General features: G+C 43.7%; 1 protein-coding gene across 1 annotated transcript; it reads left to right on the top strand.

The window, feature by feature from the left end:
- Positions 1-28,448: 28,448 nt before the first annotated feature.
- Positions 28,449-143,192, top strand: VWC2 (von Willebrand factor C domain containing 2). The gene is made up of 3 exons (XM_060156238.1): positions 28,449-29,141; positions 50,931-51,060; positions 143,041-143,192. The coding sequence occupies exons 1-3, from the start codon at positions 28,461-28,463 to the stop codon at positions 143,190-143,192; spliced, it is 963 nt and encodes a 320-aa protein (XP_060012221.1). The 5' UTR covers positions 28,449-28,460.
- The last annotated feature ends 987 nt before the right edge of the window (positions 143,193-144,179 follow it).

Raw genomic sequence — 144,179 nt, 5'->3', positions numbered from 1 at the left:
CGTCCTCTGCAGAGACCTGCCTCCCAACAGCTATACATGGGACTGTGTCTGTCACTCGTGGCAGACCTCCAGTCCCAATGGAGAACCCCTCAATACCAAACAAGAGTGGGGTCTCTGCTGAGCCGACAGATGCACCGACCCCAGTAGCCCCCCATCCCAAGGCCAGGTGGGGTCATGGTCCCCAAAGGCTCAAGTATGACTAGTATGTCACAGCATCAGGGACCTTCACTGCAAAGGACTAGTCACAGCGTGGAGCAGTGGTATGATGTGTCCACCTGGGCCAGACAGCCTGACACGCTTGTGGACTCCCATTGCTGGGCAGCAAGACCAGCTTGCTCAAGCCCTTCTTCAGCTGTGTCCCCCAACTTGCTCATCACTCCTGGGGATGAGAGGAGGACCTAGTACAGCCCAGGGTACCACAGCCCAGACCACAAACTATGGAGTTCCAAGCATCACAGGCAGCATTGCAGCAAACAGGCACAGTATGTGTTGGAAATGTGCAAAGGATGAAGTACCCTTACACATGGAAGAAGCAGTTATGCTTTGTGAACAACAGATACCTACATGGAGCCCAACCCACCAATATAACTGAATGCAAGAGAGCAACTGTGACAAGCCTCAGCGCACAGCATCGGACGATGGCACCGCACGAGCCCCAGCAATGGACAGCATTCAGGAAGACCCCAGGGAGGTTGCCCATCTGCCTTGATCCCCAGTTGCCTGGAGTCATCAAGTCAGACCAACGCTGCTGGCTATCTGCAGCAACTGTGCTTTGGCAACAACAGGGTGCAGATGGGTACAGGACCCAGTGCCTGGGATGCCCCTGGGGAGAAAGTACCTTTCTGTTTGGCAGTCACAAGCTCGCATCTTCAGAAATTGGCAGATGCAATTCAGAGCTCTTTTTTAAAGGGATTTTTTTTTAAGACCAGATAGTCTTTTACTTCTTGTATTTCAGTATTTCTCAGGAAAAAACTAGGATAAATATATATCTTGGAGTGCTTTTAGCATTTTCATATCATACGTCCACTTCATTAGCTTACTTATAAAACATGAAGCAAAAATCAAGTTAACCCGCATTTTTAAAGTATTTGCCAAAAATCTATTAGATAATGTAATATGTGTGAAACTTGTGAGCTCATGTATTTTATGAGATTCTGGTCAAGATTGGTGCCAACATACAATTAAGGAGAGTTACAGAGGATTTATAACGGTTGCTAATACTGAACATAGATGAATATTTTATTTCAGATTTTAAAGTATTTTCGGCATTTATAGAAACACAGTGAGTCACTGGTTACTGGTTAGTGTTCTGTAACATACAAATTCTTTCTATTCACATTTTAAGCCTTTTTTCTCCCTGCAATGTCATGTAGAACTTCAGTAGTTTTCATCAATTTAATTTTCAAAACAACATTCCATTTATGGACCTAAAGGTGGATACACTACGCAAAGCACAGAAATATTCACGTAATGTACAAATGAATTAACAAATGGGAGAAGATATAGGGAGAGTAGCTTCGGCAAACAACTCAAGGAACCAAATGACTTCCATAACACACCATTGTAAAGCAATTATACTCCGATAAAGATGTAAAAAAAAAAATTCCTTCTTGTGAGGAAGCCTCCTGCATTGTTGGTGGGAATGTAACTTGGTGCAGTCACTATGGAGAACAGTATGGAGGTTCCTCAAAAACCTAAAAATAGAGCTACCATATGATACAGCAATCCCACTCCTGGGCATATATCCAGACAAAACTATAATCCAAAAAGATACATGCACCCCAATGTTCATAGACGCTCTATTTACATTAGCCAAGAGATGGAAGCAAATAAATGTCCATCAACAGATGAATGGATAAAGAAGATGTAGTACATATATACAATGGAGTATTACTCAGCCATAAAAAAGAATGGAATAATGCCATTTGCAGCAACATGGATGGAACTAGAGGTTATCATACTAAATGAAGTAAGTCAGACAGAGAAAGACAAATACCATATGATATCACTTATATGTGGAATCCAAAATATGACACAAATGTATCTATGGAACAGAAACACACTTGCAGACATAGAGAACAGACTTGCAGTTGCCAAGGGGGAGGAGGCTTAGGAGAGGGAAGGATTGGGAGTCTGGGATTAGCAGGTGCAAACTGTTATATATAGGATGGATAAAAAACAAGGTCCTACTGTGTAGCACAGGGAACTATATTCAATATCCTGTGATAAACAATAATGGGAAAGAATATAAAAAAGAATTTATATATGTGTATTACTAAGTCACTTTGCTGTACAGCAGAAATTAACACAACATTGTAAATCAACTATACTTGAAACAAAATAAATTAAAAAAAAAATCTGTTCCTGTGAGTCTCCAGCCTTGCGTGCAGCTTTGCTTTGTTTGTGTATTTGTTCATTGCACTCGGAAGTGGAAGCACAAGGCCTGCATGTGGTTCAGCACAGGCTCAGCGGCCATGGCTCACGGGCCCAGCCGCCCCGCAGCATGTTGGATCTTCCCGGACAGGGGCACGAACCTGTGTCCCCTGCATCGCCAGGCGGACTCTCAACCACTGTGCCACCAGGGAAGCCCTCCCTTCCATTTCTTAATTAACCCAGGGAAAGAGCTACATCTTCGAGAGTATCCTTAAACTTTATAAAAGATGTTTTATTTAGAATAAAAAGTAACCTTTGGACATTTCTTTAAAAAAGAGTATTGAGTGACAGCAAGAAGAGAAGCAATGCTGCCCTAAGATGACTTCCACTCTACATGGCTAGGCAGCGGCCAGAAGCCTGGAAATGCCTTAGGGGATTCAAAGCCCACCTGAGAGTACAGGTACGTACTCACCATTAAAGGAGAGTTCAGGGACAGGGCAGGGTCCTGCTGGGGACAGAGCATCCACCCCCCACTCCCCACACCAAGCTCCCCAGTGATGATGGAAGGATGGCTCTCACCCCACGGTGGAAAGGCTCTTCTCTGGCTAATTCAGCGAACCCAACAGGAAGGACCTAGAGATGAAATGTTAGTAGTTACCCCACAACAGCTCCCCTGCAGATGGGGTCAAAACTAACAAGCCTCATCCATTTCAGAGCCTCTGATCAGCTTTTCAGCCCTCAGACTCTTAATTATGAGACAGCAGCCATGTATTATCACGTATCTGAAGAAAGCTCCTATCAGGGAAAAGAGAGACTTCCTGAAATAATAGGAACAGACAAAAAACCAACTTGGAGGCAACAAAGACCATGCAGGGTGGAGAAAACTAAAACACAACAAAAGTTAACATGCTCAGAGGAAGAAAAGAACTACCCCATAAATGAAGTAAGTAATTATATATAATTAAGAGATATATGTGATAAATATATGACATCTATCTTATATACATAATGTATATAATTAATCATATAATCATAGCTAATTGTTAATAAATAAGAACTGTATGCACATCCAATATATGTATGTATTTGACATATATATGGCATACATTTCTGTTGTATGTATTACATTCAGCAAAGAGTAAAGTGTTCATAAAAATTGAGACATGATGGTATGAATATAAAACTGAGCAGAAGAATCTCCAAGTAGGGTCTGATCAAGACTGCAGAGCAAGAAGACCCTGAGCTCACCCCCTCCCATACGACCCAGCAATCCCACTACTGGGCGTACACCCTGAGAAAACCATAATTCAAAAAGAGTCATGCACCAAAATGTTCATTGCAGCTCTATTTACAATAGCCCAGAGATGGAAACAACCTAAGTGTCCATCATCAGATGAATGGATAAAGAAGATGTGGCACATATATACAATGGAATATTACTCAGCCATAAAAGAAACAAAATTGAGCTATTTGTAGTGAGGTGGATGGACCTAGAGTCTGTCATACAGAGTGAAGTAAGTCAGAAAGAGAAAGACAAATACCATATGCTAACACATATATATGGAATTTAAGAAAAAAAAATGTCATGAAGAACCTAGGGGTAAGACAGGAATAAAGACACAGACCTAATAGAGAATGGACTTAAGGATATGGGGAGGGGGAAGGGTAAGCTGTGACAAAGCGAGAGAGTGGCATGGACATATATGCACTATCAAACGTAAGGTAGATAGCTAGTGGGAAGCAGCTGCATAGCACAGGGAGATCAGCTCGGTGCTTTGTGACCACCTAGAGGGGTGGGATAGAGGGTGGGAGGGAGGGAGATGCAAGAGGGAAGAGATATGGGGACATATGTATATGTATAACTGATTCACTTTGTTATAAAGCGGAAACTAACACACCATTGTAAAGCAATTATACTCCAATAAAGATGTTAATAATAAAAAAAAAAAACCAACAACTATAACTACATATACAGTAACTATCTCTGAGAATGACCTGAAGACCTGCAGGACAGGTTTTCTACAACTAAGGATATGAAGAAAAGGCCACATGGAGATGGAGAAGAGGAGCAGAGATGCGGTCCAGTCGGAACCAGCACGCTCAGGGCAGTGACTCACAAGTTGGGGGAATATCACCACCACAGAGGCCCCCCTGAGGAACAGGGGTCCAAGCCCCACTTCAGGCTCCCTAGCTGGGGCACCTACACCAGGAGAATGAGCCCCGCCATAAGTCTGACTTTGGAAACCAGCCAGGCTTACGTCCAGGCGAGCCTAAGGGCTGCAGGAAGCCGACCTCGCTCTTGAAGGGCTTCCACATGACCCCCCTCCTTCCGAGTTCCAGAGCAGAGGCAGCAGCTTGAAAAGCACCTGGGTCTTAGGAGGAGGAGATACATTGACTAATTTTAAGGAGTGTGCCAGGGGGACAGGGATCTCTCGGAATCTTTGGAACTTTCTTGGGGATGGAAGTAAGCACTGGCAGGTCTGCTGTTTTTTTTAACTCTCCTTCCACCTTGCTGGCCTGTCTCTGTTGGGTATCATTTCTGTCGCTCTCCATAAAACTAGCTCACCCTGTGCACCCTGCCTTGTTGTTCCCATGAGGACTTGCCCTGCCCAACCCACCCACCCCAGCCTGCCCCTCCAAAGCAGCTACTGCCCTCCCCCGACTGGAGCAGGTGCCCCACTAAAGTGCCTCCCACCAGGGGGGCCAGAATCGCCCCCCAGGATGCTCACAGCAGTCACAGCCCAACCATGACAGGAGCCCACCTGGGGGATAACCCTGGGGCACCCGGCTCTGGAGACAGGGGGACTGTGCCACTGGACCCAATAGGACACCTTCTACATAAGGCCACCCCTTCAAGACCAGGACATGTAGCTGAAATACCTAATACGAAGAAACAACACAGAGAGATTGGCAAAATGAGGACAAACAACGTTGATTTAGAAAGTGGGCAGGGGACCTAAATAGGCATTTTTCCAAAGGAGACATACAGATGGCCAACAGACATATGAAAAGATGCTCAACATCACTAATCATCAGGGAAATACAAATCAAAACCACAATGAGATGTCACCTCACACCTGTCAAAATGACTATCATCAAAAAGACAAGAAATAACAAGTGTTGGCAAGGATGTGGAGAAAAAGGACACTCATTCACTGCTGATGGAAATGTAGATTGCTTCAGCCACTGTGGAAAACAGTATGGAGATTCCTCAAAAAACTAAAAGTAGAACAACCATATGATCCAGCAATTCTACTTCTGGGTATTTTTCCGAAGAAAACAAAAACACTAAATCAAAAAGATATACGCACCCCTATGTTCATTGCAGCACTATTTATAATAGTCAAGACGTGGAAGCAAATAGGTATCCACTTAGACGGATAGATGAATGGATAAAGAAATTGTGATATATATGTATATATATATATATGTGATGAAATATTAAATTAGATTTTAATTTAAAAAATAAAATCTCGCTATTTGCAACAACATGGATGGGCTTAGAGGGTATTGTGTTTACAAAATGATAATCCGAATTGTCCTATCTCTATTACAGAAATTAAATTGACAGTTAATAATCTTCCAGCACAGAAAACGTCAGGAGATGATGTCTTCACTGTTCAACTTTAACACTTAAGAAAGAAATAATACAGAAACTACACAAACTCATCCGGAATACAAAAAGGAGAATACATTTTGTGATGCAAGCCTTACTCTGATACCAAACCAGGCAAAGATGGTACAAATAAAGAAAACCACAGAATAATATCACTTACGAACATGAATGCATACATCTTTAATAAGCCCTCACAAATAAAATCCCACAATACGTAAAAATTGTCATATATCATGAACAAGTGTGTTTTATCCCTAGAATGCAAGCTGCTTCAACATTCGAAAGTCAGTCAGTGTCATTCATCATATATCTTATGTTAAGTGTTTTTACCGCCATAAAATGAAATAATATATTTTTTAAAATAATGTGACTCTTCAAGAGTAATAGGTCATTTGGAAATTTAGGTCATTTGGGGGGAGACCTACTGCCAGGGTTACTGGGGTGTGGGGATGAAAGGTCAGGTGAGGTGAAAAGCCTCCACTGGCATCTCCCTGATGGATAAAGAGCTGAGTGATGGGGTACCACACTGCCACCTCCTGCTCTAATTTCCTCATCTGTGAGCCAGGCATTAGAACAGAGTGGCACTGCTACACGAATGTTCCCCATCATCAAGCTGAAGAAGAAGAATTATAGGAATAAAAAGGATCACAGGAGAAATGAGCATTTATCTTCTAATTCAGAACCTAAAAGGGCGTAGCAAACAGTGAGGTATTTTACACATTTCAAGGCTGGAAGATGTTTGTACACTCACCCTTTTCTAGTGAAATCAATGAATGGGAGCACTGGCCTCCCGCAACGGTCCTTCTGGTGAGGATTCCAAAGCGCCTACTTACATTTGGAGAAGTAAGAACGAAGAGAATCCTGAACACAGTTTTTAATTAAAACCAAGTATTTATATGTGGCTGCTAAATCGTGATTTCCCACGACTCTAAATAACAGGGGAGAAAAACTGTGTGAAAGTGTCTCTGGTGTCTGACCCGTGGAGCACAAAGGGCAAAGGTAGCTCCATCCGCCAAGTCCCTGTAGAAGGAGAAAGAGAAAGTCAGAGACAGCAGTAGAATGAAAAAGAATTCCCAAAAGTGGCTTTCAGGTGAGCAACGTTTTGGCAGTTACCTGGATATTTTCTGCTTGGAAAATGTAACCCTACTTCATGTCTTCTGCCACCTTTCTTCTATACTGAAAACACATTGGCTCATAAATTGTCAGCTTCTCTAGATTTTCAAAGGTCAGAGTTTTCCTTGCTTACAATGTTAAATGTGTTATGATTGGTGTTGGTATTTTTCTTTATATATCGCTGCAGCATGTAGGCAGACTTTACCCTTCCTTTCGGAGCATTCTTTCAACTGAGAAAAGTCTGGCAGGGTTTCTGTTAGGGAAGTCCAGCCACTTCTGTATCTGAGGCTCACTGAGCACCACATGGCAGCAGCTCTTTACACCTTGAAAAACAGATAATTCCCCCAAATTATGGCATTCCTATTTTTTTTTTACTTTAGCTGTGGTATTTCATTGTTTTCATTTTTTTCAATAAATTAAAGTAATATAGTCATTGTAAGAGAATAGGAAATGCAGGTAAACAGACACGGAAAAAAAAAGTAACATAGAATTCCATTTTCTAGAAAGAACCACCATTCATGTATTAGTTTATATTCTTCCAGGCGTATATGCTTATACGTGTATAATAATTCTCTGCCTTTACTAATCTACTTTCTCTCTTCAAATGCAAGGCTTTCCATGTAAGAAATAAAATAGCTTTATCATTTTAAATAACTACTGGTTTGAGGATCCCATAATTTATTTTAAAATGGCTAGCTCGAGGGTAGAGAAGAAGTTTTATCAATAAAGATGGACTTTTAAGGACATAAAATGGCAAAAGATCTTGGGAGACTGTGTGGGCAAGGACTTTATATTTTAATAAATGAATCAATTTACTAAAAACCATTTGCAGTGAGTCTTCTGAATACATGGCAATCTTCTGTGAAAGAAATAAAGATGAAACAGACCAGGATTCTGATCTCACAGAGCTTACTATGTAATGGGGAAAGAGACAAGTTCCTCCAAGAAACTTTAATTTGACAAGCCACATAACAAGTGAGGAGACCTTTATGGGTGCGTGAGATGGGTGTAGAAATGTGTCATGATTATACAGAGACGTTAGCTATGTCCCATTGGGGGACTGGAAGGTTTTCTGGAAAAGATGGCATTTGATTGAGTGCTTGAAAATGATGACTCTCAGGTCCAAGTCGACTAGAAAAGTTCCCAGTGACGAAAGAACAGCCTATGCACAATGCAAGGCAGGAGAGACAGACCAGAGCCTGGGGCTCTAGGGGCCACACCAGCTCCAGGCTGAGTGGGGAGGAGGGGCCCAGGGTGGACATGTAGGGCAGACAGTCACCAGATAAGAGCTGGCAGTGAATTCATCAGACGTTCCACAAACAAAACTCCCAACTGCTTATGACAGGTTCACTGGGCAGAATGGAAGAGGAGGAGGAACTTAAGCCCTTTGTGAATGACTTCCTCGTGTCGGGAAAAGATGCGCCTTAAATCGCAAAGCCATACACCACCTGCTTGAGGGAACATCACTGACTCAGTTTTGTAAACTGAAAAGCATCAAACTTGTCCTCCAATCTATAGATAATAAGTGATGGAAGCCCATGGAAATTCATGTCCATTAGCTTTCAGAGACTATTTCAGTCCCATCATTGCCACCCTGAAAGTGATTTAAATGCAGGCAGTCACCTGAAATGTGCCTTTCAATGAAAGGGAGGCCTGAGCTGATGGAGGAGTCCAGGAGGGGATCTAAAGAAAAAGATGAAAAGAGGAAGAAAAGAAAGCAGGAGGACTCAGTCTGGCCGACAGGCTTGCACCACTAATTGGTTCTTCTTCTCAACTACACAGTCTGGAAAAAAGGCCTCTTACAAGCCACAAAATACCAGCAGAACCTCTTTTCCCAGTATGTTGCCCACACTTCTGAGGGAGACCCAGAGTCTCCAGGGTGCCTGGAAGCGTGGGTACCCTGGAAAGAAGGGAACCCTGCTCACATCCATAACTTACGTAAGTGAAGACCGATGCGGGGAAGCTGGACCTGGGGAAAATCTGCAGCTGAACCCCAAGCACCTGAGCAGGGAGCACACAGGCCTGTACTGACCAGCCCTGGCCTGACCTCGCTGCCTTCCATGGCATCTTTTTGTTCTAGGAAGGAAAACGCAAAGCTGAAATCCCTGTGTCACCCACAGCCCCAAAAGCTCTGCTGTGAGCCCCCTTCTCTGAAAGAGCTGGGTGTGCAGGGAAGAGTCACCTTAGAAGGCTGGGAGAGATTTGTAGTGGGAGAGGAGGGTGGCTCAGTTCCAGACACTTGGCAGGTGGAGAAATATTTATTCCGTGAATTTGGGACCAAGTATGGAAATGACTTTGCTCAGTTCCCTGAAGCAGGTGGATTTGTGAGACTTGGAAACTTCCTTGAAAATTTATTTGAAGAAAAAATCGGGGGAAAATCAAACAGGACTCCCTGGTAATCAAGACTCCTGAAATCTAAGCTCTATTTCCAGCCCGTGGAAGCACCAATTTTTGAAAGCAGGGGCTTCCTTTCACTTCTGTGCCATGGTTCCCCAATGTTCATGATCTGTGGAGAGACTAGTTTTTCTCAGGATGAGATTTTCCAAAGCAAAGGATATCCAGGGCCACCTGTTAAATAAAGATATTTATTAATTTTAAGCACCCTATTACAATTGAAATGCTCCACGTACGGGTCAGGGATAAGGCCACAGATACTAACTGTGCAGACTACCATATGGCCCCCCAAGTTCCTATTTGTCACTGCAGTAAAATTTTTGTGGACAACATTCATCCTCCAATAAAGGGACATCAAATGCTGTTTCTGAACTATTGAGATGGCCTAGTCCTACCTCTAAGAATTCCAACATCTTCCTCCTTTGGGTCAGTTGTATGGTTTCTTCAGCGATGGATGGCTTCCACTCTAGATGACTCTTGCCCTCTTTAGCACAGGATAGACACAGCTCTTCCAACCGAGAGCAAGTTCAGGGGGATGGGAAAGCCAACTGCTGGCCGGACTCAAAACTGCAAAAAAGCAAGCAATTAGCTGCTGTGACTGGAACAGGTGGGTATCTGCAAGGGGAAATCAGAGAGATGCTAACCGGGAGGTCTGAGGTTGTCTGTATCATTTGGAGAAGCAAGCAAGAGGTCTAGAGTAACAGAGAAAGACAAATATCATATGATATCACGTATTTGTGGAATCAAAAAAATGATACAAATGAGCTTATTTACAAAACAGAAACAGACTCATAGAACAGAAACATAGAAAACAAGCTTATGGTTACCAAAAGGCTGGGGGAGGGATAAATTAGGAGGTTGGAATTAGCAGATACACACTACTGTATATAAAATGGATAACCAGCAAGGACCTACTGTAGAGCATAGGGGACTATATTCAATATTTTGTAATAACCTATATGGGAAAAGAATTTGAAATTTTATATATATATCTATAATTTGAAATTTTATATATATATATATATATATATATAAAACTGAATTACTTTGCTGTACCCCTGAAACATTGTAAATCAACATTGTAAAACAACATTGTAAATCAACTCTACTTCAATAAAAAATAAATATAAAAAATACACAAAAACTAACCACCTCCAAATTTAAAAACAAATGAAAATTTAAAAAAACAGTTACTAAGACACAAAAGGCAGAGTCATCTTAGGCCTTCAGAATTTCACGTGTGTGTAAACAGGTATGAAGTCAGCATGTAAAAGTTATCTTGCAGGCTAACAGAAAGCTGTTTCTGTAAACTCACGTATAGCTATGGTCACAGTCTGACTGCTAGAGTATGAGACACAGCAATTCTAAAAATATGACACATACACACCCTTCTTCTGTCTATAAAGAGTGAAAGAAATGGGTCAAAGCATGAAGAAGCTTTTCCTGAGCGGTCACATTATTGTTTATTACTTTCTTAGGCATTGCTATAATTCCCCAGATGTCCTTAAATGAGCATGTATTATTTTTTATTAAATGCCATTCTAATATCAGTAAGAAGAGTGTGCCCTTGCCTGCACGGAGGTTACAGTATAATAAAAGAAACTTTAGTTCCACTAAACATTTGCTTGGATGTTTCCCCAGAAGTCAGGATCATAAAGTGACTTCACTAAATGTCAAAAATCTCTACCTACAGAGCTCTGGTCACAGAGAGGAGTAGAATGTTAAAAGAGGCATTTATTTTTACCTTTTGACTTGGAAAAAAAAAGGAGAAGCTGTCATTATCATGTCTTCTTACAGAAACTCTTAACACAAAAAGTCAGCATTATGCAATCAATGGAAATAGGGTTGTCCACTTCAGCAAATAAAAATGGAGGATTCTCAGTTAAATTTGAGTTTCTGATAAACAGCATACAATATTTTTGACACAAGTATGTCTCAGAAGGTATTTTATGCATTTATCTACAATCCCAAGTGGAAAGAATCCAGGCTAAGGAGCCTTATTTTGTAGCTCAGACTCTTGCCCTGGCTCTGAGGATCTTGCTCTCGGTTTTCTGGGTTAAATAAGAGGGCTCACCATTGACTGTTCCAATATTCTATATAAAGCTTGCAGGACAAGGAAAAGTTCCTTATGAACTTAGCCTCCCAGAGAGCTGTGATTGAGTAAAATAATTTTTTTTCTAAAGTGAGACCTGAGGATCCTGAAAACTTTTACACATAGCCTTTGAGGTTTTTGTATTTGTTTCATTGATTTTCAGTTAAGTTTCACTCATCAACTAATTTCTAAAATCATATGAGCAAATTTCACTTCAATTAATATTTAGAAGGATGTGAAAAGATCACTCCTATTATACCAATAAAAAGTCATAGGAAAGTGTTTTAATGAAGCACTGGGGAGTTGTGGACGCAAAGAAATCTAAAAGAACGAGACTCCAGAAGCTCTAGGCTGTCCTAGCAATCAAGGGCTGGGGCATCCTTTCCCAGCAGGAGAAAAGAAGAGGAGAGAAAGAGGAAGGTAATTTGTTTTTTAATGTTGTCCAAATTTTTTTTCAAACTTGATCAAAAACAGCAATCCAGAGATAGAGAAAGCTCTGCAGTCTTTAACCAGGATAAGTATAAATGAAATGACACCAAGGAACAGCATAGTTAAATGGCTTAAAGCCACATATAGAAAATCTTGAGAGAGGCTGAAGACTTCCAAAACTATTTTGAATAAAAGTGGTGAGAGTGGACATCCTTGTCTTGTTCCTGGTCTTAGAGGAAACGCTTTCAGCTTTTCACCGTTGAGTTTGATGTTAGCTGTAGGTTTGTCATATATGGCCCTTACTATATTGAGATATGTTCTCTCTCTGCCCACTTTCTGGAGAGTTTTTACCATAAATGGGTTGTGAATTTTGTCAAAAGCTTTTTCTTCATCTACTGAGATGATCAAATGGTCTTTATTCTTCAATTTGTTGATGTGGTGTATCACATTGATCGACTTGCATATATTGAAGGATCTTTGCATCCCTGGGATAAAGCCCACTGGATCATGGTGTATGATCCTTTTAATGTATTGTTGGACTTGGATTGCTAGTATCTGGTTGAGAATGTTTGTGTCTATGTTCATCAGTGATATTGGCCTGTAATTTTCCTTTTTTGTGGTGTCTTTGTCTGGTTTTGGTATCAGAGTGATGGTGGCCTCATAGAATGAGTGTGGGAGTTTTCCTCCCTCTGCAATTTTTTGGAACAGTTTCAGAAAGATAGACGTTAGCTCTTCTCTTAGCCATTAAAAAGAATGAAATAATGCTATTTTCAGCAACATGGATGGACCTAGAGATTGTCATACTGAATGAAGTAAGTCAGGCAGAGAAAGAGAAATATTGTATGGTATTGCTTATAGGCGGAATCTAAAAAATAAAGGGATACAAATGAACTTATTTACAAAACAGAAACAGACTCACAGACCTAGAGAATGAACTTGTGGTTACTAGGAAGGAAGGGTGGCGGTGAGGGATAGTTAGGGAGTTTGGGATTGACATGCACACACTGCTATATTCAAAGTGGATAACTAACAAGGACCTAATGTACAGCACAGGGAACACTGCTCAATATTCTGTAATAACCTAATTGGGAAAACAATTTGAAAAATAATAGGTACATGTATATGTATAACTGAATCACTTTGTTGTACATCTGAAAGTAACACAACATTGTTAATCAACTATGCTCCAATATAAAATAAAAAAGTTTAAAAAAGGAAGAAGCTAAAGAAAAATGCCATATTAGATACATGGAAACAATGTTCAAAAAGTACTAGACTTTGTATTCAAAACAATGGAAGACCAAAAATAATGAAACAACATCTTTAAAGTTCCAGGGAAAATGAAAATCTATCAGCCTAGAATTCAATATCCAGTGATAAGAAATTTCTAAAATGAAGAAGAAATGTTCAGATAAATGAAAGCTGAGAGATTTTATTGCCAGCAGACCTGTACTACAAGACAAGCTAAAGGAAGTTTTTCAAGTTAGAAAGAAACTAAAAAAGGATACCAGATGGAAACTTCTATCTTTAGAAAGAAATGAAGAGCATTAGAAAGAATAAGCATGTGAGCAAATAGAAATGTTATTTTGCTTTTTTCTCATTGAAAAAAATTTGTGACTTTTCAAAGCAATATATATACATGTTTTTATATATTAATTAATTATATTGGGGTTTATAACATATGGAGAAGTAAAATGTCTAATAATGGTAGCATGAAGAATAGGATAGGGTGTAAATGGAATTATATTGTTGTAAAGTTCTTATCTTACACATAAAGTACTGTAACATTAATGAAGGTGGACTGGCAAGTTAAGGATACTCATTGTAACCCTTATAGCAACCATGACAAAAGTAACACAAAAATATGTAGCTAATAGCCAATAAAAGAGATATAATGAAATAATGAAAAGCACCTAATGAACCCACAAGAAGACAACAAAAGAGGAACAAAGGAGTCACAAACATAAGGGACAAATAGAAAACAAATAGATGGTAGACATAAACCTGATTGTGTGAATAACTGCAATAAATGAAAATGAACTAAACTCTTTACATAAAAGGCAGAGATTTTCATTTAAAAGGCCATAAAGAAGGGACCCAGATGCTCATGCCTTGGGATGCTCACCTTTATGCCGGTCCCAAGAGATGAATGTTAAATATGAAGGTCTGTAGAAAGATTGAAAGAACAGGAAAAGACACACTATACGAATGGTAAGAGCTTAAAAATTGATGTGACTATGTTAATACCAAACAAAAAAGAATTTCAGACAGGAGCATAGCCAGATAGGAAGAGGATCATTTCTTAATTTAGCAATCCTAAGTGTGTATGAAAATATATAATAATTTTAACATATAGCAAGCAAAGATGGACAGAACTAAAGGTATTCAAAGCAAATTCACAGTCATAAATATTTTTAAGGTATATTTTTCCTTTAATGTTAAGTTCATAATGACAGAAAATATAAATTCATAATAACTGAATAGAAACAAGCATATATAGAGGTGTGTGTGTGTCTTTTTCCTTTTTTTAATTTAATTAATTTATTTATTATTTAATTTAATTAATTTTTTTTATACAGCAGGTTCTTATTAGTCATCCATTTTATACACATCAGTGTATACATGTCAATCCCAATCTCCCAATTCATCACATCACCATAAATATCTTAACACCTCTCTCTCAGCAAATGATAGAAAATGTAAACAAAAAAATCACTAAGAATATGGAAGATATGAATAATAATATCAACCAACTTGACATAAGTGACATTTGTAGAACACTACACCTAATAACTTCAGAATACACAATGTTTTCCATAGCTCTAGGAATATTGACCAAGACAGATCACATACTGGGTCATGAAACAAGTCCCAGTACATTTCAAAAGACTGAAATCCTAAGTATTATGTTTTCTCTTCTATTTAAATTATATTAAAATTCAATTTCAGTAATAATAAAATATCTAGAAATTTTCCAAATATTTGGCAAATTTATGGCAGAGTTTAAACAAGAAATAGATCAAAGGAAAAATAAGCTCCAAAAAAATTAGAAAATATTTTGAAATAATGGTGAAACAACAACATATAAACATATATAGGGTGTAGATATAGTGTTCCTTAAAGTAAAATTAGTAGCTTTAAATGGTTATATTTTAATAGAATAATATACAACTAATTATCTAAGCTTCCAATGTAAAAACAGTAGGAAAAAAATGGAACATGAAATACCCAATGAAACAGAAAATAAACTACAGAACACATCAATGGAGCCCAACATTTTTTAAAAAAAAAAGATTAATGAAATTTCAAGAAAAATAGAAAGAACACACAAGCTGTAAGGATGAGATTGGAAAGACAACTACAGATTGAATTGTTCAGGCATTATTAGGCATAGTATGAACAACATTATGCCAAAATCTGACAACTTAAATAAAATGACCAAATTTCTTGAAAATATCTTACCAAAGTGGCACAAACTAGAATATCTGAATTGTGATATATTTATTTTAAAAATTGAATTTATAACTGAAATTCTACTCAGAAGTGTTGGGTTTGCAACCTCAGGAGCTTCCCAGGTGAGATCCGAAACTGGTCCCCTACTCAGGGGGCAGGGAGAGGATGAAGAAAAAGGCAGTCTCCAGATGGGCAGGTGGGAGGTTTAACAAGCAGGGAACTTACTTGAGGTTTGTCTTGGGCACCTCAAGATGAGTAGATCTTAGCACCTGCCTGCCAGAATCTTAAAGTTTAAGATTTTAAACCCAGGAGGCCTTACTTGGGTTCAGTCACATTACCACCCAAGTGGTCTCAACAATACTCTCTCTATTCCCCAGGCAGCTTTTATCCTGGGGAAGGCAAGTAGGTCTCACCTTCCAATTATAGGGAGGGCTGAGGAGCCTCCAGTTGCCTGGGTCCAGCTCAAGGGTCAACCAGCAGTCAGGTCCTCTCGATGACCACCTCCCAAAACAAGGAAGCCCCCAAGTACAGATGGCTTCACTGGTGAGTTCTAGCAAACATTTAATGAAGAAATAATATGAATCTTAAACTCTTTCAGAAAAAAGAGGATGAGAAAATGCTTCCCAATTTCTTCTGTGAAGCCAGCATTAACTAACAACAAAATGTGATAGAGCTCTTACAAGAAAAAAATATATAGGCCAATATTTCTGTTGAACATGAACATAAAAGTCATCACTAAATATTAGAAAATTGAATCCAGCATTGTGACCTAGTTGGGTTTCTCCCAGAAATGCAATATTTGTCCAACCTTCAAAAATCAAGCAGTATAATTCACACATTGAGAGAAGATCATATGATCAGGTTAACAGATGCAGAAAATAGACAAAATTCAACACTTTTCATAAAAACAATCAGGAAAGAAAAAAATAGGAAGAAATTTCTTCAATCTAATAAAGGTAATACATAAATAAACCTACAGCCAACACTATATTTAATCATGTAATTTGAATGCTTTCCATGTGGGACAGGAGACAAGGCTCTGAATCTTTTTTTCCACATTTTGTTGGTGGTCCCTAAAGAATACAGTGGAGCATTAAAACAATAAAACATAATAAAGATTGAAAAATAATTAAAACTGTCTTTGTTTGAAGCCCATATAAATTTTTGCTTAGAAAGTTCTGAGAAATATACAAAATAATTATTAGAATTAATAAGTGAATTTACCCAGATCAGTATGTAAAAACCAATTACATTACTATATACTAGCAATAAACAATTGGAAAATAAAATTTTAAAGTATCATTTACAATAGCATCTAAAAACAGAAAATATTCTTTCTAGTAAATTTAAGAAAGTATGCATAGGATATTTACATTAAAAATTCCACAGAGAAAATAGAGATAAACATATACAGAGATATACTATGTTCATGGATTAGAATACTCAATGCTACTAAGTTGTCAGTTTTCCCCAAATGAATCTATAGACTCAACACCATCCCAGCAAGCATTTCTGTAGAAATTGACATACTGGTTCAGCTACTCACATGGAAACCCAAAAGACTTATTAAAGCTAGTAAAAGTTTTAAAAGGTTGGAAGGACTTACATTAATTGATTTCAAGGCTTACTATAAAGCTATTTAAATAGGGCAGGATAGCTGTTGCCATAATGATGTTTGTATAAATCCATGCAACACAAGAGATCCAAAAAATACACATGGTGGTTGATAGAATTTTGATAATTCTGAAAGAAAAGTTATCTTAACAGTGATGCTGGAAAAACTAGATATCTATTGAAAAGTAAAGAAATAAATCTTGACCTCTAACCTTGGATAAACCACAAGATTATCTTGACCTGAACATAAAAGCTAAAGCTATAAAGTATCCAGAAGAAAACGGAAGAAACTGTGCTCAGCCTCGGAGTAGGCAAAGATATCTTACAAAGCACATACACACACAAAAAAAAGAGCACTAATGAATAAAACACAACTTTGATAGGCTATTTATGAAAATTAAAAATGACTGCTCTTCAGGAGACAGTTCAAAAAATGAGACTATGAACTTTTAAAACTTTATTTTCATTTCATTGTTAAAAATTGAAAATGCAACCTTTTAAAAGTTTTTTTAAAACAATGAAAATGGGAGAAAATATTCATAATACTTATAGGAATTCTACTGAAAATGTATAAACTCCAGAAATTCAATAAGAGATAGACAACCAATTTTAAAAAGGGCAATTTCAGACAGTTTTCAAAACGTAAGGTACACCAAAGCTCAAAAAAGCACATGAAAAAGTATCCAACTTAGTTAATAGTTAATAACATTGCAAATGCAAATGCAAACCACACTGAGATTCCACCTCACCCACTAGAGAGGCTAAAATTTTAAAAATTTGATCAAACTTGTTGATGAGTATGTGGGACAGTGGGAACACTTATACTGCTGGTAGAAATGTATAATATTTACAACTATTTGGGAAAGTAATTTGGTAATTTCTTTTTCTTTTTTATTCTTTTGTTTTTTGGCCACTCTGTGCAGCATGCGGGATCTTAGTTCCCCGACCGGGGATCGAAGCTGTGCCGCCTGCAATGGAAGTGCAGAGTCTTAACCACTGGACTGCAAGGGAAGTCCCCTGGTAATTACTTATAAAGTTATATACACACTTATCACAGACACAGCAATTCTACTTGGAAAAAAATGGAAACGTGTATCCACAAAAAGACTTGTATAAAAATGCTCATGTCAGCTTTTATTCTAAAAGCCAGCAACAGCCTAAATGTCCATTTGCAGGCAAGCGAAAAGACAAGCTATGGCAGACCCATACAAAGGAACATGAGTCAGCAACGAGGATGCGCAACCTCCCGGTCCCCCATAACATATACAGGAATCACAGACACGTTGAAAGAAGCCAAGCACAGAAGGCTCTAAGGTGCTGCATGAGTCCAGGTAAAGGAAGTCCTTAACCAGCAAAATGAAAGAAGCTTCTGGGGACTGGGGAGTGAGGGGTGGAGTTGGTAGTCAGATAAGGGATTGACTGAAGGTGTTAGTAGGGCACTTTCTGAGGTGTAACCATGTGCATCTTGATTGGTGTGTGGTGACTCAGGTATACACATTGGTCAAAATGTAGCACAGTATACAAAGTCTATGCAAGTTACTGTTTGTAAGTTCTTCCTCAATAAAGTTGGTGAGAAATGTAATAATCCTGATCTAGACCCCCAGGTGACCGCCTCACGGAAGACGGTGACATGATTCAATTCCCACAACCCAGTTACGATCATGAGTACGCTGACACCACGCTTGGTACAATTTTAATACTCACAGACTCAATAAGAAATAGCGTGAATGAACTTATTATCAAAACAGAAATAGACTCACAGACATAGGAAAAAAACCTTATGGTTACCAGAGGGGAAAGTGGGGAGGAAGGGATAAATTAGGAGATTGGGATTGACGTACACATTCTACTATATATAAAATAGATAAGCACAAGGACCTACTGAATAGCACAGGGAACTATACTCAATATTCTGTATATATACATATATATATCAAACTGAATCACTTTGCTGTACACCTGAAGCTAGCACAACATTGTAAATTAACGATACTTCAATTAAAACAATGGTTATTGAAAAGAAAGAATCGGCAGTGGGACTTCATAAATAAATGCTGTAGTTGTGATAAGTAGAGGCCAATGACCTTAGAGGAAGCCATGCTCATTGAAGTAATTTGAATACAGGAAAATGCTGGAGGATCCAGACCCCACCAGGCATGAACCCACTCACCATGCTGAGTTCAGAACCTACGCAAATGAGGTCACAGCCGCCGATACTGCCCACAGATCTTCAGGGGTGGTCCTCCTCTGTCTCCTCAAACTAATATGGTTCATTGCAGTTCTATTGGTTTTGTAGTTTATTTTTTAACTGATCTGTCAATTTACTCTTATAGGTGCTTAAAAACTAAAGGCCTAAGAGTTTGTAGTGTTTAATATTCACATACGTTTAAGTAAAATTACAATAAAAAGAATTGAAGTAAACATCGGGGGTCTGTGAGAATATTTCTCCTTTTAAAGGGATCAATACATTATTCAAGGCTGGGAGCTGCTGAGTATTTCTAAATGGTGTTATAATTGGAAGAGACCCAGAAAACTTGATTGAATGCTGGGGCTGCCAGAAAAAAAAATGTAGCAGCCCTGGCAATGGTGACTCTTTGTACAATTCAGAAACAGCTCTGCCTCTGAGCACACAGAGGCGGATTTGCTGGGATGGCATGAAAGGAATTCTTGTGTAGAAAAAGCAGTGGCTTCGTTTCTAAGTGAGAGGGCACTTTTGCGAATGCTGACAAAAGGACTAAAACCATTGACAGTCTAACCATTATGGTGGGATTTTGGTGTCTGCAGATATATTGGGCACCACTATTTGAATTATGATATCGTTGAATTCCATCAATGAACCATTATATTTGTCAGGGCTTTTGAGTTTGCAAGGGATAGAAAACTCCAATTCAAATAGACTTGGGCGAAAAAGATATGCCCTGGCTTTGACCACTGAAGACACCAGTCTCCTTTGAGGCTGTGAGGATCTCACATAATATTTTCAGGACTAAATTCGTCATCTTTTTTTGCTTCGACTTTCTTCGGGGCTGTCTCCATTTCAGGTAGAGTCTACGACCAGTGATGCCCCTGGTAGGTCCAGCCTTAATTTTTACGAGACTCAAGTCAATGAGAAAGAGAAAAAAAACTTCAATTCTCAGATGATTCAAGCAAAAGTGATAGACCTGACTCTCACAGCCTCAGCAGGACCACGCGACCATCCCTGATGCAACCGTGGCCGAGGGACGGTGACCCCGGCCAGACCTGGTCCCTTGCCCCATCTGACAGCTCTGCCTGAGGAGCAGGTGGTTGAGGATGGAGATGGGCTTGGTTCTCTAGAGGAAAACGATCAATGTTTGTTATCAGAAGAAAGAGAACGGATATTGGATGGCGAACATCCGGTAAAATCAGTGTGAGCATAAATAAGTAAACCTCTAATGACTGAAATAGTAACAATATATTTGGGGCACAAGGAAGAAATATGATTTGAACGCAGCATAGAAGGTGGGTTTGGAACTGTCTGAAAAAATTTATTCCAAGAATACTAATTAGTGAATTGGTTTCCATCTGGAAGCAAAACAGCTGTGGTACCCTGAGAAGACCCACCCTTGGCCACAGAAACACGAAGCTGTGCTCATCACTTCTCCGGACAAAATAAACTTCGGCTGTTGAGTTAATTTATAGGAAGATAGAACGAGGATCACGCGAATAATGGACCAAATTGAATAACTTGATGTAAAGAATAAAATGAAGACTGATGATTGTGTACGGAGGACCAACTCCACAAGTATAGATGGAGAAACCTTGCCAGTGGAGACCCAAGTAACTCTTCACTGACCAGTGGTGGTGACCGGGTTTTGAATCCCTCAACCCTCACTCAATTCCTCAAAGGATGTTTTCTTGAATCTTGCAAGAAGGTGAGGGATAACAGGATGAAGAGGGTACAGACAGCGCCGTGGACGAGACTTCTTCTTGGCTCAAGACTACAGAGAAGCTCCACGCTTCCTTCTGCCTGGTGCTGGAAGAAAGGAGTTTCTCTCGAGAGCTAGAGTTAAAACCTAACTTGCGTATTTTTGAGTGAGGAGAAGAAGGGTAAGAGTGAAGAGAGCCGGGCGGAGGGCAGAAGGAAGTCGAGAGACCCCCGAGGGCGCCTGCAGGACTTCAGTGCGTGACCAAGCACAGTGTGGAGGTCGGGGAGTAGCTGGAGATGCAAGCAAGGTGAGATCCTCAAAGATCACGCTGTCTGCATTCCTCCCTAATTCATCTGATAAACATTGGTCACGGCCCAGCTACATACTGCACAGGCCACAGGAGCTAGGGATACAGGAGTGACTTATGGTAAGGGGGTTGGGGCACGGAAGGTGAGAGGGCTCATTAAGCAAGTATATGCAACACTGTCTTACAGATGCTCAGTAGTGTGGATTTGAAAATAAAAGGCTGTTGGCTGTGTGGGCAGTTTGATGGTGTCAGCCTTGTTCTGCTTCGCAGGTCCAAATCACCACCCCCACCCAGGGACGACCATAGACATGGACTCCGTGGAAGGCTCTGTGTGCAGCAGGAACGGGAGGAATGGTTAACCTGAGATACGTGATGAATGACATTGACTGACATCCTGTCCATCACGCGCTTCCCACACTCTCCCTTGGTCCTCGATTCCTCCTGGTTTATGCGCAAACCACGGACCATTTCCTTCCAGCTGTATCTCAGATTTATGACGCAGACACCGTCCCCCTAAGCTCTGGATGTCTGGATGGTCCCACGTTTGGGGTCTATGCAGAAGTAGTTTGTGGCAAGGAAGCACTTCTTAGGATCGTTGTGAGGCACATGCTTAATGTCGGAAGCCCAGGGCCTGAGCCCAAGCAGTGTCCCGGGCCAGGTTCCCCTTCCTCTGGTGCTGGTGTTGCTCCAGGAGCTGGTGACATCTGGAGAGCCTTGAGATCCCCCAGAGAACGTCAAAGTGCCCTCGGCATACCATGGAAGGGTCAAGAGGCCAGTCAGTTTGGGGCCTGGGGGAGAAGCCATCCCAGGAAGATACATTGCCTGACTCTCCAGCAGACATGTGTGCCACCCACATGTGCTGTGGGTCCTCCTGGAAATATGCTCTGCCCCGTACTCGGCCTTCTGCCGGGTGGTGCCACGGCCCACTCTGGGGGACCTGGGAGCGGAGTACAAACAAAGCTAGGTCTCTGGTTGTGCCACTGCCCAGTCTGGTCCATGACTCCTGGTTAGACCAGGAGCCAGAGATGCGGTCCTTAGAAAACACACCCCCTCTCAGAAGTGCTCCAGAGTGGACCCCAGGCTCCCTTTATCAACCAAGGAAAACCCTGCCCGGGGTCAGCATGTCACCCAGCACCTGCCCGGCTGCCTCCTTTGGAGCTGTCCCAAAGGAGGAGGAAAACAACCTAAATGGTGTCCCCCAAGGCTTTTCTGCCTCGCTCGATGCCCACAGAACCTCGCCTCCGAGGGCACGGCGTGTACCAGCAGAAGCCCACAGTCTTGTGCTGCCCTCCCTAGGCCAGTCCATGCTGAGGGGCCCGGGCTCCATTAGGACTGTTTTGGAAACTTCTGTATTGGTCCACGTGCATGTGGTCTGGGGGTCTGGGATGTTAATGCAGTGCAGGCCGTTACAGTATATTCCAAATGGATCCCTGGCCACCTCCTTTCAAGAAACATGCGTTTGCCACTGATTTTAGAAGACTTATCTGTGAGTCATCCTTTCGATGATCTGAACAGATGCTGCTGACTTTGGGCAGCACAGCAGGAGGGCTGAGTCCCCGAGGTGTGGTGTAATCAGGCAGCCCATGCAGAGGGCCAGCAGGGGAACAGTAACTCTCCACCCCAGCTGTGGATCAAAGGCTGATCGGGATGGAGCTGTTGCCTCTGCTGACCAGTAGCCCGATCCAGAGCTGAGCTTTAGTCGCCAGCTTGCTCTGTGCACATCACAAAAGGCCACCTGAGCGCCCCAGGTGGCTTCTCTCACTCATCACATTGAGTTAGTGGTCCGCCTTCTGCCCGACCACAAAAATCCTGCTGACCCTGATCTCAGGTGCGAGTGGCTTTTATTCCCTCTAACCCGGAAAGATGAAGACTTTACAGCTTTTCCTTTTCTCTGGCCCAAGTCCAGAATTCAAGGTAAATGCGGCTTTGCAAAGGTGTGAACTAAATAAAAGCAACCCTTAGGCATTGGGCCCAGGCAATCAGGGAACAGCAGGATTTCGTGAGAGGCTCGAGGCTTTGCATTTTCTGCCCCGTCTTTACCTGGAACAGGAGTTTCCATAAGGCTCTCCTTCCCACAGAAGCCACTCTGCATCCCCTCCCTGTAAGGCTGGCAGTGCTGGCAGCACCCTCCCCATCCACGGCCAGCCCTGGAGAAGTTCTTCCTGCAGCAACAAGCAGCTCTTTACTCGTGGAGAAAATGCACAGGGCGCTTGGCCCCTAGCATCTGCTTTCCAGTCTCCACCAGGCCCTCTGTTTCGCAGCTGTTGTTTTTTTTCATCCTCCTAACCTCATCCCATATTTTATCCCACAGTCTCCTTTCTACTCTCAAGCCACAAACACCACCTCTGCCCCTTCGATTCCCACAGACAACCCTGTCTCATCCCCCCGGGGGCAGGGGGGCAGACCCAAGTTTCCTGACATCTCCTCCCACTTTATCCTCTGATGTGCCTCCCTTCCCAGGGCACCTGGTCTGACTTTTTCCTCCAAGGAGTTACCTTCCCTGAGTATTGCAGGTATCACTCTGTCCCCGATTCCTCGGCGGACAGAGACTGAGCCCCAGAGTAGGTTGGTCTGGTCTAAACATGTGACCACAAGGACGTCCCCGGAACTGACAGCTCTGGTCATTCCCATCCCCTCTGCCTCTCTGTGCTCTCAGGAGAGCAGGGCCCGGAATGTGAAGTCACGTGGAATCAGCTGGATTGGGAAGCTGGGAGAACCTCATGTCACGTACAGTAAGTCAGGGACAGAGCGCCACTGAGGCAGGGAGCTGTGGCACTGGACCAGAAGCCCTGGAGTTAGAGTGAGGTTCCAGGGTCACCTGGCTCCTGCCCTGTGAGCTGGGACCTCAGCCAACTCACAACTTCCTTGAGGTGTGGTTCCCCACTGGCAAAATGGCAAACAATAATGGTGTCCCCAAGACCAGGTGTGCTGTGTGAAATAAGTGAGATGCTATGAATGGGCCCAGGACTGTGTGAGGCATAAGCACTGTTCTCCCAGTTTTCCCTCCCTCCCCCATCCCATCCTCCCTTCCTTCCCTTTTTCTTCTCTCCCTCCCTCCTCATTTGCCTCCTGGGCTGTAAACACAGGAAGATGAATCAAGCACAGCTCCAGCCCCTTGTTTAATAAGCCACTGTTTCAGAGGTGGGTGCAGACTCCATGGAGCTAAGACACAGTCTGAGGCTACAAGACCTGAAACAGAGACAGAAACAAGCCTTGGTGAAGAGGAGGGTAAATGAGTTATGCCTCAGGGCACCGAAAAGGTGACGAGGAGGCAACTCTGAACTTGGCCTGGAACCCACCTGCGCTGCCTGCGGGGCCTGGGGGCTGAGCACAGACTTGCAGACTCAGGGCTTCTGCTGGTTGGTTTAAGACTAATAAAGCAGATTAAAACAGGGCCGGGGGCAGAAACACGCCATAGTCCCAGAGCACTGTGGGGCTCCTACCCACTCAGAGATTCTTTTCTTCTTCCTTTTAAAGATGAGAAAATGGGGACCCTGAGACAGCAGTTGACTTGTCCGAGGTCACAAAACTGGCCCCTAGTGGAGCCCAGTGAGACCCATGTCATCTTACTCCATGACCAGAGATCTTTCTGCTGCCACCTCTTACTCTGCAGCCTGAGAAGAATGTAGATAAAAGAAAGGAAGGAAGGAAGGAAGGAAAGAAAGTAGGAAGGAAGGAAGAGAGAGAGCGAGGGAGCGAGGGATTGGGGGGTGGGGGAGTGGATCGGATTCCCTCGATACCTGCAAAGTCCCTGATACTTCCTTGAATCTCTCAACTAATCAAGGCGGCTTGAGCGTTGTTTGCCACTAAGGACAGAAATCCTTCTAAAATTACTTCTCCCCTCATCTCGTCTGACCTACCACACTGCCTCTTAGAGTCGCTGCCCAAATGAAGAGGTTGGGACACTGGGCAACATGATTAGCCCCCCATTCTGTCAGGCCCCTTCCCGGGGGGCCCTATGGTCTCATCCTCAGGGCTCTCCACCGCGCCCACGCGCGCTGGTACAGAGGTTTTCTGATTCAAGGGCCCCGTGATTGAAGTGGGATCGGAAGAGACTTCATGATTCCCTCCATCGGACCCCAACCAACTTGTCAGCCAGAAGTAGAATCTTCTGCACATACGATTAGCGTTTTATTCTGATGTGTCACATCTACTTGGGGCTATGTCAATGTAACCTTCTGAGAGTCCTTCTTGTCAAAACAAAAACAAACATGATATGTAACGACTGGGGGGCCAGGTTGCTCTGTCCCACAGGCAAGTGCAACCGTCTCTTGCCTCGAGGTGACAGCAAGAAAAGGGGGTAGGGACTGCAAAGGCAGAAGTGCTTAAATCTTTCTGGACATTGAAACCCTCCACCCAAACCTTTTTTTCATTTTTTTGGTTTTTTGTTTTTGTTTTGGTAGATAAGGAGAAGCTTCTTCTCGCCCAGTCTTCCTGTGGCTGGGAGAGGGCCTTTCTGCAGTTCATTTAAATCTGGTCTGTCCACTATCAAGAGGTGGGAGAGAAGAGGAATTAGTCTCAAAGCTCCTCCCCCAGCCCAGGGCCTGACCTTGTTGGGGAAAGGTTGTGTGTTTATACATCTGAGTATTTTCAGTGATTCTAAGATGACAGGGTAGGAACCATTGCCTTGGGAATGCACATCTCTATAATAAACATCCCATTTTAGGGGTTAATGTGAAGTTTCCTTTTCTCCTTTATCCAAGAAAAGTAGCAGGTCCATCGCGCAAGATCAAAGCGTAAGACCAAGTCTGAACCACACAGGCCTCTGCTTGACAGCTTAGCATCCCAGCGAAGTTAACCCGAAATGTTTCTCTTCGGTGACAGGAGAGTGTGGGCAGGAAAGAGGGGACATAGGCATCGACCGGGGAGAGATGGGCAGAGAGCCGGAAAGCACGCTGAACGGGTTTTTATGAGTTTCTGACTCTTGCGCCTATACCTCCGGGTTTCGGAATGTAAAGAGGCCAAAAAAAAAAAAAACCCTCCCACAGGCTGCTAAGCTAACACGGCCTTCGAATTCCAAATTGAACACACTTTGGTTCTGGTTTTTCAACAGTCGCAAGACCAAGCCGTCCACGGGGAGGAAAGCCAGAGGGGGCCAATTAGGAAGGAAGAAATTAAAGGGAGGAATAAAGGAAAGGAAAAAGCCCAGATGAAAGGTCCAGCGGAGAGTGAGTGACAAGGCCGGAGGATGGCAGCCGGCGGCGGAGGTGGGGAGGCGGCTGCGCTGCAAGCTGACAGGTGGGTCTCGGGCCTGGAAGGGGGCGGGTGGGCGGGAGGCCCTCCAACCCCTGGGCAGCGCCGGCCGCCGCGGCGACGCCTCCCGAACCCGGGCCGCAGAGGAGGGGCGGGGAGCGCGCGAGGCGGGAGGCGGGCGCGCGGGCTCCCACTCCGGCCTCGGCGCCACTCGCCCGCCGCGCTCCGGGCGTCCCTTCTGCCTCCGACGCGCCGCGGGTACCCCAGCCTCCGGCGCCTGGTACGGGGAGCTCCCCGCGCCTGCCGGAGGAGAGGAGCGAGGCCGAGCCGGGGCGGCCCCGGGGCACGATTCGTCGCGGAGACGCGGGGACCAGACCTGAGGATGAGCGGCGGAGGGCGGCCCGGGCACTGACGCGAGTTGGGGCCACGGCTCCCGGCCGCCGGCGGTGCGATGAGCCTGCCAGCGGAGACGCCCTAGCCGGGTGCACGCGCCGGGCGAAGCGCGCAGGTGGGGCTGCGCTCTCCGCGGTGCGCCCCGCGCCGGGCCCCCGCCGGCCGGAGGATGGGCGCCGGCGCCCCGGGGCCGCGCCCGCCGCTGCTGCCCCAGCGCCCGCCGCGAGCCCCGCGTCCGGCCGGCGCCCTGTGCTCATGTACGTAGGCTGGGCGCCCGCCCCCGGGGGGTGAGGGTCCATGTTGGGTGTCCGCGCCCGGGGCGCCCTTCCGCCTCCCTGCTGCTCGGGAGCAGCCCCCCTAACCCAAGCCCAAGTTTGTACATATGGGTGATCGCCCGGGCTGAAGTCCGCCGGGCCGGGGATGGGGGTGGGCAGAGGGCACGGACGACCCGAGCCTGCTTGAGGGGGGTGGGGATGAGGGGGAGGAAGCCACCCGGAGGCGCGCTGAACGGGGGGGGCGAGGGGAGTTGGAGGGCTTGGTGGAGAGAGGCTGGGTGGCCAGCATCCTGCGGCGTCTAGGGTTCCATCGGCCCCTTGGGGCGGCATAAAGTTTGGGAACCAGAGAGGCTTTCGGAGACAGGCAGAGTGAAGGGGGCTCGCCCCGCCCGGCGCCCGCCATCCCCGGCCTCCTCCACCGCACACCCTAGTGCTGCCGGGCCCCCCTGCTCCACCGCCACGACCCCTCCCGGGTCAAAGAAATTAGGCGACTGCGCGTTGCGGCCCACGCAGGGGTCTCTGGTCTGCGCCCCGAGTCGCTGAGCGGCTGCCGGGGTGCTGGTGGAGGAGCCCCAGTCTCCCAAAGCCCCGACCCGCAACCGGGAACGGGGATTGGGCTGGGGGACAGTCACGGACCTTTTGGGCAACCGGGCGGAGGGCGGAGGGCGGGGAAGGGGCGTCTGCGCCCCGCACTGGTGGCGTTTGCAAAGTTGTTAGGATGAGTCACCGGGTCCTGAGAGCTTTCTTACCCCCCTTGCGCCCTTCTTCCCCAAACACCTTCGGGCAAGCGAGGAAGGGTTTCCCTCTTATTTTCCTGCACGGCCGTCAGCGCCCGCTCCACTGCGGAATTCTCCACTGAGTCGCCTTTAGGGAAGTGTGGCCGGGACCCGGAGGGGGCGCCGGGCTCCGGAGTTCTGTGGCTCCATCCGAGCCTTGCAGGGGGCGCGGGCCCCGCTAGCTGCATCCCCGCTGCTCCGCCACCCGCTAATCAAGAAGATACGGGGAACACTGCGGGCCGGTGTTTTTCTGGGACTCGCTTCCGTGTCCGTGTCCACAGTCTGGGATGTGTAGGACCCCGGGCCGTGCCCCGGCGCCGGGCATGCCGCCTCTGCCCTCGGGGTCCGGCGCGTCCATTTCGGGAGCCGCCGGGCTGGGTGCGCGCGGGCCTCGGGGCTCAGCTGTGCTGCTTTCTCTCCGCAGGGACGGCGGCTCCAGACTGGCGGCGGCGCGCCCCCGGGCTGTGAATGCGACTCGCCCCTCGACCTCGCTCCCCGCCCGCCCGGCCGCCGGGACGCGGTAGGGGTTGCCCAGCTCCACTGCGATGGCAGTTGGCGCGCTGTCCAGTTCCCTCCTGCTCACCTGCTGCCTGATGGTGGCTCTGTGCAGCCCGAGCATCCCGCTGGAGAAGCTGGCCCAGGCGCCCGAGCGGCCGGGCCAGGAGAAGCGCGAGCACGCGTCTCGGGACGGCCCGGGCCGGGTGAGCGAGCTCGGGCGCCCGGCGAGGGACGAGGGCGGCGGCGGCCGGGACTGGAAGGGCAAGGGCGGCCGCGGGCTGGCCGGCCGGGAGGCGTGGAGCAGGCAGAAACAGGCCTGGGCCGCCCAGGGCGGGGACGCCGGGGCCGGGGACCTGCAGGGGCGGCCCCGCGGGGACACCCCGCACGAAGAGCCCCCGGCCGCCGCCGCCGCCCAGGACGCGGCGGGCCCAGACCCAGAGCCCACGCCCGAGCTGCCGGAGGAGTACGCGTACCCGGACTACCGGGGGAAGGGCTGCGTGGACGAGAGCGGCTTCGTGTACGCGATAGGGGAGAAGTTCGCGCCGGGCCCCTCGGCCTGCCCATGCCTGTGCACCGAGGAGGGGCCGCTGTGCGCGCAGCCCGAGTGCCCGCGGCTGCACCCACGCTGCATCCACGTCGACACGAGCCAGTGCTGTCCGCAGTGCAAGGAGAGGAAGAATTACTGCGAGTTCCGGGGCAAGACCTACCAGACCCTGGAGGAATTCGCGGTAAGAGGCGAGCGCCCGGGCGACTTTGCCCGTCCCAGGAGAGGGTGAACCGGCTCTGAGTCCCCACTTTGGAGAAGAGGCGCTCTGTGGTTTTCAGAGGTGGGCGGCGCTGTGCCCGCGTCCCCTCAGCACGACCCCTCTTTTTCAGTGCTGAAGTAATTTTTGAAAGCCGTGTGCCCAGTCCACGTGCATTCGCTCGGTCTTCACGATAAAAGGGTTTCCTTAGAGTGAAGCCCGTGGCCCTAAGGCGAACAGCCCGAGCAAAATCACTGGCTGTACTTTTAACCTTAATTGGCTGCTCCTGAGTTAAAAGTGTTGCTGCCGAAATGCTCGCCCTGTTTTCAAACACAGGGTAATTTACCCTGCTGTTTGGGATGTGTTCTTGAGCTAATAGCTCATTAAGGGAGACTGTACATATAAATAAGCCGTTTCCCTAGATTATGTGCTGGGTATCAGGCAGATGTTCTAGAAATTAAAAGAAAAAAATGCTTGCTCAATAGATGCTAAAACAAAGTCGACAGCAAAAACAACAAGTCCAGGTTACGGTTAAAAATGGTTTTATTTTAGGTGAGTACTGGTAATAATATTAGTAGTGCTATTTCCTGACTGCCTAGTGTATGTTAGGCTCCAGGCTGCATTTCTCACCTGTATTAACTTAGTTAAACCTCAAACCACGCAATAAAGTAGATTATTATCTACTATCTCCAGCTGATAAAGAAGAGGAAACTGAGACACAGAATATTTTTAAAAGGTGTCGAAGGCAACACAGCTGTTAAGAAGCAGATTCATGTGTCAAGCACGCTTTTACCCCCTACACTCTTATTTGAACCAAAAGCCCAGCCCCACAGGGGCACTGGTGTGGATGGAGATGCCATCCAGTGCTTGTGCTGGCCGGGGGGGTGAACTCCCCCCGAAAGCCCTGCTTCTTCAGTACCGAGCCTGGGAGACAACTGCACGGCTGCTCAGTCATTCCAGTCCCCCATGGTCGGCTCAGTCCGACTGGACTTGGCCAGTTGACTTGGCATGCCAGAGGTTTCCCGGGCAGCAGAGGGCATCCTGGCACCTCCAGCCCCCAAAGCTGAACAAGGAGGCAGGTGCGAAGGAATCCTTCAGGGTGCCCAGACCATAGCCTCTGAGATCTGCAAGTTGAGAATGTGCCCAGGATGTGACAGCGTGTAGTGAGTTTTAGGAATGAATTCCTGAGTGTTGTAGAAATATTAATATAAAGCCAAGAAGGACAGATCTATAGGTAATGTACAAAGTGTGGAGATGCTGGGATTTGGTCAGAAAAGATGAGTTTCCATTCTGGTTTTGCCACTAATGGGCTGCATGATGGGAACAAAGCACATCTCCCCTCTGGCTTTCTTTTTCCTCATCTGTAAGGTAAGGGCCCGAAATTCCTTAAGGCTCCTTGGAGTTCTAACAACCTGACACCCAGGGTTTATCTCCAGGCAAACCTGTTTAAGACAGTTCTTGGCTTCAGCCCTTTGGAGAGACAGAAAACCTTGATGAGAACCTGCTAGGAACCAGGCCCTGGCCATACTACAGAAGTGAGTCTGGAACCCTGCCCTCAGAATGCTCCTGGAGGACTGGGGAGCTGGGCAGATGCCTCCCCAGATGTTCTGGGGTGCAGCCCGGAAGTGCATAAGTAATGCTGGCCATGGGAGCTGGTGGAGCCCAGAGGAGGGGCCTTCCGTGTTGGCCTGGGACGGGGCTGTAGCCAAACGATTCTCTGGAGTTTTAGATTCTTAGGAAAACCTAAGTGTTACAAGATCAAAGACGAGGGATTCGTTTTTAATTAATACCATTTATTGTTTGCACTGTATGTAGTTCCATAGTCATTTCTTGTAGGTGTCCATGAGGTAGGATGAGGAACTACTAGCATTTTGATCTCAAAAGCCCAAACGCATCCCAGAGCAGCCGTCACAGGTAGAAGGAAGAATTCGAGCTTCTGTTCTGTTATTCATTGCTAAGTGCTGGATGCCATGAAGCTGCCTGTGTGTATGGGCGTGGGAGATCATTTGTTTGTTTGTTTGTTTTGTTTTTTTAACATCTTTATTGGAGTATAATTGCTTTACCGTGGTGTGTTAGTTTCTGCTTTATAACAAAGTGAATCAGCTATACGTATACATATATCCCCATATCTCTTCCCTTTTGTGTCTCCCTCCCTCCCACCCTCCCTACCCCACCCCTCTAGGTGGTCACACAGCACTGAGCTGATCTCCCTGTGCTATGCGGCTGCTTCCCACTAGCTATCTATTTTACATTTGGTAGTGTATATATGTCCATGCCTTGTATTGTATTCCTGTTTTCAAAAATTGGTGCATAAGTAGAATGTGTTTCCTACTCTGAGATGGGAGATGATAGCAACTAAATGTAGATTGGAAAGGTTATAATCTCAGTAAGAATTAAAATACCAATAAAGCTATTTTTAGAGGATTAAGCGCATCTTTCATCCACAAAGTGATCCTTTGTTCTTAACTTTCATCCAGTCATTACCCGATGCTAGGATGACACTGTGCACAGCTGCTATAAAATTTTCATTATACTCCTGCTCCTATGATAAGTACCACTGCATAACGATTGCGTTGTATATATCATGCTTGTTCATTTTGTTAGTATCAGGAACACTCGTAAGGCATTTCCCTAACTTAGTGTGGCTTTGTGCAAGTTTCATTCCATGAACAAAAGAGGGTGCAGTGCTTTCTGGGAGTGTTGGGAGGATAAGCATAGAGGGGTATAGGGTCAGCTGTGAGTCCAGGGGTTTGTGGGGCACAACTGCTCTTGTGGCTGCTCTGGGTCCTCCAGGCTTCCAGGAGACCCATCAAGGCCTGCAGTTTGCACAGCACACAGTACATGGACGACAGGAAAGGAACGCATTTTACATCTGAAGCGCTTTGCGCTTCTCTGAAAACAATGTAATTCAGTGGCGGTTGAGGCGCCAGAGGGTCATGTCTGGGGCGCTCCCGATCACGGCCAGGTCAGGGGAGGTGAAAGGCAGGCCGGTTCTGGGCCTCTTTCCTTGGGAGGCACGCAGGCGCTTTCTGTTCTCTGCTTTCCGAGAGAGAGTCGGTTACTGAGGGAGGCTGGGAGCTCGTGGTGGGTGCCTGAGAAGGTGGAACCCCGGATCCTTGTGCCTGTGATGCTATTGCGCACATGTTCCGGACAGAGCGTGTCTCTTCCCTGCCCTCTCGTGCTCCTCTGTCCTGGGTATGTGTCTGCAGTCCCTGTGCCCGGTGCACAGTGAGGCCAAACAAACTGAAACGTCAGAGTTCGGAGCCGAGAAAGGTTTATTTATCATGGGGCCACGCCACGAGAATGGCTGACTCATGCTCCAAAGACCCAGTGGGTTTCAGGGAAGGTTTTCTAGGCAAAACCTGGGGGGTGGGATTCAGGGTGTGTAACCCTACTCTGATTGGTTGGTGGTGAGGTCACGGGGCGGTGCTCCAGGGATCTGTGCTCAGCCTGAAGTCACCATCCTCCACCGGGATGGGGGCCTTAGTTCCTGCAGAAGAGCTCAGGGATATGGATCAGATATCTGTGCCCACCCCTCAGGAGGAACAGGGACCCTCCCACATCCTGCCCCTGTTTCCTTCTGCATTTCCTCACTCCCCTAATTAGTGACTATTTGAATCTGCCCTTTGGAACTCAGGGAAGGTCTTGGAGGCAGAAACCTTTTTCCTAAAAACAAGAAGTAGAAAGCACAGAAAGGCTTTTGTACTTGGGAGGGCCCCACAGGGTCCTGCTGGGTTTCACTCTCTGCCCAGTTTTCTCTACTTCAGTCCTGTCTTTCCCCTTCTCACCAAGGCTCTTTACCCCATTCAAATTCCCATTCCTTACAGCCTGGTTAATCTCAGGCAGATGTCAGCAGAAGACCTTCAGTGAAATACCGTTAAGCTGCTAATAACAATTAGAGTAATACCCTCATCCCTCCAGGGATGTTTGCAGTTTAGTTTGTATATTCAAATAAAAACATAGTTACCAGTAGAATGTCCTCCACTGCCTCTGAAAATACCAAGCGTCCTGTTCTTACACCAGCAGGCCTCCAACTTTGAGTAAGGAAGCTGGTCTATTCGTTTATAATTTTTATACACGAATGCTATTTCATGTGCTCTCTTGCTTCCTGGGGCATGCCATTTGTATAACAAAGTACCACAGACCCGGTGGCTTAAACAATAGAAACTTACAGCTTCACAGCCCTGGAGGCTGGAAGTCTGAGATCAAGGGGTGGGCAGGGCTGATTCCTCCTGAGGCCTCTCTCCTTGGCATGTAGAGGACTGCCTTCTCCCTGTGTCCTCACATGGTCGGCCCTCTGTGCATGTCTGTGTCCTGATCTCCTCTTCCTATAAGGACACCACTCATATTGGATTAGGGCCAACACATATGACCTTATTTTACCTTAATTACCTCTGTAAAGACCTTGTCTCTACATACAGTCATGTTCTGAGGTATTGGGTTTAGGACTGCAACATCTGAGTTTGAGAGGGGACACAATGCAGCCTGTAACATAGGGTCAGTGACCAGGGTTTACCTCGTAGGCCTGGGTCCAAGGAGGTGTAGGGAATGCAGTGGGGCAAGGATGCATCAGCAAGTATGACTGGAAGAAAGAATTAGTAGAGAAGGCACAGAGTGATGGGTAATACACGGGATGCCTTATAAACATAATTAAGCCACCCACCCAGATTTTGGTGATTTAGTGTCTATTCCATTCTGAGCTCCACTTCAGGAATGACTGTGCTACTTACTTATGTCAGTGGGTCCTTGTAGCATACGTATGAGGGCCTCACTTTTAAATTTGCCCCTGAGAGCTACCATACATGCCAGCAGCAAGTCAAATTTGAAATTCATTAGTTAAAACACGATTCCATTTTGAGCAACAAAAGAACTTGTTCCCCTTCTGGGAATCCTGATTTCAGGGGAACTGTGAAGACAGAAACAGGGTCTGCAAGCTTGTTTCCGTGTTTTGTAGAACCTAACAGAATGCATGCGACTCCCCGAGATACAGGAGAACTGAAATTTCACTTTGCTTTCGCTTGGGATGATATCAGTTCTGTGTGTCCACGCTGGTTACCGTAGCCGATCAGGAGGTCTGACTGGCAATTGTATTAAGTCTTAGAAGAAAAAGAGAAAATGAATTATTGATACGTGTTGCTTGCTGGGCTGTCTTGCAAAGCATGGGGACCGTTGGACAGAAGATCAGTGAACGAGGTAGTCACAGGTGAGATGACCCGGGACCACTGAGTCACAAGCCTCTCCCGGGGCCTCAGCAGCCGACTTGTTGCAAAATCTCCTTTCTCGGAGTTTATTAATGAAAAACAACTTACATGAAATTTGGAATCAAAAGCTCCATCTCAGTAGATCTCTACTGCAATTATGAGCAAGTGCCAATAAAGAGAAAGACACAATTCTCCATATTTTTCAGTCTAATCGTATTTATATTCTTTTGACTGATGTTACTTAGACCAAAACAACACCATTATTATTTTCCTTTGCCGAGGAACATGAACTAAGTTGTGTAAAGTCGACGTTCTTTCCTGTAAGTCAGTTTCATGTGCGCGCTATTGCTGCGACTGAATTTGTTCTGGCTTCTAGGAAGATTTGGCAAATTCTGGACTTCTTAGTTTCTGCCCTTCTGTGCAATGCCATTTAAATGTTAACTTTTTTTTTTTTTTTTTTTTTTGCATTATGTGGGCCTCTCACTGTCGTGGCCTCTCTCGTTGCGGAGCACAGGCTCCGGACGCGCTGGCTCAGCGGCCATGGCTTATGGGCCTAGCCGCTCCGCGGCATGTGGGATCCTCCCAGACCGGGGCACGAACCCGTGTCCCCTGCATCGGCAGGTGGACTCTCAACCACTGCGCCACCAGGGAAGCCCTAAGTTTTTTTTTTTTTTTAAAGAAAGGAGAGTACATATGGTTTCCCTAGACCTTTCAGATGTGTCCCTAACTCCGGTAGGGGAAACCTAACGTGAATGACTGCACTTTTACATGCTCCGTGCAGTACTTTATTTGTGTGTATGAGACAAGTGCTATAAAAGTTCCCACAGGACATTTGGTCCTATCCAACACTTCCATAAAACCTCTGGTCCATAAGATATTCGATCTCTGCCAAAAGGTCCTTGATATTTGCAAGACCATTTTGTCCGGTGCAAAACTTACATAAGATATTTGGTCCATAGCAGAAGGTCTTTGTAGCAACATGGATGGATCTAGAGATGATCATACTAAGTGAGGTAAAACAGGCTGAGAAAGACAAATGTCATATTATATTGCTTATATGTGGACTCCAAAAAAAGATACAGATGAACTTTTTACAAACGAGAAATAGACTCACAGACATAGAAAACAAATTTATGCTTACCAAAGGGGAAAGCAGGGGGAGAGATAAATTAAGAGTTTGAGATTAACACACACACACCACTATATATAAAATAGATAATCAACAACCACCTACTGTGTAGCACAGGGAACTCTATTCATGTCTTGTAAAAACTGTAATGGAAAAGAATCTGAAAAATTATATATACTAATATAATATAATACTGAAACACTTTGCCGTACACCAGAAACTAACACAGCATTGTAAGTCAACTATACGTAATAAAAAAAGAAGAAAGGTCGTTGATATTTGGTCTTGTCCAAAGCCATTTGGCATGGACTCTTTGGATAGGACCGAATTTCAAGGACCTTTGGATGTGGATCAAATGTCTTATGGAAGTTTTAGACAGGACAAATATCTGCTAACCTAAATGTTTAGTCTTTTATGTTGGGAAGAAGGAAACCAACATTCATCCATTGCTTATATGTTTTATATGTTGGGTGGGGGCAGGGTTTACACAATAGACTGATGAGCTGGTGGTATTTTTTTTTTTAAAGGAGAGAAAACTAAGGTTCAAAACAGTTAAGTAACTTGACGGAAGTCATCAAGCTCGTGATGGGGGAGCCAGGATTTGAGTCCTGATCTGTTGGACACTTCCTTCCAACTCTGCCTCTTTACCTTCCTGATCCCGTGGGGATGGAGGGGCATTTTGTGTGTGGCTGGGACTGCACAGAGTCCTTACCCTCTGAAGACGTGAGCTTGTGTTCTGGTTCATCCCTGTGCCCGTGGGCAATACTCAGAACCTCCTTATTAGCTGGCGGGAAAACGTGGAGAGGATGCTGTCTCTCACATTATAAGAAGGAAATGAGAGATATGAGAACCTGCAGAGCTCTGCACAAACAGCAGAACAAAAGCCTGCTGCACTTGTGGCCTGGGGAGTTGTGCATCTCAGGGGCGGTCCTGCCCCAGCATGGCGCTTGGTCACCAGCAAGATGACCTGTGAATTTCCTCACCATCAGAGAGTGACTCTAGGGCGCTGTGTGTGCCCAGAAGTCTTTCCTTCTCAGATCTGATAAGTCCCAACAGAAAGCTCATGCTTACATTTATTTATTAAAAAATACTTTTTTGAATAAATATTTGCAGGCATTGGGCTACATCCTGGATATACAGTGACAAACCGTCAGGTCCCTCCAATCAAGGGGCAGTGACCCTATAGAGTGATGTGCCCAGAGGTTGGTCAGGTGGGGTCGCGGTCTGCAGGGTAGGCAGGTGGAGGCCCCTCACCTAGATCTCAGTGCTGTTAATGCTTTGTGTTTAAATGACAGAGGAAGAAGGATCCTGGGGCAGCTTTCTAGGGAAAAGACCAGAGCCTGTTTCCGATAGCGTAGTTGTGAGATTGAGTAAAGGATACGGTTTTCCGCTCAAGTCTGCACCCCCTGTAGCCGTCCTTCATGGCACGGTTCTGATTATGTAGCCGGAAATCCTTCTTGCTGCTTATCTGTTCCAAGGCTGAGATCCTGCCAGCTGGATCTCACTTCTCCTTCTATTTCTGTCGGGCACTGGGGTGCGTCCAGGACAGAGGGTGCCTTTCGAATGGATGCAGAAAAGGATGATGTCAGGCATCTGCCCGTGGCCCTGCGAGCTCTCTGGGAAGCCCTAGGCCTGTGGAAATGCATAGCAATGGAAAACTAAGATGCCGTGTGGCTCTGTGCATTTCCCCTCATGGCAGAAATGATTTTACCTGGGAATATGGAAGACTCATAGGCTGAAAACCCACTGTTTAGAAAACTCATGAAATCCTGGATCTCATACAATAAAACACATCTTCTCAGAAGCACAGCAAGAATGGCAAAAAAATAAGAGAAATTAGTCCATAGAGGTGGTTGTATGAAACCAGAGAGGAAAGTCAGTCGTTCAGGGGAGGCTGTCCTAGGGTGTCCACTTATGCCCGGGGCCTGGACCCTTGGTACTCGAGGCCAGGCTGGGCCACGTCACAAGTCCAGGGCCCCAGGTAGGGAGAGTCAGATCAGGGTACCTCTCATAAAAGCAGACTCCCCGGAAGAGCCTGTCCTGCGAGAGGTCCGTGTAGACACATCCCCTGGATGGCCTCAGCACTGGGCAGAGCTGGAGGCTTCCCTCTCAGCAGTTGCACATGCCCTGCTGTGCATGTGGAGCTCCTAGTCATGCTTCCCTGAGTGCTCTGGATAATCCATGTGGAATATTTTTATTTAAAGTGGTCCCAGGCTGGCAGGGCCCACAGGTATCTGACAAAGGCACTCTCCAGCCGCAGAGAATCCCCCCAAATAAGGTTCCAAGGAATGTGATGTCAAAATAACAATTCCACGCAAGAGGAAAGAGCATCAGAAACCAGAGTCAGCCGAGACAGACGCAGTCAGATCAGACCCAGACCCAAACGAGAATATTTTTTTATGCACAGAGAAATAAATGCGGGAATCAAGTGGATGGGTAAACCACATCAGTACATACCAAGTACTTGCCAGCTTTGGAAAGGAATCGCATAGAGCCTGTATAAAGGAATGCTACAGTAATTGGAACTAATCTTCAAGGGGAGGATTTGACAGGATGATAGGTGCAGGTTGTGAGATAAGTTAGTGAATCTGGGGGTAGATTGGAAGAAGTTGCCCAGAATGAAACACAGGTGCATGGATGGAACATAGGAAGGAAATGTTTTGGTATATGGAGGATAGAGAAAGAAGGTCTAACATACATCCAGTTAGAATTTTGAAAGAAGTAGCAGAGAATGTGGAGAAGATGAAGTGATGGTGCCGGAGACTTTCTAGTTGAAAGACCCCTATTTCCTGATGCAGGAATCCCAGTGAATCTAAAAAAAGATATATGTATGTGTGTGTATATATATCACACACACATATATTAAGTATATATAAAATATTTATGTATATATATACATATATGTGTATATATATATATGTATGTATATGTATAAAACCACACCTAGTGAGAGTGCAGAACACCAGAGAGAAAGGAAACATTTTAAGAGGGACCACAGAGTCAAGACTTTATCTGCAAAATAACAGTAACTAGGCTGACCCCTGACATCTCGTCAAGAATAGAAAATTTCCGCCAGGATTTCCCTGGCGGTCCAGTGGTTAAGAGTCCATGCTCCCACTGCAGGGGCCATGGGTTCAATCCCTGGTCAGGGAACTAAGATGCTGCAAACCACCTGGCACAGCCTAGAAAAAAGGAATAGAAAACCCAAAGCTGTTAAAGAACAAAGAGAAAATAAGCATGAATTCAATTGATGTACCTGGCAAAACTATCTTTCAGGAATGAGCCTGAACAAAAATATTTTTCAACAAAAATAGAGTGCGTACTACCAAGAAACCTTTACCAAAAGAAGTTCCAGATGCAATCTAAAGGCTGAAATCCAGGAAGCAAAACAGGATCCCAGAAGCAGAGGCACAGAGTTAAGAAAGAAGGGATCAAAACCCCTCCTTCACTAAATTGCAGATCAGTAGTTCTCAACTGGGGTCCACGTTGTCCCTACGAGGGAGCCTTGGCCACATGTGGAGGCGTTTGTGGTTGTCATAACTGGGGTGGGCAGACGTTACTGACATCTGGTGGGCGGAGGCCAGACAGGCTGCTGGAATCCTACAGGGTCCAGAACAGCCCAACAACCAATATCAAGGGTGCTGGGGCTGAGAACCCCGACTGCCTATTACAAAAGCGGGGGCCTCCAGGGTGGTGACAGCTGAGCTGGTGGTGGGGCTGATGTTCCGTGCCTTGCAGGGGTTGGTGTGTCCTGTACTGAATTTTGAGCTGTGAAATTTATCCTTAAACAGGAGATGCCATTAAATACAACTTTTAAATGTTCTTGGAAAAAGATGATCGCTGGGGAGCTGGTGCAGCTTGAGGCCAAATTCTGAAATAGGTGAACATTTTCAAAGGCTCCTTCTGTCGTCCAGGGCTACAGGTCACAGGTGGCACCAAGCTCCAGTAGGCCATGGCCAACTCTGCCCTTCCTGGAAGAAAATTCAGACCACTTCTAAGTGATATGCCCCCTGCTCCCAAAGCGCCTCAGAAATAAATACTAACATACACCGTACCAGACAGGTCGGCCCTTCTGTATCATGTCTTTGCTTTTGTCAGAGGTTGACATGCTACACTCGTTTATATCTATCTCCCTGGTCCAACTTTAAAAACAGTTTCTTACTTACATTTTACTTTTAAATTTCATGCATTTTTTGAAAAAGTATCTCAATATTTTCGTTTCAGAAGGCTTGAAACAAAATACGCAATTAGTTTCAAGCAAGCCAGGACTCATATTTATTCATTCCTGTTAAGGTGTCAGGAGCCGTAGCTCCGTCCCCGGTCACGCTCTCTCATTGTTGACAGTTATGTTCTGGGGGCACAGGGCCCTTGGCCAGTGGACGGCTGTCACCGTGGCACCTTTCCCCCCTGGGGCCGCAGTACAGGGAGTCCCCAGCTGGCCAGGAGGCTGGCAGGCCCTTCCCACGTGGAACAGGGCCCCCCTGAGCACCTTTGCCTCAATCGGCTGGTAGTTCAGCCATGTCACACTTGGCAGAAATGTCAGGGAGTGTGGGGTAGGAAAAGAAAGCATTCTGACAAGGCTGCTGCCTTTCCCTGGGCCTGTGAGGAACAAGGGACGCTGGTGGCCTGAGGGATAAACTGTGCTGGGATGTCAACCCCTCAGCTCAGGTCACCTCCTGCAGCAGAGTCCCCTCTGGCCTCCTGTGCCCTCCAGGGAGTCAGAGAAATAAGCTCATCTTGCTCTAGGGTGACAGGATGCAGCAGCTGACACAACTGAGTGCTCGGCTCTCAGGGGTGCCTCTGAGCTCAGAGACGGATCCCTTTCTTGTGAGTGAGCCCCACAGTCTCTTAAACCCCCGTGGAAAGGGACCTCATTAACTGGAGAAACTGCTGGGCTGGCCTGTTGTAATATCAGGATGCTTTGGAAGAGGCTCAGGTTCAAGGGGAAGTGCAGGGGCCAAAGGTGTGAGCTGAGGCTGCCTGTGCCCCGTTCTCCCGCCCTGGTCCAGCACTTGCTGGGTGATTGGCAGCTGAGGCAGGCTGATGGGAGCCAGGCTCCGACCTCAGATGTGTCCGGGTGGCCACGTCCTAGTTGGCGATGGTGAGCCTTGTTCCTGGAGCTGGGTCAGCTGTCCTCTGGTTAGCACAGTTTTGTGTCCCTGACGCCCAGTGAGGCCACGCACTGGAACGTCGGAGTTTGGAGCAGAGAAAGGTTTATTGCAGGGCCAAGCAAAGGAGACTGGTGGCTCATGCCGTAAAAAGCCCCCAGCTCCTCAAAGGGTTTCGGCAAAAGCCAGGTGAGGGAGTGGGGCAGGTAGTAGGGTATGTGATCAGCTCCTGCACAATTCTCAGATTAGCTGATGGCGAGGGAACAGGGCAGGGTCACAGGGGTTAATGTTATCAGTCCTTAGGCTCCAGGAGGCCTGGGGCTATGGGCTCATGGTCATCAAGTAGTTAACATCTTCCATTTGGTGAGGGTTTTAGCATCTGCAAAACAACTCAGGAAATGTGCATCAGATACTGTTATCTGAGTACTTCCGAGAGGCCCCATGGCAGAGGACATGGGGAGGGGTCTGTCCTGGGGACAGACAGACCCATTGGGTCCTGCTCAGGTACACTCTGGTCACCTTCACTGCTCCCTGCTTAGCGTTTAAACGATATTACTGCCATCTCAAATGAAGAATGATGAAAGGGAGCAGCATGGTTTTGTTTTCTGCGTGTGTGTGTGTGTGTGTGTGTGTGTGTGTGTGTGTGTGTGTCTATATTAGGAAGAGAGACGCACGTGGGTTTCAATGCAATGCAGTGCTGCAGTCTCCACCACTCCCTATTATGCACCTAGTTCACTGCCTTGTTTCCTTATATGAAGAATCCCTGAAAGAATCTGAATTTGTGATCCCTGAGAGAACCAATCCCCACATCACACCTCACACCCATCTTTTAAAAGCCTACTCTTGGAAAACAGTTAGTTTTAGTCATGTATATGTTAAAGGAAAACCATTTCCTTTTCATTGCTTCTTTCTGCTAAGGATAACTTATCCTTAATCTTTTATACTAATTCTAAAAAAAGGGTTTAGTGCTTCCCATGTTTTAAGAGGAGTTTGGCTTTAACAAAACTGCCCCCAGCCCCAGTCTGTAGGTGGTCACGCCCAGTTGGCATCACATCCATTCTATTAAGGTCTTAATTTAGAAATCTGTAAATAGGCAAAGTATCTATTAGAGCTACTCCATCAAAATCTCACCATCACCCATGCTCCCAATTGGGAGGAGAGAGGCCGCACCTGACTGGGCCCAGGGTCCAGGGTAGCACTCCAAGCCTATCTGCCTGTGGCCCTGGGGTTATTCCGAGCCTTGCTGGCCCCTTCTCCTCCTCTCTGCATGGCTCTGTTTGCAGCAGGCCAGGACTGGGCGCCAGGGGCGGGTCCACCGTGGGCACACACCTGCCTCCACCACAGAAATGGGGGTGCACGTGCTGTCTTAGCTCAGGCTGCCAGAGCAAAATGCACGAGACTGGGTGCCTGAAACAACAGAAATTTACTTCTCCTGGTTCTGGAGGCTCAAAGTCCAAGATCAAGGTGTCTGCAGGGTCTGGTTCTGCTGAGGACCCACCTCCTGGCTTGTACACCGCCGCCTACTCATCATGTCCTCACTGGGTGGGGAGAGGGCCCTCCTCCTCTCCTTACAAGGACACTAATCCCACCCGCCAGGGCCTCACCCTCGTGACCTTGGCCTCATCTAACGCTTATGACCTCCCAAAGCCTCCGCCTCCAGAGACCATTGCATTGGGGGTGAGGGCTTCACCATATGAATTTAGGGGGAGGCATTCAGTTTGTACCAGGAAGCCAGCAGGTTTTTGCTACCTGTGATCGGACTGTGTGATCTGTTAGGTCAGCACCCTTCCAGGACATTCACCAGGTCTTCAGCCCAGAAGAAGCACCCTGCTTCATTTTCATCTGTTTGCCACCAAGTGAAATACACCATGTAAACACTGCCTGCATCTTTCCCCTCCTAAGTGAGTTCCTGCATGATCCGTATTTATCTGAGGGAACTATTCACAAGAGGATTTGAAAGACATTAAGGGGTCCTGCCTCAAGCTAAACTATAAAAGTCAGTCTTTGGTGCCTGAGAAGAAAGCGGTGCCTTGTCGGGTTGTCAGACTGTTGTTCTGTTCATCTGCTGTGTGTGTGTGTGTGTGTGTGTGTGTGTGTGTGTGTGTGTGTGTGTGTGTGTGTGTGTGTGTGTGTGTGTGTGTGTGTGTGTGTGTGTGGTGGAGTCCTATTCTTCCTGAGACTGGAAGCTGACAGCTCCTGGGGACAGTTCTTAATTAAGTCTCTTTGTGTGCAAATCCGTTCTCTGACAGCCAGTAGAAAGACAAAAAGAACAAAACAAAACCAGAATCTTCTCTGAAGACGCAGGAAGCAGCAGCTTGCGGTAGCTCCGTGGCCATTGGCTTGTGCTGGAGGCTGGAAGGTGGCCGTGGACCAGGTTCATCAGGGGCTGCTATTCCCATGGGAGGGAAGATGGGGGGTGGGGACGGAGGGGCTGGAGCCCTCCCTGCTGGCCCTGATGTATAAGGGGAGCTCAGACAGCAGGCGGAGCCAGGGAGGCATGGGCTGCTGGGTGGGCACCTCTGTGTCTGGCCCGGACCCTGCTGCTTCCCAGGGTGGAGACAGAGCCTTGCTCTAGTTTAAGATATTTCGGGTCAAGGAAACTTGAGTAAGGTTGGGAAAGGACTTAGTTTGAGGTGACTGTTGCAAAGAAAGCTGGGACCTGCATAGCATCTTCCGGGCATCTTGCAGGGAGTCAGGGGAGGGTGGTCAGAGCAGGCAGGGTGGCCCAGCACATACTCATGAAGATGGTACGTGAGCAGAGCCCGGTGGCCTGACCAGACCCTGTGTTCCGGCCGCTGCCTTGCCTTGCTGTGTGGGTTTCTTGACAATTCACCCGACCCCTGGGTGTGTGTTCACCCCATAAAAATGCAGAGTTGAAAAGCATTGCTCCTGCATTTTCTTCCAGCTCCAAAATATCACAGCTCCGGGTTCTCAGAAGCTAATGAGACCTGTGGTTTAAGTAGAAGGGTATTCCCCTTAAGTGCGGCGCACTCACGAGTGTGACCCTGGGCACTTTTGGGAAGACACTAAGCAGCTGGAAGGACACTTTCGCCATCTGGTGACAAAAGTGTGACAGTGGCTTTGGGAGGATGCTTGTCATTCAGGGCCACGCCAAGGACTGCTTTCAGCGAAGGGCGATTTTAGCTCCTGCCTCTTGTTTCTTCTTTTACTTTTTTTTCCTTTCTTTGTTTTTATTAGTTTCAGATATCATTTGATTTTATCACATTACATTTTTGTTAAAATAAAATGAACATTATCCTATTAAAATGTAACGTCAGAAAAATAGAGAGAGGTTATTAAAGAAGTTACCATCCTTTTTGGGGAGAGAAGATATGCTTGAACAGAGGAATTCTTTTTTTTTTAAGAAGATTATCTGATTGCAAAACTTTAACTTAGATTGTTGTTTTGGAGGTAAAGAAAAAAATGAAATGATAAAACGATATAGTATCCAAACTCTAATACACTTACTTTAGATTTTTATTTTGAGAACTATTGAAAAATTACTTCTGGAAAAAAAGGTTAAAATTTATATTTATCTCTCTACACGGCAGCTTGTTTCTTAATTGGAGGTTATCAGAATAATTATGCAACAGGGTCATAACGTGTAAACAGAACTCAAATGCACAAACACTGAGATCTTGTTCTTTAGCTTTAGAACAATTCTTCTAGTTCTGCTGATGGTGGGAAACGTTATGCTTTCCAGTTTAGATTTCTAAGTCTCTTTGGGGTAGGTTCTCAGCCCCAGGAGGGAACCGTGGAGCCGGCGAGGCCCCTCCTTGTCTCCGTGGCGCCTCTCTCCACCTGCTCTATCCTCCCCAGCTGACTTATCCACATTCCAGTCTGATCCCTTTCCTCTCCCTCCCACTCCAAGAAACAGCTCTGCCTTTAAAAGCCATAACATGCACACAGCTCAGCTGCCATCTGCCATCGCCTGCTTTTCTGTTAGTTTCTCTTTTTATGTGTCAGCTCCCCAGCCAGACTGGGCACAGAGGTGAGCGACTTGGGTGTGTCTTTGTATCTCTCTGTGAGAATACAGGATTCTGTTCCGGTCATGAGCCTATGGGATTGGTCAGTGGAGGGTGGAGGGCCTGGTGGTGGGGCTGAGAAGCCTGCTCTTGTATCGTTGCCCCGGAACGTGTGCCTAATCCCCAGCCTGCAGGGTGGGTGTGTCCACATCGTATATCTTCCACTTTTGGATTTGAAGTTTGTCCACTGGGTAAGTAAGAGAGTATGAGTCCTCAGCTACTCCTTATAAATGTTAGCGATATATAGGAAACACTGACACACAGAGTAGAATAGTTAGGAAAGATGTAATAGGCAGAGGGTGGTGTGACACCTGCTCCCCACGTGCAGGACTAGATTGCTCCAAAATCTCGAGGTTTTGCTTCCTGATCTCAGGCTGTGCACTTAGGGACCCTGTTTCTAGCCATGCCCTTTATGCACTTGTCAGATCCCTTCTGTAAAGCCTCTGCTTTCGTGTGTATATCATCCTAGCATCTGTATCTTCAATTCCATTTGTGGATTAAATGTGTAATCCACATCTTGATCCCTCATGATGGAAAGATTCCTCTTTCTTCCCTTTGCCTCCTGTGTGGGTATCTAATCCTCCAGCAGCTCCTTACCAGGTGGTGAGCAGCCCTTCCTGAAGCAAAGCTGTAGATTTCATTTTTTATGTTTCTCCTCATGTGCTGTGCAAGTTAATTTCAGCTCCTGTGTCTTTCAATGGTTTCTTCCTTGACTCAGTCAATATTTATTGAGCCTGTGCAGCGTTTTGCATCAACTCAGTTGCTGTAATCATCCTGGATGTGACAGAGACATGACACGCCCTGGCCCTTGAGTTGCACTGAATCTAGCTGGCAGCTGACTGCAGGCTGGGAGTCGGGCTCTCAGTGACAGGACACCGTGCTCTTGGCCAACACGCCCGGAGGAATTCAAGGGGTCCTGGGCTTATGGAGATTCAAAGGAAGGGGGGGAGGGTCGAGGAACTGGGAAAGAGGAAGGGAGAGGGAAGCCCGGATTTCAGGGTTTCTCTTTGTTTTCATGTTAATCTTAGTTTGTGTCATTGTAGAATCCAACACTATGGGGGTTAGAAACATAAACGGAACCTCTCTGGTGATGGACAAAATAGAGAAATGGAGAGAAGACTTTATTTTAGGTGGAATGGTTTTAACTGAGAAAGGTCTGGGCTGACACCTCTTAGCTCACAAATTAATCCCATCTATGAAAACATTACAATTCCTTGGGAAGCTATGCTGGGATTTTCATGCCTCCCATTTGTCTGTTCCTGGGGAGGCATCTGCATTCAGCCTGGAATTAGTGGGGTTTCGTGGCACCCACGCCAGCAACCACAGGGCGAAGTTCCAGATAGGAAATATAATGGTGCTTGCTCGTCAGAGAGCAGGATTCTGGTGACACAAGGCATCTCTGAGTTCTCACCCAGGCCACTGGCCTTTTCTGGCAGCACAGGACAGAAAGATGTGTTGAAGCTGGATTTAAGAAAAGTATGTTGGCCTTTCCAAGTAGGTGGGCATTCTGCTGGGTGTGGAAGGTGCAGCTGTGTAGGCAGGATAGAGCAGGAGGAAGTGTCTGGAAATTAGTTTCTTTTTTTTGTGCATGAATTTTCACAGCAGCTTGATGGGTAACAGCCTCAAACTAGAAACAACCCAAATGTCCATAAACAAGTAAATGGATAAACAAACTGTAGCATGTCTGTACAATGGAATATTGTCAAAAAGGAATGACAGGAAACAGCACAGACACATCTCAAAATAACTATGCTGAGTGAAAGAAACCAGACAAGAAAGAGTACATGTATGAAATAAGTTTCTGCCTTCCAGAATGCAAAGACATTTGGGACACAGACAAGAGTGAGATTCAAATTCAACCTGCCTTCTGCTGTATATCAGAGCCTGGTCCTTCTCATGGTTATGAAATGACACAAGGCAAAGCTCCTTATAGATAGCTATCTAACTGCACCAGAGTCCATAAATGTGAAATATATGAGATAAAATACAGCTGCGAACAAGCAACTAGCATAGACGCTCCTCCCAAACGACCACTTACTTCGTGTAGATCCTTGTATGTACGAGGCCCTGAATGTAAGCAGTTTCCATTAGGAAGGCCTCCTTCTACATCTGAGAAGTGTTTCCCACGTAAATTAGATTGCTCGTTCCTACTTAGCTGTTTAGAAACAGGCTCGGTATGTATTTTACAGGCCTTAACTGCCTATGTGCATGTGATACAGACGTGTATATCATTACTGCGCATTCTGAGGGTCTAACTAATTGTGAAAATACTTTAGCTGCCATCAAGTTAAGATCTTTCTTTCGCCTCTGCTGTGCACTTTGTATTCATGGCTGCTTCGTGGAAAGCATGCTCAGACGTGTCTGTTCTGCATGGTTTTGCTTCAGGTTAGACCCACGTTGCAGCACTGTCGTTCCTAAGCCACAGTCACTGGGGTGACTCTGAAAGCAGAGGGGGCCAGTGAGAGCCCTCAGCAGAGCCCTCAGCATCAGTACCTGGATCCGAGGCTGGTCCAGGCGCTGGCCCTTTGCCAGCCTTCCTAACCCCTCCCCCTCCTCCCCCCCAGCCATCACCCATGTTCCTACCTGCCTGGAACTAGCACAAGTGGGTCTCATCGGTCTGGGCTCAGGATTGGGATGAATGAATGAAGAACACAGAGCTTCTATTTACTCTCACTCCCAATTCTGCAAGACTGTGCTCTTTTCCTCCAGCACAGCGGTTGACTACTCCAGCCCATAGTGGGTGCCTTGAGAATAGCTCCTCTTCCCCAGATGCCCGGGTGTTCCTCTAGGTGCTTCATCTAAGTTCTGTACAAAACTTGATTTGTAACCGGAAGATTGCAGAGGATGGCATTTCTGTCATTAGGCATGTTATACAAGGTGTAGGTGGCTATTGCTAGCAGGCGGGATTGCAGAAACACACCCTAGAAGCTCATGTTCCTGCTCGCAGATCCAGCAATGCAATGGGCATTCTTACCTTCCGTTTGCACAGAAGGACAGAGAACATGGGTCGACAGGAGGCCTTCTGGTGCTTGAGCTGGTATCTGAGGGCTCTTCAGCTGGGGTGACGCTCAGACCTGGTGCCTGGAATCAGAGCAGCATGTGGAATCCAGTCACGGTCTGGGCAGGCTGACGTCCTACCAGGGTCCCAGACACCGGAGCTGGCTGCCCCACCTGCTACCATGGGGTGTGGGGTGGATCCCAGCCACACGAGTGGGCTGGGGCAGACAGAGCAGGGCTGGGAGCTGAGGCCGAGGAGGGACACACACACACTCGTGACCCTCACTGTAAGCCTCAACTGTGATTTTTGAGAAGTAAGCAAATCTCCACATAGTTGAACCAGGATTTCCAAATGTGTAGTGATAGTAAAACCCACAGTTCAATTTTTGATCACGTTGCAGACCTTTCAGAATTTAGCAGTCCCGGCTGCGTGTGTGGTTTGAGCATGGCTCTGTGGTGGGAGAGGGTGATGTTTCAGGCCCAGAGCGGGAAGGAGGGTTTAGTTTGCAGGCCTGTCCAGGAAGCGGCCAGGAGGGGCTCCTCGGGGCCTGTGATGATGCCTTTCTGATTTGAAGTTGCACCTTTGTTGTTCTCCTGAAGCCCTGTCCTGGGGACAGGACAGAAGGGCCCTTCTCTCCTTTCAAATTCCAAACCAAAATGGGGTTTTTTCCTGCTCCCTGCAGAACAGGAAGGGGGTGGGAAGGGCCTTGGACTCGAGCTGGAGCCCTGTCTCTGATGAAAGGTCTGCCCACAGCCTTCCAGAACAGGAAGGGCTGTGCCCCTTTCTTGAGGACAGACCCCAGTCATCCCTGGCCCTCTTTGCTCCTTCCTGACTATCCAGCCCTCCAGATGGGACTGTCCTCACCTCACCCGGGGCAGGGGCTGCCTCCCCACCGTCTGACCCACAGGGCGAGTGCCCTCCAGACTGTGTGTCCCGCCCTGGAGGGGGCAGTGAGAAGTCTTAGTGTTCCAGAAGCAGAGGGCGTGGTCAGCTCCTGGACATTCTTCTGATTGGCTGCTGGTGAGGTCATCAGGAGTCGGCATCAGCAACCTCCTGGCTCCAGCTGGTCTGGGGTCTCCGTGCTGGTGAGCAGCTTGCAGCTAACTTCTCCCGCCCGGTGGGGATGTCAGTATCTGCAAAACAGGTCAAAGGACACGGCTCAGAATATTGTCTACAGGGCTTGAGGAGGAACTAAGGTAAAGGTCCTTGACTTTGTTTAATGGCTGAAGTATTATTTTGTCTTGCTTGACTGTTTCCCTTTCTTTCTGCATTTTCTCACTTCTCTGATTAAATTTACTCTTTGGCTAAAGTTTTTCTACAGACAAAAGACAGGCTGAGGACATGGGTGAGGGTCTATTCGGGGAAGGACCCATAGGGTCCTGCTCGGTTACATCCTGTGCAACTCAGGGTCTCTGCTTTTACAATTCCGAATCCTTTTCTTATCCTGCTTGCTGAGTAAACCCACCCTGGACACAAGGATGCTACAGGCTGAAAAGAGAACGGGCAGGAGGCAAGGACAGGAGGAGCGGAGGCAGAGAGATGCTTGTTAGGGCAGCGAGAGAGCCTGCTTGTGCCAGCACCGCTTCTCAAAAACGTGCCTTTACGTTGCTGTGAGACTGAGTTTTGTTTTGTTTTGTTTTGTTTTAAAGGACGCCTTCTTTTTTTTTTTTTAAATTTCATTTATTTATTTATTTTTGGCTGTGCTGGGTCTTTTCTGTGCGTGGGCTGTCTCTAGTTGTGGCGAGCGGGGGCCACTCTTCATCGCGGTGCGCGGGCCTCTCACTATCGCGGCCTCTCCCGCTGCGGAGCACAGGCTCCGGACGCGCAGGCTCAGCGGCCATGGCTCACGGGCCCAGCCGCTCCGCGGCATGTGGGATCTTCCCGGACCAGGGCTCGAACCCGTGTCCCCTGCATTGGCAGGCGGACTCTCAACCACTGCGCCACCAGGGAAGCCCGTGAGACTGATTTTTAACTTCTAAGGCTATAATGCAGACCGGGTCAAGGTTTTGTCCCGGGCCACTCTAAAGTTTTCTTCTCAGTGTTTTCTTTCTTTGGTTACTTTCAAAGCGTGAACACACACACACACACACACACACACACACACACACACACACACCCCTAAGTCGTGACTCCCAGCCAGACAGTGGTCTAGTGCCTTTAAGTACAAATTGAGCTTTTGCTTCATGCAGTAACCAGGCCACTTGGTGGAGTTTGCAGTTTGGGGTTTTTGCACGGTATAGACCAAGGGAGCACCCGCGAGTGCTGTTGGCGCAGTGCTGGTCATGCCACTCGTGTTGTACGCAAAAGTCAAGTGGGGCCTCCCTGCCCAGAAAACCGTTTGGTACCCCCCGTCCCATCCGCACTGTCCTTTAAAGCACGTATTTCCACATCACAACTCCCGATTGCTGGGTCCACATGTGCTGTTTCTGCTTTGGCATGGGTCACCCCAGATGAAAAATCACTCTGTGGGTGGTTTCCAGGAAAAAAGGAATCATCCCCATCACGGCCAGCCTGAGTCGCTACAGGAGGATTTGTTGGCAGTGTCCAGCGTTGCCAGGAATGGCCATTACGCTTGATTGGAGCCACCCAAAAAGGTAGAATTGGGGCCAGTGGCTGGAAAGTGCAGCAAGGCCAGTTGGAGCCTGGAGATGAAGGCCATGGTGACGCTGGGTGACGACCCCGAGAGGCCTTGGACTCGAGCCGGAGCCCTGTCTCGGATGAAAGGTCTGCCCACAGCCGGTGGCCTGATGCCTCTGGGTCTCAGCTTCCTCGCCAGAAACTAGGGCGATCATGTTAGTAGGGGTGTTTAGTACTGCCATGAGACTGACATGAGATCACGTTGGGACGGCTCCCCGCCGGGTCCCCGGCCCTGAGAAGCCCCCCGTTTCTCCTTCCTTTACCCCGCCCTTCCTGCCCTGCTCTGCTGTCTTCTCACAGCTGAGATGCTGGGGGCGGGCCGGGCTGGCTGGGTGGCCCTGGGCAGAGCTGTGGGAAAAGGGTTCACCTGCAGGATGCGTGGCTGGGCAAGAATTCAATATGACGTGTTATTTAATTTTTGAAGAAACAAAACCCTTTCTTCAACAGAAAGCTTATAAAGAAGCTCACTATGTGGGTTGATAAAAATGCAGAGGCTCGGGTGTGGAGCTGGGAGGGATCGAGCATCCCAGGCCCCACCAGTGTGCCCCTCCTTCCCCCCAGGGGAGCCTGCTCAGCCCCAGCCCCGTCCTCACGCTCTGGGACCCCGGGGCTGGTGAGTGCGTGACGTTCAGGGCCGAGGATGGAGACACTGCCCTGACCGTGGCCTGTGTTGCAGGTGTCGCCGTGCGAGCGGTGTCGCTGTGAGGCCAGCGGGGAAGTGCTGTGCGCGGTGTCCGCGTGTCCACAGACCGAGTGCGTGGACCCCGTGTACGAGCCCGACCAGTGCTGCCCAATCTGCAAAAACGGTAGGTGGATGCGCGTCCGGCCCGCGACCACGCAGGGGTCCCTGCGCGCTTCCCGCCGATGAACCACGGGATACAGTGCGGGATACACTGCAGGAGGCATGTGAGTTTCAGTATTTGCATCCACGCCCTTGCACGCGGGTCCCTGCCCTCTGGGCCCCGGGGACCCGCGGGAGCTGGGCTCCAGTAAGGCCTGCTCTCTCTTATCGGTGTCAGCACAGTGTTTTACACACGTTTAGTTCTTTGCGGGAAAATTCAATTTCCACTCTTGAGGAGAGTCGCTTATTTTAATTTAACTTTGTTTGTTCTTGCAAAGCAGTTTCTCTCTTTCCGAGACAAATCAAACATGCCGGTTGGGCTTATTTACTTTTCATTACTAAGTGGATTAAATGTGAAACATCGTTGACTATTTTTCATAAGCAACATTGGCAGGAAGAGAACCCCCTCTTACTCCCAGTGAGAGCCTGGGGGAGATCAAAAGCCTTGTCTGCTTTATGAAAGAAAAATGGCAGGATGGCTTTGGTTAGCAAGGGAGAGTGTTTCCTCATCCTAAAGGATAAGTACTTTGTACCTGAGATGCGGCGTGCATCCAGGCTTCACCTTAAGAGGGTGTTGAGAAGAGTGGGTTCCCAGGGAGGATGGGATGAAGACCCGTGTTTCAGGATGGTGGTTGGATGAAGCAGTTGAGCGCAGCTTGGAAGAGAGCAGACTCTGGACATAAGACCACATCTTCAAGTACATGCGGGTACTGCCTTGGGAGAGGGTTGGGCCGTCTCTGTGTGGCCCCAAGGCCACGGTGCTAGGACGAAGCCAGGGCAGTGTCTCAAAAAGAAGAAGGCAACTCCATGGCCTGAGCGTTTCAGAGACGGGAGGGGCTCACCTGTGATGTTATCAGCTCATCATCTGTGGGGTTACTGGACATCAGACCGTGTGGTGTGGGCTTTGTCAGTGGCTGACGGTTACATGGGGCTGCTATTAGTGTCTGTGGCAATTCTGAGATTCTGCAGTCATGCCCACTGTGTGGGCTGTGAGGTTCCACGGATGCCTTTCACCAAGTGCACACAGATACCCAGATTTCACCACGAGAAATTTTAAAACTCTTGAAAGGAATCAATAGAAGAGGATGTGAAGCTTCTGTGGAAGCAGGACGGTGGCAGCCTCTCCACCGGTGGTGTGGAGTGAAGTAAGCGTGGGGAGGGGGCACTGGTGCCTGGGGTTGGTGAGGAGACCACAACGACTGAGGTCCAGGCTGCAGCACACTGCGCGAGGCGGCATGACTGAGCCTTCCCGAGTCAGTGATACTTAGTGAATGGCTTGAATATAAGTGGCTCAAATAGTTGGCATCTTAAGCATGCAAGATATTGTGTCGCTCTTGTCAGTTATGACAAAAAAATAAACACAAAGTTTTGGCCTTAGACAGGGAATCCTCGTTTCGATGTTTACAAAAGATGGAAAGACATGATTTCCATCCTTGAGGATATTTTCAATCCCCGAAACTTTAGAAAGGTTTCAGACCTACAGAAAAGTTGATAAATAGCACAAAGAACAGAGGTACACCCTTCACTGTATTTACCTATTATTCACATTTTGCCGTTTTATTTGCTTTATCTCTTTTGAGCTCTGTCTCTGTCCCCGTCTCTCCCTATCTCTGTATATCACCCAACACTGTCAATACATTTGCTTATTTGTTCTTTTTCATAATATACACAGGATACCTTCTATTTATACCACAACCAGCATGAAACCTACTGGTTAAAGTTCAAGATTTTTTTGCAGTTCTTTTTGCCCTTAAGATATATCCCACTTAGGGTATAGAGTTAGAGAACTTAGAAATTATTTGAATTAATTCTTTATCATGTGTGAATATGTTAAAATTTTATAAAGATTTAAAGTCACTTATTTCTGGTTGATTCAGTTTTTAATGTTAAGATTTAATTTTATTGTTTGAAGAAGCAAAAAATGTTCAAAAGTAAAACCTGTATAAATACGGTATAGTCAGAGATTCACAGAATGTTTTAATGTTGCACTGATGGTTTGGGGAGAGAGATGGTTGTTGCCCTGATAGCAAACTTCTAAATGCTCTGCCATTGCCTTTACACTTTGAGAGACAGCATAGAATGAAATAAGGCAGGATTGGGGGTATTGTATTAAAGATTCTTAGAAGGAGGATGAATATGTTTTGTAAAACTAGATTAAGAAAGATTACAGGATACAAAAGGATTTGTATTCAAAGGTTTGATCCAATTTTATCGAAACAGCAACAACTTTTTATTTTCAGGAATACACCCAGAAATAAATGTAAATGTCTAATCATGTAAGTACTCTTAAATTTTGTTATAACGTATTCACTAGATATAATCTGTCTTTCATCTGTCTCTAGCTGTAGGGTATTCTGACCTTGACAGGGCAGATGGTGTTCGGAATTCTTACTGAAAAATTTGCTTGAAAAATGAGAACAGTTTCTATCAGAAATGAACGTCCTGTAATAATTGGTTGAGATTAGTGAATAAGTGACAGTAGTCCATCCCTACTGCTGTGCACAAAAATCAATGTTTTCAATAAGAAAAAGTTATACATCTGATAGATCACAGATTACAGGACATCAAAAGTGATGCCTTGTAAAATTAAATGTTTGGATAGACTTAGCTTGGATGGAAAGGAAAATCACGATTCAGTTGCAAGCTGCCAAAGTCACTTGCATCAAAGGAACAAAAGTTTGAAATCAAGAATGCCTGGAATATAAATAAATGATCACAAGTAACATACAACTTAAAATAATCACTTTGTTGATTTGTATAGATCAATCTCCCAAGGATTTTCTTTTCTTTGGGACTGGTTTTTGGATTTTTCCTACTGATACAGTGAGTGTTCTATTGACTTTCGGGATTTCAGGTTTTCTCTGGTGCTGGTGTACCTCAGATGAGGCTTACGTTCACAGCACACATTCCCTTCAAGCCGGAGATCAGAAGACTTCCGTCCTGCTTGTGTGCACCTTACCTTACTTTAAACATTCAAAGGAAGGAAACTGACGAATGTAAGACATTGATGTTGACATACGAGGGCCTTGTTGGGATTAGCGCTGATTCTCCAACGTGGAATATTATACCCAAGAGGGAATATGTACACCAAAAGCACAAAGGCACTGAGTATAGATTGTATATCTCCCTGAAGTATTCAGTACTACTTGACGGTAGTTGTTTAGAACTTTATTTCCACCAGAAAATGAATATGGCTATTTTTGGAGGAAAATGAAAACTCTTAGGAAATTTTTAAGATAAATATGGAGACTTCAAATTATTAGAAGCACTTTCATGGAGAACATGTGAGAAGCACTAAGAATTGGACATGGTTGTTTTTGTGTTTCTCTTGTGTATTTCAGACAGTAAGATAAGATCATAATTAAACCACATGTAGTGAGTTGGACAGAACTGAATGATCTGTGTGTGTGTGATTCATATCAAGAGCCTTCTCACAAGGAAAAGCCTACTCCCGTCGTATGGCTCCAACATTACATTTTTCCAAAATTTGTACCAAAGTGATAATACCAATCTTGTGGAAACACTTGATCATTATTTAAAATGGCATGATCTTAACCATAAAAAAAATAAAGGAAACTACAAATATCAGAATTAATACTTGATTATACCAAGTTTGTTTTACAAAATCAGTATGTAAAAGTCAGCTGTATGTCTAGATACCAGCAACAAACAAATAGAAATGAATTAAAAACTACTCTTTCAAATAACATCATACATACCAAATAATTAGAAGTAAATGTAACAAAATTGGACAAGAGTGCCACACTTATAAAGCTTTATTGAGAGAAATTAAAGAAATCCTCAGTAAATGGAAGGATAGACAATATTCATGATTGGAAAACTCACTAATGTAAAGATGTCAGCAGCCTCAAATTACTCTATTAAAGAAATAACATCTATGTATTCAGCATAATTCCAGTAAAAAAAAATACAATGACTTTTTCTGTGCAAATTACCAAATTGATTTTAAAATCCACATGGAAAGACAAGTTAAAAACTGGCCAGTGAAATACAGAAGAAGAACAACAAAGCTGTAAAATGTATACTGTAAAAGTGATTAACACACTATGGTACTGTCACAAAGATCAAAAGACTGACAAACCAGAGCAGAATAGAGTCAGAAAAAACTTAAGAATGAAAGACCTCTAGATACACCATGAAGCTGATCCTGCAGTATAGTGGGGAGGGGGTGATCTTTCCAATATATGCTACTAGGTCAGTTGGGAGCAATATGAAGATAAATGTTGATTTCTTCCTCACACTGTACAAAAAAAAAACAGTTCCAAATAGATTACAGATTTAAATATGAAAGTTAAAATAATGCTTTCAGAGGAAAACATAGAACATCTTTATGATTTTGATTAGGCAAAGGTTAATTTTAAAAGATACTAAAAGCACTAACCATATGGAAAGAATTGATACATTGGACTTTATTAAAATTAAAAACCTCTGTTCATCAAACAACATTACTAAACCAATGCAAAGCAGCTCACATGTTTGGAAAAATATATGCAATGCATATATCTGACAAATGAATAAACCATTCTAACACAGAAAAACAAAGTAGAGAGATGAAAAGTAGAAAGAAAAATGTAAAGGGATTCCAACTGTCTGTGGACCTCGGTGTCTTTCTTCTAGTTCCGCTAATAATACACACAAGTTTTCTCACTGAGTTGTATGTACTGGGATGCTGCCACTCACCACTACTTTTGTAACATTGTAGTTCTGTGATAGGACCTGCTCTTGGTGTAGAGTCACAAGAGAACAATAAATTGGATTTCCTATTTTAGTGAAAATAATCTAGTATTAATCTGAAGTAGATTGTGATAAATTAAGATGCATATTTTAATTCTTAGAGCAATCACTAAGAAAATGAACAAAGGAATTAAACATAGCACACTAAAAAATATTTATTTAACTTAAAAAAGGCAGTCAGGGAGGATCAGAGGAATATAAAGCCAGAAAACTTGTAGACAACAAATAAAAAATGTATATGCACTTAATAATAGAACCTCAAAATACAGAAAATAAAAATTGATAGAATTCAAAGGAGAAATAGAAACTTAATCATAGTTGGAAATTTCAACAAGCTATTCAATAATTCACAGAAAATCTAGACAGAAAATTAGCAAGGATATGGAAGACTTGAATGACACTGCCAACTTGACCTAACTGACATATATGTGGAACATGGCACCCAGCCACTGAAGAATGCTTTTCAAGTTGGTGGACATTCTCCAGGGTAGACCATATGTCGGGACATAAAACAAATCTTAATAAATGTAAAGAACTTACTCATACAAACTTTATTCTTTGAACATAACCAAGTTCAGCAGAATTGATAACAGAAGAAATCTGGGAAATTTGCAAATATTTACAAATTATATAGCACACTTCTGAATAACCCATGTGTCAATGAAGAAATCACAGAGAAATTAGAAAATATTTTGAACTAGTACAAATGGCAACAGACCATACTAAAATGTATGGGATGACGCTATGGCAGTGATTAGAGGGAAATTTACAGCTTTAAGCACCTATATCAGAAAAGAAGAAAGCTCTCCAATAAATATGTAAGCTTCCACCTTAAGGAATGAGTGGAAGAAGAGCAAAGTATTCTAAAAACATAGCACACAGTGAAAGAGAGAAGGTAACAAAAACGTGAGCAGAAATAAATAGGATAGAAAATAGGAAAAGCTTAGGAGAAAGTTAGTTCAGTTAAGTTAGCTCTTTGAAACTTGGGACTTTGAAAACATCAGTAAAACTGACAAAACTTTCACTAAACTAAGAAAAAATCAGAGAGACAAATCAAGATGGAAAGAGGGGACATTATTACCAACCCTACGAAAATGAAAAGGAATATAAGGTGATATTATTAACAACTTTATACCAACAAATTGGACGAATTGGAAGAAATGGACAAATTTCTAAGAGAACACAAATTGCTAAGACTAACTCAGTTCATTTCTGAATTGCCCTAAAAGAAATAAAAATTCAAATTTGTAATCAAAAGCTTCCCACAAATAAAAATCTAAACCTACATGGATTCACTTTAAATATATTGTCAAATATTTAAAGAAAAAAATAACACCAATCTTTTACAAACTCATTCAGGAAATAAAGATGAAGGAACATTTCTCAATTTATTCTGTGTGTTTTTTATGGTCCTGATACTAAAGCAAAGCAAAGGTATCACACACAAAAATACAACTACAGATCAATTTCTTTCATGATTATATATGGAAAACTCCTTAACAAAATATTAACAATCTGAATCCAGCACCATAAAAGGGATAATACACTATAACCAAGTGAAATTTATCCTGGGAATGCCAGGCTGGTTTATGATCTGAAAAATCAATTAGTGTAATTGATTATTATCAAAAAGATAAAGAATATTATTATTATCAAAAAGATAAAGAATAAGAAAAATTACCTCAAAAATGGAGAAGAGGTATTTGACAGTATTCAACACTCATTCATGATTAAAGCTCTCAACAAAATAGCAAAAGTGAAATTTCTATCCTGATAAAGGGCAACTATGAATAATCTATAGCTATAGCTAACATCATACTTAATGGTGAAAGACTGGATGTTTCACCAATAAGATCAGAGAGAAGGCAAGAATATCCACTTTTGCCACTTTTATCCACTACTGTAGTGGAGGTTCTACATGGTGGGGTTAAAAAGAGGAAGAAAGAAAGAAAGAAAATACAGTAAAGCAAATTAAGAGGTAAAATTGCCTTTACTCAGAGATGTCATGAAAAATATTTGAAAAATTCCAAGGATTACACACACACACACACACACACACACACGCAACTATTAGAACTAATGAAGAATAACACCAGATTAATGTATACAAAGTCATTTTTTGTAGCAAGCAGTGAACCACTAGCAATGGACAATAAAAAAGAAATTGAGAAAATAGCTCCACTTGTAATAGCATCAAAAAGAATAGAATACTAAGGAATAAATTACCAACAGATGTGCAAGATTTATACACTGAAAGCTACACATTGTTACAGAAAAGAGATATAAATAAATGGAGAGACATTTTATGAGTAGAAGTCTTAATATCATCAAGATTGCAGGTGTCGCCAAATTGATCTATAAATTCAATGAAATTCTATACAAATCCCAACACACTTTTTGGGTAGAAATTGACAAGCTGATCTTCAAATTCCTATGGATCATAAAGGATAGACAAAACAATTTGAAAATGAACAAAACTGGAGAATTTGCACTATCCAATTTCATAACATATTATAAAGTCTTAATAATCAATATATGGTGGTATTGGTGTAAGGATAGACGTGCAATAATGGAACAGAATTGAAAGTCTAGAAATAAACCCAGAATGTAAATCCTTACCTATTTATTTTTCACCAAGATACTAAGGCATTTCAACAGGGAAAGAATGAAAGAACACCCTTTTCAACAAATGGTGCTGGGGTTATTAGGCACCCTTGTGAAAAAAAGAAAAAAATTAACTTACATCCTTACTTAAATCACCCCATATACAAACACTAACTCAAAATGAATCACAGACCTAAATGTAAGAGTTTAAACTATATAATTTTTATATTATTAAAAATAGAACATCTTCATGACCTTAGGTTGGGCAAAGAGTTCTTAGATTCAACACCAAAATCACAACTCATGAAAGGGAAAAAAACTGATAAATTGAATACCATAGAAATTAAGAGCTTTCACATTTCAAAGCACCTCATTACAAAAATGAAAATATAAGCTACAGACAGTGAGAAAATGTTTATAAATTATATACCTGATAAGTCTTGTATCCAGTATATATAAAGAACTCATACAACTCAATAAGAAGATGAACAACCCCAATAAAAAATGGACAGAGGATTTGAACAGACAATTCAGTGAAGAAGGTAAACAAATGGTAAATAAGCACATAAAAATATGCTCAACCTCCTTGGTCCTCAAAAATTAAAGGCACAGTGGGATACCAGTATACCCCCTCTAGAATGGTTCTAATCAAAAAGATAGACAACATCAGGTTTTGGCACAGATGTGGAGAAACTGGAACCCTCAAGCATTTCTGGTGGGAATGGTCCATGTGCTTTGGAAAACAGTTTGGCATTTTCTTAAAAAGTGAAACAAAAACTTTTATCTATCCTAGCAATTGCATCCTGGAATTCAATCCCAGGAAACTGAACACATGTATATGCAAAGGTGTGTAGGTAAATATTCATAGCAATATTATCCTTTGTAGCCCCCCAAAAATAGAAATAACCCAAATGTCCATCAGCTGGTGAATGGATAAACAACGTGATTATATCCACGCAATGGAGATCCACCAATAAAAAGAGATCAGCAAATGATAAGTATATGCTACAAAACGCATGAACCTCAAAAACATCCTAAATGAAAGAAGCTAGTTGCAAAGACCACATATTGTATGATTCTACTTATTTGGAATGTCTAGAGAAGGCAAATTTACACAGGGAGAAGGCCCCTCAGTGGTGGCCTAGATCTAGGATCAAAGAGGGGAATTAATCACAGATGGGCAGGAGGGAATTTACTGAGGTGAGAGAATGTTTATTAACTGGGTTGATTACTAAGATCATTAAATTGTACACTTAGAAGGGGTGAGTTTTATGGTGTTTAAAATATACCTCGATAAAGCTGCTAAAAATATGGATAGTCTCTTTAAAAGATAGACAGGTGAAAGTTTTGTAATTTCCTTTGATTGAATTCTAAGGCCAGCCTTGATTACACATCTTTTCATCTTCCCTGAAAAAGTGCCTTTTCAAACCCTGTACTGGTGCCTTTGATAACTATGAAATCTTTTCATTAAGCCTGTAGAAGCTGAGGCGCTTCTAAGTATATACCGTTATGGACCTTGAAGAGCTAGGAGGCCATAAAGGGTTGCAGACACACAAACCCATAGAGGCCCATGGGGTTTTCTAGACTTCCTGTGCTCTGGAGCTCCGTGCATGACACAGACGTACAGCCCACACAAACCCCTCTTCTGTATTCTTCACTCGCGGTGTGGACACCTCTCTGCCCCCTTCAGTGCTGCACTCCCCCGTGTCATTCTAGACTCTCCCTCACAATGACCCAACTTCCCAGGACACGGGGCTGCAGATGCAGGGAGAATGGAGGTCGCTGGGTACATCCAGATCTCATGCAGGTATTGTGCTCTTCTGGGATCCCAGAGCCCAAGAGGCAGGGTTCACCCAGCTCAACCCTGGTGAGCATCACCTCCAGGACTTGTTATAACACAGATTCACTGACGCACCCCCTCCCCAGAGTTCCTGATCCAGCTGGTCTGGCCTGGAGCCTGAGAATTTGCATTTTTAATATGTGCCTCCCTTGGTGTTTTTGGTGCTGCTGGTCTTGGGACCACCTTGGAGAACCACTGCTTTGAGGTGCTCATTTTCTCACTTTTTAAAAATTTTTCCTCTCAGTCAAGTTTAATAAGAGAAGCACACAGTGGAGCTGTGCAGCTTTAGGCATGAATGAGATCTTTTGAGATTTTGATGCATTTTTGTTGTTTTTCTAGAGATTTTAGAGTTTATAGAAATATGTAGTATGTAATATTTTAAAAATTGAAATCTCAGGGCAGAGAAAAAATGACTGTTGAATGGCAAGTGAGAAAAAGTTAGTATAGACACATGCTCCCCATCACCCTGTGTTTCATAACAACTCGTTGTTAAAGACGGTCTGCAGAGTTGACAATAAGTTTTCTAGCAGCCAAAGCAGAAAAGAGAAACTTAATAAATATCACCTACACAGAGAAACACCCCAGAGGAAATGACTTCCTAATAAGCAATTTTCCTAAAAAATAATACCTAAAGTTTTTTTCTCATTCCAATTTACAGTCTCTGGAGGTGTAGAAGTGTTTATTATTGGCCTTATTTTTTATGTTAAAAAAAAACTAAAACGAAGAGAATTTAAATCTGATCACAGTGATTTTGTAACCTGCTGATATAAGCCATGTGGTATATTTTTTCCTGGTTCAGTGTGCTTTTTTTTTTTCAATTTTATTCAAGTACAGTTGATTTACACTGTTGTGTTAATTTCTTCTGTACACCAAAGTAACTCAGTTACATATATATATATATATATATTCTTTTTTATATTCTTTTCCATTATTCTTTGTTACAGGATATTGAATATAGTTCCCTGTGCTGTACAGTAGGACCTTGTTGTTTATCCATCCTGTATATAGATTACATCTGCTAATCCAAAACTCTCACTCCTTCCTTCTCCCTCCCCCCTCCCCCTTGACAACCACACGTCTGTTCTTTATGTCTCTGAGTCTGTTTTTGTTTCATAGATATGTTGATTTGTATCGTAGTTTAGATTCCACATGTAAGTGATATCATATGCTGTCTTTCTCTTTCTGACTTAGTTCACTTAGTATAATAATCTCTAGGTCCATCCATGTTCATGCAAATGGCATTCTAAATAGATTTTTTTAATGTCAAAGCTTTATTCACCTTCTTGTTAGTGTTTCCCAATGTAGACCAAGAACTTAACTCCAAAGTGCTAGCGGATTTCTTATCCGTGTGTTTACTTACATTTTGGTTTAGTGGGAGTAAAGATTCAGATCGTATTCCACGAATCCTCACAGAGCCCAGTGAGCATCGATACTTATGCTTTAGAGAAGCACTTGCATGCCCCATGGTGTTCCTCCTTCTTCGTGAACTGTGAACGAAGATCAGCTCTGGGTTTGCTGAGGTCCAAGCCAGGTGAAGATGCTGGGTGTCCTGAGTGCAGACGGCTCTCAGGTCTGCTCACTTCTGACAAGTTAGACACAGAGAAGGGTTGGGTCGGGGCTGATCTCTTGATTTCAGGAACTTAATTTGTTTTCATTTCCTCTGGAGACCTTTGAATTAGCAGCTCCTCTTTGCAAATTTGTGAATAGCTTAAAATGACACTTTTGTTGGCAAACATTGGGGCAAAACCTTAATTTTTAAGATAAATAAATCAAGTTAGACACAGACTGCCCTGAAGTCGTTGCTACCCAGTTATCACAATGAAGTGCTTTCGTGAGTTAGGTGCTCACAATGAACCTAGGCAGAAAGTGTATGACCGTGGGTTTATCTGCATGTTTCCTAGAGTCTGGGTGCATTTGGCTGTCGATTTTAGACCAGTCTCGGGCTCAGGCCACAGACCAGCCTCCACGAGGCTTGGCCACTTCCAGTCTGCATCGTGCCCTTTGAACTTGCTGAGGACCTGCCTGGAGTCCCTTCCCAGTCTCCCCCTTTTTATAAAGACAGGCACTCAAATGTCCTCGCCTGGAAAACCTTCTCTGTCCTGTTTCCTACAGGAGGTTAATTCCCCTGTGTGTCCTTCTCACAAGGCAGAACCCAAATCACATGCCTTCTGATGTAATTAAGCCTGTCCTTTTGTTGAACTTTTGGCTCTTTTGTTGAATGCTGGGTTCTTTTTTTAGATTTAGAGGAGTCTGTGTGTATGTATGTGTGTGGGTGTGCGCTTATGTATTGCTTTTATGAAAGTTAGAGGCACTTATTATATATTTTACATCAAATACAAAGATGAGTCAGGTTCTGGTTCCTGCCCTTATGAGCTCACCATCTAGACGGGGAAGTGGTCTGTAAATAACCTGTCTGCTGCTTTCGTTGAATGATGAGGAAAGTGGTGAGGGAAGCAGAGGAAAAAAACTGAGTAATACTGCAGTAAAACGTCACCATGTGTGTGGCCTCTGTTTGCTTTTGAATTATTTCATTAGGATAATGTCACGGGAGTGAGATGATTAGGTCAAAGGCTTGGAACATTTTTATCGTCCTGGTACATATTGCCATGTTGTTTTACAGGAGGTCGTGCACAGGGTAAAATCTCTGGTTCTATGATAAAATCGCTAACCTTTCATTAATTTAATTTATAGAAAATTGTGCCCATTGTTTGAATATTGAGACTGAAAACTCTACAGTATTTCGATGCTATTTTTCCTACAATGTGTTCTACTTCTCTACCTTCTTAAAAAAATAACTTTAAAGAGAACTTTCATGGTTCTTGATTACTGAAGGTCACTGATGTGAAAACCAGTGATTGGACTGCCCCATTATACAATGAGGGCTTCAGAGTAAGAATCTGGTCAAGTGACCTGATCTCTCTGTATCCTTTCTGGAAAATGGACATATTAAGTGTAGCTACATCTGTGGATGTTTTGTGACAATTAACTAACATGATGGATTTAGGAGAGTTTCATTCATTCAATCAGCAGATATCGATTGATCCTCTGCTGTATGCCAGGAGATAAGATGGCAATGGGAAAGACCATGGGAGGGGAAGGGGTGATTTCCCCAGGGGTGAGGAGGCTCTGAGGGGGCCAGGGAGGATTGTGGCCCCAGAGGTGGCTGGGCAGTGGAGGGGTGAAGGTCCCCCTGTTTGTGGGCTGGGATAGCCCTGCAGGCCTGGAGGTGGAAGCAGAGCTGGGGCCTGCCAGGCAGGGGCACAAGGATACATTTCCAGCTGTATTTCACAGGCAAGGCCCTTTGTCCTCTAGAAGATTATCCATTCATACTCCTTCGCCATCATTCATCTGTTAAAAGCCACTTGGTCATTAATCCAGTGGTCTCAGATACCTCCAGACTGTGTCCTCAGCAAAAGGGAAATCAGTTTTCACGAGATACAATAAAGCCATTCATCCAAGGCAGGCAGATACCTGTACCCCATCCACCGCTTGATCAATGGCGCCATTACCAGAGGTAGCTTGGAATTGCATCCAGAACCCTTCCATGGGATGCGTTCTGGTAGAAATGAGCAGTGGCTGACAGCATGAGACACATGGCCCTGTGGACAGCTCGCCCAATCTCCAGGAGAACAAGGCGATGAAAATTCTCAGCCGGATGTAAAATACCCTCTCTGTTGATCAGAAGATGCATTCTGCTCTCACACTAACGGCAAAACCCAACCTCTTATTTGTATTTCGGGAAGATAAACTCCAGGTATAAAAGAGCCCATTACCCCAGGAGGTCCCCCTAAACCACCGGTTCTGAAAATTGCATCTCATCTTTTCTCAAACAAATGCCTTTGCTTAAGAGTAGTTACAATTTGGTAATCCTGACAGCTGTGAACTGAATTTATCTTTAATCACACAGTCCCTGAGTGTCTGTGGAAAGCACGTCAGCCGTCACTGAGTAAAGCATTATTATAGGAGAGAAAAACATCACTACTCTTTACTTAAGAGCGCTCACATTAGATAATAAGAATGATAGGCCTCTGAATAGAGTGTCTGTATTTTAACCTGTGTTATAACCTGACTCTCATAACCCTGGATAAAAATGCAGTTGTTTGGGCAACCTTTGGTCACCTCAGGCGGTGAGGTCACGGTGGGTACCAAGGTACACTTTAAACTTCACCTCCTGAGAGCACCAGATGCTGGTACATCTGAATCCAGGTCACCTCTGGAGAGACAGGCTAAAAATGGGTGGACTTTGAAACAAGGCAGACTTTTCTGACCATTAGAACTCTTCGTCAGCAGTGTTCAGAGGCTGGGGAGCCCAGTTCAGAGATAAGTACTTTCCAACTTGGACCAGATGACTGAAAGAGCACTTCAGTGCTAAAATTGATTATTCTTTGACACTAATGCATACCTTAGTCAGGATGTCCCAGGCATCCTGACTCAGCAATCCACTCTGGTGGCACGGAAAGAACAAGGTTCCTTTCTTCGGTTCATTCGGACGTTATCTTCTTTTTTTTCCTCATCTTCTGTTATGTCACTAAGTCATTCTGTAAATTAACAAGATAAAGAGTTAAGACAAGATAAACACTTATTCTTTGAAGAACAAAAGAGAGAAGACCCCGTATCACCTTCCTCTAAAGCACGTGGAGAGAAACATAAAAACCGGGCAGGGCGATCTGAGCCTCCCCAAGGGGCCTGGAGCTGGCGGCAGGGCTGCTGGCTCTGGTTCCACCCACCCTCTGCTGCTGCCATATCTGGACCTCACTTTCCTTATCTGTAAAAGGGAATAGATAGGGGAGAATATATATGAACTTGCCTTTGCAAATTAAAACCTGTTATGTATCTGTCATTTGAAGGAGGGATATGCCTTAGCAAACAAAATACATGTGATTAATATTTACGAAAAGCCCCAAACATTCCCCCCTAAAAGCCCCACATTCATTTATCTCCTAATAATTAGATTTTTGAAGCCCCCGTTGCCGCCCCTTGGACAGGCCCAGCACACACCTAGCCGCCCAGCTTGCCCACAGGGCCCCCGCCTCCCCCCGCGAGCCTTCCTGGGCGGAACCTGCCCAGGGCTGTGGCCACACTTCGCCTGCTTCTCTGCAGGTGCTCCCTCCACCTGGAAGGCATCAGAAGCCTCTGGAACCAACAGCTCTACCTGTTTCCAAGGGCCAGTGCCGATGTCTGTGTCCCACGTTACACGTGTTCCTCACCTTCCTATCACAGGAAACACTGCGGCCCCCGGACCTTTGTGTTCGCCACCCCCAGGAGTGATTCCGTGTTGGCCAGCTTTCTCCTGTGCAGCCGTGGACGGCCCCCAAGGCCAGGGCACAGGACTTGCTCATTTCATCCTCCATTCTTGGCTGTTTAGAATAAACTGTCAACTATATTGTTTCTTTACATGTTTCCAAGGTCTTAATCCCTTCTAAAAAGACCGAGCTTCCTGCCTCTACTTTGAGAGACTGACCATACCAAGCTCCCCCCAAACCCTGGAAGCAAATTTTGTCATTTCAGCTCTTGTAAATACCTTCCTGACCCTTGACCCCGCTGCCTCTTCGGGCTCTGACCCATTTCTGAGTGCCAGGAACATCTCACATCAACCACTTCAAACCCCAGGCTTCAAGAAACAATGATCACCAAGGCAGCCTGCTGTTCATTATGTAAAATACAGCATCGGAATAATGAAGATGTGAGACTGTTCCCTCTGGCCCTGTGAGTAATGAAAAGCCTCCAGGAAGGGCTCATTCATTAAGATTTTATAAGCAGGGGGGGAATAAAAGGATATTTGTTTTAAAGAAAGCTATTTTCATCCAGTCTGGTCTTATTTTAGAGGACATTTGGAGAGAATGTAAATTTATTTTTAAAAAACAATAAAAATGAAATCCAGCGCCTGCAAAAAGTCTTTCACCTGCCGGTAAGATGCTTCACTAGTAACGTTTTGTTCACAAATTCTGATCAAACAGACAAGAATCTGATTTTTGTTCTGTGTTCTGATGGCACGTTAATCTGTTTAAGTGCCTATACAGGGAATCCAGAGGAAAGCTGAAACTGGCTGTTCTTCCCTGTCATTAAACTTACAGTGATTTACAGCACCTCACTCAACAGGCAAAACCCCCAAATGTCAAAATCCTTTGTGAAATTACCAAAAAGGTGAAAATGGACAATCCTACCCCAAGGAAGCAGCACTCTGGCGGGACAGGAGTCCCTGAAAAGGTGATTGGACAGGGATGAGAAGCTGAGCTGTGTGCCCCCCATTCCCCCACCCCACATGGAAGTCTGAATAATGCTTTACTGTTTGGCAAATAATGATTTCCCTAGCAACGAGCTCAAAAAAAATTTTTTTTAAAGGAGTGAAATTAGGAAGAAAGTGAACATTTAACAGACTTTTAATATTGATTTTCTGTTTCTCAAAGATTGAAGATGAGCCAGTAATTTGCACAAACTTTGTCTAGTCATTTTAGAGAGCTATAGTGAATTCACTAAGCAGTTAGGAATAAACTAGAAAACATCCATCTGTTTAAGAAGTATCAGCTTGTAGTTCATAAGTTGGCAGTCGTTTTAAGAAGACAGTCTAAAGACAATGATTTAGGGACTTCCCTGCTGCTGCAATGGGTGAAGAGTCCACCTGCCTATGCAGGGGACACAGGTTTGAGCCCTGGTTCGGGAAGATGCCACATGCCGCGGAGCAACTAAGCCCGTGCACCACAACTACTGAGCCTGTGCTCTAGAGCCCGCAAGCCACAACGGTTGAAGCCCACACACCTACAGCCCGTGCTCCGCAACAAGAGAAGCCACCGCAATGAGAAGCCCGCGCACTGCAGAGAAGAGTAGCCCCACTTGCCACAACTAGAGAAAGCCCGCGCACAGCAACGAAGACCCAAATGCAGCCATAAATAAATAAATAAATAAATTTAATTAAAAAAATAATAAAGACAATGATTTAACAGGCATGACAGCAGAAAGCGTGACTTACCTGTCACCATCTGAGCCATGGAGTCTCACTGAGAGCCACTTACTCTAGATTAACTTTGCTCCTTTTCAATTGCAGGGTTTTTTGTATCTGTGGGTTTTTTGTATTTGTACAGAAAGTAAAACATAGCTGTTAATATGTTGGCTCCAATAGCAGTAGAAAAACGTAGTAAAAACTTAATGTCAGTGTTGCATCAGTTTTCCGTGTGCTTTAGATAGAAAATCAATTCAGCTACTTTCACAAACAAAGTCAGTTGTCTTTTTTTTTAAATTCAGTTTCTGGAATCAAAGCAAAGCCTTTGGAAATTGAAATCAGTTAAAATCAAATGCAAAACATCTAATGCTATTGCTAATTCTGTCTTAGGTGCATTTTCAAAATTCGATGTTGAAAGTAAAATTATTTTTGACTGCTACTGTGAATACATTTTTAGCAGAGCAAAGCGTCATTATAAAAACATGACCTACCTAACTTAAGGAACCAGTAGGGTAGAAATGCATTTGAAGTTGACTGAGGTACACATATTATTCATAATTGTGTCCAAACAAATTGATATCCTAGAAATAACTGTAGAAGCTATAATTGTCAAAAGTATGAAATAGTTTTCTAAGCATGTCTTTTTGTGAGTAAAAAAAAAAAATCTCAGCTTGGCTAGTGCCTCTTTTGCCAGTCAGATTTTTTCTTTAGAAATGGTTGAACCTTGGAAGAACTACAGTGAAGTCAGTCTAAGTGCTTTGCAACATTTTTTGACTTATTTCTGTAGATGAATTCTCTGTATTTTGGCTGCGTGTTTCTTTCAAAATCAGCTGGAGATCCTTAATCAGTATTCAACAAATAGATAAAAAAATCTTCTGCTTTTGAAGTTTGAGAAGGTTACCATTGTTGCAGCAAAACCCGTGAACCAGGCAGTGCGGAGGTGTCTGCAGAACACCTGAGGGGATGACACAGTGGGACCCCCATGTGTATTTAGGTTTAATTTTCAAATTTTCTTGCTGTGTTTTGGGCTGTATCAGCTTGTAGGTAGAATGTTTGGACTGAGCGTATATGTTTAATTGGATCTCTAGATATTTTGTGCTGAGAAGGCCCTTGATTTTTCCAACATTTGAACTCAGTGACCGCTCAAAAAAATCAGAGATGAATTATTTGGTGCTTTTGTCTTCAAACCTATTTATTAAGGAACGTTCCTATACAGTGCTATAAAGATAGTACCTGTGAAAATATTTGGCATATCCGTGAAAGTAAGTGATTAAAAAGGAGGATGTTTTCCATTTAACAGATTTTCTCTAAGTTTACCCAGCATCTCAGCATCTGTAGAGAGAGAGCATTGTCTTCATTAAAAAGATACTCTTCAGAGGAGTCAGTTTAATGCGCCAATAATTCCAGATGTATAAAACCATAAAGTGTGACCTGAAAAAAATTCAGATGATTTAATGAAACATTTAAAAGGACAAGACTATTGGGGAAAATAAAAAAGCTCTCAAAAATGCGATTATATAGTTAAGAAATGGAACGGATTTTATGAAATATACCAAAAGGAAAAAGTTTTCTTGACCCTCTTAGGGTCCGTGGCTGGGTCTGAAAAGAAAACTGACAAAGACAGATTAACAGGAGAAAAGCATACAGACTTTATTAAAATTTTACATGTATGTGGGAGCCTTCACAAGAGAATGAAGATCTGAAGAATCGACCAGAGCAGGAGTCGTTTCTACCTTTAGGCAAATAAACCATAAATTAGTGAAGCGTTGACAAGGAGTTTGGGACGAAGGATAGGTAAATGATGGAGTAACTAGGAAGATAAGGGCGAGTTTAACAAGTTTGTTTGTACAGATTTTTCTTCATCGTTCAATCAGTTTTGTCTTATCGTGTATAAATTATGTAGTGTTTTTACTTTAGTTTTAGTGTTTTTTAGGTTTTTTTAGCATTTTTAAGTTACATATAACAAAAAGCCCCCTTTTGACTGTGTGGTACAATTCTCAGTTATCCCTCCCCAAATCCCCAACCCATACACCCTGTTCCCAAGCAACTGCTGACATGTTTTCTGTCATGATAGTGTTTGTAACTTGCTTTGTATGGAATTTCATACACCTGGAATCAGAGAGGTGAGCCTGCGTCTGGCTTCTTCCATCTGCTGTGTTTTTGAGATTCGTCAACACCGTTGTTGCATGTATCAGCCACATCCTTTCCTTGTTGGGTAGCATTCCATTGTGTGGACACACCACATTCTATCATATTCCATTGCATGGATATGCCACATCGTACTATATCCCATTGGAGGGGTTCACCACATCTTATTATATTCCTTTGTAGGGATACATCACATCTTATTATATTCCATTGTATGGATAAACCACATTTTTATTGCATTCCATTTATGAGTATACCACAAGTAATCCGTTTACTGCTTGATGGACATTTGAGTTGTTTTTAGTTTCTGACAAATATCAATAGCACTGCTCTGAGCATTCACATATAAGCTCTTGTGCAGAAATGAGATATATTGGGTAGATTCCTAGGAATGGAAACTGCTAAGTGTGAGTGTGTGTGTATGTTTAACTTTGCCAGAAACTGCCCAGCAATTTCCCAAAGTGACTGTTCCATTTTACATTCTGTTTAGGATGGGTGCTCCAGTTTGTCTCATAATTAAATGATACTGGGTTCTTTGAACAGAAGGCATTTGGATGATGAAAGGCAGAACTCTGTTACTTACAGCTCCAAAGGGGATACCTCCAGGGTCAGGATGACAGCAACCTGGCACCCTCCAGGGCACCTTGTACGTGGGGGTGGCCTGCAGTGGGCAGGTGGGGCTACTTGAGCTTTCTGGGGATTTGCGGTATTTTGAATAAGTCCATGGTCTCTAGTAAAAGGAGACCACTCCTACGTGGGAGGTGTCGGGACCTCTGTAGGTGGGGTGTGTGTTTTCTAACTCAGGAGTGTCAGAGCCTGAGAAAGGAAGAAGTTGGGATGGGAGCTTAGTAACTGCCCATGGAGTGGACTTGAGAGATTTCAGCCCTGATTTCAAAACAGGATCAGCACAGCACTGGTGACACAGTTACTCCATATCCTTGAAGACACTTGGTTTGACAGTGTTTACTTTTAGAAATTCTGCTAGTTCTAGTAGACGTAAATTTGCTTTTACCTTATGACCACTGAACATCTTTGCATGTGGCCGATGACCATTTGCACAGCTTATTTCGTGAAGTGCCTTTTCAAATCTTTGGCTCAATTTTTGTTGAGTTATTTGATCCTTATTATTGACTTGAAGAGGTTAATACAAATTTTTTGATATATAGTGAATATTTTCTCTCAGTCTGTGCATTACAATTTCATTCTCTTAATGGCATCTTTCAAACAGCAGAGTATTTCATTTTAGTGGCAGCTACTCTATCAATCTTCCTTTTGTGGGTTATATTTTTTTGTATTCTATCAATGGCACATTTGACTAACTCAGGTTACAAAAGTTTCTCTTGTATTGCTTTGTCTGTAATACATACGTTGGGTAGATGGTGAGAGGCAAGGGGTAATGTTTGTTTTTTCCCCAAATTGATATCAAGTTGTCCCGGCACCATTTGTTGAAAAGATAATCTTTTCTCCATTGAATTATTGTGACATTTTTGTCAAAAATCAGTTCACCATATAAGTTTGGCCTATTTCTGGACCATCTGTTTTGTTCCATTGATCTGCACACTTATCCTTATGCCAGTGTCGGACTCTGGATTACTGTAGAATTATTTAAATCTTTTTTTATAGATTGCTTTGGACTTTGCATTGTCATAAAAACTTTAAATCAGCTTTCAGTTTCTACAAAAAGACTGGATTTCGATTGGGATTGCATTGAGTTTATAGATCAATATTGGAGAATAGACATCTTAACTAGATTAAGTCTTCCAGTCCACGAACATAGCATCTCTCTCCATTTTGTTAGGTCTTCTTTAATTTCTCTCAGTGATGTTTTATAGTTTTTATTGTATAGGTCTTGTACTACTTTTGTTAATTCAATTCTTCATATTTTTTCCTAATATTAAATAGCAATGTTATTACAGTTTATTTTCCAGTTGCTTGCTGCTTCCATATATAAATACATTTTATTTTTGTTTATCAATCATTGTCTTACCACCTTGCTAAATTCAGCAACTTTGTGAGATTTTCAACCTTTATTTCTTCAGTTATTTTTTGTGCTTCTTTTTCTCTCTTCTATCCTTCCTGGACTCCAAGTACACAAGTGAAAACTTCTTAAATTGTCCCACAGGCTTTGAGGGTCTGTTCATTTTTCCTTCACCTTTTTCCTTTCTGTTTTTCACTTAGATAATTCCTATTGATACACCTGCAGGTTCACCGACTCTTTCTTCTGCCTTCTCCAATCTGCCGTTGAGCTCGTCTGGCGAGTTTTTTTTTCATTTCAGTTATTGTGCTTTCAGCTCCAGAAACGTTACAGAAGTACTTTTACAGTTCTCATTGCTCAGTTTTGACTCTATATGTTTACCCATTGACTCATTAAGACCACATTTAAAAACATTCTTTCTGCATATTTTAATACCTGCTTTGATGTCTTTGTCTGCAAATCCGGCATCTAGACCCTGTCAGAGTCAGTTTCTGCAGCCTTTTTCCTTCAACTTGGGGTAGACATATTTGCGGTTGTTTCTTTTTATAGCTTCTCATTTTGGTTTAAAAACTATATATATAGAGAGAATGGATAAACAACAAGGTCCCACTGGAGAGCAAGGAGAACTACATTCAATATCATGTGATAAACCATAATGGAAAAGAATATGAAAAAGAATATATATATATGTATAACTGAGTCACTTTGCTGTACAGCAGAAATTAACACATTGTAAATCAACTATACTTCAATTAAAAAAAAAAAGAACTGGGGCTTCCCCAGTGGCTCAGTGGTTGAGAGTCCGTCTGCCGATGCAGGGGACGCGGGTTCGTGCTCCGGTCCAGGAAGATCCCACATGCCGTGGAGCGGCTGGGCCCGTGAGCCATGGCCGCTGAGCCTGCGCGTCCGGAGCCTGTGCTCCGCAACGGGAGAGGCCACAGCAGTGAGAGGCCTGCGTACCACAAAAAAACAAACAAACAAACAAAAACTGTACGATGTAGATAGGATGCTGCAGCTCCTCTGGACCTGTTGTTTGTCTGAGGATCACTGGCGCCCTGCCCCCGTGGGCACGGGCTTTCCTGGACTCACACTGTACCTGTGGCTCCCTCCTGCCAGGGCAGGGGCTCTGCCCCAGGCCTTCGTGCCTTGGCTGCTCGTCCCCAAGCCCGATGTCCTGGGGCCTCCCTGTGCCATCTGGAGGCCTCGCACTTGTTCGGTCCCTGCTGGTGCTCAGGCCCAGCCTGTCTGTTCCCTGCTTCAGGTTTCTCTCCCCACTCCCCACTTCTCTGCCCATCACACCTGTGTCTTCGGACGCCTCCAGCCAGGAAGGCTTCAGCCTACTTCTGCACGAGCCGCACGCGTGTTGGGAGATGCGTGCAGCGTATTCACAGACATTGCGCAGGGCTCTGTCCTTTGGGATGCACTCCCCTCTCACACACCTCCTTCTGGCCGGCCTGTGGGACTCTCCGCCGCAGAGGCTTGCTTACTGGTCGGCCAGGAGACAAGTAGACTTTGTGCTCAGCTTTTGCATCTCACCTTGTGAGGCTCTTTCACTGCAAGGACTTCCCTCCTCAATTTCCAGCTTTCCCTGACTCTGTCCTGGAGGCAGTAACACTGATTTTTCTGTGACTGGAGTAGCAAGTGGGTGTTGGGATCACCATCGGCAAAAAGACACAAACTCATGATTCTTATCCTTTGTTCTCAGTGTCTGTTCAGAGCAAAGTCTCTCAGGCTTTTGTCTGCTCTTGGTGACTTTCCAGTGCCTTCTAATTGTTATTCTTTTCTTCTAGTTTTCATCATTTTCATCTGTAGAGGATTTTTCAACTGTACCACCACCATTACCAAAATCTTCTGCTTTTAGTTTTCAGGATGAAGGTATGAGAATTCTTTAACAAGCTGTCCTCTGTATTCTCACAAAATCTGAGAGTCGAAAATGAAAATAAATTGCTAAACATTTTAGAACATTTAAAAAATTGATCATCTACTAGGCCCCAAATGAATTATTGATGGACTTAAAAAGGTAAAATTTATAGTCAGTGATTTTCAGTTGAGGACTAAACCAGGTGTGCTTCTAAGGGTAGGATATGCATCAACAAGCCGCAGTCTGTGTCTGGGAGTACACGCACGTATGGCCTAGGAAATTCCAATGAAACAAAGAAAAATCCTCCTCTCGGTTATTTTTAGCTTGAAGAAGAAATCACACTGAAATTATACACTGTTTAGAGATGAGTGGAAATAAATATTACGTGTCAAAACCCGTGATATTTTTTATTATTAAAGTTTTTATACACTATGAGACTGGTGGGAAGTTTTCAGTAGTTACATTTAAAAGGTCTTTAGTAGATTTCTTAGGCATCTGGATCGACAGACTGAAGTATTTAATTGAAAGTTGGAAAAACATTATCACAAAAGCTGGCTTAGGTTCTTTAACGGAGTCTGGCAGTTCTATAAATATACATGTGTGGTTTTCTTCAGCAAGTACTATGTACTATTGGCCTTACGGTAAGTCTGTTATTACGTGAATTCAGTATATTTTCTTAGGTAAAATTTTTGTCTTCAGCCACTCAGAAAAAACTAGTTTATCCACAATTATTTTGTGTTTGTCTTGTATTTACTTACACATCAGCGGCATCTTGTCCTTATTACCTTCACAGGTTTTCATATGTTTATTCATTTTTCAGATATTCTTATTATTTTTTGCTTAGCCTGGCGTTTTCACACTCTGATAACACAATTAGCTATCTCGGCTTGCAATTGTATTTTTGAGGAGGGCTTGCATTTTTCTTTGTTTAGATTTTATGGTGCTTTTAATATTCTTGGGTTTTGGTGGTCAACTCCGAAGCTTTTATACTTATGCAAATAGAATGAAGGTTTGTCCATTCTAGAACTTTAAAATATGTATTTTGGTTTTGTTTTTTTTTATATACTCAGCAAAGTTGTTTTAACCAGCTTTAATTTGTTTTGTTCACCTTAAATGCAGGAGTATCTTCTTTTTTGTGGAATAGTCTAGCCCATTTGAGTGTTTTATTAATACTGAACCCATTTTCCTGTATGTTCAGCATTGTTGCTGGCCTTTGTAGTCTCTTTTTGTTTCTGTATTTATTACTCATTGGAACAGTACCCTCTTTTCTTTGTATGAGACAAGAGGCAATTGTATGTGACTAAATGTATTTGCTAAGATTTATGGTGTTCAAAGAAGTTGCATTCGTTATTTTCTGCCATTGTTACCATCACATCCTATTTTTAAGACTAACCACATTTAGGAGGTCCGCTTTGTACAAGGAACTATCCGTGGTCTCTGCACGTAATGGCCCAGGTACCCCACCATCCTCCCAGGAGACTTCTGTGGTGGGGACAGGCCCTCTGGGCAGCTCCCCACATCTTAGTCCTTCAGTTTTCCATCAAGAAATGCAACACTTTCCCCAGAATTTTCTGCGAATATGTGTCCAGAATGAACTTTGTTTGCTTCTATGTTCTTTTAGTGAGGCATAATTTAGGTACAATGCAATGCACAGATCTTAATCATCCAGTCTAAGTTCTGATAATTATGTCCATCCACCTAACCATCAGCCTGGAAAATTCCTTCATGTAATATTCCCCCCATCCACTCACCAGAGAAATATATTTTCTGGTTTCTATCTCTATAGATGATTTCTGTGTGTTTCTAGACTTCACATAAGTGAAGAGAAATTTTGTGTCTAGTTTCTTCCACTCAACATAATATTTTTAGATTCATTCATGGTGCCATGCTTATTTGTATTTCGGCTCCCTTTTCTTGCAGAGTAGTATCTGTTGTACGAATATCCTACAATCTGATGGACATCTGGGTTCCTCCCATTTGGGCTGTACTGAGCACAGTGCCATGGATATTTCCATGCCAGTCTTGTCATGGACATGCACCTCCAACATGACTCTTAGGTAAATAACAAGAGGGTCGTGGGTTACGTTTGTGTTTAAAGTTATAAGAGATTGTGCCATTTTTCACTTCTCTCAACAATTTAAGAGAGGCTCGGGGGCTAACCCCTACACCAGTACTTGATCTTGTGACTTTCTAAATGTAGCCCATCTGGTGGGCAGGTGGTGGTCCCTCCTAGTGTGTCCTGGCCCTGCTGTCACCCAGGTGGGTTCAGTTCTCAACCGGCTTCGGAATTTTTCAGAGTGGGATACGGACTTTCCCACTAGCAGGGCTTGGGATTTGAACACAGTTTGACTTGATATTTTTTTGTTGAGTCTTTTTTTTTTTTTTTTTTGGTGGTACGCGGGCCTCTCACTGTTGTGGCCTCTTCCGTTGCGGAGCACAGGCTCCGGACGCTCAGGCTCAGCAGCCATGGCTCACAGGCCCAGCTTTTCCACGGCATGTGGGATCCTCCCGGACTGGGGCACGAACCCGTGTCCCCTGCATCAGCGGCGGACTCTCAACCACTGCGCCACCAGGGAAGCCCTTTTTGTTGAGTCTTAACCTTCAGTGGCCAGCTTTCTGAAATGTTGAGTCGCTCTGGGGGTTGCTCCCAGCTGTGGTCCTGGCTCCCTGGCTTTGGGAGTTTCTTTGCTCTGCTGGCCTCCAAGGCCGGTGTTCTCCTGGGGTCTAAGCATCAGCCTGTCCACTCACAGTCATTCAAGTTGGTGACCATGTTCACTGCTTTCTCCTCGCCAGTCGTTCTGCTACCATAAAGGCATCTCTTGTCTAGACGCAGGCTCACCCCTTTCTGGACTTAGTCCACTTGGGTCCTTCTGGGTCCTCAGCTCTCTAAGGATTAGCATGTTAGACAAACGACAACCACAGCAAACTAGGTTTCATAGTTTCCCCAGCTGCTTCTCCCGAGGGTGGAGACGGTCACGTCTTGAGACTTTGTCTACCCAAACTGAAAGCAGAGCGTCCTAGTGGCTCCTGTGAATCTCACCCACTGTCCATTGGGTTAGTGTTATTCTCTCTAGTTAAGCTGCTCTCCGGTCTCTGTTGCTGCTTGTAATGATTTTTTTACAATCTTGGGAGTGTGTTTACAGATTATTCTCGTGTCCTCCAGCGACTGAGACATTTTTCTCCTTCCTTCAAAGGAACAGTCAGCATCATGGGATGCATATTTTCAGGGGGCCCCCCTTTCTTCTGAAGCTTTCCCCTTTTCCAAAGTCTCCAGGAAGAAACCTGAGGCTTTCTCCTCCTTTTTGTCCTGGCACGTTGTAGGATCTTCATTTTTTTCTTTAAAGTTTAAAAAATATCCTTGCAAGTAGGAGTCCTGGAACAGAAGAGAAGCAGTTTCCTTCCGAGTCTCTCCTCCATGGGGTGCCAGGGGCTCTGTGCTGTGAGGATGCTCTGATTTCTCTGGTATCTTGATTTCATCCCAGGTGGGGTTTCCTGGATGCGATTTCAAAAGTGTGAGTTCACCTCGTTATTACTGTGATTCATGTCTGTTGATAGTTTTCCTGAGCTGGTGTTTATCTGACAGCACGCTTTCATTATTTCTCCCTCTTCAGTATTTTTCACCTCATAGAAAGTTTATTAATCCCTGAGTCCCCTGGAATTCACTGCTTTAGCAGGCCTGGTGCAATAGCATATGCTTGTCTGCTTTTTCCAGGGACTCACCATTCTTTTGCTTCGAGAAGCTGCTCTGGCTCCTGAGTGGAGGGTCCCTGTCCCCTGCTGCCCTCTCTTCTTCTGTTGTCCCATCAGACCTGTTTGTCGTGGGTGGTTTTGATTTTTTAATTTCTTGTCGGTCTTTGGGGTCATTCTCATTTATTTTGATGTGGATGTTCTTTTTGTGAAATCACATCCTGTGCTTTAGATTGTTGATAGCTTAATTTTTAATTTCTTTTTTTTCAGTGGCAGCCATAAAGAAGATCATTCCATGCTGTAGACAGCAGGATTTAGGGACAATACGACAAACGTTGTATGTCTTTAGTGTAATTATTTAACCTGGAGAAAAGAAGATGTTGAGGTTTCATGGGAGAAATGTAATAACTGAGTACTTATGTCCTGGGAAAGGGACCAGATTTATTTTGCTTAGCTTCTGAGGGCCTGCGTGTGCAGAATAAACAGGTGGCAGATTTTGTCTCAGTGTAAAGAGAAGCTTCTCATAATGGGGGCTGCTCCCCACTGAGGGGGATGCTGCAGAGGCTGTGACCTCGCGCACCGGAGGGGGGTGGGTGATAACTGGGTGGCTATGCCTTTGTGACAGTGAGGAAGTCCTGAGTAGGGCAAGGACAGATACCATCCTATTCTTCAACAAGGCAACAGACTATCAAAAACTTCCCAACTTAGTAAGGAGAGACATTTACTCGGAAGGATTATTGCAAGGGGGGAAAGGAACCACTGCCACAGGCAAGAACACTGTGCCCATAACACCTGCATGTCTCCAGCCTGGCCAAGTAGGTTTGCTGTGATCGAGAGGAGAGATCAAGGTGGAGAGAGCTGAGTGTGTGTGTGTCGGGGTGTGGGGGGGAGATGAAAGGGGGATGATGGATAGAAGGTCAGAGAACATTCTACCTGAGGCCAGCCTCTCCTAGGGGTGGCAGGGGGGGCTATCTGCTGCTCAGGCTGAAAGGTAAAAAGTTATCAATCGTTGATATTCAGCTCTTCCATCAGGAATTGAGAGGTGGTTCGGGAGGAAGAAAATATTTTCAAGAGATTTCATGGAAAGGCTTCTTTTTGGATTTTATTGTCCTTCATTTGTATGAATGTGTGTGTTTTAATAATTTGACCAAAGATCACATAACCATGATTTTTAATTGATCCTGGTGTCCTCACAATAAAATATAAATGGTTAGTTCAGCTTATGCACCTAGATTCTTTGTGGCTCTATTCTTAGAATTTTTAGTTAATATGAAAATTATCATTTTATATATTATTTATTTCTGGGTCATTTTCTCACCATCTGAAAATCAAATTAGAAGATGTAATATGATGTCAGGGGCTGGGAGAGAGGTTAACATGCATTTTGTTCTGCTTGATCCCTGGGGATAAAACAGTTCAGCTAATCGTTGATGAGGCGTGAATGGGAGGGTCTGGGTCTGGCCTTTTCCTGGGTAAACAAGCAGGCATCTGTGAGGTTCATCTCACAGATGAAACTCATGGGGAAGTCACATGGGGAAGAGATGCTTTGCAATCTGCTGTTTACTAGAACACAGGAGGGTGGGAAGATTTCTTGACCTTCAGATGAAACTCAACATTGTCAAGTTCCATTGCTTCTCGACAGCGAGACGTTCCCAGGGGTCATTTCACTTCTCTCCAGTGATTTGCAACGTGCCTGCCAGGCACTCCACCAGGCCCCAGGGTTAAAATTGCAGACGCCAAGGAGATCATACTCTACAAGTGTCCCAGGAAGAAGGACTTTTCCCGAATTGCAACTACAGACCATGTATGTCTTGAGTTGGAGATGTGCAAAATCCAGGAAGCCAGGCTGAGCAGAGAGAGGGCTGGAGATCAAAGAAGATAAGACCAGGAATGTCTGCTGATGGGTTGAACTGGGGCATTCAAGACAGAGAGGGGTCAACAGAGAGGTGAACTGCAGGTAGTTCATCCTGAGCAATGAGATGAATGGGATTGATATTTGCTGATTCTAAGAGGGCTGTGGGCACAACAGGGTGGTGGGTGGGGTTGGTTTGGAGTTCAGTTTGGATGAGTTAAGTTTGATAAGCCTATTAGAAATCCAAGTGGTTTTATCAAGGAGGGAGTTAGATTCTGGAACTCAGAGGAGGGCTTTAGGCCAGAGAGGTGGCTGTGCACATGGCCTTTGGATCATCACATCCAGGGGTCTAAAAGGTTGGCCTGTATGGGGGGCTGGTTTATTGGTGGGGTGAGACCAGCAGTCCTATGTTGATGGGTAGGATTTGGGAGTGAGGTTGGCTTGCATTTTCCCAAACAATCTTCTCTCCTCCTTGAGCAGGGCTGTTCTGATCTGCTGAATAACATTTTATGGGTTACGTAGGCCTTGGGGCAAACTTCAGGGTTGACTTGATGTAGTTCATTTGTTTTCTGTTCTTCTGTCCTCTATTCATTATCCCCAGAGGCGAATTCATTTCCATGAGGGACTCTGTGGGAATCAAATAGTTCAATTATATGGAGGATGAATCTGGGCACAGAGCTTTCTTCACACATTAAGAAGCCCAGGCTGGAAACAAGAATCAAAGCTTATCAGAGTCGGATTCCAATTACGTAAATATATACGCCTGTAACAAGTTAATGAGTAAGTTGATGATTCAGCAGATTTGTTAGTCCTACTAAGTGTCTATAAAATATCCTGAAGAATCAATAGAAAATACAAAGGTTTCTGACAACATGGCAGATGGAACTGAGGTTCATGAAACCCCTCCTACTGGAAATACAAAATGCTGGGCAAATATATACTTATTTATTTATTTATTTTTGTTGTTGTTGTTTTCGAAAAATATAACTCTGTTTAAAAGAAGAAAAAGTAAGTAAAATCATCAGGTGCTAGAAATGAAGAGAGATGTAAAAAACCAGAGGAATATCAGACAGTCAATGCCACAGTGACCCTGGGAGTTTGAGACTGGCTGGCCGCCCTAAGGATTGACTTCTGATCCCAATAGGAAATGTGGCTGTAGACACTGTGAGTCAGGAGGCCGAGAACATACCCTTTGATTAAAGTTTTCTAACTAGACTGTGTGTGATGTTGGGTGAGGACAGAGATATTTAAACAGATGACACATGTAAGGAAGGAAAAATAATTTTTCCTCTACCTTCCGTAGTTCTTGCCTGAGACCCCCTATAACAACAGACAGATTAGCAAGAGAAACACAAACAGAAGTTTATTAACTAAAGACCCATGATGTTGGGGGGGGGGCGGTTATGAGGTGAAAGGAAAAGCACAGTAAATAGGGGTAAGGCTGACATGCAGAGTTAAGTTGGGAGCCTTCTCCTTGGAGGAGAGTTTCTTAGTCATCCTTCTTTTCCTGGTACGGAGAGGGAGACACCCTCCCAAATAGAGATTTCCCTTATAAATGTAAATTTCCTTCACAAAGGGGCAACTTCTGTTTTCTGAGATTCTCCGGTGTTGGCAGCCACTCAAAATAATCAGCCCCCAATAATCCTATTCCAAGAGGCCTATTCTGCTCCCCTTCACACACGTCGGCCAGGGGTGCAAATGTTCCTGTGTGCAAGGGGCGCGGAGTGGATAAAACAGGGTTGGAGACTGTCCTGGAGCAGGATACTAGGCACTGATTAAAAGCAGCAAGACTAATCCTTTTCAGACCACAGCAGTGGGGGAGAGACCAGTGTAGATGAACTCAGCTCCCACTGACAGGAGAGCAGAAAGGGGATGGGGGTTCTGGAGAAATGGAATTTGACAGAAAAGGGGTGGGGGAGAGTTACTGCCTGTGGCTCGGCTCTGGAGCCGGACAGGGCCATTTAGCAGCTTTGCCCTTTCCTGAGCAAAAGACTCAGCAAAGGCTAAGGGCCTGGGGTGGCCTTAGGGACAGTGATGCAGGTGGCAGCCAGGCTACCAAGGGTCAGGTCTCAGCACTGCGGCGGGTGGTCCTGTGTGCTGCCTGGGGGGTTCCCAGATCACAGACGAACACTTAGATGTGTGGAATTCTGGCAGAAGGAAGCTCAGACCCCGCAATGGCATTTTCACAAGTCAGAATAAAGGAATCCCAGAAACTATAAAACTGCACTGAGGGTGGGATCGTGATTTAAAATAATAATAAACTTACAAGATTGAGCATAAAACAGAGAAAAGACAAGCGATATTTAGAAGGAGAAAAGATCTGAGACCTGGTTACAACTATAATTGAAGTTATAAAAATTTAGAAAAATAATACAGTAAATAATTTATGCAAAAATATGGAAAACTTAAATAAAATAAGCATTTTTTGAGAAATATATATTTCCAAAATTGACCCAAGGGGTAGGGGGGAAAAAGCCCTAAATAGCAATGTAAACATTAAAGAAATAGAATTGGTGATTTAGTTTTTAAAAATCTGTTCACAAAAAACAGGTCCCATTTGTTTTACAGGTAGGTTTCATCAAACTTTGCACAAAGAGGTGGACCTTGCGTTTCTTTGAATAAAGGATAGGAAATTCTCCCAATTCTTTATGAGGCCAAAAACCCTTAAAAAAAGACAGTATCTGTAACTCAATCTCACTTAAAAACATAAATAAAACAAATACTACATAAAATACCATCCTACCAAATCCATCAATATGAAACAGTAACCACATTATGATCAGGTAGCTTTTATTCCCTGGTTTAGAAATGGTCAAAATAAGAAAATCAATGAGGTATCGATCACATTAACACATTAGATGAGAAAATGTGATTGTTTCTAAAGATTCAATAGAAAAAATGACAAAGTTCTGCCCCCACTCATGACTAAAAACTAAAAATCATGTTAAATAAGAACAAAAGCAAAGTTTAAAGACCTGAATGTAGTATGAAAAAAAATACCTGTAATGAATGCTGAAACATAAGTATTCTCTTCAAGAAAAAGAAGAGAATAACCATTCTCACCATTTTTTTTTTTTTTTTCGGTACGCGGGCCTCTCACTGCCGTGGCCTCTCCCGTTGCAGAGCACAGGCTGCGGACACGCAGGCTCAGCGGCCATGGCTCACGGGCCCAGCCGCTCCGCGGCATGTGGGATCTTCCCGGACCGGGGCACGAACCCGTGTCCCCTGCATCGGCAGGCGGACTCTCAACCACTGCACCACCAGGGAAGCCCCATTCTCACCATTAAAAAAAAAATTCAACACCTTACTGAGGATTCTAATAAATATAATGAGACAAGTAGTAGTCATAAAAGGAATAAGAATTTCAAGGGTAAGGAAGAAGGTTTTATTCACAGAACACAGAATGTAGAAAATCCAAAGAATCTATCGATAAGCCATTACAGATAATAAAGGAGTTCACTAAATTGTTGATACAAAAAATCATTAGTATTCCTATACACCTGGAACAACTAATCAGAAAATGTAATAAAATAGGCTATTGATTTGTTGATTATCACTGAAAGACATTAGTTAATGGTATTGGCTATCTGTCTTAGAAAGTTATTAATACTTTTTTTATTAACATATTTCTTCCAGTGTGTTATAATGACCATTTTTTGAATCAGAAGAAATTATTAACCTGAAATAAATAGACTTGGGTTTATTTGGGATCAGTAGAGAATTGCAAGTCAGGGTCTGCAACCCTGGTGAGCCAAGTGCAAGTTCTCCCATGGGGAGAAGGATGCTTTTATAGAAGAAAAGGAAGGTGGGTGGGCTTAGTAAACAGAGTCCCAGCCTCTCATTGGCTGAGTCCCTGCCTGGAAAGAGGAGGGGTCTGTCTGCTTCCTGTCGGGCTGGGCTGTGGTCTCTGGGTATAAGAGCTCCTCCTGCTGGCCTCCCAGCTCTATTTAATTGGGGTTTCTGTTTATTAATTTTTTACAAAAAAAAGCCTCTAAAATAACATCATGACTACGTTCCTTATACAAGACAATCGAAGGTAAATTAAATTGCTTTGGGAGAAAATGCAGCTCTTTGGTTATCCATTCCCGGACATTCAAGGATAACTTGAATATGATCATGAACAGAAGCCAGAGGAAGGGACTTGGTAGGCATTTTGTTTTCATTCTGGGTTTAACCAAAGTCTGGGATGCTGTTCCCAGATTAATCCAATATGGCATTAAGCCATCAAATTTAATTTAGATAGAATATTTTAGCCAGGTAACTCAAGGAGTATATTTATATCTGAAAAACAAACTAGTAAAAATTTTTGAATTAAAATAAATTAAGAGATACATGTGTAGGTTGTTGGCATTCATGAAAATTTTTACACTTAAAGTAATGTCTTGTCTATGGCTTTATTTCCAACTATATTTAAAATCTATACTTAGGCATGCCCAGAATTTATGAAATTTTTTCTTGGGGTCAGGCAAAATGTTTCAGAGTCTCGATATGCCAAGAAAATAAAAATTATATTTATATATGTATATATATTCTGAAAAATAAACCAAACCATTGTTTAGTTACAGATATACCTATACTGTATACCCTTCTCAGAGAGAAGCCAGGTCAGAAGTTCACACTACCTTTGTTCTGCCTGTGAACAAAATTTCAAAAGACGTAAGACACAAATAGAAACAGCAATCACTGACAAAAAAAAAAAAAAAAAAAAAAGATGTAAGAATGAGTGGGCAATTAATTGCTAAAGAATATAGTCACTAATGACTTGAAACTTTAGTCTTTGAAGTCTCAGTTGTTTGGTTTGTGACATTAAAAATTGGCTTTACAGATGAAAATATGTGGCAGCTACTGAAGTGAGTTGAGAACCTTAACAAAAATGATCGAGTTCTTTGCAAATATTTTTTAAATGGATTCCATAGAGATGTGAGGACTTTAAATTAAGAATTGCAACTCTGATATTCAGTGAGGGAATATTTAAATAACCAGAACTCTGTGAAACTCAATGGACCATGCAAGTGTTTCTCATACTGCCTTGTGTAATCAAACTTAATTAAATATAGACATTCTTAGAGTAATTGCTGAAAATTGTCTCTATCAAAAAGATAGCTACAAAGAAACTGGTGTTAAATGCAAGGACACCAGTAACGACAACTAACCTCAGATATGAGCTTGCCATGTGGGAGCATGGGTGTCCCCAGGACACAGGAAGGACCTTTAGGGTCCCCTCTTACTGGCTAAAAATGCAGAGTGATCCTTCACTTGAAGTGTTGCCTTGGAATCCTGAAGGCTGGGTGCGGGAGTGGAGAGAGTTCTGGGTGTGGATCCAGGCCAGCCTCAGAATAGGGTACCTGGCCTGGCCCAACCTTGGGGGAATCATTGGCTTTGTGTGTGTTCTTTGGTCAAAGTTGGGAAGCTTACGTGAAGAAGGAGTTTTATCTGCTACGCTGCACTTCATTTGAAAATGTTCTTGGCAAGGCTTATGCAAGATACAGAATATGAAGAGATTTAAAAATTATAAACTGATGCAATTTTTTTTTCCCACATCACTTGGTCTTGTTTCCCTTGTGCAGTCCCTGAAAAGGCTCTCAGAGTGCACTTGTGTCACGTTGACTGGAGCTGTGAAACACTATAATATCAGCTCTTAAGATGGACACTGGCACGTCTCCTTTCATTTAACCTTGACATTGTAAGCTGTTACCTATACACAAATGTATGGGGAATGTTTGATATTATTCATTGTCACCGAATGGTTATCAGCAGCCCTAATAATTACACAGGAATAGCAATACAAGAGAAAAAAAATCCTGGGGTGATTATCATTATTCAGATGATTCTGTCAAGGTGAGAAAAAGGACAATAAAGACATGCTCAGGAATGAGTTTTGCCCTTTGTTTTCCATCTTGATCATCTAAAATGATGCAATTTGAAAAGGAAGAAAAAACATAACTCTGATAGCAAAGTCAGCACCCCAAATGCTTTCTGAAGGTGATATACACTTACTGGAGACAGAATACACATTTTGCTTTGCATTTCTAGTAGCCAAGGGGGAGGAATCTAACCCCTTCCATGATCCGTGGTGTTAATAATACAAATAAAACATAGTGCTGGAAGAGGAGCATATTTATTTCTTCTTTTGAGTCCCGAGAGCAATTTTCCTATGAGTTTTTATGATATATCATAATAAAAAACATCTTTGAAATCCTTACAGGAAATGCAACCAAAAGGTTTGAATATCTGCTTATCACCTTCCACGTCCATGATGGGATAGTGCCAGGCGCAGCTCAGTGAAAGCAGTTCCAAGAGAAGCGGGCTCCCCAGGGTGGATAAGCAAGTCTCAGATGGTTGGGTTAGTCCAGGCATTACTTTACAGCATCTGTGGGATGAGCTGGATGTCCTAAAGGTGCTCTTCCATGCAGGACTCCTGAAGGATCTTGTGTCAAAGACTTATAATCAGATTTACCTATAGTCTCTTCTTTAAATACTGTATTTTTGGCAGGTGAGTCCTTGGTTTCACTTCCTAGGAACTGGTTGGACTTTTCAGGGGGTCTGGCCCTTAGCAGAAGTGGGGGAGCCAGGGCAGGATTTGAGCAGATTCCTGTCTCTCCAGGTCTTGTCCGTCGGGAAGCAGATGTTCACAGCTGGCATCCTTCCAGGGGCTGGGAGAGGAGGGACCCTCACCATTGGAGTGGGGAGCATGGGTTCCAGGCCCTCCTCCTGGAAATTGCCCCTCTTGGAGCAGGGGGCAGCAGGGTGTGTGTGAGCAGAGTCCTGAGGGAGGGATTAGCCAACATAATCAACATCCTCGTAACGTTAGGATGGTCATGATATTAACTATCATGCATTTTTCAAGACCCAAAAGTTTCCAGGATTTTCTGTGAGCTTTTAACCTATATTACAGCCTTTAAACCTTTTAGTGACTCTATGAAATAAATATAATGTACATTTCACAAATCAAAAAACAAGGCTTAGAGGTAGTATATGAGGTGCCCAGTGTCACACAACTAGTACGGATTGCTATGGACTGAATACTTCCCTTTGAAATGCTTATGTTGAAGCCCTAACCCTTGGTATAACTGCGTTTGGAGATAAGGCTTAAGTAGGTCGTACGGGGGCCCTAATCCAATAGGGGTCCTTATCAGAAAACGAAGAGACACCAGCACCCTCTTTGCACCATGTATGGACACGGGGAGGAGGTGGCATCTGCAGCCTAGGGCTCCCTCAGTAATGGAATCACCAGCACCTTGACTTCCTATCTCTCAGAACTCTGAGGAATAAATTTCTGTTGTTTAAACCACCCAGTCTGTGATGTATTGTTATGGCAGCTTGAGCTGAGTGAGACAAGATGCAAAGGCTGAATGTGGATTCGGTCTGTGTGTCCCCTGAGGTCTTTCATTCCTGCCAGGATCCCTCTGGGTGATGGTGCTAACTTACCATTGGCAACATCCTGTCACCTGCAGGGCTCTGACCCACATGCTCTCATGCCATTGGCACTGAGGGGCATACAGGCTTTTCTTCTTCCTAAACGTGTAGAGTCCCACCCAACTTCTTGTTTGCACTGAGTTGTGTTTCACATTCTTGTGACTGGGGTGGAGAGAAGCCTGGGACTTACCCCGGAGGAGACCTGGGAAGGATGGCTGCTTTCAGGAAGGGCAGGGCTGGGATGTGGAAACTTGGCCTGGCTTCCGTTCCTGAGGCCAAAGTCCCTGTGCGGTGCCTGGGCCTGGAAGGTCCAGGACTCCGTATGTTGGACACTGGGAGTCCAACAGTGCAGCTTGGAGCCCCTGTAGTAGCTGGAAACATCCTGAGATTGAAACCGCACAGTCCAGGGTGGGACCTGAACCCACCATCTTTTAACTGCGATCACACACCTGGTCTCAGGCCTTAATGAAGCTCACGTTCTTGATGTCTCATTGCAAAAAGAATTTAGTGAGAGACAAAGTGATAGGTAAGAAGTAGATTTATTTAGAGAGAAACACACTTCACAGACAGAGTGTAGGCCATCTCAGAAGGTGAGAGGCCCCAAAATATGGAGTGATTAGTTTTTATGGGCTAGGTAGTTTCATAGGCCCATGAGTGGGAGGATTATTCCAACTATCTTGGAGAAGGGTCAGAGATTTCCAGGAATTGGGCCACTGCCCCCTTTTTAACCTTTTCTGGTTGGCCCTGGAACTGTCATGGCACCTGTGGGTGTGTCATATAATGGGGCTTAAAGTCTAGTGGAAGTCGAATCTTCTGCTACCTTGGACCTAGTTGGTTCTAACCAGTTTATGTTGTGTCCTCAATGGCTATGTCATTCTCTTAAAGGTTGTGCCCTGCCCCCTTCCCTCCTGTTTCAGGCACATGTGAACACAACTGAGAATGCAGTGTGGCCTTGTTGTGAAAACTAGCATTTGCTGAAATAGCCTAAGATGTTTACACATCATTTTTTTTTTTATTGGCCGTGCCTCATGGCTTTGCGGGACCTTAGTGCCACAACTAGGGATCAAACCCTGGCCCCCAGCAGTGAAAGCACTGAGTAGTGACCACTGGACCTCCAGGGAATTCCCTACATCAATGTTCTTTTTTTAAGTAAGAGGATCAGCCAGAAGTAATAAGCAGAACTGTGAGCTCAAAGTACTGTAGGAGAGCAAAAATAAAAGATTTCAGAGTGGGGAGAAGAAATTAAACACGTTGGTGAATTTCAGGAAGGGTTCTCTGTGTAAATGTGGATGTAAAGTCCTCCCTTGAACACAGCGGCAGGGTGTCTTTTCCTTGGAAGCTCACACCCAAGCTCTAGTGTGGCAGTGTGATTGCAGATCTTAGAACGGGTCACGAACTTCCAGAAATGGTTTGGATGTGGAGCTCTTTCCCTCAGACCTTCTAGTAGGAGAGATGGGTTGTGGGATGCAGCTGGGGCTGTGGTAGAGACCGTTTGAGAAAGGCCTGCTTTTCTTTGAATCCTTCATCCTATATGATGTCCTTGCCCACAAGTCTGAAGATGTGTCCGTTTATGGAGACATATTTCATATAGCCTGTTTTTGTGAGAAATCAGTGTTCGCTTCTCGAAGGTTCTGAGTGTGGAGAGCCTGTCTGTGAGGGCTCTTTTCTCACCTTCCTCAGTGATGACCAAACAAATTAAACATTCTGCTTGTTAACAAAAAAAATTAATCAGTCAACCTAAGACATGGAAAACTGTATTCAAGCCAAATTTTAGGATTATAACCTGGGAACAACATCTCAGAAAGCTCCGAGAACTGTTCTGCCCATTAGAAGGCAAGGCACAATTATATGAGTTTTCTTAAGACAGAGGGCTATTCGTTAAATGACGTATTATTGTCAGTTTACACAATCCAGGTCTAAAGGTCACGTGACCCCTTATCAGGAAGGAATGTTATCTTATCAAGAAGGAGTTGTCTCACTGATGCTGGGAGAATGTTGATCTTTATGGTTGAGCAGGTATTTCTGCCGATGGGGGAGATTTGGTCCACACATAATGCAGGTACACAATGCAAGGTGGGGGTAGAGAGGAGGTCAAAGGACAGAAAAAATTTTTATGTTTAAATTTTTCTTGTCTTGCCATAAAACATGACTTTTATTTCACGTGCTTCATAGAAAATGTGCAACTCTCATGAGGAGAACCTTTAAACTCTTTTAAGTGATGTTGTTAGTATTATATTCATACTCGGTAAATATATGCTAAATTTTAGTGTAACAGGCATGAGCAAAAAAAATGTTGCAACATCATAGTTTATATGAGAATAGATCATTCAGAAAATAAAAAGAAATCTAAAAATATATGACCCATCCACTTTAACTCACTTAGAATAAAAAATAAAATAAATTTGCTATAACTGTATTTTTAAGTGCATGCCTGCTAGGTGTGACCATTTAAACTATAAACACAATAAGGAAAACCCTAAAAACTCTAAAAACTTAGAGATCATGTGAGAACAAAATAGGGATTAGGATATTAATGCTGGGGAGGGCCACCCAGTGATCCTGTCCCCCAGTGACAGTGAATCTTATTTGTAGGATCCTTCCTGAAATAGATCACCCTGTAATCACGTGGTACTGATGCCTAAAACTCGGCCTCGGTGCACTGATGCCAAATCAAATCTCAAAGACAGTTTTGGGTGAATTAGAAAAGAATGCCTTTATTGCTTTGCCAGGCAAAAGGGGACACAGTGGTCTAATGCCTCACAAACTGTGTGTCCCAGCCCGAGGGGATTTGGTGAGGAGCTTTATAGCAATGGTTCAAGAGCGGGGCTGTGATAAGGACCAGAGTGTGTGCAGGGCCTGCATTCCTTTAGTCTGGACTCAGGAGATATCCTGTTGAGATTCTAGGGTGGGGGGGGGGAAGGGGGGAAAGGGAAGGGGGGGGAAGGGGAAGGGGGGTGTTATCAAACTGTGATCTTCTCTGGAATGAAGAATGCTAACATCTTCCATTTATGGGGGTTTTAGTTCTGCAGAAGAGCTTAAAGATATTGGTATGTGTGTCCCTTGAGGCAGAACCAGGACCCTGCCCCCAGGCTGCACTATTGTTTCCTGACTGCTCCTCCCTTGTCTCTGCATCTCCTCCCTTCCCTGATTAGCAACTGTTTGAACCTGCCCGTTGGAACTCAGGGACGGTCATGGAGGCTATGGTCTATTCCCTACAAATGAGAAACAGAGGACACAGAAAGGGTTGCATGCCCAGGAGCCCCACAGGGTCCTGCTTGGTTTCAATAGTGGGTGTTAGAAGGTTCTTGTCAGGAAGAGTCTGTACACTTGTATCTAATTGTCATTAATGTTATGGGGGATAAATATGGGGCATGATGTAATAAATTGTGCAAATCCACTGTCAGTGATTCCCATAGAGATGTTGAAATAAAGGAAAATGTTTGAGTGTGAATTTGTCCATGTAGCCTTAAGACTGTTTCCCTAGAGCTTGGCTAACATGAAGGCCAGTGTGACCTCCCAGAAAAGAGTCATGTTTCCCCTTCTTCCACAACTTACTAATAGATATCCCATAAGGCTCTCCATTGCCTCTTCCTTTGAATTTTCTTACTATAACCATAAGAAGTGGCGAATATGGGAATTCCAATAACATGCCTAGTCAGGTAAATCCAGATTCAGATTATGGCCTAAACTTCTCTCTCTTATGGATGAGCTGCGTTTCTTAGGGCCTCATAACTCCGGGCACAGGAAGCCATCAGGCTGCAGATCAGAAACATCAGACCCCAGGCTCCACCGGGTGAAGGAGAGACACAGGTCTTGCAATGATTAAGCACACATTTGTGAAGATTCCATTCCGGAGCCAGTTCTTATTCAGGAGATAAAGGGGCCTGTGATGAAGGAGCTTAGTCGGCAGTGGCCCAGCACAAACCCCTAACACAGAAGAGTTTTCCTATTTTACTAAAAAAAAACCCACCAACCACCAAAAACCCAAAAATCTAAGGATCAGCCTTCAATGAATTATTTCAACAAGTGCAGGAAAGGTTTTTATCCATGATGCTTGCACTTCAGCTGCTTTGGTTGCCATCATTTTTTCCACGACCCCCAGAGAAGCAGCAGGGGATCCTGAGCCTGAGTGGTGGGTGAGGCTTGTGCAATGCTCAGAGGAGGAAAGGTCTTGGAAACATGGCAGATGTGTCCCCGGAACGGTCTCCTGGTGAGCTCCGGGGCTCGCCTAGATCCTCAGGTATCGCTAAGGAGCAACATGATGTTAGCAAACAAAGCAGTGCTTATTTTAGAAGCCACCTCAAGTATTTTGGGGAAGAGCAATGACAGGTAAACTCCCTGGGGTGCGTCCGTCTTTCAGGACTGTGTCAAGGATGCCTGGAGATCCAAATCCACCCTGGGCTCGTTTCAGGGACTCATGAGTGAAATATCTTCATTGATCCATGACCAAGAGAAATTGTGTACATGTGTACACACACACACACACACACACACACACACACACGCGCACACACTATCTCCCTCTCCTTCCTGCCTGGATGCTGCCCTGTACCTCTCCTAGTGACAAGATTCTGCGTCTCTGGCCCCCAAAATTCTTCCATAGAAAAGGAGGAAATGGACCCTGTCATTTTGATGTCACTTTTGTACTGGGAGGTGCTCTTGGGTTTCGTTTTGTTTAAATGTCAAGACCGTTTATCAGGAATTGTAATTTGGCTCTAAAGTATCTTGGAAAGTTGGTGTCTTGAGGTTTGGAATTTCTGTTGTTGAAGACTGACTTGTGTTTCGTGGGAATTCCTCTTGGCCCCAGAGATCCTGTGTTGCGTTAGCATCTGACCAGTTTCACACAGATGCAGCGGTCACCTCTCTCAGATGTATGCACTCACCATTCTACACCTCATTCCTTTGTAGGTAGACCATTAAATGTCAGGGGTCTGTTATCTTACTAGTGTATTGATGGTTATAATCACAAGTCTTATTATGGAAGTTATTGATGGTATATGGAGATGTAAAAGTCTACATAGAAATTATAGACTCTAAAAGCTGGGTAGAGGGCTAGAATTCACGCTCTGCATCACCAACTTTTGTAAAGGAGGAAACCAAGGCACAGACATGGGAGAGGATGGACTTGCCAGGTGAGGTGGCCTCTGGACTCCAGGTTCTTTGACCCCAAACTGACAAGGCCAGACTTCTCTCCCCTCTTCCACCCTCTCTCTCCATTCAGGGACTTGTATTTGCTGCTATTTCATGGCCTATTAACAAGTATAGATTTATATTCCTTAATGGGCGTACAACTGATTGAGTAACGTGGAAGAGAGGTGGCCCAGGGAACAATTTACAGGAAGGCTTTAGAAGCACATCTGGAGTCAGCTGACTCCACTGGAGCAAAGCCCACCATGCCCATGGGCTTCTTACCTGGCGCCCTAGTAATTTAGCAAGACTTCCCAGATGTAACACTGCAGGGTTCTAAATTGCTTGAAAGGTGGAGAGGTTAGAATGACCGCCCTCAGAGGGCCCTTACTTCATCATCCACAGTGATGTAGAGACGCCTTGCACTCCCAGCCTGAGTGCCAGGGCGCCCTGCACCCTCCACTCTGAGCCCCAGGAGGCATCTCTTCCTCTGGCCCAAACCCAGAAATCTTCATGGACTTTCCCCTTCGTCCAGTTAGTCCCACGCCTCGCCTTTTCTGTCTCCTCCATGTCTCTGCTCTCTCCTTTCTTCTCCACCTGTCAGGCCCTTATCACTTTGTCCTCCATCTCCTTTTGCCATTCACCAGCCACAGGACTGCTGAGCCATCACCTAAGATGAGACCTGACCGCATCCCTGCCCAGTGCTTGCCCTTCCTGATGCTGGGAAATCTCGGATGGATGGTCTCACGTGGGGGCTTCTCGCTCAAGCCCTTCTGTGCTCTGGCCTCCACCTTGTTGTTCCCCAGGGGGCATTCTGACGCCTGCAGAACAGCTGGGTTCTCCCTCACCTCTGTCTTTGCACCTGCCCTTCCCTGGGCTTGGAGTGCCTCTCCCTGCCTTCCTCATGTGGCCGTGGCCCTGCCGAATGCAGATGAAGCACTGTCTCCTAGAAAGCCTGGGAGTCTGGGACAGACGGCTCGATCCTTGGACCCTAATCACGCTGTGTTACTATTACTGACTTACTTCCTGCACTGAGCTGTGAGCTCCAGACAGACTTTTGTCTTGTATCCAGGGTGCCCAGAGGTGCTGACCAGAAGTCCCCCCCACTGCATCTCTGTCGAATTAACTCATAATTTCACAGCATAGGAAGGTGCACATTTCCCCATCTTGTGTATGGATGCATATGTAAATTTCCCAAGCAGCATTTGACAGGCAGAAAAGTAGGTTTCTTAATCACGCTGACACCTTGGCAGTTTTGCCTGGATGAGGTAAAAATATTATGAAACAAATATCTGATTGTTTTTCTCCGAAGGAATAATTAGCATTTTGACAGATTGCATATGTGAATAATTCAGCGTGAGGCTGTGAATTTCCTACACGCAGAATTTAACTCTCTAGCTTGCAGGGAGCAGAAGGTCTGTGTTACAAATCTTGGATGTCTTTGAAAATGTTGGCTTATTATTTGCCAAGTGTTTCAAAAGAACAACAAGCCGTAGAGATGGCCTTTCTATAAGAATAGATGAATTTTAGAAGGGTCACTGCCAGGGGATAAGAATCTTCTGTGGGACACAATATTAAGAAACTAAAAGTTAGAGCATTTTCTAACCTAATGACTGATGAGGCTCTAAGTTCCATTTCTGATTAGTTATCAGCTATGTGAGCTCTGACAGGCTGTGTATTATCTGTCAGCCTCGGTTTTTCCTACTGAACTCGGCATCATGATGTTACCTGTGTTGTCGTGAGGCTCACACGGTGAGTGCACGTCTGAGCACAGACCTGGGCGGTGGTCCGTGAACGCCGGCCCTGTGCTCTCCCTGTGACCTGCGTGAAGAGCACACGCTTCACAATGCCGGTTTCATGATTATTAGTAATGATGAGGCCAACAGATCAGCAGACGACTGCCGTTCACAAGAGAGCTTGAAACATCATTCCCAGGAGGGGGGCACTCACGCCATGGGCGGAGGCACCAGGGTCAGTCAGGGGGCCGAGGAATGAGGAGCTGTGGGCAACAGGCTTGATTCCGGCTCCCTGGGGAGGAACAGGCGTGGGACTGGCACTCTGAGTCATTTCAGGGCTGGGGGCACAGGGCTGCCCCTAGTTGTCTGGAACCTGGCGCCGGGGGGATTAGGGCAGGGGGACAGTGGCCCCACAGAGGAGATGGGGGTAGCGGGGTGATCTCTGGATGGGTTAGTTTATATATGGAGAGCACTCTCAGGGGAGTTGTTTACTATGTTTAGGAATTAGCCAAGCCTGGGAGGGGCTGCCCGCCAGGGTCAAACCTCAGAACACAGGAGATAGACAGGCGGGTGGAGCCGGTCCCTCCTATGGGCCTCTTCCGGGACCCGGGTACCAGCCTGGACCAGCCCCTGGGGAGAAATCCCACAGGCGTCCGTTTGGTGCTGGATGCCCTGCCTCACACGTGGGGGCTGGAGGGGCTGGAAAGCGGCACCGGGCCTGCAGTTGTGCATCTTACGTACTCATCAGACCTGCAAGCGTCCTGGGGATGCGGCTGGCACCAACTAGCCTCCCATCCACGACCGGGACCCGCCCTTGAGAGTCACCGGAGGCCGCGCCCCCCTCGGGCCCTCCCCACTCCCCGCAGGCTCCCCTATCCCGGCACCGCCCCTGCATCCCTGGTCCAGGGATCCCCACCTGGGTGTGCTCTGTAGGACCCGGACGGGTCCCGGGACGGGTTGGCCATCTCAGGTCGCCCCCGCTGCGGACCTCCGGTACCCAGTGGCTGTGGGTCACGTGCTGCTGATGGACTTGAAGGGCTTGGCTCTGCCCAGCACGTCAGGGAGATGATTTCATTCCATGTTAAACCAAACCTTTGTTTTTATTTTAAACTTGGGGGCGGAAGGGCTCAAGTCCATCCCCAGGGAGAACGGTATTTAGTGGTTGTTCCTGTTTCTGTGGCGTTTTGCTTTTCATCTAATTTTGGAGATGATGCGGGTGTTTGAGGGCGAAGAGCCTGGTCACCTGAAGTCACTGCGGGTTTGGGCCTCGTTCCTCTAGACCTACGTCTAGAGTGCGGGGGTGTCTCTGTCTTAATTAACTTCCTCCAGAGCCTGGGCCGGCACAGGCCTTGGGGACCTGGGCTTGTATCCCACTTGCCCTAAAGGACCCTCCAATGTCCGGCAAACCCCCAAATGGAACGCGTGTTTGGGGGCGACCTGGACGGCGTCGCCATCTGGTGGCGGAATCCTTGAACTACAAGCGCAGACAACAGCCTGCTAAGGGTGACCCGCCGGTGACTCCCGAGACAGTGATGAAGAAGGTGGGCGCTGGGGCGTCATTCGGCTTCCATAAAATCCCATATTACTACACATCTCTTCTGATCCAACACCCTTTCCACTTCCTCCCCACACTGAAAACAACAGCAGTAACAAAGGACAGAAGAAAAAGCCACAGGAACGCAGCGTGGCCCAAACGGCGCTGCAGCCTCCACGGGGTTACAAGGCGGAGGGGCAGGCGTGGCGTCTCTGAGTGGGGACAGTCACCTGGAAGGCCGTGCTTGTGCCCTGGATCCCTGCAGAATCAGGGAGCAAGCCCAGGGAGGCGGGACCCCTCTGCCGGGGGGCGAGGCGGCGGAGCACACCTCCCGCCAGGAGGTGATGGCTGGGTGGGCAGCTAGTCGCCAGCACCCGCGTGGGGACGCCCACCTCGTCCTCCCCAGGGCCCGTTGGGATGCGCTTGAACCGACCTTGGTTGGCCTGGGTAGTTGCCCGGGGCTGGTCTGCGCTCTGCCTGTTGGGAGAACATTGCGGCACCAGAACTCAGTCATCCCTCCGGTGTCCGCGGTTGCAAGGATGCAGTGGGTAAACCAGGTGCTAACATTTCCTGATCACGGTAGCACCGGAACCCTGTGAGGAGGCTAAATGAGAGAATTTATATGCAGGGTTTGGGGGGATGTTTTTCTGGGGGACGGGGGTTGCCACGTGTGCAGCATGCAGGATCTTACTTCCCTGACCCGGGATCGAACCTGCACCCCCTGCAGTGGAAGTGTGGAGTCTTAACCACTGAACTGCCGGGGAAGTCCCTCTACAGGGCTTTTATGTACATTTATTTTTTTCTGCTTACCACTTATATTTCTAACATGCGACAAGCATTGTGCTAACTGCTCTAAGTAGGTCACATTTGTCACAGCACTGAGTGAGAGAGCTGTTGTCGTCCACACTGTCCACACTGTCGTCCACACTGTTGTCGTCCACACGTCCACACGTCTGAGTGCAGATGAGAAAGCTGAAGCTCAGAAAGGTTAAGTTATTTGTCCAGCGAGTGGCACTAGTGACTGCCTGGCCCAGGGTCGAGGGAGGAAGTATTAGTTATTTTCCTAAGAGATGCGAGGCCAGGTACCGTGTCGTGTCTGTTTGGGAGAGAGGAGGAATTCTCAGCTTCTGCATTTTGAAATAGAAATGTCTGTATACCTCAGTAAAGCTGTGAGATTGTGTTGTGAAGAGCTTGCTCACATCAAGTTCTTACTAGAGCAATGAGCATCCCTCATGGTCCCTAAAAGACACCGCTTTCTCTTTTGCATGTTATTGTCTTTGAAATTGGGACGTTTCACAGTCGGTGGTTGAAGAAGACCTTGGGTCACAGTTTCCTGACAGTCCAGTTTCTTTCTTAGTGATATTTCAGGATCCTTCTCATCACCCCTGACAGCTTAGATTAATTAGATGCTGCATCGCCAGTGGTTGGGTACATTGACTTGACAGGGACCCGGCCAGTGTTTCTGAACGAGAGTTCACCTTTCCCAGGATGGGTTCCGAGGGAGGATGCCGGCTTGACTGGTCCAGGAGTGAAAAAGGATGGGAGTCCAGGGGGGGAGGTGAGGATGGAAGGCCAGTCAGGACGGTGTGAGGGGAGAGAAGGGGGCCTGTGGGCTTTGGGGAGATCCTGTTCCTTTACATCAGGACAGGATTCATGCTCGGAGCTGGAGGAGAACAGGGCAGTTCTCCCAAACCATTTCTGGGGGCCTTGTGGTAGCAGATGGTGAGCAGTGAGTCAGCCAAAACTAGTCCCCTGGGGCCAGCTCAGTCCTTGGCCTCCGGGCAGGCCGGCTCCCGGCTGGTGCCCAGGGATCTGGTGAGAGTGCCGGACCTGCGGCAAGAGGAGGCTGATGGTTTTCTCAAGTCAGTGGAGGAACTAAGCCCTGAGGTTTAACCTGGCCTCCGATGTGTGCAGATGCATAAGGCTGCCTTTTGGGGCTGGTGCCCCTTCTGTGCCCACAAACGCCCCTTCTCAGAACCTTCTAGATCTTCCTCCCGAGGCCGCTGGGGTGGGGGGGGAGCACCCCTGTCATCTCAGGTCGATCCCCGCCTGGCACGGCTGCTGTCCATGGTCTTGATTTCTTTGGTGAGAGACAAACTGATTATGAACAGACATCTCCCACCAGCCCGCCCCGGCCCAGCAGTAACGCTATCTGGCCCGCATACTGTGACTTGCAGTTTTTTTGACTTGCAGTTTTTGTTGTTGTTGTTGTTGTTCTTTTTAGGAACAAAAGGAGAGTTTATTCACTCATTCATGCAGTTCATTCAACAAATATTTATTGCAAGCCTCCCACTCTAGACACAGGGGACAGATGGATAAAGGATGCAGATGAGTTCGCTGCTCTCCTGGATCTTATATTCAGAGAAGGGTATTTACCAGTATGGGAAAGGCGGAAAGGAGATGGGAGATTAATAAACAAGTAACTAAGTAACAATGAAGTTATTCAAGTCCTTTGCCCATTTTTAAAAATTAGGTTGTTTGTCTTTTGTAGTTGAATTATAGAGTAATATAGAGTCTGGATATTAAGCCATTATCTGATAGACGATTTGCAAATATTTTCTCCCATTCTGTGAGTTGTCTTTTCGCTGTCTTGATAAAATGTCCTTTGATGCACAAAAGTTTTTAATTTTGACGAAATCCAGCTTCTCTTGTTCTTTCTTCCGTTGCTCATGTTTTTGTGTTATATCTAAGAGTCCACTGACAAATTTATGTATACTGTGGGAGGTAAGGGTCCAACTTCATTCTTTTGCATGTGGTTGTCTACTTGTTCCAATGCCATTTGTTGAAGAGACTATTCTTTGCTATTGAATGGATTTGACATCCTTGTCAAAAATCAGTCAGCCTGGGCTTCCCTGGTGGCGCAGTGGTTGAGAGTCCGCCTGCCGATGCAGGGGACACGGGTTCGTGCCTCGGTCCGGGAAGATCCCCTATGCCACGGAGCGGCTAGGCCCGTGAGCCATGGCCACTGAGCCTGCGCATCCGGAGCCTGTGCTCCACAACGGGAGAGGCCACAACAGTGAGAGGCCTGCGTACGGCAAAAAAAAAAAAAAAAAAAAAAAAATCAATTAGCCATAGATGTCTGGGTCTATTTTTGTTTTTGTTTTTTTTGGCTGCATTGGGTTTTCATTGCTGCATACAGGCTTTCTCTAGTTGTGGCAAGTGGGTGCTACTCTTTGTTGCAGTGTGCAGGCTTCTCATTGTGGTGGCTTCTCTTGTTGTGGAGCATGGACTCTAGTTGCGCAGGCTTCAGTAGTTGTGGCACATGGGCTCAGCAGTTGTGGCTTGCGGGCTCTAGAGCACAGGCTCAGTAGTTGTGGTGCACTGGCTTTGTTGCTTCACGGCATGTGGGATCTTCTTGGACCAGGGCTCAAACCCATGTCCCCTGCATTGGCAGGCAGATACTTAACCACTGTGCCACCAGGGAAGTCCATGGGTTTATTTTTGGATTCTCAATTCTGTTCCATTGTATTTTGTAGTCCACACTGTTTTGACTACTATAGCTTTGTATTAAGTTCTGAAATTGGGAAGTGTGTGTTTCTGACTTTTTCTTTTTTTTGAAGATTATTTAGGCTAGCTGGGGCCCCTTGCAATTCCATAGGAATTTAAGGTTTGTCTCTCTATTTCTTTTTTTTTTTTTAAAGCTGTTGGAATTTTCATAGAGATTGTGTTGAATCTGTAGGTTGTAGGTTCTTTTGGAGAATGTTGCCATCTTAGCAATATTAAGTCTTCTAAGCCATGAACATGGGATTTTTCTCTATTGATTTGTATCCTCTTGAATTTCTTTCAGCAATGTTTTATAGTTTTCAGTGAACAAGTTTTTCATATCCTTGGTTAAATTTATTCCTAGATATTTTATCCTTTTAGATAAATGGAATTGCTAACTTACATTTTTTTCTTGTTCAGATTGTTTGCTGGTGTTTAGACATACAACTGAATTTTGTGTTGATCTCGTAACTTGCAACTTTGCTGAGTTCAATTATTAGCTCTAGTAGCGTTCTTGTGGATTCTTCAGGATTTTCTATGTTATCTGAGAACAGAGATGGGAAAAAAAAAAAAACTCAGTCTCTGCAGACTGGCTCAGTCTGTGCTGGGGCCCTACTTCAGTCCATAGCTGGGCTTCTGCTGAGCATAGTGGTGAGCCTGCAATGAAAGCTTAGGGCCCTTTCAGGAATTTTCTGAGCATGTATCTTGCCCTGGGCATGTGTGTGGGTTTCTAGAACCCCCTTGAGCATGCGCACTTTTGATTACCTTAACATGCCACATAAACTCTTCCCAGGTTCCTACTCCCTTGATCTAGGTGGCCTGTTGCCTGTCATGTTTTGATGCAGCAAAGGGGTCATCTGTTGACCCCAGTGGCTGCAGGTTGATTGTCCTTTATGGTGTCTGCTGCTTTTCTGCCCTCGTTGGTTCTGAGCTAGCAGAAGCAGAGACCTTGTGTGTCTCCTTCAGGTAGGCCCAGGCAACTTCAAACAGACACACACAGTAACGTGCAAATACAGTCAGCTCTGCTGCCCCGGGAACCAGGGGCTGAGGTCCCACCCAGGGAAGCTGAGCTGCAGTCTCCCACACTGCAGCTGAGGTGGGGAGGGCAAGTTAAAACACCACAGGGCTTTTCTTCCATTTGTACGTTGCCTCTTTCTGGCTTCAGTATTCATTGGTTGCTGTAAACCTTTGAAAGTTGTCCACAGTTCCAGCAAAATTGGTTTTGACGGTTCCTGCTTGTTTTCCAATGTTTCTGTGGAGGAATGGAGTGTGGAGCTGCCCGGTCTGCCATCTTGCTGACACCACTCTCTATTTATTCTTAAAGGTCTTATTTTTTGTTTTAAACTATTGTAAGTGGGACATGTTTTATGTGGTGTTTTCTACCTGAATATCTTTTGTGTGTAGAAATGTAATGGATTTTGTAAGACTGTGGAGTTCAGGAAGAGGGGACCATGGGTGGTGATTCATGAGCTGGACTCTGAAATCAGGTTACCTTGGATCAAATCATGGATTCTCTCCCATCCATTCTGTAATCTTTGATAAGTTACTTAAAATTTTCAGCCCACAGTTTTCTCAGCTGAAAAATGGGAATAACTTGAGTACTGAGCAATTGGCTTTTGCTGCGTAACCGACCACCACCAAGTTCAGTGGCTCAGGTAAGACTTCTTTTCTGTAGCTCATGACTGGCATGTAGCTCATGATGGCAGTGGGGCTTCTCTCTGCGTGTTCTTAAAGGTCTCTCCTTACCTCATGGTCCACAGTAAAAATAGTCCCCTCTTCCTGAACTTCATATTCTTACAAAATCAGTGTACAACATCAATTATATTTCTACACACAAAGAAGTTTCAGTTAGAAAACATGACCGAAAGCATGTACCTTTAACAATTGTTTAAAACAAAAAACAGGACCTCTAAGAATGGTGGTCTCTCGGGAATTCCCTGGTGGTCCAGTGGTTAGGATTCTGTGCTTTCACTGCGGAGGGTCCGGGTTCAATCCCTGGTCTCAAAACTAAGATCCCACATCACGCAAGCCCCGTGGTGTGGCCAAAACAAAAGAATGTTGGCCCCTCCCCATCGGGGAGGCAGGTAGCCCAGGCTTCTTCACATGAGGGGCTCCGGGCTCTGCAAAGCAGCAGGAGAAGACAGCCTTCAACCTGCCTGTGCGTCACTTCCTACTGTCTCATTGTCCAAAGCAAGGCACAGGGTGAGCTGAGAACCAGGTTGGTGGAGACCCTGCAGAGATGCGGTCCGGAGAGACGTTGGCAGAGCAGGCAGTCCCGGCAGTGGTCCAGCCCCGTCCAGCCTCAGCACCAGTGACTCACCCTCCTCCAACACTCAAGCAACAAGCTCCTCCCAGCTCCTCCCAATTCTCATCCAGGACCACACTGGTCTCAGTGCCCAGGAATCCCCTACTGTGGGCAGCATCTCATTGTGTGCTGGGACACAATGTCCTTGTGACCGTCAGTGCCTTCTGTCCAGCAGAGACCCTACGAGGCACTGCCTGAAGTCCTTCTTAGGTCTTCATAAAAGACCTTACGGTCATTCCTTGATTTTTTTTTTTTTCCAAGGCCATTTCTTCCTTTAAGACTTTTCTACCAGTTGGGCATATCAGACACGTGAAACTTTTATTTTTCAAGTCCAGAGGTTCTGGCTTCCCCATTTTTGCTCTAAATTCTTCTTGTAAGCCAAATAGTTCCTTCTTTGGCTCACCTCTTTCCTGTCAGGGGGACCAAGGAGGAAGAGGTACATTTTTTCTCCGAGTCACTGCCAATGTCAGGGGTGCTAGTATTTCCTCATTCGTTAGCAGGAGGGGATAAAATATGAGTGGCTACTTCACGGGCTGGTCGTAAACACCACCTTGGCAGCTGGGGTTCTGTGCCAAGTGCAGCTCTGCTTTAGGACCTGCTGGCGCCTCTGTTGCTGGATTGGATCTGCATTTGCTTCCTTTCAACTTGGACATCCTGAGGCAGGAACAAGCCTTGGGTGGTTCCAGTGGACAGGGGCCAGGGAGGCATAGCCCCTTCCCCCTGAGGACAGAGAAATCCAGAAATCCTCCTCTTGGTAAGAGACCCCGAGTGAGCCTTTAGCCCAGAGCAAGGATCATCCAGAACGGAGACGTCATTATCCTTATAACACAGGGGAGACAGATAGCTCATGAAATTTAAATGGCAATGCTCAGTGGTCCCGCAAATATCCTGGAGCATCTCTCTAGGGTCCAATGGATACAGAAGAGCGTGGGAAGAAAGCTTTTTCATTTTAGCAACTTCCTGTGAAGAGATTGAGCCTTATTTGTCCCACATCCTTTAACAATTCCACAGGGAAATGATATTGACCAAGATATCACTGAAATACATATTTAAAGAATTTTCACTCCTGGAGATCTCTGGGAAGGAAGAATTAGGAGAAAATGAGACAGGCTGAGTTCTCATTTACTTTTTTTGTGTCAAAATTTGCTGCTCAGCACAGACAGGAGGGGTTGGGGGAGCACAGCCTGGTTTAAGAAAAGTGTCAGGAAAAGATGCACCACACTAAATAAAACACGCCCCACGCACTGACACTTACTACTCGTTTGTTAAAAATAAATGAATGTAAAGCATGGGGAACTCTATTCAATATTCTGTGATAAACCATCATGGAAAAGAATATGAAAAAGAACATACATATATGTATAACTGAATCACTTTGCTGTACAGTAGAAAGTAACACAACATTGAAAATCAACTCTACTTCAATAAACTAAATTTAAAAAAAATAAATGAATGGATGGACAGCTAAAGGCTCACAGAGGCCTGGGCTGTGCCCGAGGGACAGATAGCCTGAGGCACTCGCTTCTCTGAGCTCTGGCTCCTCTGAGCTCTGGGCTGAGGGCATAGGAGACTGGTCCTAAGGTACACCTATCAATCAACCATGAACTTGAGGCCATGGGGATGCTCCCAAGCCCCGTGTACAGAAGCAGGAAGATCAGAAGACCTGCCCAAGTGGATTCACGTGCCTACTGCCTACACCAGCATGGATTTTATTTCAGGAAAATTCCATCAAAGGGGAGAAGGACTCAGGTAATAATCCATTTCCCTTACAATCACTGTGTCCTTATCTTCTGAGGTAACGTTCTTGGATTCTCTAGAGCTTAGGGAACGATTAGGTTTAATTAGTAGGAGACATGTACCCTCTGTTTTAAAGCGAACACCAGGTTTGATCCTCTTTTGCCAAATTGATTTTGTATACATTTCAAAATATCCGTTGGTGGTTTATTTCCTTGATCACAAATCAGCTGATGACAATACTTTATTAGTGTTTGTGAGATGACGTGCCTCTAATTCAGGGCCACTATGTCTACTTGTGTTTATAAGTAGATTATGTTTATATTTTATAAAACATCAGAATCACCTAGTAGAGAAAATGCCTACACACGTTGCCATACGTGGATGACCATACACCTATGAGCAGTTTTTCTAAGCGTTCACATGCATCATTTAAATAATCTCATGTAGGGAGGTAGAGAAAGGCGTTATATGGAAGGAAGTTTTCTTGTCTCGAATTTATGTAGGGTTTTCAGGAATATAATTTCCAGAAGAATAAGCTACAAATTAGGAAAATGTCAGTTGTTTATCTTTCTGGATGACAAGGAATTTTGGAAAACCCTACAAGTGAGGGATCCTTTACTCTTTCATTCATATTTTTTCTGTGAATATTCATGGAATGCTAGGTGCTTAAACGCTGCAGTAAGTTGTGGGTGTAATCTAGAAGTTTAGGAAAAGAGGCGACATTGACCATAATTCCACGTTATAATCGCTGTAAATTAAGCATTTGTGAATAACACAGTGGATGGAGGACTTATGCCACCAAGGGCCTGAAAGGCTATGTTCACCTGTCCAGGTAGAGAAGGCGGGAGAAAGTATTCCAGATAGGTGAAAGATTTTGAAAATTAAGGCCTACACTAGGGTAGGAAAATTCCAGATAGGAAAAGAGAATGGTCTCAGATACTATAAATTAGGTGCTACAATCTCTGTGTCGTGGTTATTTCTAAGTTTTAAATAGCTTAGATTTTTATATCGATCCTTTTACAAAATTTTAAATCCTTATTTTGATATCTTTTGGTCAAAGGAGTTAAAATCAAAGATAGTCTTTAAAAAGGATATGTTCTTCCCCACAATGGTTAAAATTAAGAAGCCTGCTGATAGAAAGTGATAGCAAGGATGTAAAGCGGCTGGAGTGCTCTCTCTCTACTTTAAAAAAATTTTTTAAATTTAAATATAGTTGATTTACATTGTTATGTTAATTTCTACTGTATAGCAGAGTGATTCAGTTATACATATGTATATCTATTCTTTTTCATATTCTTTTCCATAATGGTTTATCATAGGATATTGAATATAGGTCCCTATGCTATACAGTAGGACCTTGTTTTTATCCATTCTCTATATAATAGTTTGCATCTGCTAATCGCAAACTCCCAGTCCTTCCTTCCCTCCCGTCCCCTCCCCTTTGGCAACCACGAGTTTGATCTCTGTGTCTGTGAGTCTGTTTCTGGTTCATTTGTGTCATATTTTAGATTCCACATATGAGTGCTATCATATGATATTTCTCTTTCTGTCTGACTTACTTCACTTAGCAAGATAATCTCTAGGTCCATCCATGTTGCTGCAAATGGCATTTTATTCTTTTTTTTTTTTTTTTTTTTTGCGGTACGCGGGCCTCTCACTGTTGTGGCCTCTCCGGTTGTGGAGCACAGGCTCCGGACGCACAGGCTCAGCGGCCATGGCTCACGTGCGCAGCCGCTCCACGGCATGTGGGATCTTCCCGGACCGGGGCACAAACCCGTGTCCCCTGCATCAGCAGGCGGACTCTCAACCACTGCGCCACCAGGGAATCCCCATTTTATTCTTTTTAATGGCTGAGTAATATTCCATTGTATATATACATACCACTTCTTTATCCATTCATCTGTCAATGGACATTTAGGTTGCTTCCATGTCTTGGCTATTGTAAATAGTACTGCAATGAACATTGGGGTGCATGTATCTTTTTGGATTAGAGTTTTGTCTGGATATATGCCCAGGAGTGGGATCGCTGGATCATATGGAAGCTTTATTTTAGCTTTTTGAGGAACCTCCATACTGTTTTCTGTAGTGGCTGCACCAATTTACATTCCCACAAAGAATGTGGGAGGGTTGCCTTTTCTGCACACCCTCTCCAGCATTTATTTGTAGACTCTTTGACGATGGCCATTCTGACTGGTGTGATGTGGTACTTCATTGTAGTTTTGGATTGCATTTCTCTAGTAATTAGTGATTTGAGCATCTTTTCATGTGCCTGTTGGCCATATGTATGTCTGCTTTCGAGAAATGTCTATTTAGACACATATTTTGATTGGGTTATTTTTTGTTGCTGTTGATAAGCTGGATGAGCTGTTTGTATTTATTGGAGATTAAGACCTTGTCATTTGTATCATTTGCAAATATTTTCTCCCAGTCGGTAGGTCGTGTTTTCATTTTGTTTATGGTTTCCTTTGCTGTGCAAAAGCTTGTAAGTTTGACTAGGTCCCATTTGTTTATTTTTGCTTTTATTTCTATTGCCTTCGGAGACTGACTAAGAAAACTTTGGTATGATTTATGTTAGAGAATGTTTGGCCTATGTTCTTTTCTAGGAGTTTTATGGTGTCATGTCTCCTGTTTAAGTTTTTAATGTTTTTTGAGTTTATTTTTGTGTATGGTGTGAGGAAATGTTGTAATTTCATTGATTTACATGGAGCTGTCCATTTTTCCCAACACCACTTGCTGTAGAGACTGTCTTTTCTCTACTGTATATTCTTGCCTCCTTTGTCAAAGATTAGTTGACCGTAGATGTGTGGGTTTATATCTGGGCTCTCTGTTCTGTTCCACTGATCCATGTGTCCATTTTTGTGCCAGTACCGTACTGTTTTGATTACCGTAGAAAAGCAGCTGGTGCTCCCCTAACCTGACGTGGCAAACTTAACCCCATGCCTCCCCATGCACACAGTTCTCCTCCTAGATACACACCCAAGAGAAACAGTGCCCGTGTCACCAAAAGATGTTTATAAAAGTGTACGCGTCTGCTTTAGTCAGAATAGCCCCAAACTGGAAATAGCCTCAGCGCCCATCAAGAGGAGAATGGGTTAAAAACTCGCACATTCACACAGTAGAGAACCACTCAGCTATCAAAAGGAATCAACTACTTCTTACACGCAAGACAGGGGTTGAGTCTCAAAAATAGTATGCTGAATAAAAGGAGCCTTAACAAAAGAGTACGTAATCTATGATTCTATTTATTTGAAGTTCAAGAACAAGATAACTAACGGATGGTGAGAGAATAGAGGATAGTGCCATAGCAGTGAGGGGCATTAGGGAACTTTTGGGGGACATAGAAAACCTTGCATATGATGACCAGGGTGGTAGCTTCACAAGTATGTACATGTGCAAATATTCATGAACCTGTAACATTTGTATATTCTACTATATAGAAAACTAAAAATTGTAAAAGATGAGTAAATGATAGTGGTGACAGTTACTTAAGTACTAAAGGATAGGGCGTGTCTTAAGGGTTGAGATTTTCACACCTGCACAGGTGAGCTGAGGCTGCAGCTCCCATGTGCATCTAGAAGGTCAGAGTAGCTTCCCCTTTCAAAACAAGAGCTGGGAAACCATGACAGTACTATGAGTAAATAACAGATTTCCCCCCATCAATGTAGACTGGTGAAAATGCATTATGCATAGTAAGTCATGATTGGGTAAGAGTCACCCTTAAGGCAGGAAGTTAGAACAACTTCTTTTCATAATGACCTTTATGGGGGAAACTTAATCAAGAAACTATCAAAAAACTGATTAATAACAGGTGAACTCCCTAGTGTGAGGGCAAAGTGACCATGAAACTGCTCCAAGATATAAGTTGGGCTTTTTTTAGAAGAAAACTCCTTTTTAATATGAATTTTTATCAAAAATGATACTAAAACCTACTAAAAAAATACAAAGCTGTGAAAAATAAACTACAGAACCAACAAATTGGAGATTTGCCCCTAAGGATGTCGAGAGAATGGAACATTCCAAAATGGACATGAAAAAAGTATTTTTAAAATAAAGTGATCAAGAAATACAATATCAATTTATAGCAAGATTTGAGTAGTAGGACTTCTCTGGTGGCGCAATGGTTAAGACTCTGCACTCCCAATGCAGGGGGCCTGGGTTTGATTCCTGGTCAGGGAACTAGATCCCACATGCATGTTGCAACCAAGAGTTCACATGCCACAACTAAGGAGACCGCCTGCTGCAACTAAGGCCTGGCACAACCAAATACATAAATAAAAGAGTAGTAAAAATAAAAGTGAGTGGTGGTATCTATTGCTGGTACCTTAATGAGACTTCTTACTGCCTTCAGGGTAAATAGGAGAGTGTGGTTGCCTAGAACTGAAACTTCGTGCCTCTCAACCCAACAGTTCAACCCCTGGGACCACCATGCAGTGAAAACTCCAGCATGTGGAGGTCTGTGCCGTGGGTTTATTATTATTATTATTATTATTATTATTATTATTATGGCATTGCTTGTAATCAGAGAAAATAAGAAATTATGGTGAATGCTCACCTGTAATGGAAAGACTGAAAGAAATATGGTGCATACATTCCTGAGCTAATATAGAGTGATTAAAAGAGAAGACAGTGATAGATGAGTTACTTGGTGGAGTTTCCATGGTGTGATTTTAGGTAGAAAAATGAGAGAGAGAAAAGTTGTTTTTCCTAAGAGAGGCATTGCACAAAACAAAACTGAAACCTCTAGGGACTTCCCTGGTGTTCCAGTGGTTAGTGCTTCCACTGCACGGGGCACAGGTTTGATCTCTGGTAGGAGAAATAAGATCCTGCATGCCGTGCGGCATGGACAAAACCAAACCAAAACAAAAAAAAACCTCTATACGTTTTTATTCATTTTGTTCCTATATGATGTGAGAATGGACGGTTATGGGAGGAAACACATTAGGGTGATAACTTGGTTTCTGCAAATGCGAGGCAGGGGATTTAGATTAGGTAAGGGGGAAAAATGGAAACAAATCAGTGGTTTCTTCCAAAAAAGTACAGACCACAGAAAGTAGAATGCATTTTATAGTCAGGCTTAAGGGAAATTACACCCCCAAACACACATATATGTACATATATACATAGACAGAGACAGAGAGAGAGGGGGAAAAGGAGGGAGGAAAGAAGGAGACAAGAAAGAATAAGACAATGTGTAGGAGAAATTAATTAAACAAAACTAAAACTAATGAAAGAATAACACATGTCTAAAGAACAGCAGACTATGAAACAGAAAAGGTAGTTAAGATATAGAAAGAAGTAAAAAAAAAAAAAGGCTACAAGTGAAATATATGGTCATTGAAAGTAAAACTCCAATTGCCTAGTGACAAGTGCCTCCCTTAGTGAAGGGGGAGGGGTGGGTTGAGGCAGAGGGGCAACTGATGAAGGAGTTTGGAGAAGTGCTTACAGATGCGAGGTCTTCACTTCACAGGGTCCACCACGTGTCCGGTTAGGACACCCAGCTGCATCCCAGCGATGCTGCAGCAGAAGAAATTCCTGAAAAGCCCCAGAGAGAAAGTGCAGGTCCCTATAAAACACCAACAATCGAGTGACATCATCTTGCCCTCAACAATAATGGACGTGAACAGGCAACACACATTTTAAATTTTTGAAAGTGCGGTGAGGAAAGAATTGTAAACTAAAATTCGTTAGTGATTAAAACTCTCTTTTGAGAATAAGGCCGAAGAGAAGGCATTTTTACATTTAAAAGAACCAAGACCGTGTGATCCCCTCAGATTACGGCTGAAAGATGTAGAGAAGAGGTACCTCAGCCAGAAAAGCATCTGCAGGAAGGAAAGATTCGCAGGAACATCCCCAAAGAAAAAGATTTACAAAATGATGATTTTTAAGAGCCAGGAGTGGGGATATTGCAGTATAGAGACTTCCTGGCTCAGCCCATCCCAACCCGGGGTCCCCACTGGAACCCAGAGAGAGAAAGGCCCATAAGGGCTGCTGCCGGCAGCGATCTGATCCCTGGTGCTCAGAGAGTCTCATCCTGTATGAAAACACCAATCCCAGGTGGTTTAGGGCTCCACATGTGAAAAATAGTCATTCAGTCTATGAGAATCTGTAGCATAAGGGGTGGTGGAATTTTTCTCAATCAAGATAAAAAATATATGTAATATTTTTCTGTAATAAAATACAAAAATTCCATGAAAATAAGGATTTGGTACCCAAAATGAATTAAACCCTAAATTAGTAAGAAGAAATATTTGGGAAAAGGGCAGGAGTAGAAAGGAAATACTGAGACCGGAATTATATGGAACAGTGTTCAACCTGAGTAGTTTTTTGGGAACTGCAAAACAATAGAGATGAAAGCTAATTCTCACCCATTATTTCGAAGAATGAGAGTAACCACTTGGCTCGGGGTAGGGGAATGATGCTGCAGACAGCTGGGGCGAGCGTGCAGCGGAAGAGCTGCTTTGGGAAAATGTTTGGCAGAATATTTTAAAATTGTAAATGTGTATAGCAAGGCAATGTGCAATGATCGTGCGTTTCTGATTCTGGGTACACAGAGAGAGGCCCTCATGGATTTTGTACAAGGAGACATGAACAAGCATATTTGTTACATCATTGTTTTGAACAACACAGAAAATGGAAACAGTCTACACAGTGGCCATCAGTAGAAGAATGGATAAGTTCATTATGGTCCATTCTTTCATATAATGTACCACGTTACAGAATTCGAATTGATGTCAACATGGAGAAATGTCAAACATATAACCATGTATATGTGTGTGTGTGTGTGTAGTTTTGTTGATAGAGCCAGAGCACACAGCATAGATTGATACAGGTTTTCTCTGGGGAAGGGCAGTGAATGGGATTGGAGTTCATGGGCAGAAGAGACCCTCACCGTGGGTGTTGTAGCCGAAGTTTGGAAAGAGCAAAACCAAATAACTGCACACACCCACACATACACGTAAAACAATCAGAAGCTGATAGAGTTGCTAGGTCTGGGTGGGAGGATTGAGGGCATTTATGGTCTTCTGTCTCTTTTCTGGGATTTATAAATTCACTGTACACATGCAGCGACCCCATTGGCAGCCCTGGGCCAGGCTGCCTTCCTTCTAAGCGACATGGGATGACGAGAGTGAGCCATCCTTCTCCAGCCTGACCTCTGCTGAGGATTCCTGCCCTGCACCCGCCCCTCTTTGTAGGAGGGAGTCAGATTCCTGGAATTCCCATTTCCTGTGGAAATGAGCTTTAAATTGTGCAAAGATGTGGTTGAAATGGTTTTATTATTCTAATGTCATTTCAGACGGGTAAAAGAAGTTTTGGAGACAAGGCTAGAAACTATTTATGATATTGTTTCTATGAAAAGAGAAGGGTTTTTTTTTTTTTAAAGAAGATGTTGGGGGTAGGAGTTTATTAATTAATTAATTAATTTTTGCTGTATTGGGTCTTCGTTTCTGTGCGAGGGCTTTCTCTAGTTGTGGTAAGCGGGGGACACTCTTCATCGCGGTGCGCGGGCCTCTCACTATCGCAGCCTTTCCCGTTGCGGAGCGCAGGCTCCAGACGCGCAGGCTCAGTAGTTGTGGCTCACGAGCCTAGTTGCTCTGCGGCATGTGGGATCCTCCCAGACCAGGGCTCGAACCCGTGTCCCCTGCATTAGCAGGCAGATTCTCAACCACTGCGATACCAGGGAAGCACAAGAAAAGTTTTTGATGAACTTAAATAACAGGGAAAGGTACAATACAAGTGTTTGGATCCAACCCACTCACCACGTGGGGCCCCTGCGCTGAGCTAGAGACAGTCTAGGAAAGCCGTGTCCCTGGGGAGTGCCCTGGGGTGGTACATCCGTCTTAGCGATTATTCCATTAATCGAAGGAGACTCCGAATGCAGGGAACACGCCCCCTTCCTTCTTAGCTCTGGGGCCCAGGGTCACCACGTTACCCCTGTACCCACCTCCTCTTCTGCACAGTGAGGGAGTCGTGTGCATCTGACGGGACAGGATGAGGGTGGCATCACTTATATGTATTTAGTGCCTGGACCCCTGCCCGGCCCAGGTCAGAACACCCAGACTATAGTTCTTGCTTTCATCGGTGTCCATAGTGTGTGTCACCCTAACCCTAACCCTAACCCACCAGGACAGGAACCACGCCCGGAGTTTTCAGCTTGGCATTTTCTACAACAGCTAACAAATAGCTGCAAGAAGGAGCAGAGGCACCAGCATTGTGTGAGCTCAGGCATCACCCTCTGCACCGAGAATGTGAAATCATACACCACTTGACAATGTATGTAAAGTATTAGAAACGTTTAGAATGTGTGATCTGGATTCTACTTCTAGAAGTTCATTCTAAGGAAATAATCCACTTTGTAGGCCACGATTTACATGGAAGCTGTCTCAGGAGTGTGAGTAATCGGTGAGGACCTGGACTCCAGGGTCAGTGGTTGACTAAGTCGTGTCTATGTGGAAGGACACTAAGATGCACTGTCCAAGAAAATTAGAAAATATGGGGGGAGAAGCACTTTTCCATATGGGGAGCAGTTATGGTTGATGCAATGGAAAATATATATGATTTTCACTTAAAAGTGCAGATTTTGATTTTTCTCCTTGCCACCTGTGGTTGACACCTCTGACGAGTCACTTAAGAGCCATGAGCCTCAGTTTCCACATCTGTAAAATGGGACCATGGCACCTGCTTCACAGAGTTCTAAAAATAATCAAACGTGTGTAAAAGCTCTTCTAAGACCACAAACATATCTATATGTAAAGTAATTCTCAAGGTGTATTCAGGGATATGCTTTTTACCTAATTCATATTTAATTTAGAACTTCAACTAAATAACCTATTTGGAGAAAGTATATGAGCATTAACAAAGAGCAGCTTCAGGGCAGGGTCAGGATAAGAATTTCCTTTTCAGAAGCCTTGACATTTTATCCCATTTTCAGATCCCCCTTCTTCCTCCCTTTCTCACAGCGTGTTTCTGTATTCAATCATTACCTGTCAACACGGCTTCATTGGTATGCATAAATATGGCTTAATCATCTTGAAAACGATTCTCTTAATTACAGTGGTAGAGTTCCGTTATTTGCTCAGCCTTCATGTCTAAGGAATATGACACAACCTGCCAAGTCAACTTAAAACACAAAGTCTGAATTTATCAGTGAGATGCTTTTGATGTGCCCATTTCACGGTGGTTTTGCCCAATTCCTTCTGACAGGTTTGGCGGGTTCAAATGCATTTAACCACATTTATTCCTTAGGACACCCTGGAGTTGAAGAACTTTCTATTTGAATGTCAGACTCTGCCAGAATGAGAGATGATGCCAGAAGGAAGCGGGAGGAAAGATGTTGCTCCCAGCATCCGTCACTGTGGTGTGAAAATCCAATGAGAAAATACATTGAGAAGAAGGACGTGGCGCTTTCCTGGCACACAGTTGGTGCTCAGAGATATTCCCCGAGTCACGTGTTCATCCACTCATCCTTTGCCTTCCTCTGTTAGGCCTTACCATGAACAAAATCCAGACTCATGGATGGACCAATTCTGGTCTGTAGTTGCTGTGACTTATCCATCAGGGAGGGAGAACAGAGAGAACCTCATATCTGGTCCTAACTTATACCCTGCAGAGTCACCGTCACTTTCAGGTATCGGCTGCTTTTATGGAAGCCTTTATTAGTATTCTTTTGAAACAGGTGCTGGTCTCCAAAGGCGCCTCCAACATTTCCCGCCACCACTGGTGGGCACTTGTGCCTGCCCCATCTGCTTCCCCTCCCCTGGAATGTGCTCTGAGTTTTGTGGGTGTGGTTAAAGGATGTGTATTCCTATGTCACGGGGGTCAGCATCCTGTATCCTATCTCATTTGGAGTAGATTTTCTTCTCCTTTCTTGATTTCTTTTGGCTGTCTGAGGGTCTTTTATTGTCTTCCCCCTCCATTAGCTCAAGTTTTCCATCACCTCACACGGTCACCTTGTTGTTTTTTTTGTGTGTGTGAGAACACTTAAGATACATCACAAATATGCAGTGCTTTATTATTAACTATAGTCATCATGCTCTACATTAGATCTCCAGAACTTATATATCTTATAACTGGGAGTTTGTACCCTTTGACCAACACTTCCGCATTTCCCATCCCCTCCAGCAGAACCAAAGTTCTGCTCTTTGCTTCGACGAGTTCTACTTATTGAAATTTCACATATGAGATCGTGCTGTTTTTGTCTGTGGCTGGCTTATTTGACTTAGCATAGTATCATCTAGTTATACCCATGCTGTTGTAGATGGCAGGATTTCCTTTTATTTTAAGGCTAAGTAGTATTCCATTGTATATATACCACATTTTCTTTATCCATTCATCCATCAGTAACCACTTAGGTTGATTCTTATGTTGGATATTGTGAATAATGATACAGTGAACATGAGAGTGCAGGTATTTCTTGAGATAGTGATTTTATTTCCTTTGGATATGTACCCAGAAGTGGGATTACTGGATTATATGACAGTACTATTTTAAATTTTTTGAGGACCCTCTATACTGTTCTCCCTAGCAGCTGTATCAATTTACATTCCCACCAACAGTGCACAAGGGTTCCCTTTATTTTTCCACACCTTTGTCAACACTTAACTTTTTTTTTTTTTAAGAATAGCTATCCTATCAGATGTGACATGATATCTCATCATGGATTTGATGATGATTAGTGATGTTGAGCATCTTTTCATGTACTTCTTGGCCATTTGTATTCCTTCTTTAATAAAGTGTTCAGGTCCTCTGCCAGTTTTTAAAATTGGGTCATCTGTTTTTGCTGCAGAGTTGTATAAGTTCCTTACATATTTTGGATATTAAGCCCCTATTGGAAATATGGTTTGCAAGCATTTTCTTCCATCCTGTAGGTTGTGTTTTCATTTTGTTGTTTCCTTTATTGTGTAGAAGTTTTTCAATTTGATATAGTCTCAGTGTTTATTCTTGCTTTTTTCCCCCGGTGCTTTTGGTGTTACATCCAACAACTCATTGCCAAGATCACTGTCAAGGAACTTTTTACCTAAGTTTTCTTATAGGAGTTTTATGGTTTCAGGTTTTACCTTCAAGTCAGGTTTTACCTTAAGGCATTGGTCAAGTTTTATCCATTTGCATGTGTAATTCCAGTTTTTCCAACACCATTTATTGGAGAGATTATCCTTTCTTCATTGCATATTCTCATGCCTTTGTGGAAGATAAGTTAAGCATATATGTGTGGGTTTATTTCTGGGCTCTTCAATCTGTTCCATTGGTACATATGTCACTCTTTATGCCAATACCAGTATGTTTTGATTACTATAACTTTGTAATAAAGTTTGAAATCAGGGAACATGATGCCTCCAACTTTGTTGCATGTACAGCAATACATTAATATTGTCATTTTCTTCAGACAATGATCATTTACATTGACTCACATATTTATGATTTTGCTGTTCTTTTGAATGTCTGTCAATCTGAGCTCCTTCTGGGAAACTAATTTTTCTGCTTGAAGATTGCCTGTAAGTAAGGGCCTGGTGGTAATGAATTTCCACACTACATGCTCATTTGAAATGGTCTTTCACAAATACTGCATGATCTCACATATATGTGAAACCTCAAAAAGTCTTCTTGAATTTACATAAAGAATTTAAAAATCATGTTTCCTCAGTGTATCCTCTATTTTAACTGTCATTGTCTTTCAAAACTCTGAAGATTTTTTTTCATTGTTTTTGATTTCCAGTGTTCAACTTTACACTCAGGCTGCTTTTTGCTCTATTTTTCTCTGCTTTATATAAAGATTTTGTATTTCATTTTTTTTTCATTTGTTTGTTTCTCGGCAGTTTTATAATGATATTCCAAGCTGTTTACTAATTTTTTTAACATCTTTATTGGAGTATAATTGATTTACATTGTTGTGTTAGTTTCTGCTGTATAACAAAGTGAATCAGCTATACATATACATATATCCCATATTCCCTCCCTCTTGCGTCTCCCTTCCACCCTCTCTATCCCACCCTTCTAGGTGGTCACAAAGCACCAAGCTGATCTCCCTGTGCTATGCAGCTGCTTCCCACTAGCTATCTATTTTACATTTGGTAGTGTATATATGTCCATGCCACTCTCTCCCTTGGTCCCAGCTTACCCTTCCCCCTCCCTGTGTCCTCAAGTCCATCCTCTATGTCTGCGTCTTTATTCCTGTCCTGCCCCTAGGTTCTTCAGAACTTTTTTTTTTTTTTAGATTCCATATATATGTGTTAGCATACAGTATTTGTTTTTCTCTTTCTGACTTATTTCACTCTTTATGACAGACTCTATGTCCATCCACCTCACTACAAAAAACTCAATTTCAGTTCTTTTTATGGCTGAGTAATATTCCATTGTATATATGTGCCACATCTTCTTTATTCATTCCTCTGTTGATGGACACTTAGGTTGCTTCCATGTCCTGGCTATTGTAAACAGTGCTGCAGTGAACATTGTGGTACATGATTCTTTTTGAATTATGGTTTTCTCAGGGTATATGCCCAGTAGTGGGATTGCTGGGTGGTATGGTAGTTCTATTTTTCATTTTTTAAGGAACCTCCATACTGTTCTCCACAGTCACTGTACCAATTTACATTCCCACCAACAGTGCAAGAGGGTTCCCTTTTCTCCACACCCTCTCCAGCATTTATTGTTTGTAGATTTTTTGATGATGGCCATTCCGACCTCTGTGAGATGATACCTCATTGTAGTTTTGATTTGCATTTCTCTAATGATTAGTGATGTTGAGCATCCTTTCATGCATTTGTTGGCAATCTGTATGTCTTCTTTGCAGAAATGTCTATTTAGGTCTTGTGCCCATTTTGTTTTTATTTCCATTTCTCTAGGAGGTGGGTCAAAAAGGATATTGCTGTGATTTATGTCATAGAGTGTTCTGCCTATGTTTTCCTCTAAGAGTTTTATAGTGACTGGCCATACATTTAGGTCTTTTATCCATTTTGAGTTTATTTTTGTGTATGATGTTAGGGAGTATTCTAATTTCATTCTTTTATGTGTAACTGTCCAGTTTCACCAGCACCACTTATTGAAGAGGCTGTCTTTTCTCCATTGTATATTCTTGCCTCCTTTATCAAATATAAGGTAACCATATGTGCATGGGTTTATCTCTGGGCTTTCTGTCCTGTTCCATTAATCTATCTTTCTGTTTTTGTGCCAGTACCATACTGTCTTGATTACTGTAGGTTTGTAGTATAGTCTGAATTCAGGGAGCCTGATTCCTTCAGCTCCATTTTTCTTTCTCAAGATTGCTTTGGCTATTCAGGGTCTTCTGTGTTTCCATACAATTGTGAAACTTTTTGTTCTAGTTCTGTGAAAAATGTCATTGGTAGTTTGACAGGGATTGCATTGAATCTGTAGATTTCTTTGGGTATGATAGTCATTTTCGCAATGTTGATTATTCCAATCCAAGAACATGATATATCTCTCCATCTGTTTGTATCATCTTCAATTTCTTTCATCAGTGTCTTATAGTTTTCTGCATACAGGTCTTTTGTCTCCTTAGGTAGGTTTATTCCTAGATATTTTATTCTTTTTGTTGCAGTGGTAATTGGGAGTGTTTCCTTAATCTCTCTTTCATATTTTTCATCATTAGTGTATAGGAATTCAAGAGATTTCTGTGCATTAATTTTGTATCCTGCTACTTTACCAAATTCATTGATTAGCTCTAGTAGTTTTCTGGTAGTACCTTTAGGATGCTCTATGTATCGTATCATGTCATCTGCAAACAGTGGCAGTTTTACTTCTTCTTTTCTGATTTGGATTCCTTTTATTTCTTTTTCTTCTCTGATTGCTGTGGCTAAAACTTCCAAAACTATGTTGAATAATAGTGGTGAGAGTGGGCAACTTTATCTTGTTCCTGATCTTAGTGGAAATGGTTTCAGTTTTTCACCATTGAGAACGATGTTGGCTGTGGGTTTGTCATATATAGCCTTTATTATGTTGAGGTAAGTTCCCTCTATGCCTACTTTCCAGAGAGTTTCTTTCCTCTTTTGTTTTTAAAGGGCTTCTTTTATCTGTGGTACGATGTCTTTCATAAGTTTTGAAAGTTCTGTGCCATAACCTTTTTAAAAACTGCTCATGAATTATTTTCTCCTTGACTGCTGGCATTTTAATTTCTTATATGTTAGATCAGGACTCAACTATGTGGCTGACTGGCCAAATTCGACCCTCTGCCTGTTTCTATAAATAAAGTTGTATTGGAAGACAGCCACACTTATTCATGTGTTGTGCATGGCTGTTTTCATGCTACAGTGGCAGAGGTGAGTTTGCTGGAGATGGTCTAGTTCAGAAAGCCCAGAACGTCCACTCTTTGGCACTTTGCAGAGTCTGTAGACCCCTGGTTTAATCTTCTTGTGAGCTCCTTTGCGTCTGTCATATACTCTCCATAGTTTTTAATGTTTTGTCTCTTTGTGATTCATTCTGCATATTTTCTTCTGAACTGTCTTCAGCTCATTCACTCTATCTTCAGATGTGTCTACTCTGTGTTACTTCTTCCCATTGCCTTCTTTTTTCCCCCCATTGACACCTTAATATTGATTATTACTATCTTCAGTTTTAGGACTTCCACTTGATTCTTTCTTTATAGTTTCTAGTTCTCTGCCAAAATTCTCAATTTCTGTCTTTTACCTTCTTTAATATAGTGAGCAAATTTCATTTAAATTCTGTGACACTTTTATGATGCATAAACAATTGAATAGTTTATCATTAAGCAAATAAGTCTGCATGGTGAGCATGGACTTAGAACAAGGGGAATTATCTATAAAATTCAAATTACTGTGACACCCTTGGATATTTATCTTTGTGACTGTTTTGTTTCTGTGCTGATGTGGCTGATCAGTCCCGTTTATGACTGACATTTTTTTTCTTGGGCTATACTAATGTATTGAGTTTGCATTCATTTCTTTCTGGTCTTGGAGAATTTCTATCTCAAGACATGGAGAGATGGACGTACAGTTACCTAACTATAGCCGATTATGTTCCATAAACACCCTAACACGGTCTAGGACTAGAGATAGAAAAGTAGAGGGGAATTTGCTGTCTCCATATAGATCCAAATTTCAGTCTTGTATAAAATCTAATGGTAATAACCTTATTTTTACTTGATATCATCTTGTAACAGAGTATAAAAAAAGATCAAAAAAAATTTCATGTCAGATAATTCCAATATCTGGAGCAATTATATTTCTCATCTATAGATTTTATTCCTGTTGACTGGTCTCCTAATGTGTTTATTCATTTTTATTATTTGCTGGATACTCTCTTGGCAAAACTTTGTAGGAATGATTTGAGACTAAAGATGATGTTATCTTACCCATGGAGGGTTTCTCTTTGCACATTCCAGCTTGTATATACTGCAATGGAGCTGACCAAGGAGAGCTTCTGTCCCATGAGGGCCTGTCTGCTCATATTTCATTCTGACTTCCAGGGGTAGCAATGTAGGGTCCTGACCCAAAGCTGGTGGCCTTCACAAACAGCTTTGCCCCATCCCAATGGGAAGGCCCTGAGACACAGTATTTGTGATGTATAATGTCCCCTTCCTGGTATACAGTACATCCTTCTCTTTAGTTCTTGTGTCATTTCTTTCCATAGTTAATTTTTTAAGTTAGCCTTTTGCTAACTTTGTTAATTTTATTCTTAGAATTTTTAGGTGTGCTTACTATTGAAAATTGAATTCTTATCTAATTTCCTTTTCAGAAAGGACAGTTATTTGGTTTTCTGTGTGTCTCCACTTAACCAGCAGCAGGATGGATAGACTCCTGAGTAGTTTCCCAGTGTTTGCTGAGTGATTTCATTCTTTGTCCCTTTTCATTTTCTACAGTGTTCAAGTGTAAATAAAACAATGATGAGAGGGGGCTTTCTCTTCTAGTCCTTGACTTTTTTTTTTATCACATCTTTATTGGAGTATAAATGCTTTACAATGTTTTGTTAGTTTCTGCTGTACAACAAAATGAATCAACTATATGTGTACATATATCCCCATTTCTCCTCCCTCTTGAGCCTCCCTTCCACACTCCCCATCCCATCCCTCTAGGTCATCACAAAGCACAGAGCTGATCTCCCTGTGCTATGCAGTAGTTTCCCACTAGACATCCATTTTACGTTTGGTAGTGTATATACATCAGTGCTACTCTCTCACTTCAACCCAGCTTCCCCTTTCCCCCTGTGCCCTCAAGTCCATTCTCTACGTTTGTGTCTTTATTCCTGCCCTGCCACTAGGTTCATCGGTACTGCTTTTTAAAATTCCATATATATGCGTTAGCATACAGTATTTGTTTTTCTGTTTCTGACTTACTTCACTCGGTATGAAAGATTCTAGATCCATCCACCTCACTACAAATAGTAGTGAAATCGCCTCAATCTTGTTCCTTTTTATGGCTGAGTAATATTCCTTTGTATATATGTGCCACATCTTCTTTATCCAATCATCTGTTGATGGACACTTAGGTTGCTTCCATGTGTTGGCTATTGTAAATAGTGCAGCAATGAACATTGTGGTACATGTATCTTTTTAAATTATGGATTTCTCGGGGTATATGCCAAGTAGTGGGATTGCTGGGTCATATGGTAGTTCTATTTTTAGTTTTTTAAGGAAGCTCTATACTGTTCTACATGGTGGCTGTATTAATTTACATTCTCACCAATAGTGCAAGAGGCTTCCCTTTTCTCCACACCCTCTCCAGCATTTATTTTTTATAGATTTTTTCATAATGGCATTCTGACCACTGTGAGGTGATACCTCATTGTGGTTTTGATTTGCATTTCTCTAATGATTAGTGATGTTGAGCATCTTTTCATGCATTTGTTGGCCATCTGTATGTCTTCTTTGGAGAAATGTCTATTTAGGTCTTCTGCCCACTTTTTGATTTGGTTGTTTGTTTTTTTGATATTGAGCTGCATGAGCTGCCTGTATATTTTGGAGGTTAATCCTTTGTCAGTTGCTTCATTTGCAAATATTTTCTCCCATTCTGAGAGCTGTTTTTTCGTCTTGTTTATGGATTCCTTTGCTGTGCAAACTTTTAAGTTTCATTAGGTCCCATTTTTGTTTTTATTTCCATTTCTCTAGGAGGTGGGTCAGAAAGGATCTGGCTCTTATTTATGTCATACAGTGTTCTGCCTGTGTTTTCCTCTCAGAGTTTTATAGTGTCTGGCCTTACATTTAGGTCTTTAATCCATTTTGAGTTTATTTTTGTGTGTAGTGTTAGGGTGTATTCTAATTTCATTCTTTTACATGTAGCTGTCCATTTTCCCAGCACCACTTATTGAAGAGGCTGTCTTTTCTCCATTGTATATTCTTGCCTCCTTTGTCAACGATAAGGTGACCATATGTGCATGGATTTATCTCTGGGCTTTCTATCCTGTTCCATTGATCTGTATTTCTGTTTTTGTGCCAGTACCATACTGTCTTGATTACTGTAGCTTTGTAGTATAGTCTGAAGTCAGGCAGCCTGATTCCTCCAGCTCCGTTTTTCTTTCTCAAGATTGCTTTGGCTATTCGGGGTCCTTTGTGTTTCCACACAAATTGTAAAATTTCTTTTTCTAGTTCTGTGAAAAATGCCACTGGAAATTTGATAGAGATTGCATTGAACCTATAGATTGCTTTGGGTTTTATAGTCATTTTCACAATATTGCTTCTTCCAATCCAGGGCCATGGTATATCTCTCCATCTGTTTTTGTTTTCTTTGATTCCTTACATCAGTGTTTTATGGTTTTCTGAGTACAGGTCTTTTGCCTCCTTAGGTAGGTTTATTCCTAGGTATTTTATTCTTTTTGTTGTGATGGTAAATGGGATTGTTTCCTTAATTTCTCTTTCTGATCTTCTGTTGTTAGTGTATAGGAATGCACGGGATTTCTGTGCATTAATTTTGTATCCTGCAACCTTACCAAATTCATTGATTAGTTCTAGTAGTTTTCTGGTGGCATCTTTATGATTTTCTACGTATAGTATCATGTCATCTGCAAACAGTGACAGTTTTACTTCTTTTCCAATTTGTATTGCTTTTATTTCTTTTTAATCTCTGATTGCTGGGCTAGGACTTACAATACTATGTTGAATAATAGTGGCAAGAGTGCACATCCTTGTCTTGTTCCTGACCTTAGAGGAAACACTTTCAGTTTTTCACCATTGAGAATTTTTGCTGTGGGTTTGTCATACACGGCTTTTATTATGTTGAGGTAGGTTCCCTCTGTGCACGCTTTCTGAGGAGCTTTTTATCACAAATGGGTGTTGAATTTTGCCAAAAGCTTTTTCTGCATCTATTGAGATGATCATTTGGTTTTAATTTGTTAATATGGTGTATCACATTGGTTGTCTTGCATATATTGAAGAAACTTTGCATCCCTGGGATAAATCCCACTTGATCCTTTTAATGTGTTGTTGGATGCTCTTTGCTAGTATTTTGTTAAGGCTTTTTGTATCTATGTTCTTCAGTGATATTGGTGTATAGTTTTCTTTTTTTGCAATATCTTTGTCTGGTTTTGGTATCAGGGTGATTGTGGCCTTATAGAACGAGTTTGGGGGTGTTTCTCCCCCTACAATTTTTTTGGAAGAGTTTGAGAAGGGTATGTGTTAACTCTTCTCTAAATGTTTGATAGAATTCGCCCATGAAGCCATCTGGTCCTGGACTTTTGTTTGTTGGAAGATTTTTAATTACATTTTCAATTTCATTACCTGTAGTTAGTCTGTTTATATTTTCTAATTCTTCCTGGTTCAATCTTGGAAGGTTGTACTTTTCCAAGAATTTGTCCTTTTCTTCCAGGTTGTCCATTTTATTAGCATATCATTGCTTGTATGATATCCTATGATCTTTTGTATTTCTGCGGTGTCAGTTATAATCTCTCCTTTTTCATTTCCAGTATAATTGTTTTGAGTCCTCTCCCTTTGTTCCTTGATGGGTCTGGATAAAGGTTTATCAATTTTCTTTATCTTCTCAAAGAACCAGGTTTTAGTTTTATTGATCTTTGTTATTGTTTTCTTTGTTTCTATTTCATTCATTTCTGCTCTGATCTTTATGATTTCTTTCCTTCTACTAATTTTGGGTTTTCTTTGTTCTTATTTTCCTAGTTGCTTTACATGTAAGATTAGATTATTTATTTGAGATTTTTCTTGTTTCTTGAGGTGAGCTTGAATTGCTATGAGCTTCCCTCTTAGAACTGCTTTTGCTGCATCCCATAGGTTTTGGCTCATCATGTTTTCATTGTCATTTGTTTCTAGGTAATTTTTGATTTCCTCTTTGATTTCTTCAGTGATCTCTTTGTTATCTAGCAGTGCACTGTTTAGCCTCCATGTATTTATATTTTGTACTGTTTCTCTCCTGTAAAGTGATTTCTAACCTCATAGCGTTGTGGGTGGCAAAGGTGCTTGATATGATTTCAATTTTCTTAAATCTTCCAAGGTTTGATTTGTGACCCAAAATGTGATCTACTCTGGAGAACATTCCATGTGCACTTGAGAAGAAAGTATATTCTTCTGCTTTTGGGTGGAATGTCCTAAAAGTACCAATTAACTCTATCTGGTCTATTGGGTCATTTAAAAAAGCTTGTGTTTCCTTATTTACTTTCTGTCTGAATGATCTGTCTGTTGGTGTAAGTGGCGTGTTAAAGTCCCCCACTATTATTGTGTTACTGTCAGTTTCTCCTTTTATGGCTGTTAGCATTTGCCTTATGTATTGAGGTGCTCCTATATTGGGTGCATAAATATGTATAATTGTTATGTTTTCTTCTTGGATTGATCCCTTGATCATTATGTTCTGTCCTTTCCTGTCTCTTGTAACAGTCTTTATTTTAAAGTCTATTTTATCTGATATGAGTATTGCTACTCCATCTTTCTTGTGATTTCCATTTGCATGGAATATCTTTTTCCATCCCCTCACTTTCAGTCTGTATGTGTCCCTAGGTCTGAAATGGGTTTCTTGTAGACAGCGTATATAAGGGTCTTGTTTTTGTATCCATTCAGCCAGTCTCTGTCTTTTTGTTGGAGCACTTAATCCATTTACTTACATTCAAGGTGATTATCAATATATATGTTCCTATTACCATTTTATTAATTGATTTGGGTTTGTTTTTGTGGGTCTTTTTCTTCTCCTTTTGTGTTTCTTGCTTAGAGAAGTTCCTTTAGCATTTGTTGTGGAGCTGGTTTGGTGGTGCTGAATTCCCGTAGCTTTTGCTTGTCTGTAAAGCTTTTGATTTTTCCATCTAATCTGAATGAGATCCTTGCTGGGTAGAGTACTCTTCCTTGTAGTTTTTTTCCTTTCATCACTTTAAATATGTCCTGCCAGTCCCTTCTGGCTTGCAGAGTTTCTGCTGAAAGATCAGCTGTTAACCTTATGGGAATTCCCTTGTGTGTTATTTGTTGCTTTCCCCTTGCTGCTTTTAATATTTTTTCTTTGTATTTAATGTTTGATAGTTTGATTTATATGTGTCTTGGCATGTTTCTCTTTGGATTTATCCTGTATGGGACTCTGGCTTTGTAGACTTGATTGACTATTTCCTTTCCCATGTTAGGGAAGTTTTCGACTATAATCTCTTCAAATACTTTCTCAGTCCCTTTCTTTTGCTCTTCTTCTGGGACCCCTATAATTCGAATGTTGGTGCATTTAATGTTGCCCCAGAAGTCTCTGAGACTGTCCTCAATTGTTTTCATTCTTTTTTCTTTATTCTGCTCTCCATCATTTACTTCTACCATTTCCAGCGGTTACTTCCACCATTCTATCTTCCAGGTCACTTATCCATTCTTCTGCCTCAGTTATTCTGCTATTGATTCTTTCTAGAGTGTTTTAAATTTCAGTTATTGTGTTGTTCATCACTGTTTGTTTGCTCTTTAGTTCTTCTAGTTCCTTGTTAAATGTTTCTTGTATTTTCTCCATTCTGTTTCTGAGATTGTGGATCATCTTTATTATCATTACTCTGAATTCTTTTTCAGGTAGGTTGCCTATTGTGTCTTCGTTTATATGGTCTTGTTTTTACCTTGCTCCTTTATCTGTAATGTATTTTTTTATCGTTTCATTTTTTTTTTGATGGGTGGGGCTCTATTCCTCTCTTACTGGTTGTTTGGCCTGAGGTGTCCAGCACTGGAGTTTGCAGGCAGTTGGAGAGAGCCAGGTCTTGGTGCTGAGATGAGGACCTCCAGGAGGCCTCACTCCGATTAATATTCGCTGGGGTTTGAAGTTCTCTGTTAATCTAGCGGTTTGGACTTGGAGCTCCCACCATATGAGCTCGGGCCAGACCTCTGGCCTGGGAACCAAGATGCCACAAGCCGTGTGGTGTGGAAAAAAAAAAGAAAAAAAAGAGAAAGAAAAAGAAAAAAGGAGTGGTACAATAACAAAGAATAATACACAAAATAAAATTAGAAAGATAAAAAATATATTAGGAAAAATAAAAATACAATTGAAACAACTGCAACATGGTAAAATAACACCACACCAGCGGAAAAAAAAAAACCGGGGCGGTGGGGGGGGGACAAGCCAAAAGGAGAGAGCAATAACAAAGTATAAAGAATAAAATAAAATTAGAAAAATAAAAGATTAGAAAAGATAAAAATATAAATGAATCAACAACAATGAATCCACTAGGTAAAACAGAAGCCCAATCTAAAAGATGAAAAAACATAATAAAGCCTTGGCTTTGGGGGCAGAGTTTAGGCGGGGCTGGAACTTAGGCAGGGGTTGGGGTTTTGGGTGGGGCAGGACCTAGGCGGGTGGTGGTGCGACATTTGAGCATGGGGCGAGGCCTAGTCTCAGAACCCATGCAGCTGCAGCCGGAAAAGGCCCTGGCAGCGGGGCCTAAGCGGGGCATCCTTCAAGTGTGGGGCGGGGCCTCTACTTAGGACCTGTGTGGAAGGGGAGCGGCAGGACATGGAAGGGGGGCCTCTGGAGTGTGGAGTTTGGAGGTGGGGCCCTGAGTGAGGGCGTGTGGGTGGGGTTTAGGCCCAGCGTGTTGGAGAGGGTCTCAGAGGGGGTCTCCGAGTGTAGAGGTGGGGCCCTGGGTGGGGGGGTAGGGGTGGGGCTTGGGCTCTGCCTGGCAGGAGGGAAGCTCCTAGGGCAGGGAGCCCAATAGGTTCCCCGGCGCCTAAGTGGACAGGGAAAGCGCTAGCCCCGTTCCCTTCCATTCCTTCGCTCCCCTCCCCCACCGTCTCCCCCGGGGTCTCCCCCATCACTGCTGGACCCCTAACCGTGGGTGGGCCCCGCTGGGTGTATGAACTCATCCCCTCCCCCAGCCACCCTTCAGGGGTGCCGGTCCCAGAGGTCCGGCTTTTACTTTTGCTCCCCCTTCCCTCCCTCCCTCTCCTTCAGGACCCGCGTGGCTGGAGGGGCCCTCGGTGGGCAGAGGATCACGCCTGGCATCTCAGCAGGTTCCTGGGGGTCCACCTGGGAAGGGGAAACCTGGCCACACTCCCTTTTGATCCTCTGCCTTCCCAATGGTCCCCCAATTTCCCCCTTCGGGTGTGGGATCCCTTCCCCTCCCCCAGCTGCCCCTCAGGGGTCCCAGTGTTGTCCCCCCTCCACTTCTCCTTCCCCTTCACTCCCCCCACGCTCCACATCCTACCCGGTCTCTTGGGGTTCCTTCCTTCCCCTTAGGTGTCTGTGGTCCCCCACGCGTGCCTGGTAGGTGCCGTCGTTGTGCGGAGACGCGAATTCCACATCCTCTTCATACGCAATCTTGACTCCGCCCCCCTAGTCCTTGATTTTAACTGAAATGATTTTAGTTCCTCATCATTTAAGAGGACAACTCTCATTAGATTTTGTTGAACAGCTTTCCTTTTAAGAGTTTTCTGCCTTTGCAGTGTTTTACTAAGAGTATCTGCTAAATGTTATAAAATGACTTCATATGATGAAGGATTTGCTGTTATAGGTATTAGTATAAAGCATGTTGATGTTTTCTAATGCTGAACCATACTTGCATTTCTCAGTGCATCATTACCATCTTTATTAGACTTTGCAATTTAAGTTTTTCTGGCTTCACGATGTTACTGGGGGGCTCTTTATTTTATCCTATGACAGAATAGTTTAAATAGCTCTAGGGTTAAAGGTTACATTAAAATCAACCGTCAGTTTACCTGGCATTGGCATCTTTTGTGAATAGTAGACTTTTTACCCAGCTTTCCTATGGGAATTGATCCATTCAAATGTTTCACCCTTTCTTGGCTCCTTTTCCATTCCTTGGGGCTGAGGCCTTGCTCGGAAGTACCCATTCCTGGTCCTGGTTCTTTTGGGCCCCGGGACCCAGTTTTGTGTTTCACGTGAGTGCAGTTGTCCTGGGGCCTTAGGAGCAACTGGCCCAGGAGGTGAAGGTACATGAGCTTGAGGAGAGGAGAGTCCAGTTTGGCCCCAGCTCTCCAAGTCTTTTTCTCTTTTGGTTTTTACTAGTTCACATCTTTGGAGTGTTGCCTGCCTACATAGCAACTCCCATCTGACAATACAGCTTGTCCTGCTTGAGACATTCACAAGACCAGGGCAGGAATTATATTTGGGGTAACAGGAAATCTGGAATAACAGTGAATTATTAGAATGTTTAAAAAATAAAGAGCTCATTTGTCCCCACCCCTATCGTACCTCTATGTTCCTTTGTCTTCTTCTGTTATGGCTTTAGTTGTGTGGGTTGTCCTGGGAAATAATTAGGAAACTAATTAGTTATGTAATTACAAGATATGTGTGATGAGACCCACAAAATGTGTCCCATAGTTCTATTGGGGAGGAAGAAAATGTCCTCTATGTTCTTCTGGCTGGTCTAAGAGTAAAATGGACATGAGACAGATTAACAGGAGAAAATAAACAAAATTTAATAATATGTATACATGGGAGAGACCCAGGAAAACTGAGTAACCTGCTAAAATGGTCAAAGCCTTCATCTTAAATACCGTCTTCAGCTAAAGATGAAAGAGGATGTTGGGAGTAGTGGCTTGGAAATTCAAAGTGGGTGAAGGCAATTCACATGGAGACAGAAAAGCAAATGTTGGTAAACACATATTTGCTGGGACAGTGGGACACAGAGTGGGCTTTGGCCTCTAGGCTGTGCCAGTTCCCCCCCACCCCCACCCCTCACCCCAATTCTTTGCAGACATCCCTCCCTGCTGATAACTCTGTTCCAAGGACAGTCCCTTTATCTCAGATCTTTAGGCAGCTAAGGGGGAGGTAAAAAGAAAGACCTTCTGGGCTTCCCTGGTGGCACAGTGGTTGAGAATCCGCCTGCCAATGCAGGGGACATGGGTTCGAGCCCTAGTCTGGGAAGATCCCACATGCCGCGGAACAACTAAGCTCGTGTGCCACAACTACTGAGCCCGTGTGCCACAACTACTGAGCCCGTGTGCCACAACTACTGAGCCTGCACTCTAGAGCCCACGAGCCACGACTACTGAAGCCCACGTGCCTAGAGCCTATGCTCCACAACAAGAGAAGCCATGACAATGAGAAGCCCGCGCACCACAAGAAAGAGTAGCCCCCGTTCGCTGCAACTAGAGAAAGCCCACGTGCAGCAAAAAAGACCAACGCAGCCAAAATTAAATTAATTAATTAATTAACTAATAAGAAAAAATCTAAGACGTTCTGTGTCTTCAAAATAATCAGCCTAAATGAATCCTCATGCCAAAGAGACATATTTGGGGGTGGTGCATGTGCAAATTGTTCCGCTCTACAGTTTCTCTGAGACATTCTTATCGTCTGCATCTATCATGCTTTGCCTGTGTCCTTGAAACATACCACCATGATATTGTTCTAGGACGTATCAAGTTTCCCTCAATGTCTTTGGTTAGATTTCTATTTGCATAGCCATAAATAAGCTTTTGAAGGGAAATTTCTCCTTTTTTAATAATGACTGAAATTGTTTTTATATAATAATAATGTTAACTGAAATAATTAGTAATTTATTTTTGTATTATTAAAGAGATATATATCTGGAGTTGAACTTACAGATATATTTAGAAAGGATGAACAAATACTAAAAAGTTTTTATTATTTGGTATAATCTGCAACTGATTAAGTTTTTCTATTCTTTGTTGAAACTTGTCTTAAAACTAAATTGTATTTTTGCATCATTTTATATGCCTGAGAGAAAAGGGAAACAGCCCCTAGGTAAGCATCCCAGCACCATCTGCCTGCTTAACTGCTACTCACAGATTATTTTTCTGTTTTAGAAATTATTTAACATGGAGAATGAGTGTATATAAATATTTAAGAGTGGATTTACATATGCCATAAAACTGGAGAACTGGTGATGCAATCAATATTTGTTCTATTCTTTTATTGATTGAACAGAAAACAAAACTAAGGGAAGTGACCCACCCTTACAGGGAGGTTGTCCAAAGTTGGCAAATAGAAGTAGGATAGATTTCTGGAATGTTCCATTTGTTCTGTAGAGCCTGGCTTCATTCCCCACCCCCTGCCGCCCTGCCTTAAAACATTTACACGTATATTACGGCAATAAAAAATAAATTAGAAAACAAGAGAACAACATGCTACTATTTCCTATCAATAAACCATCCACTGTCTTCATTTTTGTGTTCTCTTCTAGTCTCTTTGCCCATACATCCTGCAATTTAGAGTGTCATTATACTAGTTTGGATACAACTCTGCAAGCTGTGCAGGGAAAGGAGTGGAGAGGGACAGGGGAGGGAGGGAGGGAGGGAGAGACGGGACAGGTATTGGAACACAGCGTTGTGTCGACTCCTGGCATGCTTGTAGCTTCCGCACCCCCAGACTGCAGTTGAAGAGATTAATGTGGAACCCTAAAGCCATGAGATCAGAATTGTCTCATTCCAGAAGCACAGGCAAAAAATTATTAAAAGGAATCTGATTCTCTACTTTAATTCCTAAAAGGGAATTAAGGCAATTTATAAGCTTCATCTACATCTCCTTCCTGTCTGAGTTTTCCTCCCCCTTACCTGCAGCAAGCCACCCAAGGCTCAGTCCTCTCAACACACCTTCAAGTGTTTTGTGTCACCCCCTCCCTGCCCCCGCTGACCTTGCAACCTGGACTTTGTCTCCCTCATTGTGCTGGTCTGGGCCCTCTGAGTCAGAGATGCCGAGACAGGATTAGACAGGCAAGAGATTTTCAAAAAGAAACACCTTTGAGGAAATGAAGAGGAAGGCCAGGGAGGTGTCTGACCTTGAGGAGAGAGGGAAGAATGGTAAGTCAGGTGATCCGTACCCTCAAGCAGAAACCTGGTCCAGGGAGACTCCTCCCAGATCAGAGGCCGGACATCAAAGCAAGGCCCTGCCGTGGAGAAGCAGATCAGGCTGATGGATGCGTGACCAGTGCCCTAGGGATCCAAAAAGAGAAACTCGTGTGCAAAAATAAATGTACTGAAAGAAATATACTAAAAGAAAGGGGAAACAAATTTGGAATAAAAGGTAATTTAGGTTCTCAAAATAAACGTTGGAAAGAATGATCTATCTATGAAATTAGATTTAAAGTAATTCAGGGAGATTAGGAAAGCTAATGAGAAAACTAAAATTTTATTTTCCAGTGTTTAAAAACTGCAGTGGAGAAGTGAAGTGAGTTAACTCAGAGGCGTGGACATGGCAAATGGTGTAAAGATGGAAAGGAAAACGTTGACAGAGAAGTCGGGAAGAGCATGAAATCTCACTTCCTAAACGAGACGTCAGAACAGTGAACAGATTGAACACAAATTAACAACAACAACAAAAATGTTCTTAGAGACTTTTGAGTCTGTTAATAGAAATGCCTCACCAAGCATCAGTGAAAAGAGTCCAGTATGTAGACATAAAGTAGTTCATGTTTGAATTTCTGAAGTAAAGAAAGAAAGAGTCCAACAAAGAAGAGAAAGTCTTACTGGCCTTGGATCTGTCCTGTGCAGAGGAGAGAGCAGTGGCCAGCAATCCCCCGGAGCCTGATGGTGAGAAAAGCACTTTGATGCTGTAGGGGTTAGGACAGCCAGCTCTCAGGAGAGAGGTGAACTGCAGACAGAATTGTTAAGCAAAAGGGAATCAGAACTTGGAGGTTTGGAACATTCTCAGCCTATCCACTGTTTCAGAAAATTAGAAAGCTTGTTCTAAAGAGAAAACTAGGGTTGTGGCTGAAAAACTATTTGATAAAGTGATCCTGGTGAGCTGTGGACTTAATCAGCCGTCTCAGCAGAAGCTGGGAATGGAGACGGGATTATACCAGCAGGAACATGGCCAGTTCGAACTAAAGGGACACAGAGAGCAGAATGAAGGAAGGGATTCTACACAACAAACCACCGAGCTAGTCAGCTGTGAATGTGTACTATCCTTCAAGAAAATCATTGTCTTAAATATTTCCATTTCTAAACAAGGATAAACATAAATCAAGCAAAGATTCCAAAGGAGAGAAAAACAAACAGTCCACAAATAATACAGAAGTTAGTAGCTAGTAAAACATAGAAAAATAATGAGTTAGAAAATTTTAAAAAATAGAATTGATAAAACCAAAAACTATCTTCGACCAAATCAATAAAATTATGACTGTTAACAAGTCAAATAAAGAAAAAGATGAAAAGCACTGATTTTATAAAACTAGGGAAAATAAAGAGAAGATACTAGCTGTGGAGCTGAATTTAAAGGTATAGGAGAACACTTTGTGCAATTGGAACTTTTATTAATAAAAGAGGAAACTCTCAATGAAGCAGACTATTTCTGGGTCTACTGAAAATGTCTCATAATTTTCTGTCCTGTGTGCCATAGGTTTTGTCTTCCCATAGAATCGAATTAGATAAAATCATCGAACAACCTTCCTGCTAAGGGCAAGTTTCTCTTACTTGAGCAGCCTGGGTTTCATGCCCAGGAGGTCACTTCTGTTCCCAAGTCTGCGGCTCCTTCCAAAGTCACGTGTTGCAGCTCCGGGGTGGACTTGATGAAAGTATAACTGGCAGTTCTCCTTCCTGGGTCTTCTTTCCTTTTCCTTTTTCTATCCGAGAGCCAGCTGTTAAATGCCTTCCAGACCACCACTAGATCTCCTTTCCCCTCTTTCCTCCTTGGGTTGAATCCTGGCTCATGTGACATAACAGGCCATGCTTGGTTTACTTTTCCTTATTTGTTCACAATAACTTAGGGTTGATCCATGCTGTCAGCTCTGCAGCTGTGGTCTAGACACTCACTGATTTTCCAAATCCAGCTCTTGTTCAGATATCAATTTATGTGTTGAAGAAGGCTAGGAAAACTGGTTTCAATACATTTTATTCTATTATGAGTATAGATTCTGTTCTAATTCATAACATTATTACTGATGGCAAAGCTTACCATTCAGAATTGATGAGACCCTCTCGGCCTTTGTACAAGCCCGATATGAGGGGGGTCCGACCAATCCAGGAGCTGTCTCGGGGGTGACTCAGAAGCTCATCCTAGTGCCTGGATGGCCGGGATGTGCGGACAGGCCGGCTCTGTCACTGTCCACACACGGAATTGCAAGGGAGACCAGATGTCCACGGCCCATGTACCTTTTGTTGCCGCTGCGGCATCGTGGTGGGCTGTTCCCTCACTTCTGATCTCACAACGTTCACTTCACATTCACTGCTGACCCTGTGTATGTTTCAGGTGACTTTTTAGATATGTCAACTGAGAAAAATGCACAACCTAAAAGTTCAAATTATGCTTTATTTGGCAGACTTTCCCAGGACTTCAAGCCTGGAAGGTAGTAGCATCTCAGATAGCTCTGAAGGATGGCTCTGGAGAGGTAAGGGGGCCGCCAAAAATAGGGATCTTTGCAACAAAGGCCAGGCGGTTGGAACATCAAAAGACGACTACGTAAAGAAAACCAGCTGTCTCAGGTTAAGGGATTTAGTGTTTTTCTATGTATGGGAAGATGCAAGAGTCTGGGCTCACTGAAATCATTCCTTTGATACACACCTTGACTACCTGGGGCCAGTATCCTGTTTTTCTCCATCCTGAATTCCCCTCAGGGCCCATAGTCTGGGGTGGCCACATCGGCTGATGGCTTGGTGGCCCCAACATTCATTGTTTACTGGAAGGGCAGGTGACATTTTTTGGTCCACAGATATATTAATGGCATTTGGAAAAAGGCTATTTCCTGGAGCTGCCATTTCTTCCATTTTTTCAGGATGCTACTTAGGCTTCTATTTTTTTTTTTTTTTTTTTTTTTTTTTTGCGGTACGCGGGTCTCTCACTGCTGCGGCCTCTCCCGTTGCGGAGCACAGGCTCCGGTCATGCAGGCCCAGCGGCCATGGCTTACGGGCCGAGCCGCTCCGCGGCACGTGGGATCCTCCCGGACCGGGACACGAACCCGCGCCCCCTGCATTGGCAGGCGGACTCTCAACCAGTGCGCCACCAGGGAAGTCCTAGGCTTCTATTTTGAAGGTTAAATTTGATGACGTGCTGTGGTATTGAATAAAGCTAGGTCTAACTACCAGAGTAAGGTGATGAATCATTTAAACAGTCTGGCAACAGCACCAGTGTTTCCCCCCATAGGTGACTGTTTGTGCCTTGTGTGTGGGGATCAGAGGGAAGCACAGACTGCAGAAGAAGGTGGAAGATGCTGGCAGGATCTGGGAGCTCGGGCATTACACTGACCCTTGAAGGAGGAGGTCCCAGGAGCTGAGACCTAGAGCCATCAAAGGGGAGGAAACCAGGAGGCAGCTGCAGGGTGGTAGCCTGGATGGAATATGGGGACACACACGGGCATCCCTGTGGACACTGCTTGTACCCTGAGAACGAACAGTGTGTCCCAGGAGCTCCAAGGCTCCCACACCGGCTTTCCACGGTGACCACTAAAACTGTATTGGGAGAAATGGTCTAAATTGGAAATAAATGAAAAACTTGATTTACATGTTTTAAAAATATTCCATTTGAATTCAAGAAGCCTTAGTAGGCCGTTGGCAACAGCAAATGGGTGCCCTGTGGTCGTCATTCACACTTGCAATTTTGAAACAGGTGGGCCAGCTGGCCTGTTAGATTGTACCAGAAACGCTTGAGAGACAAATCCATGCTTTGCAAAAGGAAGTCTAATGTACAATCTCAATTCTAATCTCTTGATATTTCTAGGTTTCAGCTTTCCCGTCTCTGTGTTGAGGGAGTCTGAATAAAAGATCTCCAAGGTCTAAAATCTGTGGTGCAAACATTCTCCACCTCAATGTTCCCACCCCGCATCTCCTGTAGGAACAAAGGGAGGGTAAGCAAAGCAAAGCAAGACTCTGAGTTCCTAGCAATAAGGAACCACATACATTTACGCTGTACGTATGATTATCCTAATAATTGTTAGTCAGATGTACTTGCTATAAACTGTGAAACCGAATCCTGATATAAATTATATTTTTACATAAATGGATAGACAACACAGGCAAAATTGTGTTTAATTTGCTGAGGATAGAACCAGCAGGAAGACAAAAGAGCCTGTTCAAATACAGGGAGGCACAGAATCACCCAGGAAAGGAATGCATCTAGGAGATGCTAAATTCCATAACCTGCTGACTTTTTACAGATCAATAAATCCATAGCATCTTCGAGTCACCATCCCCACTTGCCTAAACAGTGAAAACGTCGGATCAGTTTTTACAGGTTAACATCCTATCTTACAAGGCTACTTAACATCTCCTCCTTTCTCACTTGGGAATTGTTAGTGTCAACTGAAAAAATAATGCACAACCTAAAAATTGAGAAGTCTACTTTATTTGGCAAAAAAAACTGAGGACTTAAGCCCAGACAGGCTCTCAGATAGCTCTGAGGGACTACTGTGAAGAGGTAAGGGTGGGCCAGGATAGAGAGGAGTTTTTGCAACAAAGACCAGGTAGTGGGAACATCAAAAGATTACTGTTAGTTAGTTAAAGAAAACCAGACATCTCAAGTTAAGGAATTTAGCGCTTTTCTATGCATGGGAAGATGCAAGAGTCTGGGCTCACTGAAATCATTCCTTTGTTCTGCACCTCAGCAATCTGGGGCCAGTGTCCTGTGTTTTCTCATCCTGAGTCCCCTCAGGGTGCACCGCTGGCGTGGGCTGCAGTGGCTGACGGCTGGATTGAGGGCATCCTGTTTCCATCCTGAGTTCCCTCAGGGCTCACCGTCAGGGCCGCTGTAACGTGATGGCTTGATGGCTGCAACATCCTTTGTGTACTGATGTCACAGTGACATTTTTCATTCACACCATGATAGAGTGTGTGGAAAAACTCTCCCAGTGAGATCAACTCTAAGGTTTGGAGAAAATATACATGCAGTTTTTTTTTAAAAAATGGTTTGCAGATATCAGAGTACAAAGGACTTGGAGGTCTAGCTGTCAGAGGAAAGGCAGGCTCACTGAGCTAAGCTCCATACTCACCTCCCCAGTGTTTGCTCAGGGCATTTGCAGGATCTAGAGCAGAGACAGATGTCCTGCGGAAAGCCATAGCCCAGGTGGCAGCTTCTGGCTGAGCTGGGAGGTGGAAGGTGGTGTTTGGGCCGCCAGGGAGGCTGGGAACTGAGAGGGAGGCTGCATTTGAGAAGAGGAGGGAAGCACAAAGAAGTGAGGCCAAAATTCTTCATGTAATTTTCCTGCAAGGCATTTGCAGACTGCAAAGCTGCAATGTGCCAGGTAAGAGAAGCAGAACCCGAGCAGAAGGCAGCAGCTGGGTGGCTGGAGCTTGCAGAGACCTGCCAGGACCACAGTGCTCAAGAGAGCGTGTGGAGGGGCCCCAGCAAACAGCAGGAGTTTTCAACCAAGACTTCAAGAAAGGCTGTGCCCTAGGAGTGAGGGGGGGCTGGAAAAGACCAACCCGAACAAAGCCTCAAATCCATTCGCGCCCAGATCACTGTAGCCCCCCTGTACTCTGTCAGCCAGAAGGCTCTATCCAGGGCCTGTACGATGTCGCTTTCACAGTATATGTTGTTTAATTCAAAATGTCCAGGCAAGCCAAGAAATACCAAGTGACCCCAAACCAAGAGAAAAGCAAACTAGGAAATGAGAGGCTCACAGGTTATCAAGATATGGTGACTATTTCAGAAGGTTTTTAAAGTAACAGATTAACATACACAAGAAGACAGAAGAAAAGTTGGAGAATTTCACTGAGAACTGGGTTATACCAAAAAAGTTGAAACTGAAAAATGCAATAACAAATTAAGAATTCAGTAGACGGTTTGCTAAAAAGACGAGGCAGAGCAGAAGTGGGTATCACTGATCTAGAAGACGAATGCTGGGCTCCTGGCTGCCTGGGTCTCCCTCGCTGCCCTGCCGTCCTGCTGTGCTGGGCTCTTCCTCTGTGCTTAGCCCCTGATGGGGGAGGAGGAGGTGCCCCCAGGCACCCACTTAGGCCTTTCTTCATTAATGCCCTGTCTTCTTGTGGCTCACCATTCCGTGTAAAAATCTAAAGCGTGTTGGCAATTTACCCTTCTGTGTAGCCGTGGCAGTTTTATTTTCATTGTGTCAATTCATTATTTAATTCTAAAACTGTAACTCAGTGGCACATGCCCTGAGTTCCAGCTCTGTGCTGCGTGCAGCGCTAGACGCTGTGATGAGCCTCCCTCCTCCCTGGCGGGGAGACCCTGAGGGCCCCTGAGGGTGGCACTGTGACAGGCAGCTCTGCCGGAGACACAGGAGCACCCAGGAGGGACGCTTAATTACAGACCTCCCCGCAGGTTCAGGCTTGGTTTGGAATTTGTGAGCCTCAGCCCAAGTTATTGTCAGGTCAGTGGACACATGACATCATGGGCTGGATTGTGCTGGTGTCAACTGAAGAAAAGCACAACCTAAAAGTTGAGAGTTATGTTTTATTTGGAGGACAGCACTGAGAACTGAAGCCCGGGACGCAGCCTCTCGGGTTGCTCTGAGGGACTGCTCCAAAGAGGTAAGGGGGAGTCAGGATATATAGGGGTTTTTGCAACAAAGACCGGGTAGTGGGAACATCAAAAGATTGCTGTTAATTAAAGAAAACCAGGCATCTCAAGTTAAGGAATTTAGAAATTTTCTATGCATGGGAAGATGCAAGAGTCTGGGCTCACTGACATCATCCCTTTGTTCTGCACCTCAGCCATCTGGGGCCAGTGTCCTGTGTTTTCTCATCCTGAGTCCCCTCAGGGTGCACCGCTGGGGTGGGCTGCAGTGGCTGACGGCTGGATTGAGGGCATCCTGTTTCCATCCTGAGTTCCCTCAGGGCTCACCGTTAGGGCGGCTGTAACGTGATGGCTTGATGGCTGCAACATCCTTTGTGTACTGATACGGCAGCGACATTTCTTCACTCACACTGGTAACTAGGGCAAAACTGAGGGCTTGACACAGACTCTGCATTTCGGGAGACTGGATGTGGGGCTTCTAAGGGGATGAGAGACCTCCTTGGTGTTTAGTCCCCCGCCAGCACCTGGGGTCCTGGGCTGGGCCTGATACAAGCTATTCTGACACTGCGAGTCAGTCACTGTGCAGGTGATGTGAACGACAGGTAGGGACTCCTTGCTCTGAAGTCAGAGCAGCACAGAAAAGTTCAGGGTAGCCAATGCCCATCCACTGCCTGCTTGAACAACCGTTCCTCAGGCAAAAGGCATTCTATGCTGTGTTCGTTTTGAAATTAGCCATTTTTAGCCTGAGCGTCCTTGAGTAACAGCCAGGCCAGCAATAGAATTTAAGGATCAATAATTACTTATGAGCCATGTGACTTGGACTAATGTTTATTCCTTCTAAATATCATTTCCATTTATAATATTCTTCTGCATGCATCATATTTTTTAAAGTACCATATAAATATCAGATATTATAATTAGATTAATTAAGATTAAAAACTGCTTCTCTCTATTCCCCTACTTACTAATGAAGTCATATATATATAAATATTGCTTTATTTGCCACTGAATAATTATAGTGACCAGACTGCTTTTGTACATCAGGATTCTCTTCAGTAATTTATATTTTAGCTCATCAAGTTATCATATGTGGTTTTTTTTTCAAGTTTCTTAGTGGTTCTTGGACTTCAAGTCTATAATTTTTTTTTAAGATGTTGGGGGTAGGAGTTTTATTAATTAATGAATTTATTTTTGCTGTGTTGGGTCTTCGTTTCTGTGCAAGGGCTTTCTCTAGTTGTGGCAAGCGGGGGCCACTCTTCATCGCAGTGCACAGGCCTCTCACTATTGTGGCCTCTCTTGTTGCAGAGCACAGGCTCAGTAGTTGTGCTTCACAGTCCTAGTTGCTCTGTGGCATGTGGGATCCTCCCAGACCAGGGCTTGAACCCATGTCCCCTGCATTAGCAAGCAGATTCTCAACCACTGCGCCACCAGGGAAGCCCCCAAGTCTATAAATTTAAAGTAAGTGTTCCATGAAAATGAAAATACAACTACCACACATCAAAACTTATGAGACCACAGCTAAAGTAGAACTGAAAGAGAAATTCATGGAACTAAATGCTTACATTAGAAAAGAGGAAAATTCTCAAATCAATAATGTAAATCACCAACTCAAGAAACTAGAAAAAGAACATCAGGGACTTCCCTGGTGGCACAGTGGTTAAGAATCCGCCTACCAGTGCAGGGGACAGGGGTTCAAGCCCTGGTCCGGGAAGATCCCACATGCCGCGGAGCAACTAAGCCTGTGTGCCACAGCTACCGAGCCTGTGCTCTAGAGCATGCACGCCACAACTACTGAGACCACACGCTGCAGCTACTGAAGCCCACGCACCTAGAGCCCGTGCTCCACAACAAGAGAAACCACCGCAATGAGAAGCACGTGAACTGCAACCAAGAGTAGCCCCCGCTCGCCGCAACTAGAGAAAGCCCGTGCGCAGCAACAAAGACCAAGGCAGCCAAAATTAAATAAATAAATAAATAAATTTATTAAAAAAAGAAAAAGAAAAGCAAACAAAGTAATAGAAAGAATAAAATAGTAATGATAAAAACAAAACAAGTCAATAAAACTGCAAACAGAAAGTCAGTTGTGAAAATTAATGAAATAAAAAGCTGTTTTTTTTTAAAGATCAACAAAACTGATAAACCCTTAATACAACACAGGAAAAAAATATAGGGAAGATGCAAATTACTAATATTAAGAATAAAACAGGAGATGTCATTACAGATCCCACAGAAATTAAAAGGATAATAAAAGAATACTAACAGTTCTACACACATAAATTTAACAATTTAGAGGATATGAACCAACTCCTTGAAAAATATGAGCTGCCTCAACTTACCCAACATGAGACAGATAACCTGTATGAAAGCTACTAAGGAAATTGAATTCATAATTTTAAAAGTCCCCTCAAAACTCCAGGTCCTGATGTTTCCATCGGAGAAAAGTACCAGACATTCAAAGAACTAATATCACTTCTATAAAATCTTCCAACAAGAGAAGAGGAAGAAATAATTCCCAACCCATTCTATGAAGTCAGTATCATCCTGATACCAAAACTAAATGAAAGACAATATTTTAAAAAGTACAAACCAATATCTTCAATAAATAAACAGCATTTCTTAACATTTTTATTAGCAAATCAAATACATCAATATATAACAAGAATTTTACGTTATGACCACAAGGGATTTTTTTTTCCAGGAATGCAAAGTTTGCTCAAAAGTCAATCAGTAGGGTTTCCAGTCACCTCTCCATCCTAAAAACAAGTAAAAAGCTCAACAAATGGAAAAATCGGTAACACTTCTTAGATCCATCAGAGAAGTAAGGTCACAAGGCAAACTGAATCTCCCTAAAATTTGGAGAGACGTAGAGACAGATGTAGAGAATCAAACTCACCAGAGCAGAGACCTCCATGCGAATCAGCGCCGGGGCAGGAAAACCTAACCCGTACGTGGCGAATTTCTGGGAGTCAAAACCCCCGGGGGCCCCAGACATAGAGGGTCCTCACAGTTACGTGAACTTTGACATCTTTTGACAGAAGAAGGGGGTACGTATCCTTTCTGAAATATTTCAGAACCTTCTGTTCTTTTAAAAAAGTTCTGATCTCAGGAGAAACTTGACCAGAGCCTAACCTGTTGAGGTTTTATCCAAGCGCAGTTGAAGTGGGGGAAGGGAAATACCCAACTCCAGCCCCCGGAGCCATCTGTACAACCAAGGTGGAAGGTGGGGGGCTAAGAAACACTTGTGAAGCTCACAGTCCAGAAGCAAATACGAAAAGGTTAAGACCTAATTATGGGACTGAGAACCCTCCCTCCACCTTGCTGTCAGGGTTACTAAAGTTCTTTTTAGAGTAGTTCCTCTTCCCCAGTGCATCATGGGTGACCATTCAAAACGAAATTAACGAGGCACACTAGGAGGCAAAAAACAAACAAACAAACAGTTTGAAGAGACCAGAACCAGAGTCAGATAGGACATGTTGGAATTATCAAACCAGAATTTTAAAATAATTATGATTGAGAATGCAAATAAACTGATTGCTGATTGGAATGTAAATTTCATAGTTACTCTGGTAAACAGTTTGGTAGTTTCACATAAAACTGAACCTACAACTGCTGTAGGCTCCAGTGATTGCTCTCATCTCAGAAGAATGAAGATTATGTTCACACAAAACACATGCGTGAATTTTTATAGCAGCTTTATCCTTGATAGCCAAAAAACTGGGAGAAAATCCAAAATGTTCATCAGTAGGTGCATGGGTAAAGTGGGGTCAATCCATAGCATGGAAACATCTTCTCTGTAAAAGGAATGAGCCGTTGGTACTTTCGACAACTTGGCAAGGTCTCAACGGTATTATGCTGAGTTTAAAAAGCCAACCTCAGAAGTCACTTACTGTTCCATTCCACATATATAACATTCTTTTAATGACAAAACTATAGATATGAAAAGGATAGTGATTTCCAGAGTTAAGGTTGAGCGGGTGGGGAGGGTGGTAATAGTGACTCTAAACGGAGGCATGAGGGTGATCTTGGTGGTGATGGAGCGGTTCTGGATCTTGGTCTGTTGATGGTCACACAAAACTACGCATATGACAAAATGACACAAGTGTGCACACACCCACTGTACCCACTGTACCTGTCAGCTCCTCCCACTGGTTTTGTGCTATAGTTATAAGATGTAAGATGTAACTTGGGAAAACTGAGTGAAAAGCACATGGGTTCTCCCTGTAGTACCAACTTCCTGGTTTGACTGGAATCTATAACTTCAAAATAAAAAATTTTTAATATGGTTCATAGGAAAATAATGTGTGTGTGTGTGTGTGTACACACACATATTCAGAGGGAGTTGGGTACAAGAGTCTCATAATTTGGTTAATTTATAGGAACATTGCTTTTAAGATGGAAGATTTAGAAATTTTCAGTAATTGGAATCTGTTATAGAAATATCAATAGGTTGTAGAAATTATATTTTAGTGAAATGTTCATAATTTACCAAACACTTTTATGTAGTTTTGATTCAAAAAGAATTTACAAAGTACAGGAGCAGTAACTCTGTTGAACTATATCATAAGTAAATATTTGAAGCAGGAAGAAACAGCAACAGTGCATATAATTCTAAAAGTCATGTGAATAACCCTCTACTCAGACTAAAATCATTTTACATGAAGAAAGCTTATTTTTCTTCTTTTTTTAAATTGCAGTATAGTTGATTTACAGTGTTGTGTTAGTTTCAGGTGTACAGCACAGTGATTCAGTTATATACCTATGAAGAAAGCTTATTTTATAAATTCTTCAAGGGTCGACACTTGTACCACCTAACTCTGTGTTACTGATACGACCACACAGAGAAAAGAGTTAAGTGACTTTTGAACAAAACGCACGAATTTGGAACACAGTTCCCTCTCCCCTCCTGTCAGTCTTGCCACGTCAGACAAAAGTGTCCCCACGTGGTGTCCAAACCTACGAGGGGTTAGGAAAGGGGTTATAACATAATCCAGATGCAACAATGGTCAAGAATTTACAAATTATGTCATAGTAAAATCTTTTACCAGGAATAATTGCTCTTTTTTAATCACAGGCCTGGGAGACAAATACCTGACAGTCCAGATGCTTGTAGAACCTTCGACCTGCGTTTAATCCAAAGTTGAGACTCAGTGAAGACCCAGAATCAGGGTTTCTTCTCACTATTCATTAAGCAGTAATAAGGAGATGACTTTATATATAAGTATTTTGAAAGCTTATGAAACAAAGACTTTCTTATATGAGACAAAGTGTAAATTGTCGCTTTTTACCTCTAGGATTAGGTGTTTAAATTACCTTTTTGAACACTTGGTGTTTTTGTTGGATTTTGCTCTTCTTCGTGAATACACATTTTACTAATACACTACCAGCACTTTCTTGTGAGCCTCACTTTACCATATCTCTTCCTAGCCTGAAGCAAATGATAATAAATGCTCTCAGCATTTAAGCATTTCGTATACACGGAGGTGGGGGAGGGTTTGGGAGGCCAGTTTCCAAATGCCCACTGACCTTGCTTGTGACGGGGACACAGGGGCGCTGCCTCACACAAGCCCTGTGTACAGATGTGGAGTGACCCCCTGGGACATATTTTTAAGTGAAAACAGCCAAGTACGTAGAGTTAGGAGTATGCTACCTTTTATGAAAGAAAGACGAATCAATAATAATTTGCTTATTCTTTTAAAGAAAGTTACGCTAGGGGATGCAGTAGAGCTAGTGAAGCTGGTCATCGCAGTGGCTGGATGGGAGAGCGCAGTGAGGCAAACGAGGCTCACGCTGTACACCGCTGTTCCTACGGCCACGTGGAGAGAAGGGCTGGGTGACTTCTGAACAAAGGGCACCGGCTCTGAGAACTAAGAACATCTTACTGTTAGTTAGGAGTAGCACTTACGGTGTCATTTTAAACTCTTTTACGTAACTGAGAGAGAGAAAATAGGTGAGTATGCTAGTGATTTTAATAAACAAGAGTCTCAGTGGAAGACGAGGTACATAATTTAAAACCTAAGTAAAGTTAAGCAAAGAGTTAATAGGATCAATTACATAAATAAATATGTTCAATTTGAAGTGTTTCATTGTAAGAGAAAAGAGGTACACATATAAAATCTAAGAAGAAAGAGTTATGAATCCTAATAATGTCAACTCACAATTTAAAACCTGTGCGTGTGTGTGTGTGTGTCCCCACCTGTGCCCACTGAGAGGGGCTGGATGCAGTGACTCCCCAGTAATGATGAGCACTTGCAATAATCAGGCCTCGGATCCTCACAGAGCCGAGGACACAATCCAAGGCCGAGGAACGAGAGGTGGGCTGGGTGGGGGGTTTGGAGATCAGGGACCTCCTGTTGGCCTACAGGTGGGGAGGGTCTGGAGTTCAAGTATCCTGATTCACCAAAGCTGATGCAGGAGTGACTTTGGGACCGAAGAGGCAGTGGTTCCAGGCGTGTGAGCGTGAAGTGTCAGCAACTGCAGAGACCGCTGCCCTCTGGAAAACCAGGAGCAGTGCTCAACGGAGAAAACCGGGTTGATGTGTGTTTGGGCTCCTCCTCAGCTGGGTGACTGTTAATGCTTCGAGGTCTTGGGGAGACAAGCGGGGTCAGGAGGGGAACCTAGGGCGGGTCTGAGTGGAGGGGCCCGAGGAAAGCGGAGCTCCTGGCGGGAGAAGGGGCGGTGCCCGGGGGTGAGGTCTCCAGGGCCACCTTCTGGAGCCCTGATCCTTGCCGCTTGGCTGACAGAAGACAAAGCCACTGAAGCATGAGTTACTCTGCTTAGAGTTATTCTGACTAGAATTACAAAAAAGCCAGTTTTTATCCTAGCGTTTTGGCGGATTCATTCATTTTTTAAAATTCTGCAGATGAACAATTTTCATGTCTTTGATGACTTGACACAGTGTCATTGGGCGTGCTTTGGTGTGAGCACATTATCAAAGGCTGTAGAAGCAAAGGAAGGGAGGATGAGCCTGAGAGCCTGTGTTCAAGGCTGAGGTAAGGACCGATGTCTCCGTTTCAGAGGAAGGTTTGGAGGCTGAGCAGTTGTTCCCATATGACTGAGTGGTATGAACTGTAGCACAGAAACCATTTGTTTCAACCGAAACAACTAACACTGGAAATCTCCCTGATAACCATTGCTTCGTGTCCTGGATTTTACATGGAGTAAGATGCACACATGGCACCTTTGTTGGTGGAGAAGCTGGTAGGTGATGTTGATCAAGAATCGAGGGGTCTTCAGTTCTCAAGGAAGACTGTGGACCATGTACCCCTGGTTCATGCTGAGACAGTGCCTCTCAAAGCGTGGCCCCAGGCCAGCACCAGCATCACCGGGGCACTTGTTATCCAAGCAGATTCCCTGCTCACAGCCCAAACCTGAGTCAGAAGTGCTAGGGGGTGGGACCACTAACCGGTGTTTCTAGAGCCGTCCAGGTGGTTGTTCTGTAAGCTGACCTTTGAAACCTGCTCTAAAAGGTGTGGTGGTAACACTGGATTTATGTCACTTCAAGCAATTTGCTTGTTTCCGCTCTCTCTCCTGATAAGCCTGGTTCTCTGAAAGTCCCCGTTAATCAAGTTTTTCTATGATTACTTGGAATTAATTGAATCAAACGATTGCAGATCCAGCCCATGTAGAAGGCCCCCAAATTGAACATCACAGTCGGTGGAAAACACAGGATTGTCATTCATAAAAATCTTATTTTTAAAATTTTTTTAAACTTTTAATTTTATGTTTGAGTATAGCCAGTTAACAATGTTGTGATTAAAAAAAATAAAACAAATAAAAATCAATGTTGTGATAGTTTCAGGTGCACAGCAAAGTGACTCAGCCATACATATGCATGTATCCATTCTCCAAACTCCCCTCCCATCCAGGCTGCCACATAACATTGAGCAGAGTTCCCTGTGCTATACAGTAGGTCCTTGTTGGTTATCCATTTTAAATAGAGCAGTGTGTACATGTCCACTGATTCCAAACCCCCTGAATATCCCTTCCCCCTCTGCTAACCTAAGTTCATTCTCTAAGTCTGTGAGTCTGTTTCTGATTTGTAAATAAGTTCATTTGTATCATTTTAAATAACATGGCTTTCATTTCAGGAAAAAACTGGGAACACTTCATAGTCCTGAAATGGTAACTTTTTCACTGTCCTTCCTGAAAGGAGTGGATAAAACATGCAGGGTAAAGCTAACTCTCCTAATTAAGTGCAACCTGTTTCTTCTTTCCAGGCCCAAACTGCTTTGCCGAGACCGCTGTCATCCCCGCCGGGAGGGAAGTGAAGACGGACGAGTGCACCGTCTGCCACTGCACCTACGAGGAGGGCACCTGGAGGATTGAGAGGCAGGCCATGTGCACCAGGCACGAGTGCCGGCAGATGTAGGGCTGGCCGCACGGACCACAGATGTTCTCTAGGATCCTTTCCCGATCTACCTGAACGTTCTGGATGCCTCTGGGAAATATCGACCGGAAGGAGCAGACTTTTGATGAGGAATTGTGGAAAACTGTTGGTACGTTTTCTTTTCTTGGTCACAACAACTGCAGGAGAAGGAAATGGACATATTTCCAAACATCGACAAGAACTTTGGGCAAAAAAGTCCACTTCTAAATAAATGTGCTATTTTCACAGTAAGTACACTAAAGTACACTATTATATATGAAATGTATTTCTATAATCCCTCTATTAGAGAGCTTCTATAAATGTTTTCTATAGATACAGATTAAAAATGCTGTGTTGTCAACTGTCCTCACTGCGTACCTGCATTGCTTCTGCATTTCTGATTCCATCACGTGAGATTATTTGTGGTCGCTGATTCTCCTACGAATCTTGGAATAGTGCACCCATTAATGGATCATAAGATAAGGGAACTGATTTTCCCTGAGATCCTCTCCAAATTCTATTTCATTGCAGAGAGATATATAGTGTCGATCCTTAGAAGATCCAGTCGAATTCACACAAATATAATATTTCCTTCTTGTAACTTACTGCTTTTAGTATCTCCATTCTCAGTCATTTGGGAGATGCAGGTACAAAGATAACGGATACACGCTTTTTCTGTTCATTCAAAGCTCCCACGTCGTGGGCCACTGACGGATGCACGCAGATATTTCATTTTCACTTACTTGACTTTCTCTTCTAAACGTGACTTTACATCACGCCCCAAACTGAGGAACAGGATAGGCTGGATAATTTGCATCATTGGTACCTCACGCGGAAGCACACAGTCAAATAGGGGAACCCCTGTTTCTCTGGAGGAGAGGTAAGGGAAACTGAACCCCTGAAAAAGTCTATACCTGTAATCTACATGTGGCATGGACATTCCACCTCTCTAGCCCATGGACTTGTGGTTCTCCTGGGGACGATCCTGTC

This window comes from Lagenorhynchus albirostris, chromosome 8 (assembly GCF_949774975.1).
Source record: "Lagenorhynchus albirostris chromosome 8, mLagAlb1.1, whole genome shotgun sequence".
In the NCBI taxonomy this organism is placed as follows: Eukaryota; Metazoa; Chordata; class Mammalia; order Artiodactyla; family Delphinidae; genus Lagenorhynchus; species Lagenorhynchus albirostris.
This window is presented reverse-complemented; position numbering and strand designations above follow the sequence as displayed.

Bases quoted from the DNA above. Each gene is read 5' to 3' on its own strand.
- VWC2 (XM_060156238.1), top strand. From the start codon at position 28,461: ATGGCAGTTGGCGCGCTGTCCAGTTCCCTCCTGCTCACCTGCTGCCTG. The intron at 29,142-50,930 runs GTAAGAGGCGAG...CCTGTGTTGCAG, and splicing joins AGACCCTGGAGGAATTCGCG to GTGTCGCCGTGCGAGCGGTG. The intron at 51,061-143,040 runs GTAGGTGGATGC...TCTTCTTTCCAG, and splicing joins CTGCCCAATCTGCAAAAACG to GCCCAAACTGCTTTGCCGAG.